The sequence below is a fragment of the Silurus meridionalis genome, chromosome 14, assembly GCF_014805685.1.
Source record: "Silurus meridionalis isolate SWU-2019-XX chromosome 14, ASM1480568v1, whole genome shotgun sequence".
In the NCBI taxonomy this organism is placed as follows: domain Eukaryota; kingdom Metazoa; phylum Chordata; class Actinopteri; order Siluriformes; family Siluridae; genus Silurus; species Silurus meridionalis.
In genome coordinates this window covers 7,020,571-7,164,749 of record NC_060897.1, presented here as the reverse complement: position 1 = coordinate 7,164,749, position 144,179 = coordinate 7,020,571, and the positions used below count along the sequence as shown (strand labels likewise).

At 37.7% G+C, this 144,179-nt stretch overlaps 8 protein-coding genes across 34 annotated transcripts in view; 5 read left to right on the top strand and 3 right to left on the bottom strand.

Moving 5' to 3' along the window:
* The window catches only part of mapk8ip3 (mitogen-activated protein kinase 8 interacting protein 3), a 48,671-nt gene extending 22,161 nt beyond the window's left edge, over positions 1–26,510 (top strand). For 4 of the 19 annotated variants that reach the window (XM_046865663.1, XM_046865675.1, XM_046865666.1 and 1 more), the window contains 25 exons: positions 465–470; positions 2,714–2,737; positions 3,230–3,287; positions 3,416–3,568; positions 4,435–4,492; positions 6,696–6,844; positions 7,486–7,542; positions 8,546–8,716; positions 11,021–11,180; positions 11,937–11,987; positions 12,950–13,036; positions 13,127–13,279; positions 14,328–14,493; positions 15,180–15,371; positions 15,906–16,068; positions 16,407–16,526; positions 17,037–17,117; positions 17,217–17,284; positions 20,736–20,884; positions 21,747–21,918; positions 22,761–22,874; positions 23,123–23,161; positions 24,201–24,368; positions 24,474–24,620; positions 25,423–26,510. In XM_046865663.1, coding sequence (XP_046721619.1) covers positions 465–470; positions 2,714–2,737; positions 3,230–3,287; positions 3,416–3,568; positions 4,435–4,492; positions 6,696–6,844; positions 7,486–7,542; positions 8,546–8,716; positions 11,021–11,180; positions 11,937–11,987; positions 12,950–13,036; positions 13,127–13,279; positions 14,328–14,493; positions 15,180–15,371; positions 15,906–16,068; positions 16,407–16,526; positions 17,037–17,117; positions 17,217–17,284; positions 20,736–20,884; positions 21,747–21,918; positions 22,761–22,874; positions 23,123–23,161; positions 24,201–24,368; positions 24,474–24,620; positions 25,423–25,544 — 2,828 coding nt within the window. In that variant the 3' untranslated portion in view covers positions 25,545–26,510. Of the gene's footprint in view, positions 1–464; positions 477–2,713; positions 2,738–3,229; positions 3,288–3,415; positions 3,569–4,434; positions 4,493–6,695; positions 6,845–7,485; positions 7,543–8,545; positions 8,717–11,020; positions 11,181–11,936; positions 11,988–12,949; positions 13,037–13,126; positions 13,280–14,327; positions 14,494–15,179; positions 15,372–15,905; positions 16,069–16,406; positions 16,527–17,036; positions 17,118–17,216; positions 17,285–20,735; positions 20,885–21,746; positions 21,919–22,760; positions 22,875–23,122; positions 23,162–24,200; positions 24,369–24,473; positions 24,621–25,422 lie in introns of all 19 variants that reach the window. The other 15 variants (XM_046865676.1, XM_046865669.1, XM_046865677.1 and 12 more) reach the window with 11 other exon arrangements.
* A 182-nt stretch (positions 26,511–26,692) lies between these two features.
* Positions 26,693–33,242, bottom strand: nme3 (NME/NM23 nucleoside diphosphate kinase 3). The gene is made up of 5 exons (XM_046865682.1): positions 33,059–33,242; positions 30,472–30,602; positions 29,900–30,001; positions 29,704–29,816; positions 26,693–27,748 (listed from the first exon to the last, which is right to left on the bottom strand). The coding sequence occupies exons 1-5, from the start codon at positions 33,102–33,104 to the stop codon at positions 27,631–27,633; spliced, it is 510 nt and encodes a 169-aa protein (XP_046721638.1). The 5' UTR covers positions 33,105–33,242; the 3' UTR covers positions 26,693–27,630.
* Positions 33,243–35,734: 2,492 nt separating this feature from the next.
* On the bottom strand, positions 35,735–39,015 carry mrps34 (mitochondrial ribosomal protein S34). Its single transcript, XM_046866211.1, has 4 exons — positions 38,886–39,015; positions 37,169–37,491; positions 36,975–37,017; positions 35,735–36,432 (listed from the first exon to the last, which is right to left on the bottom strand). The coding sequence occupies exons 2-4, from the start codon at positions 37,484–37,486 to the stop codon at positions 36,134–36,136; spliced, it is 660 nt and encodes a 219-aa protein (XP_046722167.1). The 5' UTR covers positions 37,487–37,491; positions 38,886–39,015; the 3' UTR covers positions 35,735–36,133.
* Positions 39,016–43,987: 4,972 nt separating this feature from the next.
* eps8l1a (eps8 like 1a) lies at positions 43,988–56,301 on the top strand. 2 transcript variants are annotated; one of them, XR_006927862.1, is made up of 15 exons: positions 43,988–44,311; positions 47,469–47,550; positions 47,684–47,724; positions 48,404–48,536; positions 48,704–48,792; positions 49,133–49,207; positions 49,746–49,894; positions 52,164–52,308; positions 52,385–52,431; positions 52,631–52,730; positions 53,738–53,872; positions 54,078–54,204; positions 55,228–55,387; positions 55,509–55,636; positions 55,727–55,747. XR_006927862.1 is itself a non-coding variant. In XM_046866393.1 (15 exons), exons 2-15 carry the CDS (start codon positions 47,469–47,471, stop codon positions 55,811–55,813), a joined length of 1,503 nt encoding a protein of 500 aa, XP_046722349.1. In that variant the 5' UTR covers positions 43,990–44,311; the 3' UTR covers positions 55,814–56,301. The 2 variants fall into 2 exon arrangements, 1 of the variants encoding a protein (XP_046722349.1); XM_046866393.1 differs by having other exon boundaries at positions 43,990–44,311; positions 55,504–55,636; positions 55,727–56,301.
* Positions 56,302–58,833: 2,532 nt separating this feature from the next.
* On the top strand, positions 58,834–74,874 carry LOC124396976 (myosin phosphatase Rho-interacting protein). Of its 5 annotated transcripts, none has more exons than XM_046866389.1 (23): positions 58,834–59,047; positions 60,700–60,777; positions 60,859–60,924; positions 61,024–61,175; positions 61,389–61,440; positions 62,296–62,764; positions 63,489–63,588; positions 64,759–64,873; positions 64,973–65,074; positions 65,166–65,222; positions 65,344–65,412; positions 65,504–65,593; positions 66,430–66,539; positions 66,710–67,160; positions 68,234–70,594; positions 71,204–71,351; positions 71,500–71,605; positions 71,758–71,917; positions 72,741–72,848; positions 74,117–74,203; positions 74,329–74,434; positions 74,510–74,583; positions 74,676–74,874. In XM_046866389.1, exons 1-23 carry the CDS (start codon positions 58,925–58,927, stop codon positions 74,724–74,726), a joined length of 5,235 nt encoding a protein of 1,744 aa, XP_046722345.1. In that variant the 5' UTR covers positions 58,834–58,924; the 3' UTR covers positions 74,727–74,874. The 5 variants fall into 5 exon arrangements, with proteins under 5 accessions (XP_046722345.1, XP_046722347.1, XP_046722344.1 ...); XM_046866391.1 differs by having other exon boundaries at positions 61,359–61,440; positions 66,710–67,049; XM_046866388.1 differs by having other exon boundaries at positions 58,835–59,047; positions 61,359–61,440; positions 63,492–63,588.
* A 10,058-nt stretch (positions 74,875–84,932) lies between these two features.
* kcnj12b (potassium inwardly rectifying channel subfamily J member 12b) lies at positions 84,933–97,944 on the bottom strand. Of its 3 annotated transcripts, none has more exons than XM_046866865.1 (2): positions 97,468–97,944; positions 84,933–90,510 (listed from the first exon to the last, which is right to left on the bottom strand). In XM_046866865.1, the coding sequence occupies exon 2, from the start codon at positions 90,444–90,446 to the stop codon at positions 89,181–89,183; it is 1,266 nt and encodes a 421-aa protein (XP_046722821.1). In that variant the 5' UTR covers positions 90,447–90,510; positions 97,468–97,944; the 3' UTR covers positions 84,933–89,180. The 3 variants fall into 3 exon arrangements, with proteins under 3 accessions (XP_046722821.1, XP_046722819.1, XP_046722820.1); XM_046866863.1 differs by lacking the exon at positions 97,468–97,944 and adding an exon at positions 96,981–97,085 and having other exon boundaries at positions 84,933–90,529; XM_046866864.1 differs by having other exon boundaries at positions 84,934–90,529.
* A 15,574-nt stretch (positions 97,945–113,518) lies between these two features.
* eftud2 (elongation factor Tu GTP binding domain containing 2) lies at positions 113,519–133,090 on the top strand. Of its 2 annotated transcripts, none has more exons than XM_046866732.1 (28): positions 113,519–113,639; positions 114,858–115,008; positions 115,092–115,258; positions 115,394–115,480; positions 115,566–115,641; positions 117,272–117,337; positions 117,803–117,838; positions 117,948–118,038; positions 118,140–118,222; positions 118,915–119,081; positions 120,523–120,647; positions 120,748–120,811; positions 120,900–120,990; positions 121,082–121,217; positions 121,710–121,837; positions 121,911–122,104; positions 123,223–123,334; positions 124,359–124,499; positions 124,628–124,729; positions 124,841–124,923; positions 125,270–125,356; positions 126,159–126,285; positions 126,575–126,662; positions 127,845–127,963; positions 128,163–128,257; positions 128,451–128,604; positions 130,438–130,545; positions 132,555–133,090. In XM_046866732.1, exons 2-28 carry the CDS (start codon positions 114,907–114,909, stop codon positions 132,648–132,650), a joined length of 2,925 nt encoding a protein of 974 aa, XP_046722688.1. In that variant the 5' UTR covers positions 113,519–113,639; positions 114,858–114,906; the 3' UTR covers positions 132,651–133,090. The 2 variants fall into 2 exon arrangements, with proteins under 2 accessions (XP_046722688.1, XP_046722687.1); XM_046866731.1 differs by having other exon boundaries at positions 115,092–115,265; positions 115,402–115,480.
* A 6,948-nt stretch (positions 133,091–140,038) lies between these two features.
* gjc1 (gap junction protein gamma 1) overlaps positions 140,039–144,179 on the top strand; it is a 24,425-nt gene continuing 20,284 nt past the window's right edge. The window contains exon 1 of the mRNA XM_046866166.1: positions 140,039–140,358. The gene's annotated coding sequence lies outside the window, so the exon portion shown is untranslated. The remainder of the gene's footprint in view (positions 140,359–144,179) is intronic.

The window sequence follows — 144,179 nt, the reverse complement described above, 5'->3', positions numbered from 1 at the left end:
ACTGTTGATTCGTAGCTTATGAATGCAGGCGTATGATTTTGTTCATGGGCTGTATTTATGATTGTTCTCATTGCTTTTAAAATAGCATTGTAGCTAAGCGAGTGATTGTTGCCATTGACCTGCATGACCTTTTTGTACGACAGCTACACTGCTAAAAAAGGCCGCTGGGATATCACGCTTGCCCCATGGCTGCAGCACCCCAACCATCAAAACTCATTGTGAAAGGGGGAAAGCTTTTATTTGGAGTATGTTTGGCTTGAAGGAAAAATGTTTGCTCTGTTTATCTTAAAATGGGTTTTGTTTTTCCTTTGTTTCGTTTTTTTAGTTTACTGTAAAGGCAGAATTTGATTTGTTTATCTAAGTATGAAGGTGGTGCTTTGATATGATCGGCCGCCTCACTCACTGACACTTGACCCCTCTCTGTGCTTCCTTCCTGTGTGTGCTTCTCCTGGCCATACCCCTAGGGGAATTCTCAGGTGTGTATCTCATCACTGAGCATTTTATTATTTTTCATATTGTTTCATTTTGCTACTCTTTTATTTTCGTTCACTTTGAATATGAATACAATAGAATTTCATTTTAATACCAGTTTGTTTTTTATGTCATTTTTTTTTCTAAGTGAAACAAGTTCAGTGTTTTTTTTGGGAGGAGAGTAAAAGATGACTATTCATTACATATTTTTACAATTGGCATGTGCATGGTGATGTAATCAAATGTTTAGAGATGGATTTTAATAAAATAGAACAGAAAAGAATACAATATAGGGATTTTAAGCTTGAAATCAACACTGTATTAAATCAATATAGAGACAAAAGCTTGTGAACACCAGGCCATAAGATTTATTTTTGCTTTCTGAACATCTCATTCCACATTTAGTCCCCTTTTCCCGTTATAATAACCACCACTGTTTTGGGAAGATGTTCCACTAGATTTTGGAGTGTGCATGTGGAGATTTATGCTCATTCAGCTTCAAAAAAATGTAGTCAAATCTGGTACTGATGTAGGTGAGGTAAGGAGTGTAGGAGTGCAGGTTTCCAGTTTATCTCCATGGAGTGCAATAGGTTTTTAGGTCAGAGCTCTATAGCAATCCACTCATGATTTTCCACTCTAACCCATGTAAACCATATCTTCTGAGGTGCTCAGGTTTGTGCCTCGTAGTTCAAGTGAAGGGAAAATGTAATACTACCGCATCCAAAGACATTCAATACAGTTTGACAGCAGAATAAATTTGAATATTTAAGATACATTTGCTTAGTGAGATATTATTTGCAGTGTGATGAGTGAACAGGGAAGGGAAGTTTTGACTACATTAGCTTCAGCTGTAGCTCATGTTTTGCTGCATTTTTAAAAGCTAAGAATTATTTATTCAGACATGTCATATTTTCAGTCATGTTTCTTCACTTCATAAGTTCTGACCTAAAACAAGTTCATTTGCCAAGACTGACAAGACATTTATATAACATGAATGACTGAATACCACTTTATATTAAAAGTATATATAATTCAGACTTTTTGTTTCATTCTGCTGTTTATATGATTTGTAGGCAGGCTGGGAAAATTATTAAATTTACTATATATATATATATATATATATATATATATATATATATATATATATATATATATATCTGGAAATGACAAATTCTCCTGGACTGAAATATACTCACTATACTTTTAAATTATGTACATTTAAACTAACATAATGACATAATTTGCTATTGTAAAGACTTCACTCTAACTGAAGGGGCAGTTTGGAATTTTTTGCATCTGATTACAAAATTAATTGGTTAGACATGTAGCTATCCACCAACTTAATCAAATCACTGCTCTGTGTGAAGAAATCGCAGAGGATTTAGGTAGAGATCGATTTATTTGCAGAATTGATACTCTATAATCTCCTACATGGTTTCTTATTCCCATCTGAAGGAATAAGTGATATTTACTAGGTAGTAATAACAGAGCCAAAACATACTGTTAGATATTCAGGTCAAATCTTAAAATGTTTTGAGATTTCATGCCCATTTTTGTCCTGATTGTTGTGTTGCACTTTGTCATAAAGCCTAAATTCTGACTATTAAACTCAAAAGTACTTTCTAATTTGGAAGATCCAAAAACACAGGCCGTAAAACAGAGGTTTTTAAAACGCAAATGATAACCGTAATAGGAAAAAAACACTTAGTGCTCAGTATACGTACAAATGAAACAGAATAAAAACTCAGTGACGCTGTATGACAGTACAAGTATGCAAATTGCGCAAACAACCTCAGGAGACATGTTGCATACACGTCTGCATAGTATATGAAAACAGAATGCATCCTTCAGGCTGTCTGACTGTTTGTACCGCCACTTTGGTTTAACTGTCTACATAAATACACACACCTTCATTTTTGCTGAAAGATCACCTGGACAAGGTTAAAAAAGGATATAAAATATTTTGTGCATGTGTGTATTGGCCCATGCATATGTACAGTATGTGTATGTACAGTAAATCGTTCACCCGAAACTAAATATCTCACCAGACGCTTTCCTTTTTTCTCCTTCTTTGTCTTTCTATCTCTTTTACTTCTTTACTTGTGCCTCTTTTCTGTTTCCTTTGCACCATGACACCCTTTTTTTTTCCTTTTTCTACTCCTCTTCTTTTTATTTACTCCTTGTTTACTTCCCCCACCCCTTCAATATCCTGCTGCCCCACTTTGCCTCTTTTTCGGCGCTCTCTCAGTGCGGGATGATTTCTTTGGTAAGGCTCTGGCCCTGCTGATTCCTTCATGTCTGTGTTTTTTGTGCCCTTTTCTGAGAACCCCCTGCTGTGATGTCATTTCCTGCAGCGATTCTGCTATGATGTCTTTCATTAGCATTGCTTCGGAATGGCAATATACATTTTTGCTTTTCAAATTAATGTTCGATTTTGAATTTCTCTGATATGTTGTTTTTGTTTTGTTTTGTTTTTTACAATTTATTTGTATTCGTTATAAAAGCACACGCATTTAAGTTGCATTTTGTTGAATTGCCTTTTTCTGAGTTGGATTGTATTTGTGCTACTTGTCCCTCCCTAACTGATCGAGTCACCATGCTTTTTGCATATAGTAGCACTCCTAAAACTAAACTTTCTTAATTTTTTTTTCTTATATAAAATATATTTAAATGGTACCAAAAAAAATTTAACTAATTGTAGTACCACACTGACTTAAAGCTTATTTGGAGGCCAGAAGTAATAATGTGTATCTCACAGGGATGGGAAAAGAGGTGGAGAACCTTCTCACAGAAAACAAACAACTGCTGGAGACCAAGTAAGTGTGTGTGTGTGTGTGTGTGTGTGTGTGTGTGTGTGTGTGTGTGTGTGTGTGTATATACGCTGTGTGCATGTTATTTATTTATTTTTTGTGTACACTGACCGTCTCACTCCCTTCTGCTTCAGGAATGCTCTGAACATTGTAAAGAACGACCTGATCGCTAAGGTGGATGAGCTGTCGGGAGAGCATGAGGTCCTGAGGGAGGAGCTGGAGGCAGTTAAACAAGCCAAAATCAAAGTGGACAGCAAAGTCAAAGAACTGGAAGAGGAAATGAAAAGGTAAATACATCAATATTGGAATGAGAGGAATCACCCTAAAGCATTTATACTTGTGATACTGGTGTTGTATATAGACCTCCAGAGGCTCCGCCCACAGCATACCTCCAGGAGCTCGGCAAGAGAGATAAAACCTAGAGACTCTTTGGAGATATGAAGGATGCAGTACTACTCTATATATACTCAAGATTAACATGAGTTTTGCCGAAACTGTGTATAATGTCCTCTTTAATACACTGAACAAAATTATAAACGCAACACTTTTGTTTTTGCCTGCATTTTTCATGAGCTGAACTCAAAGATCTAAGACTTTATCTATGTACACAAAAGGCCAATTTCTTTTAAATATTGTTCACAAATCTGTCTAAATCTGTGTTAGTGAGCACTTCTGTCTAATCAACATGATTATTAGACAGGTGTACCTTAAGCTGGCCACAATAAAGGACACTCTAAAGATGTGTGAGACATATTTGAGAAATATTTGAGAGAAATAGGCCTATCTTTGAGTTCAGCTCATGAAAAATGGGTTTATATCATTTTGTTCAGTATAGTTTGTGGAAAAGTCATGGTTTTGTTGTTAAAGAGCCAAAATATATATTTTCACAGCCACTATAATGGCAATGCTAAACAAGTGTGTGCCTCCAGATTTGTGGTAAAAGTTTGGGGAAGAGGCACAAATAGCTGGAAATATCAGGTATCCATATACTTTTCTCCATATAGGGTTTAAGCAAAATGACCAAAATAAATCCTTTATAAGCACAGGCATCATTTAAAATCATTTTGTCTTTTCACATTTGTTTTTGCTGTGTTTCTTTTTTGTCCAATTGAAGTGCAACAGTCCATAAATGACTCTTACTTCATCTCCCCAGGCTGAGAGCTGAGGCACTCGGAGCATCTCAGGACTCCAAGGATGAAGGAGGAGAAGATGTAAGTCTGACATTCTCTTCAATGAAAAAACCCAATCTAAGAATTCTAAGAACTTATTCAACTAATTCACTTTAGTATATATTCAGAGACTGATTTACAGGGTTTCGATAAGATGCAGTTCTTAATTTCAGATTCGGATAAAAAAAAAATCCTAATATCATGCGATATTCGTAGGCATAATTCTAATTGAAGTCGTCGAAATGTTAACAAACACCGATCTAAATTCAATCACAATGTATGATGAAATTATAGCATCTCCATACAATTGAAATGGCTTAAGAAAATGTCATTGTAGTACAAGAAGTTCAATTTTTTAATTTCTAGATAATGCTAGGCAATTAAATATATCAGGATATTGTTCTTGCAGATCAGCCACTGACAGTCGGTCAGGATTCTGACACAATAAAAACTAAAATATACTTTAACTTAGAGCTGTACAGAGTCCGCTTTCTGAATTCAAACAAAGCCAGTTCTCTATTGTACATATTTAGGTAAAGCACTCATGTAAAAAGAGTCTAGTCACCTAAGTGAAGAAACACGCGTATGTTTGCTTTACATGACCACAATTTGACTGGGAGGATACAAAAAAGAGCTAAATCAAAAGTTCTGCGCATCTCTAGTAGAACAGAACTAAAGCTTTTACTATGTATCAGTATTGTTGAATACAAAAAGCACTGGTTTCAATAAATTGTCAGTTTGATTCATTTTATTTGTATAGCACTTTTAACAATGGACATTGTAGCTATTTTCCAAAGATAAAGCGGTTAATTTGTTCCTCAGGAATGTAAGTTTGTCCCTAATCAGCGAGCCAGTGGCGACTGTGGAATAGAAAAACTCCCTGAAATGAAATGAGTAAGAAACCTTGAGAGGAACCAGACTCAAAAGGGAACACATCCTCATTTGGGTGGGACCGAATGTCCATTAATTACAGTTCAATCATTGTTAAGGTGTTCAGTGATATAGGATTAAATGCAAACTGTGGTCCTGAGCCATTGTAGCAGACTGTTGATATTATTTACAGTCCAAATCCATTCTCTTTTTTTAGTATTTATTGCATGCCTTGTTGCCTAAGTTTGTGGATACTGCTAGAATTTGTAAATTTTCCTTTGGGATGAATAAAGCTATCTATCTATCTATCTATCTATCTATCTATCTATCTATCTATCTATCTATCTATCTATCTATCTGTCTGTCTGTCTGTCTGTCTGTCTGTCTGTCTGTCTGTCTGTCTGTCTGTCTGTCTGTCTATCTATCTATCTATCTATCTATCTATCTATCTATCTATCTATCTATCTATCTATCTATCTATCTATCTATCATCTAATCCATCCAATTATCCATCCATCCTCAATTTTCCTGAGTTGCTAATGGATCTTTAAAAAATACATGCTTGAATGTGGAAATGTATATATGAAGGCAGTCATTGGGCAAAAAAATAGTCACCAGTGTTTGCCAGACACTTGTGCAATAGTAAAGTGGTAGCTCAGTGACTAAGGTGTTGAACTTTGAACTGGAAGGTCTTGAACTCAAATCCCAGCACCAACAGGCTGCCACTGTTGGGCCCCTGAGCAAGGCTCTTAACCCTTAACTGCTCAGTTGTATAGAAATCAGATAATGATGTCACTCTGAATAAGGGGGTCATCCAAATGCTGTCCCATAAACAGGAGTCACATTGACTCCTGTTATATGCTGTTTGCATTCCTGTTATAAAAACTACAAAATGTACTAACCTATTAAAAGCCATTAGTACTCACTTCAAGCTTAAATTGATCTTAGATGCTTTCGCTCATTTAACGCATTTATTTATATTATTATTATATATTAACTAAGAAACAAAATGATCTGCCAAAACTACAAGAAAACTATAAACGAGTTGAAATGAGTAATAAAGCCCAGAAATAAATTGAAATGATAGCATATTTGGTTTATTGTAATCTTATAATAAAAAACTTGACAATTCTAAATAATATTAATTGCTAAATTATTTTGTTGCAGTGTGACGGCTTTTGACGCATTTATTTAAGTCATAATCCTTGTGTGGACGCTTTGGCACTTGTCTCACAAAAAAGGCTTAATTTTTTTAACTCATTAATGTTACTCTAACCAGCTTTGCCTCTGACCACTAACCTCCGTCTGTTTGTATTGTGTCCCAAACCCCCCACCACCCTTGGGATTTGTTTGTTGGAATACGGTGCACACACAGTATTCGTCCTCACTGCAGGATGACGTAGCGATGGCACAGAGGCGCAGGTTTACGCGGGTCGAGATGGCGCGCGTCCTGATGGAGCGCAACCAGTACAAAGAGAGGCTGATGGAGCTGCAAGAGGCCGTCCGCTGGACCGAGATGATCAGGTCAGGGTCAGGTGCATTATGTCTGTCATATACAGAGAAGTATACATGATATATGTCACATAACATCAAACATACATTATATAGACTGATTTTTGTGGACACCTGACCATAAGATTCGTTTGTGCTTTTTAAACATCTAATTTTACATTTAGTCCAGATTTGCCGTTATAATATCCTCCACTTTTCTGGGAAGATGTTCCATTAGATTTTGGAGTGTGCTTGTGGACATTTGTGCTCTCAGGACATTTGTAAAATCCTTCTACAGTTATTAGTATACTGAGGAGATCTGGGGCATAGTCAGCATTCCAGTTAATCTTCGTGTGGATGTTTTGGCACATTTCTCACCAAAAAAGCTTCATATCGGTCATATTATATCTAGAGCAGGCCACTCAAGATCTTCCACACCAGCCTATTGTAAACCATATCTTCACAAGCTCACTTTGTGCATGGTCATTCTGGAAAATATCTGAATTTATGTGAACTTAATGCTACCACATGTGAACCAGATGAAAGAACCACATATGGCTGAAAGAAAGGTGTTTATATACCTATTGTATTTCTATATAGTGTACACCACTCTTTCCTGATGCAGAACACACAATGAACACATGGCCGAAAGTGTGTCCTCATTTCTCTTTCAGAGCTTCTAGGGAGAGTCCTCAAATCCAAGAGAAGAAGAAATCGACCATCTGGCAGTTGTGAGTTTGCCTGATCCTTGCATTTTGTTTCTTGCACATTCTTTTTCCAATGAATGTGTGATCTTTGACAGATTCTAAAATGTAATTAAATTTAAAAAATACAGTAAGACATGCCTTTTTGGGTTGAAACTACATGCTTCCTCTAAATTCATATCGTAGCGCCAGTAGTGGTCGAAGTACACAAACCAGTTACTTGAGTAAAGTAGAGATACACTCGGTAAAATGTGACTCCAGTGAAAGTATTTGCCTTCAAACGTACTTAAGTATCCAAAGTACTATGATTTATTATGCCTAAAATGTTCCTATTGTCATTTTTGTCATAAGACTCTTTACTTAATCAACTCAGTTTATGTAAAAAGACTATAATGTTACTCTTAGCACAACAATCTATTAATAGAATGATATTAATTAAACACTGATATTAATTTCAATTATCATGAGCATAAAACCTCAAAACCATCAAAAATCATTATTTAAATAAGTTCACGCTTGTTGTGGCAAGTTTGATTCTGGAGTTTCTTCCACATTTCTTCCATTAAAAATGTTCTGCTTGCTGTTGAACTGATGCTGAATTGTATGTTGGTGATAAGAAGATACCAACAAGTGCCAATCAAAAAAAGTTTCGAAACAGAGCTCACGCTCGACACTGATTGGTGGATTGTGCGTGGTCGACCAGTTAAGTTTTTATCCTCATAAATAAAAAGTAACGACTGATTTTGCAAAATGTAGTTGAGTTAAAAGTAAGACATTTGACTTTGAAATGTAGTGTTTAGCTCTTACTTCCTCCCTAAAGAGAGCAATGTTTCAGTCCTTCATTCTATCAATTCTATGCTCAACCGCCACCATATAAGGAACCACTTTTCGCTATTTTCTAATAGCAAAAATCCACAAATTAACACCAGAGCTGCTAAGATATATATCAGTGAAAACCTACTCGCATGTTTAAAGGAGTTGTTCTTCAAGCAGCTGCCGTGAATCTTTTCTTTGACTTCTTTTCCTCCAGCTTTGCACGACTCTTCAGTACATCGTCGAGCCCGCCTCCGGTGAAGCGGCCATACACCAGTGTCAACATCCACTACAGATCGCCCTCTCCTGCAGGCTTTAACCAGAGACGCTCGCACACCATGTGCCAGATCTCCACCTCCAACCGCACACTCGAGTTCTTCCCTGAGGAGTAAGAATGTGCAACAGCACTTACGCATACATACATGTTTACAGCTTAGTGCAAGGACCTCGTAAAGGAAGTTATTCAGCTTGGGATTTCCTTTTGGGTGGAAATTCGACACGCAAACGAATACGCTTCATGGTCGTAAGGAAAATCATAGCAGGTTCTAAGACTCAATTAGGTGTACATTAATCAAAATAATGGCAATTATAATCAAAAGAATATCACCAAGATCTGTAAATCTGTAAAAAAAAATGTACCAGACATTCACACATTTGAGGCAGACAAAATTATGAGAGTATATAAAAAAAAAAAAGAACTTAAAGATCTCACTGCTTTTAACCAACATATTATTGGTTTTTATTTTGGCATCATGGCTATTGAGAGCAACTGGCACACACTGAAAGCTCCTTCGCATATTGTTTTCTACCCTTAGCTAGTCGTGATGTCATTCACTGTAAATTAGTACTTCTTTGAAATCTAAGAAAATCAGAGTTTGTGTGTTTTAAAGAAGTAAAACACAGGATGGAAGGGACTGGGATGCATGGCTTCTCCCAGAGTTAGTGTCTAAACCCCAAGATCTTCTACATTGTAAAATAAATAATAATATAAAAATATTAATATAAAAAGAAAAAGAAAAGAAAAGAAAAAGCAATAAACTAGTCCAGGCTGGTTCATACTAGGAAATTCTGGACAACCGTCTAGTGTACTTCTGTCATTGCTTGAAAATTCTAGCTAAATCTAGATTCTAGATAATATTCTAGCAACATGACGTGCAACACAATTGACTCAATCAATGATCGTCAGTGACCGCTTTATCCAGAGTACAGAGTACATTCTTTAATACTTGAATTTTTAAAGTGCTCTCAATATTGAGTAAATGGTTAGCATTTGGTTGTTTTCTTCATTATAGATATACTGAAATGATTATGAATCCATTTTCAGGAAGTGCTTTAACCCAATCACACTGTAGGATCTTGGCCACAATTTAGTCGTCTGGGAAAATTGTTTTAAAAAATTCCTATAATCCTAGTCTAAAATCTGTAGTATATAATCTCTGGTTTGACATGTTCACCGACACCCCATTAACAGCTGTTGCGGTTATTTATTTCCACCAATAAAATTCTGGCAGTTTCAGAAGATTTCAGACTCTTTCCTGCAGTGTGACTTTTCCTACACCGACCCTCAAACCAAGAACCAATAAGCTGTAAAAAGGACTATACAAATTGCACAGTGTGATCCTGGCATAAGTCACAGTGAACCCAAAAGCCTATGCTAGGAATGGTTAGAAAAACCATAGAATGATATACAGTATCTCACTTTTGTGACACTTTTTCCAAAAGACAGTAAATTTATACTGCTATACAAGCTGCACATTAACTATGCTAACATATATCTAAGCTTCATTTCTATAGTCTTGATGTCACCCAAATGAGGATGGGTTCCCCTTTTGAGTCTGGTTCCTCTCAAGGTTTCTTCCTCATAACATCTAAGGAAGTTTTTCCTTGCCACAGTCACCATGGCTGCTCATCAGGGAGAAATACACACCATTCACCTTAACTGTTAAAGTCTGTAAAGCTGCTTTGAGACAATGTCTGTTGTGAAAAGCGCTATAGAAATAAACTTGACTATTGTCTATTGAGAAAATCTACTAAAATGGTTGCTGAAATGTGAGGGGTGAAATAACTTTTGTGAGATAATGTATAGTTCTAATAATTAACAGTTAGTTCATATCGGTGGATTGAATGCTAACAGAGGCTCGGGTTTGAGCATAACATTTGCAGTGAGACTGAAATTATGTGCAAGATATTTCCGCTGAGGGAAACATCTCATTGCGCACTTGAGTTCAAGTTTAGAAATGCTCTATGAACACTTCATACACAAACACTCTTCCATACATGTTAACATTTATGTATTTCTCTGTGCATATATTCCTCATATTGTATACATGAAGATTTTCTTCTATTAGTGTTTCCTTATCTGGTTTAGAAGATATTTCCAAAGTGCTATGCTGCTCCTTCTGCTGTACAACATATATGTACAAACATCTAATTTATAATATAGACGTTTCCATCCAATGCATGCGTACTCACAGCTGGGCTTCTTCATGCATTCGTGTGTGTGTGTCTGTGCAGTTTTATTTTCTTTCAGTCTCACCTCTAACCCTAGATTTTCTTTTCTCTCTCTAACTCTTTTCTCTTTCTCTCTTTCTATCACTTTTGCGTACGCGGCTGGCTGGCTGGCTCACTGACGCTCTTTTGCGGACTGCTCGCTCCCCCTCTGCCTCTCCCTTTCTGTCTTTCTGTTCCGTAGACTGCCCAGTAACGGTGTTGCGTCTCTCCTTAGCGACTCAGCGCTCTCGGTCCGTAGGGAGCAGCGACGCGAGCAGTACCGGCAGGTCCGTGAGCACATGCGCAGGGATGATGGTCTCATGCAGGCCTGTGGCTGGAGCGTTCCTCCCCGCTTTAAACAGGTAGCGGTTCTACACCTTTCACATATCTGACCCTCACCTATTCTCCAGCTTCTGAATTATGAAGTGGTAGAGAGAATGAAAATGAGGATATTTCTTTAGGTTTATATGAGTCTTTCCTATTTCTCAGTGTGATTGCAATCACATGCTTTCTGAGTCATGAGGAGCCAGTCATAATATTATTTCATGCACAGCTGACTATGCTTGGAGGACGGCAACAAGTCTTACCCTGGACTATATACGTTCACCTCCATTTTGTAGATCTGTACCCAACACATTTAGTACTGTTGCTCTTGTTGACAAGTAATAATTATAATCACACCCAGAAGAAGAATTTATCCCCCCTATGTACAGAAGAGTCTCTTGCTCTGGTACATTGTTGATCAAGATCTACATCTGCATTTCTTGTTACAGTTCTATACAAATACATTTAAACAGAATTGGGAAGCATTGACCTCATTGGAATTTCAACTCACCATCTAATGAACTTTAATGCTAAAGTTTAAAATGGCCTCAAAATTTGGTTGTTTGATAGAAAATTTCCAATGATACCGTTTCCTTCAAGAAAAAAGTACACAAGAATCTTAATGGAATGATGCTTGCTCATATAAAGCAGTTGGGTTGAAAAGATGACAGATTCAGATTACTGGATATGGGAGGGTTGACAGCTTGTGCTAGGCGGTGGGAGTGTGTGTGTGTGTATCAGGGTTGCCATTGGTGACTGTGTGTCACCGTGGCTCTAACTGTGATCTCCTGCAGACGGGTTCCCAGGCAGACAGCGCTCAGGACGCCGCAGGAAAGAGGCCGCAGGCAAGTCTGCCTGGCAGAGGACTAGCATGCACCTCTCCAATACCCCCTAACCCCACCCCACCCCCACCACCTTCTAAAACTCTGCACCTAAACTGACCCAAACGTTGCCTGGCAGTCAAACCGAAGCCCTGTCCCTTTTAGGTGTGACAAAGATCCCTTAAGGTTCTTTGATTAGTTTAACAAAGTATGAAGTGAAGTGAGAACACCTCCAGCACATAGCAACGCAATATTGATGCACAAACGATATCTGGCTCAAGATATCTGCCAACCATGAACTACAGATATCAACTCTACAGATACCAACTCATATCAAAAAACCTAAAAAAGTTATTTCAAGATGATAATTCGATTCTTACAATTATCAATCATTTCCAAAGTCTACAACTAAACAGTTGCTATTGGCTGTTGATTTTGTATTACAACTCAGTGTACAGTATTTATTAATCCCTGTTGAGCATGTTTATATGTCTTTAACCCAAATCTGAATCAGGGGTGTCAAACACGTGACCTCCGGGCTGATATCCGTTTTAAATTCAGTTCACCGTGCGAAAAAATTCAGGCTCACTACTGACAAAATTTGTCCATATGTAATTACTGGTATTCCCTAGCAATTTCGTTTAACACCAAAAAAAGTGTTTTGTTTGGATGAGTATACGTGCAGTATATTCTTTAACTTTATCATTTTGGTTTCCAACACATTTTTTTCTGGGTCCAGTCCACTTGACACTGGACTTTGTATAATGTAGCCCGTGCCCTAAAATTAATTTGACACCCCTGCTCTATCTAGAGTTGGTCTTTCACTGTTTTCATTAAATGTCTTTCCTGCTCTCTGTCTGTGTTTCTGTGCCATCTTGAGCCATTAATCCAGGCCATGAGGAGGCTTCCGCCCCAGGCCTTTTCTACATGTGAAGCAGTGCCATGAGCTTCTTTGTGACTGTCCCAACCTTTTTATCTCCTCACAGGCCAATGAGAAGGAGGACAACCGCATGAAAAACGTCCCTGTGCCTGTATACTGCCGCCCTCTAGTGGAAAAAGATCCAAACAGGAAGGTACGCCACATGCGCTATTATTAGATTTGGGGTAAATCTGTACTGTAGGAAAAAACGCAGGATGAATCATCACATCGCATCTTTGTGTAGCTGTGGTGTGCTGCCGGAGTGGACTTGACTGGCTGGAGGACGTCTAGTCAAGAGGCAGGAGTGAAGCTATCAGCCAATGGCACCGATCCTCTGACCGGAGAGGATGAGGGAGGAGAGAATAAGAGCGAACACAGCTCACCAGAGAAGAAGAAGGTATTCAGCAACACACAACAGCCTGACATCTAAGTATAGTAAGATTAGTGATAGTATAAGAGATATTTAATTTCCTAGTTTATATAGAATATTTCCATTTGTTTCAAGATCATTTTAAATAGTTATAATTATTAAATGTGATGAACTATACCACAGCACTGTTAATCTGATTAACACTGGAGAATTAAATTTACATTCAGAAAGTAAGACAAGGTGCTTTTTCACTTGTCCTATGTACTTTCCTCGCATATCCCAGCGACGTTCAAAAGCTGAGATCAGATGGCAGGGTACCCTTGATCAGTAACTCTAAACCGTTTAAGAGCCTTGCTCAAGGGCCCAGCAGTGGCAACTTGCTGGTGCTGGGATTTAAACTCACAATCTTTTAAGTCCAGTGTGTTAACCACTAAGCTACCACCTCCTCATTGTCTGCAACATCAGCTCTGACACCTGCCATAATAATTCCTATTAAAAGCAAATAAAAATGTGCTGTTACTCAGAGAATAAAAAAAAGTGTAACCATTTTTTTTTTTTTGTCTGGAGATTTTTCTTTTTCGTCTGGAAAAGTATTTATCATTAATGGAATTAGTCTACTGTCAGCATTCTAACATTCAATAAACAATTTTTTCCAGTGAAAAATTCCTGTCTTTATAGAGGAACTTGTTTTGCAAATGCTTCCGCAAAACTATATGTAAATACAAACCGATCATTTTGTCATTCTCTAACATAAGTGTGGGCAAACTGCTGTCGTATAAGAGAAATAAAAGACTTTGGGATGTGCCATTAAAAGCAAAATGAACATAAGGGTGGTCAGCGAGCTTTTGCTTTTTTTTTCAGACCATTGAATTATGACATTGATTATTTTCCTATAATGTTTTATTACTTGCATAACCACCACAACAGATTTAGATGGTATTTGATTGGGATATTCTCTATCATATCCATAAAAAACATCAGAGAATGTCAGAGAATAAGATTAAGACTATGCCATATCTTGTATTTTCTATCCATTCTCAGTGTCTTTCTCTCTTTTTTTCTTACTCTCTCTCAGTTGAAGGAGCTGCATGAGGTAGACTCGATGAGTAGCCGTGTGTGGATCCTGACCAGCACTCATTCAGCCAGTAAAGTGGTCATTATTGATGCCAATCAGCCCGGGTCACTGGTTGACCAGTTTAATGTGTGTAATGCCCATGTGCTCTGCATCTCCAGTGTGCCAGGTAAGAGCTGCACTCCTCAGCAGTAATGCAGTAGGGCCTTTTTAATGCATTTGTATTAAGTATTTCTCATTTCTTAGAATAACGACCAGTGTTAAAAATCCGCTTGTACCACTGCATGGTTGACTACTCATTTCTGACAGGCCAACAAAGTGTTTACTTTTATCCTTTAACAGCGGTGTCAACTAGAGGTCAACTGATTAATTGGTTTTGCTGATTAATCTACAAAGATAGTTGATTGCTGGAGCTATCTGCAAAAATCCACACTGATAGTTTTTCTGGGTTGCGTCTGCTGTCATTATACAGTACGAGAGTGGCCTCTAGAGGCGAATAACTGAAACCACATGCTGGTTGTTCCACATTTCAGATGCTCATTTAAAACCTTTTTATTCATTTTGGATGTAACTGTTTTTGTTTATTTGGAGTGTTACTTTTTGCTTCGCTTTGAATGCGTCTTTTATTTTCCTCAACATTTATGAATATGATTAATATGTTCATATTTATTTCATTTTGCACATTTTCATGATTCAGCATTTATTTATTTTTTTTACTATTTTACATGGAGTGTTATATTTGACAATTATTTACAAGGACTTATATATCCACATCATTTTAGACTAATAATAAGCAGCTAATAAAAATAAAAAAAAGCTTCACCAAAGCTTCACCATATACATTTCTATGTGCAGCGGCCAGTGAGAGCGATTACCCAGCAGGTGAGATATTTCTGGAGCAGCAGGGTGATGGTGGCTCAGAGGATACTAACAGAGTAGAGGGCATGCTAGCAGGCATCACACTGGTGGGCTGTGCAACCAACTGCAGCGTAGTGCGTAGTAACTGTTCCTCACGCACTGACACCCCAGTGCTGGACAAAGGACAAGGTGAAACCTACTGTACATAATCCTCTGTCTGTGAAAGTCTGAAAGATATGTATGTGTATATGTATATGCCAGGTAAGTTCTTTTTTCTTTAATTTAGAGAGATTATTATTTAGCTCATCATATTCCAGCAGTTGCCAGCAAATAAACTCAACAGTAGTTCTTCTGTCTCTAAGGCTATAAAAAATAAATAAATAAAAAATGTGGACTGAAATTTGGCCCATGTGTTTTGAAGTTATAGCTTAAAAAGGACTGGCTGCAGGTTTAGAATTAAATTTGTTTTACAGCTGAAAAAAAAAATTAATATACAGCATATTCATAAAATATTTCGAATCTATTGTCAGCAACTTTGGCCATAGAGGGAGCTAGTTACTAGCTACTGAGAAGTGGTACCTCAGTGATTAAGGCTCTGGGTTACTGAGCGGATGGTCAGGGGGTCAAGCCCTGGACAAGTAACATTAAAGATTAAAATAATATAGAAATAAAATCAACATGGAACTAAATAGGCTTGATTTGTGTGTATATGTGTGTGTGTAGCACCTGCAGCTCCGGTGTGTAGTCGGCTGGCAGTGTCTCAGTCAGCAGAGGAAGCCACTGAAGCCATGGAAGTGTCGGAGGAGGCAGGGCCAAGTGAGGGAGGAGAGAGCTCCGCCTCTTCTGTAACGTTTACTGAACATGTCTTTACAGACAATTCACACAGGTAACACGTGCATGCTCAATCACACACACACACACACACACACACACACACATACACCACAACAGTCTAATAAAGACTAATTGACAAATATAAAGCAGATTGCAGAGTGATTTAAGAGCATTGCCTTACATTGTCATTGATTAAATTGAGGCAGCTCAGCATCCTACAAATTATCATGGAAAGTTTCAGTAGCCATGGCAACATGTCTAGAAATGGTGTCGTCTCCATTTCAGTCGTGTGGTAATTATGTACACAAGGGAAACTGAACAAATCATTCGGATCTTTATGATGTAATGTGAGATATAATATTGTGTAAAATGTGTCCAATTTATGTTTAGTGAAGGTGGTGGGGCTAAGGAGGAAGTGACATCAGCACCCAAAGGGTCAGAAAACGGAGGAGATGAACGGGATGGAACCAGTGCCGCACCCACCATGTGGCTTGGAGCCCAGAACGGCTGGTGAGTATCGGATGTGCACAGTGGTGGATGAAGAACACAAACCAAAAAATGCTCCCTTTAAACTTTCACTTGAGTAAAAGCACAAAAGTATTTGCCTTTTAATGTACTTAAGTATCCAAAATACTATGATTTACTATGGCTATAATGTTCCTATTATCATTTTTGTCACAAGTGTGAAAAGACTCTAATGTTACTCTTAGTACAACAAGCTATTAATAGAATGATATTAATGAGTTAAACACTGATATGAATTTTAATTATTATGAGCACAAAACCCTCTTTTTAACTATTTAAAAAAAAATCACGCAAATGAGGCCAGGGGTGTTGTGACAAGTTTGAGTCTGGTGTTTCTAACGAATAACATTTTCTTTACAGTTACAGTTCACCACTGTATGTGCATTAGTATATATAATTACACACACACACACACACACACACACACACACACACACACACACACAAGCCTCTCAAAGATTGTTACTCACACGTCTCTGTACCCTCGATCCTCAGGCTGTATGTGCATTCTGCAGTGGCAAACTGGAAGAAGTGCCTCCACTCCATCAAACTCAAAGACTCTGTCCTCAGTCTAGTGTAAGTAAAGTCCCAATGAACGGTGCTTTCATAAAGACATGCATTATACCGACAGGTTTGTTAATGTATGTGTATCTTCGCTCTTTTTCTCCCGGTCAGGCATGTTAAAGGAAGGGTGTTGGTGGCACTGGCAGATGGAACTCTTGCCATTTTTCACAGAGCTGAAGGTTCATGGTTTTTTTATGATCTGTCTTTTAAACATAATTGTTACTCGCGCAAACATGTTATTACCGGCGAAGTAGCACAAGAGTCTGATTTAATATAGGGGTGCCAACATTTACAGATTAGCTGTAGTGTTTGACGACATGATTTCTGTGGACGGTGGTATAGGAGAAGCTTGAAAATGTCACCTTTCTTCTTCTTTTCAGCTTCACTATAAGAATATAAAAAAAAACACCTTTGTGGATGCAGGATTTGTTATCATTCAGTTTGCACCTACTTTTAGGCAAATGTTGAAACAAAATCTGTGAATTCTCAAACCAACAATTTGAATAATTATTTTGCCCTTTTGACTCAATTAACAAGCAGATAATATCAAATGCAGGATAAAATTTGATAAACAAATCCCCTTTTTAGTAGGCATTGTTTACTTTATCATCATCCACCTTGTCTAATGTATATCGGCTATTTCTATTTTAGCAGACAAATTGTACTATACTCCTGTATATGCTTTTACTGTATACTTTATAGTGATGAGCCACATAATATAAATGAGCACTTATTCTAATTTGGAAACAATTGTATACTCACATTAAATCACATTTCTGTAAACTGCAATTCATATCAGCTCAACCCATTCACATTTTCTCATTTATGCTGGTATCATGTACAGTGCCCTCCACTGATATTGGAATCCTCGGAATATATAAGCAAATAAGGTTGTGGGAATTTTTCCTAATTGTTTAACTTTTTAAACTTTGGCAGAAGGTTCAAAATGTGCCCTGGTTGGATCTTTCATCAAGGCAGTGATTCAAAATATACAGGAATTCAACACAAAAATTATGTACTGACCACAAAGTCAGGGTCCTGCCATGACCATCCCAGTCCTCTGACTTATACCCCATAAAAAACTGAACTGAAAAGAGTCCACTGGGGTGGACCTCAAAAATGTGAAGTATCTGGAGAGATTTTTGTATGACGGAATGGGCTCAGATCCCTTGCCATGTGTTCTCCAACCTCATCAGGCATCATAGAAGAAGACTCAGGGCTGTTTCCTTGGTAAAGGGATGTACCGCAAAGTATTGACCAAAACGGTGCCAATAAATGTGAAATAACAAACATTATACCGGTTATATTTAACAAAAAAATACAATTATAAAGCTGTTTTGTTTGCTCAATTGTTCGATATCTGTGAGGGCAAAATAATTAATAATAAAAATAAGAATAAACACCATTTTTCACAGGATTCTTTGCTCATATTCAACAAGGGTGCCAATATTAATAAAGGGAACTCCACTAATACACACAAGTTATTTTCTTCACCAGCTGAAATTTTCTTATTACTAATGTTGGCATTACTGTTTAGGTCACATTTGTAACTTTTAGGTAACTATGCAACTTTAATAATATCAACTATATATATATATATATACAGTGAAAACTCGATTCTCGCAACCTTGACACTCGCAAGCTCGATAGTTCTCGACTTTTCGTTTGGAACCGGACTAAGAGTAAATTGCGGAAAATCTGATAGTTTAAAATTATTTATGTAGAGAAGTAAATAAAACATTCGACAAGTCATTCACAATTTTTGTTGAGTTTACAGTACATGTATAATTCCCCTTGAAATAGGAACCATCAAAAGGAGAGAGTCAAAACCTCGCAATTTTTTTTTTACTTATGAGGGGTCATAGAACTCCCACTTAGAAATCATGGAGGGGTCTGAAATTGTCATCATAGGTGCATGTCCACTGTGAGAGACATAATCTAAAAAAAAAATCCAGAATTCACAATGTATGATTTTTAAACTATTTATTTGTATGATACAGCTGCAAATAAGTATTTGAACACCTGTCTATCAGCTAGAATTCTGACCCTCAAAGACCTGTTAGTCTGCCTTTAAAATGTCCACCTCCACTACATTTATTATCCTAAATTAGATGCACCTGTTTGAGATCGTTAGCTGCAAAAGACACCTGTCCACCCCATGCAATCAGTAAAAATCCAACTACTAACATGGCCAAGACCAAAGAGCTGTCCAAAGACACTAGAGACAAAATTGTACACCTCCACAAGGCTGGAAAGGGCTACGGGGAAATTGCCAAGCAGCTTGGTGAAAAAAGGTCCACTGTTGGAGCAATCATTAAAAAATAGAAGAAGCTAAACATGATTGTCAATCTCCCCCAGACTGGGGCTCCATGCAAGATCTCACCTCGTGAGGTCTCCATGATCCTAAGGAAGGTGAGAATTCAGCCCAGAACTACACGGGAGGAGCTGGTCAATGACCTGAAAAGAGCTGGGACCACCGTTTCCAAGGTTACTGTTGGTAATACACTAAGACGTCATGGTTTGAAATCATGCATGGCACGGAAGGTTCCTCTGCTTAAACCAGCACATGTCCAGGCACGTCTTAAGTTTGCCAATGACCATTTGGATGATCCAGAGGAGTCATGGGAGAAAGTCATGTGGTCAGATGAGACCAAAATAGAACTTTTGGGTCATAATTCCACTAAACGTGTTTGGAGGAAGAAGAATGATGAGTACCATCCCAAGAACACCATCCCTACTGTGAAGCATGGGGGTGGTAGCATCATGCTTTGGGGGTGTTTTTCTGCACATGGGACAGGGCGACTACACTGTATTAAGGAGAGGATGACCGGGGCCATGTATTGCGAGATTTTGGGGAACAACCTCCTTCCCTCAGTTAGAGCATTGAAGATGGGTCGAGGCTGGGTCTTTCAACATGACAATGACCCGAAGTACACAGCCAGGATAACCAAGGAGTGGCTCTGTAAGAAGCATATCAAGGTTCTGGCATGGCCTAGCCAGTCTCCAGACCTAAACCCAATAGAGAATCTTTGAAGGGAGCTCAAACTCCGTGTTTCTCAGCGACAGGCCAGAAACCTGACTGATCTAGAGAAGATCTGTGTGCAGTGTGTGCAAACCTGGTGGAAAACTACAGGAAACGTTTGACCTCTGTAATTGCAAACAAAGGCTACTGTACCAAATATTAACATTGACTTTCTCAGGTGTTCAAATACTTATTTGCAGCTGTATCATACAAATAAATAGTTAAAAAGTCATACATTGTGAATTTTGGATTTTTTTTTTTTGATTATGTCTCTCACAGTGGACATGCACCTACGATGACAATTTCAGACCCCGCCATGATTTCTAAGTGGGAGAACTTGCAAAATAGCAGGGTGTTCAAATACTTATTTTCCTCACTGTATGTAGATAGATAGATAGATAGATAGATAGATAGATAGATAGATAGATAGATAGATAGATAGATAGATAGATAGATAGATAGATAGATAGATAGATAGATAGCAGCCTTCTGAAGCCTCTTAACTTAAGCTTGAGATTTGACTAAAGGACATAAGAGTTGTATATATAAGTATCATAGCACACTGGTTGATAAGAGTGTACCTGTGTATGCTTGTGATCCACACACAGACCGTCAGTGGGATCTGTCTAACTATCATCTGATGGACCTGGGTCGCCCTCACCACTCTATCCGCTGCATGGCTGTAGTGCACGACAAGGTCTGGTGTGGCTACAAGAACAAAATCCACGTCATCCAGCCAAAAAGCATGCAGATCGAGGTAACCTCAACCCTTTTGTTTCCTTTAACGAATAAAAAAAATGGTTTTAATATTATATAATACATTATATAAAACAGATCATGTTTTCCTTATATCAAGGTCGAATAAAAAAGAATCGGCGTTCATTCGATTTCCAGTTGCAGAGTTTTTAGCAGAACTTTTAAATAATTGCTTATTAATAAAAAAATCTATCTATGATATCAATCTATGAAGAGTTAACTTACTTTATCACATCTTTTAACGCAGGTATTTTATTGACATTGTATTTGGTTTGAATAGTGTTTCATTATTTTAAACTGTTGTTAATAAAGTAAGGTGCCTATAAATAAAATATACTACTACTATTATCATTATTATTATTATGGATCTTGAGGATAAAAGGACATAAATTATGCAGATTATGGTATTACAGAGAACAAGTCTTGAACACCTTCCTGTGGTGGAAAATTTAAAGATACAAATTTACCTTTGACGGTTGTAAAGCAGAAACAACGGTAACTTATTTAAAAAATGTTAAATAAACATCTCCGTACAGAAAACTTCGCCCAATCACAAACCATACGTAATTCTTTGTTAATTAACAGACAGGTTTAATCCGAATATCAGCACGCCTGTAATCTGGCATAAGGCTGTTTGTAATCCCACCTGTGTAAAGATTCAGTACAAAAGTACAAGTTTACTAGTAAGTAACTCACTTTAAATGCAGTATTATTTTCGCTCTGAATGAAACATAACTTACATTGGAAACATAAACAGACTGCAACAAACCACTGGTCAATGGTACATTCATCACATTCTTTCTTTCTTTCCTTCCTTCCTTCTTTTTATATCTCCATTTTCACTTTTTCATTCCGCTTTGCAGAAATCGTTTGACGCTCATCCTCGCAGGGAGAGCCAGGTCCGACAGCTCGCCTGGATCGGAGATGGCGTCTGGGTGTCCATTCGTTTGGACTCCACACTGCGACTGTACCACGCGCTTACACACCAGCACCTTCAGGATGTGGACATCGAACCCTATGTCAGCAAGATGCTTGGTAACCATGTTCTCTCTCCCTCAATTAAATGACTGAATATCGTCCTTTTTTTTGAGGTGGTATCAAAAAGCTTTGAGACTGATGGTGTTAACTGGTGCTATTCTGATTATTCTGTGCGGTTCAAGACCGGCAGAACATCACTGGAAGACGACTAGAGATCAGGAAGACCTTCAACGAGCTCAACTCGTGAAAAAGTATTCGGCAACTTGTGCATGATAACGGTCAGAGAACGATCACAGGATCTCCACAACCACCTTACTCGCCAGATCTGGCTGCTGTGGACTTTGCCCTCTTCCCAAAGGTGAAGATCCGGCTCAAAGGTCGCTGTTTTGACACCATTGCGAAGATCCAGTGCGAATTGCAGAAGAGAGGTGCTTGAGGCGCTTCGAAAAGAAGATTTCCAGAACCTATTCGAGAAATGGCATAAACTCTGGGAGCGCTGTATTGCTGTGCCAGGGGGCTCTTTTGAAGTTGATGGTGTATAAACATAGATCATTGTAGTACTTTCTTGTAAACAGAGCAAGTCTAAAAGCTTTTTGATACCACCTCGTATGTTGGGGTTATAGAGAGCAATTTGAGTTGGCAGTATTGTTGGTTCCTCTCAAGGTTCCTCTCAAGGTTTCTTCCTCATACTATCTTTCATTGCCACAGTCACCACTGGCTCACTCATTAGAGACAAACTTTTATAAGTAACAAAGATACATTTTATTACCGCTTTATCTGTGTAAAGCTGCTTTGAGACAATGTCCATTGTTGAAAGCGTTACACAAATAAAAATGATTTGGATTAAATTGAACAGTATTCAGATGTGCTGCAACTGATCTCTCGGCTTTGATGAACAGGTACAGGGAAGTTGGGTTTCTCATTTGTTCGGATAACAGCCCTTCTGATCGGAGGAAACCGACTGTGGGTAGGAACAGGAAATGGCGTCATCATCTCCATCCCTCTGACTGAGAGTAAGTACGAATCGAGATGAGCACAATTTGCTCGGCCACTGATGTAAACCATTTGTCTGTTATAACTTCTTTCAACACTCTGTAATTCTTATGACGTCTTTCTCCATTTCTTTTCTGCCAACCCTACTCCTATATCTGCATTTACTTTTTTTTTCTTTTTACCCCCCCTGCCTGCATCCTTGCTTTTGTCTGATGGATGTTTGTTTTGGTGCCCCTACCTTCCTTTGTCCCTTTTTTAATCCCTGTAGCTGTAGTCCTACATCGGGGACAACTACTTGGCCTGAGAGGTAAGTTTAGAGCTATCTGTGGCCCTTTAATAATCCTATCACTTTTTTACATCTTCCATCTCCTTTCCCCGTTTACATTCTTCAACTCATTTCATTCATATAAGTTGCTCCTTCTGGTTTATCATCATTTGCAGTAGAACCCTGCTGCATGGCTGAAGGTATTTCTTTTGTTGTTTCTTTTTCTTTTTTTTTGTCATAAATGCAGTCCTGTGGATTATAGTGTGTACATGCATATACACACACTATATGGACAAATGTATTAGGACTCCTGATTTTTTCCAGCCATATGAGGTTCTTCCCCAAACTAACAACAAAAATTTAGAGGCACAAAATGAGTCTTTGGATGCAGTAGAATTAAATATTCCCTCCACTTAAATTAGAAACATGTTCCAGCATGACCCTGTACACAAAAACTGTTTTCTTTTATGGGCTGGATTAAAAAGCCCAAATCTCCACAAGCACGCTCCAAAATCTAGTGGAGCATCTTCCCAGAAGAGTGAAGGTTATTAGAACAACAAATGTGTAACGGGATGTTCAAAAAGCACATACGAATCTTGTGGTCAGGTGTCCACAAACTTAGAGCCATATAGTGTATATATGTGTGCATGGTTTTTTTTTTTCCGTCAATCAGTTTTCTGTGGAGAATCTCCGCTTTGAACTCTCTTTTGTTTTATTTAATTCTAATGCTTCTTTCATGTGCTCTCTGGAGAGCCTGGATGGCTGATTGCTCTTTTCATTTAAAGGTGGAGTTTGTAATTTTTTTTTTTAATGTGTTCCTCAACGTGTAATAAAGTCAAAGATCTCACTTGTTTAAAGGCTTTTGTTTAATTCGCTTTTGACCTCGAAACTCCACTCTTCTACTTCTTTCCATGGGGGCATACTTAGTTTCAGAAGAGTGATGGCTCGGCAAAACAATCTTGTGATTCGGTTCACCTTGCCGACAACAGAGGGGTCTAAAATTACAAACTGCTCCTTTAGGCTGTTATTCCTCATCGGTCAGTTTGATGTTGCTAATAGATGTCTTGTTATTTGTTTCCAGCAAACAAGGTATCCCCAACATCTTCAGGAGGCGTGATCCATGTATACGCTGATGACAGCAACTCGGACAAAGGCAACGGTAGTTTCATTCCGTACTGTTCCATGGCCCAGGCTCAGCTCTGCTTCCATGGGCACCGGGATGCAGTCAAATTTTTCGTGTCAGTGCCAGGTATGAGCTGACCTCCCCATTCTATTAACTACTTTCCAGAAGAAGGACTTAATCATTTGTAACTTGTAGGAGCTTTTTAACTTATGGCTGTTTGAATTTCCCCAGGAAATGTACTGGCCACCCTAAACGGCAGTGTCTTGGACAGTCCATCCGAGTCTCAGGGTTCTTCAGCCCCAGCGGAGACAGAAGCTCAGTGTGTTCAGAATGTGTTGGTCCTCAGTGGAGGAGAAGGTTATATTGATTTCCGCATAGGTAAGGAACACTGACACATGGACAGAGGTATAGATTAAAGGAGACTGTGTATGTTCTCAGAGTATTTAAAATAAACTTAATTCATTACTGCACTTTACTGAAGTATCTCCATTTGCAGAGACTTTAACTTTACTATGAAATCAGACATAATTTTTTTTTTGAGAGGATACAAACATAACTGGTCAAACACGCAGCAATCCACCAATCAGTGTCGAGCGTGCGCTCTGTTTCAAACCTGTTTTGATTGGCGCTTGTTGGTATCAACTTATCACAAACATCCAGTTCAGCATCAGTTCAACAGCAAGCAGAACATTTTGAGAGGAAGAAATAATGGAAGAAACTCTTGACTTGAACTTGGTGGGTTTTTTGGGCTCATGATATCATTGTTTGAATCATTAATATCATTCTCTTAATAGATCGGTGTGCTGAGTGTAACATCAGAGTCGTTTCACATAAACTGAGTTGATTAAGCAACAGTCATGATAATAGAACCATTATAGCCATAATAAATCTCAGTACTTTGGATACTTAAGTACATTTGAAGGCAAATACTTTTACTCAAGTGAAGGTTTAAAAGGAGCACTTTTCCCGAAGTGATATTTTCTCTGGTGTATGTCTACTTTAACTCAAGTGCATGGTTCATCCACCACTGGTCTCCAGTATAAAGCAGTTACAAAGACAAATAAACGAATGAATGAATAATCAAATAAACAATGGACTGTATATACTAAACTTATAGTGTGATTTGAACTGTAATACTCATTACTGATCTATAATTTGGTTCTGGTCATTTTTATTCCAGGTGACGGTGAGGATGATGAGACTGAGGAGGCAGATGGTGAAGCCCCTCAGATTAAGCCAACGCTCTCTAAAGCCGAGAGGAGCCATATCATTGTTTGGCAGGTGTCCTATGTCCCCGAGTAATGCTATCAGACACTTGATGCCTGCGGTCCCCATCTTGTAACTTTGGCGCCAAATATCTCTTTATGAAACCTTGTGTATTCCTAACAATGCCCCTTAAATTCTGTATGTAAGCTTTGTAATGACCCCCTAAAGCCTGTATTTACAATCCCTGAATTGTAACTATCCCCTGTATGTTGGCTGATTTGCCCCTGTGATTGCCCTCGACTCCAATGCAAACCCAAGACTCTGCAACATCTCGCAGCTAAATGCCAATTATAAATGCATTCGATACTTTTGTCAGAATAACCCCCTTTTTCCCCCCAAATGTATAAACATGCTCTTGCTATTCTTACCTGTCCACCAGCTCACTGGTCATTAACCTTATTCCCAAATGGAATAAGAATAGGGGGCTGTGATTGGTTAAAAGGGTTTGCAGAGATCTTTGGTTTGTATGATCCTGATTTAGGAATTTGTTTATATGATTAAATGTAATAAGGAGGATGGCGGGGGGGGGAAACGCAAGCGATGTGTAAAAAGGTGTAAATATCGAGGCTCGGTACATACAACGTAGTGCCATGTTAGGAGTGGGATTGAAAGGGAGAGAACTGATGGCTCAGGAAATTGAAGTGACAAGATAAGATGAAGCACAGTCGAAGGAGACCTGCTTCAAATATTTCAAATGAAATGTCACAGCTGATAAATTCAATCAAATCCATACAGTTTGTTGAATTTAATTACATTGGCTAAAAACACCACCAGAAATGAACGTACAGAAAGTAAGATATATTCATCAGGTAGGCTGTAAGCTGTTTTTATCTTTAAAGTTGACCGGGATTTATGGGTCGCACGCACACGTCAGGGGTCTATGATTGGCTGCCGATTTGACGGACGGTTATGGAATGACAGATTGATCCTCTGTATGTAACAATATATGTTCTACTGTGTGGTTATATATTAAATATTAAACATATTCGTGCTCTGGAAAGATTTACTTGTATGATCTCATTTTCCCTTTACTTACATTTAATTTTTTATTGCCTGGTTTATTTCCTTTTTAATGCTTATTAGGTTATGGCTTAGAACAGTATTTTCATGCCCCGCCTTTTTTCACGACAAAGATTTTTGGATTACAGCTCATGCGCTGTTGTGTAACGTACATATAAAGTGAATGGCTTTAAAAAAGGCTTTTATTTCGTGACAAAGTGTGTCGATCAGCAGAGCACAAGAAACAGCTAAACATGGAGTACAGAAAATATGAAGGTGCCGAAACTACAGTGTAAACAACAGCACAAGAGTTAGAGCCTTTTGGCATTACGGTCACTTATACAGTACAGTACGTACGCTTCAGCTCCCACAAGAGGCCCTGTGTGAGTAAATGATGCTGGTGCTTTCCGTTTCTTTAGTGTTGTGTGTGTATAGCTTTAAATAAAGATGCTGGAGTGGTCTATGCCTCATGTACACAAAAACCTTTCTTCTGAGATGGTTAGAACTGCAGCATTTTGGAACAGGGTTGTACAGTATATTCTCCATTGCTTATATACCAGATCATTTGTTTTTGGGCTTAAATTTGCAGATTAAAAGGTGAATTCTTGATGAGGTATACACCAAGTGATTTTTTTATTATCATTATTATATTATTATTATTTACTGTGGCCAGGACATAAATGATAATGTATGAAATGTCAATATAAATCCAAATACGTATATAATGCAAGCTATCTAATGACAATGAGGGCCTCATGAAGGATCAGAAGGTACATAGTTTTTGTTCGTTTTTTATGCCCCTGCCCAAGAAAACATGCAAAAAAAAAAAAAAAAACAGGACCTCAGAAGATACCCAAATTGTACATTTTGAACAATGCAAACAACGGTAACAGCATGTGTACTAATCTTTTTTTTTTTGCTTATCAAATATCAATAAGGCTATAAGCTATAAGTGCTTTGCTGTGCCACCAACCGGACGTGCTGGCGTTTCTTCAGAGTTGACAAACAATTCAAGCTTTTGTACCAATTCTGTGGAATTGTACTTCAGGTAACTATTTAGTATTGCTAGACATACATCAGGCCACACCGCTGGATGTAAGTGTGTTGATGTATAAGGAGGGCATCATACGTAGATCCAGTGCTCAGTGCTCTCTTCCCAGCACACCAGCTCATGCTCCCTGAACCACAGGGAGATTTCTCTTTGAGCACTTTCCACTGAATCACTGCCATGGATGATGTTCCTGCAAACACAACATATACACCCGTTAATTCCGACTAGCTAGTACATATTAAAGCTAGTATTTTGTAATACTGATTCTATGCCTTTCAACTTATGGATGAAAAGTGTGGCACGTGTGCGTCCAAATTTGTAGCTTTTCCCACAAAATAATCGTAAAAGAAAATGTGTTCTCATAAAAACAGTTCAAATCAAAAATGTTGTTTATTTATTCAGTCTCGCACAGTGGTTTATGGTCTAAGGTTTGAGTATAAGATAAGTATATAGTTGTGAAAGACTCATTCTAAATTTATTAGCTATTTACTAGTTAACACATTAATGCCAAGTGATACAAAGCAATGCACAAATTCCCAGGGAATGAATCAATCTATGGAGCCAGTCAGTAGATTCCTTTTAGGACATTTCTAATGTAATGTAGACTAATAAAATGTTGTATGTAGTAACCACAGGAGTGAGTTATTGTAGTAGTATTAAAAATATTAGCTTTCATTTTGATTCCTATTTTGATGTTTAACAGTAGTTTTGTTTTATTTTGTTCTGATTAAAGCCACATATACATACATAACTACATAACTCGCCAATCCTATTAAGTCTATTAACCCAAATTCTCGCTTTGTCTTAGCATTTTTTAATTGGTTATATCAATTATTTTATGTCGACGAACCCTAATATCTCGAGCACAAGGGGGCAAATTTGCCACTTAATGTCTGTTATCTCGATCCGCATGACCAATCGCCGGCTTTTGCCACGTCACCATCTCACTACCGTATTTTCGCGTATATAAGACGCGTCTTATAGAAAGTTTTACATACCCCTCACCCAGGGTGCATCTTATATACGCGAAAATACGGTAGTGAGACGACACTGTGCAGCCGCAGAAGAACTCACGGAAGTGGTGGAAAAATCAAGCCTCACAGATGCTACAGGTGTAGGATACTTTTCAGAGCTGTGTGTTAGAGTGAAATGACTCGAGAATTTAATGTTGACACTGGTTAGCTTTTTGCAAAAACGAACTACACCCGCACGGTTTTAGTGATTTTGTGAGCGATCTTTGTGTTTGCAATGTTGGAGAATATAATAAAGGTTTGTTTTGAGAATCGACGGTGGTTTGTATTGTATACTGCTAAATCTCTGCAGTTTTTATAGCATGCCTTCATCAAACAAATCGCGGCAACGCTGTTGTGTAAAAAAACCCTCCAAAAACACGTGCATGTACATTCTCATTTATTAACGCACATCATGTACATAAAGAAATTTCAAGCACGTTAATATACTGCCGCCATTTTGATTTTCGTTTATCATCGGTTATCTGGACGCTTTTTGACAACCCCCTAGGCCCTCGACATAACCGGGTTCCACTATATACACTTATCATAAAAAGACAAATTTGCTTTACTAAGTATATCTTGGATACACTTTAAAAAATGGAAAGAATCTTGTCAATTTTAAAGCCCCAGGAATGTTTCTATTGTTGCTGATTACCATTAACTTACTTTTATCTGAAAAGCATAAACGTATTCAAATTAAATGAAGTAATAAATCAATCGATCTTTAATTGGGCTTTGGCTTCCTGTTGTGTATTGAGGGTGGACTTTATCATCAGTTTACCTATTTTTTGGTCAGTCCATGAATTTTTTTATTATTATTAATAGTCTTTTTTAATGATAATAACTGCATTGTGCTGCAGTTTATTTAGAGATGACTGTTGGTATTTGCGCATGCACATAATACAGAATTCATCTTCTCTGCATCCTAATTAATCAGGCTTATAAAAAATAGATGAAGTGACAGGCAGATGCATTAACATCAACACTGCTGACTTCTACCTCAGCAGCCAACTGAGACTGATCTGTCCTGCCCTGACATGCAATCTGGTGATTTGTGCACTACTGTAGTGTCTGGTTTTGCTAGCCTATTCTATCTGCTACACTGATGTTATTAAGAGACAATGTGACTGACCGTCCCACTTCCACACAATAATCTCCTCGGATGGTTCCTGGAAGCGAGTCGGCGGGGTTTGTCTCTCCAAGCATCTTTCTGGAGGTTTTCACCACATCCAGTCCTTGCCAAACCTGTGTGAGTTGTAACAGCTCGTTGACCAAACAAATGTTAAACAAATTTCAACTCCAGCGGTAGAAGGACGTGTGTGTCTTACCATCGCTACAATAGGCCCAGAGCTCATGTATTTCACAAGGCCTTTGTAGAAAGGCTTCTCTCTCAATTCCAAGTAATGCTCTTTCAATTGCTCCTCAGAAGCCTAAACAACCATAAAAACACACAAACACAAAAGGTAAGGTTTGTAATCGGGTACACAAAGTTTTTTTCATGACAGGTTGATCCAGATGTTTAAAAAAATACAATTATCATCACATCCTAAGAATACAAGAAAATGTGATTGTATAAAATAAAAACTACACCAAATGTTTATTCTACAAATTAGAACAAATAGTTTAAGGTCTAAAAATACTTGATCAAATGGAAACCTGTTACTGAGGAGCAAGTACAGGACAGTCGATGCAAAAAATATACATATTTTTTATATATTATATATATTTTATATATTTTTAATTAATGCTTATTAAAGTGTTTAATGCAAAGAACCCCTCTGTAAAATGCAAATGAACTTATAAAAGCTCAGACTGCAAGCTGCAACATGATACTCTATCATGAACATTATTAACGTACACTTTATGTGTAAACACGTTTACGGCTCAGGGTTTCTCATACCTGAAGGAACTTGAGGCCGACCAGTTTAAAGCCTTTTCTCTCAAAGCGGCGGATGATTTCTCCCACTAGCTTCCTCTGGACACCGTCTGGTTTGATGGCGATGAAAGTGCGCTCGTTCACACCCGTCCATCCTGCAAATTCACACGCCAGACGCACATTTCATCAACATCGAGATAATAATCGAACGCTGTGTTACAAAGAGTGGCCCAGGAACATGTAAAGAACTGTGAAGCACAGCCATGGGATTGGTGTTTCACATGTAAAGTCATTCCATGTAAAGCTGCATCTGTCACCATGTTACAACTATTAGTGCAAGTGAATGACATTTTTGCAAGTTATTGTGGGAATGACTGATGATCACTGCAATGATGATAAAAGGTGAAACCGACAGTCTTTTCAGAATTTTTCTACAAATTATAAAAATCTCGACATTAATTCATGAATAAATAAGAAAATGCAACTGCTATGGTAAAATTGGAATGTCAGTCTCCAGACCTTTGAAGCATTTTATCACTTATAATAACAGCTAATCTGACCATAATAAAACAAATCACATATAACCCATGCGAGTGAAATATGTAACTGTAAAACTGAATTTATAGTTTTAATCACTTAGTCTTAAAACATCATCCAGTTGTTCAGATATCAGAGCACCGGCTGCCTGTTGGACATGTCTACACACCCTATTAACCAGACGCCAACATTAGCACTAGGATTAATTATAGACTTTTGCCTCTTGTTGAAATCTGACTCACTGGGGACCACCTTGCCATGTGTGTGTTCTTGTCGCCGGCGTTTAGCTTCATTTCCTATTACGACCAGAGAGCGCTTCATATTCAGAGTCGTGGAAGGCCTGGTTTCATTTCTGACCTTGTTTTGTTTAATCCTTTGAGACATGGAGACCCTTGGAGACATGGGAAATGTTGTGTGCTGTTTATTATAGATAACACCATTCACTGAGGGCTTCCAAATCACACAACTACAACTACCATGAGCACGAAGAACTTACAATATGAACACCCAAAATCCTCCCTGCTATAATCTTCATAACTGTACAGACTTCAGCATAAAAACCGGAATAACTTGTAATACAGGCGTCATTTAAATAACAATTATAATTAAGGTTTGCATTAAGCAAATGAGCAGGTGGAGACACAAACACACACATACACTAAAGTCCTGAGACAAAGAAAGAGAGAAACGTATGAGGTCACGTGACCAAACCTTCGGCCGTGTTTAAATAATGTCCCTAGTGCAAGTCAGGACAGGAAACAAAAGTACAATTAAATTCTACGTCTAAGTAGAGGCCAATCACTGTCAATATTTAATGAACTATCAAGATAGACAGGATACAGAATAAAGTGTAAAAATATAGTAATAAGTAAATGCTGTACATTCTGCTGTTGTGATCAACAACATGCTTGGTATTGTTTCTCGGGTGTCTGTTTACTATTTGGGGTTCGGTTCTGGGGCAAGACTCAGGGCAGAGTGAAAGTGTGCATCAGGGAGACATCTCCTGAGTTTTACATTATAATTTCGTACCTCGGGTTTTTAATTCACGTTTCAGTTCAATTGCGATACGGTAAGAGGAGAAAATTGAAAACATAAAATTACTTATCACATATTGGTTAATTACCATTAACATAACAATTATAAGTCACCTACTATACTTATATACCTACTATAATTATAAGTCACCTACTATAATGTGTGTAGGTGACTATGAAGTATCACAAAACTACGGGGGCCGAGGGGTGTCCCAAGAGTCACATAGATTAACATGGCAGAGGTAGAGCTGCATCTCCCTAGAGACAGAACAGGAAAAGAACGTCTGGTTTTATACTACAACGGTTTGTAAAAGGGCCATTCGTTGGAGGGCAGAAGGCACTTGAGTAAATTTATGGTTCACTGTCTGTCTGATCCAAAGAAAAAAGCTGAACTACCTGCATCATATTCAACTGCATAGAATGATTTTTTCCCTCATCACATCATACTGGATCACAATGATACCTAATAGGGGTGAATCTCAATCAACAAAATGTACATACATACACACATATATATATATATATATATATATATATATGTGTGTGTGTGTGTGTGTGTGTATGTATGTATGTATGTATGTATGTGCATTTTGATGACATACACTCTCTCACACTCACACAAACACAAACACACAAACACACACACACACACACACACAACTAATATCCTTTATTACAGGGGTCAAGTTTAAGTATACGCTTTTTTTGTTACATACGCGGGTTACATTGTCATAAGGCGTTTTTTTTTTTTTTTATTACTCCACTAACAAAATAAAAAGATAAACGTGCACCTTTTTTTTTTTTTTTTTTAACCTAATTCCTGAATGCGGTGTGTGTGTGTTTCTTGTAAAAGTGCTTACACACACCAGGGTAAGAGCGAATTACAAAGACTAAACCCAGCATGGTTCCTCGAATGCGCTCAGCTAAGCTAGCACACCTTCATGCTGGTCTTTTTTTTATAGAAAAAAAGAAAGAGAGGACAAAAAAGCGAAAGTATATATCTTTCAGATCATCGTGATGAAGTCTGCACAGACACCCACCTGTCTTGAAGACGTGAGCGAAGAGCGTTAAGAAGAGACAGATCATGGCGGTGGGTGAACGCCGGGCTGCTCACCGACTCTTCGGAAAAAAAAAAAAGAAGGAACGGAATACATGCACAGACGCGCGTGCCCGAACCTCTAGTGGAAGGGCAGGGCGCGCGCTGGCACGAGCTCGCGCCCATAGTGAGGAATTGGCCTTAGCGTTGGGGCTGTGCGTTTCACAACCAGGCCTTCAAGGGTGTCCTACCTGAACCAGTTTACCCCTTAATATCATCTTTATAACACCATGGCTATAGAAACTATCCATATTATATCTCTTTGTTTCAGTGACACACATTATACTTGAATATAGAGCGCCGCCTAGTGGTAAGAAACAGTTTACATCACACCCAATGACAACAGTCACTGCGGCGCCATCTGCATACGTCATTTCTAGAAGAAGCATCAATATTACCCTCAGAAAATAACCTTGAAAAGTCCACCTTGTGAATGTCTGTCTTGTAGGTGTAAATGCAAATAAATATATTTTTTCTCCTCTATACGGTTAAGGAATAGAAAAATATGTGTGCTTGTGCAGTTTGCCACAGATGCGGTTTGAGAGTTCTGACTAGTGCACTCTCTGACCATCTAATCAAAGGACATGAAAATTATTGCCGTAAAAATCTGATTTGTAAAAGCAACAGCTTCAAGCAGTATGCATTCTAAGCTACAGGCATGCGCACTTTAATGTTATTGATTTAGAACTTGAAATTTTATAAATTAGAGATTTTTAAACTAAATATTTAATTACCATTTTCTGGGGCGATGGAGGACAGGTGTGGCTTTAAAATCCACCCCTTTCAAGAGGGAACCACTGCTATACACATATACACACATATATATTTGAATATAAAAGATTTAATCACAATTATTTGCATGATTGTCATGTTAACTCGATTAATTGCAACTTAATCGCCCATTTTTGTCCTTTTCAAGTCTTTAATACTCAACATGGGCATGGACAAATATGGATGCTTTATGCAAATGAATGTTTATTATTAGTAAAACCAAACTCAACATTGAGCATGTGTAGTGTTGACATGTCTAAAAGGTCATAGATGTTTTTCAAAGAACTTGTTCATGTCTATTAACCACATTAAAAATAGAACATAGAAAAAACAAAAGTTGTCATTACTTCTCTTTATTTACCCTGATCCATTTGCTCAGACAGACATTATGTAAATTATGTAAATTACCATTACAACAAATGGAACTTTTGCTTTGTTTCCACACGGACGGTTTTACATGCTGGATGTGTGCATCATGGCGGATTTTGGTGCTCGATTTAAAACCGAAAAATAATTTGTCTGTTTTCTCTTTATTTCATTTTATATATGAGTAAAGAAAAAGCATCAGGAATAAATGGATGTTGCATTGAAGGTTTAAATTGTTTTTTTTTTAATTAAAACTTGTCAAACACAAATGCATTAATCACATGTTAAATGCTGTGTGAATGTATTGTTAAGGACACACTATAGTAATGTGAACTTTGCGTACCTGTAAAAATGAGTTCATATACACAGATGGACCTAAAGGTCTGCCTGTGAGCTTTAACGTATCCTCAAAATTAGGGATGCACCGAATATTTGGCCACCGAAAATTTTCGGCAAAAATGGCCCAAAAGTGCATTTTCGGTTTTCGGCCGAAAGACTTTGATCACCGAAACAACACGGCCGAAACAGTTTGTTGTGGTGACGCAAACAGAAACCGCGTCCCGCACGTGCCTGTCTAAAACAACATGTCTGCGGTGTGGACGTATTTCAGTATATCTGAGAAAGATCCACGGATAGCAATTTGCGAAACGTAATGCCGAAATTTCGTCTGCAAAAACTTTCTCCACGTCGGGTTTAATTTGAAATCCAAACATCCAATCGCTATGCTGAATATGAGAGGAACGCAAACGCACAGAAAAGCAAAACCCCTCCGAGCATGCGCACTCCGTCTGTGGTGGACGTTTTTGAAAAGGCAGGAAGTTTCCCAGTGATATTATTGTATCTTTAAGCAGTTGCACTTGTTTTAAATGCACTTTGTTTTTATGAAAGAACATATTTAATTTCACAACCTTTCAGCAGGCCAGAGGGCCTGTACATTATTATTTAATGTACACGAGTGCATTTAAGTTAAACATTTAAGACTAAATTTTAATTGATTTTATCCTGTGCATTGTTTCAATGTGCTATAAATAAATATTTTCATAATTTGTAATTTATTTATTCTTTGAAACTTTAATATTACTTTATGCAATTGAAATGCCTTGATTTTAGTGAGGTTAGTACACAGTCATAGCCATAAATGCAATGGTAATAATAATTGCCATAATTTCTTTTGGTTTTTCGGTTTTCGGCCTTGCTTTCCTCTTTTTTCGGTTTCGGCCAAGAATTTTTATTTCGGTGCATCCCTACTCAAAATACACTCATGGGTTTGTAGACACCTTAATCACACACACCATGTGTTTTTCCCCACATGCTTGTGGAAAAACGTTGCCACGATGCTGGAAACATGCAGTAGTATGGAATGTCTGTGTATGTTGTAATGTTACCATTTCCCTTCAGTGGAACTCAGGACCTGAAGATAACAGTAAATATACAAGTTTCACTGTGGATACATTAAAAACTAAAAACGAGCAAAGCAGAAATGTTACATTTTATAATATTGCTATTAGCATCACTTTTTTATTTATAACCAATGCAAATGCTATTACAGAGCACGTACAGTAATGGGCGTTCACCTCTTTTTAAAGAAATTCAGTCACCCTTCACTTCAGTGACCTGACTCCAAGGAAGTGTCTTTGACAGTCCAAATCTTTAAACAAAAATGGCTGAAGCAGTTTTTAAACCATTTTGATTTCCCAAACATGGCTACCATTATGATATACATGTGTTTATCAGACATGGTGTTTCTCGTCTAAAGATTATTCTTAGAATGTGGGAGAAAACCCTGTCCTAAATCAGTGTACGGATAGCTCCCACCTTGAATTAAACACCATGCTGAAAAGAGAAACGAACTAAGGTTGCTCATGAAGGTTCGACCACTGTCCTACACGGGCGTTCCCTCCCGTTTCTGCTGTTCCTGGCTGCGGAAGTACTCTTTGCTGAGAAGCACATCTCGTTTAAGAGGTAGGCTGGGTTCAGGGAGGGTGCTCGCGTCGACGCCGAGCTCCTTTGCTTGCTGCGCTAAGATCATGGCACGTAGGAGCGGTGGGTAGCGAGCATGTCGGACGGGGGGTTCGGGGACCGCCTCGAAGCGTGTAAAGGCCTCTTCTGTGTGTTTGGGTATCAAGCGCCAGTCGTGATACATGACCTTATCGATCTCTTTCTCAATGCTTTCTTCTTTACCTGGAACACAATGCAAAGGCAGTGCATTTATAATATCTAATGTTCATGAGATCAAACCAGATGTGGATGTCTGTACATATTGACCACAGGAATTTCAACTATTTAGTGGTTATTTTAAGTAGAACCTCACATCCAGATTTATGGTATAGACCAAAGATCTCACACTGCACCCACCTTTTGTAACAACCCTCGGAAAAATGCCAGTGACATATTTTGTAAATTTTATTTTAAATGTTTAATGTATAAGTTTTACTTATTGTATTTGAAAAAAGGTTGGCTTTTAAACAGAATTGTCTATTTGTTAGACTCACCCACCAACCAACAGAATAATAATTGCAATTTAACGTTAATATTTTGATGTCAATAGCAATTAATATGAGAAAAACTTCATCATGTTAGTAATAATGGTCTTTAAATATTCCATGTCTCTTGAAATGTAATGACCATGCATCTGTTCAGTGAATAACAAAATAATATACTAATTTAGCATTAGGAGGCATAATAAATACATTTAAAATCATAATAAAATCTCCACAACTCACCTTTGAAAGTCAAAATCCCCCATGCTTTCCCATGGTCCATATTCTACAAGAACAAAAAAAAAAAATCAAGGCAAAATCAATCAATAACTTCCTAATCATTCACTCTTAAAAAAATGCTTTCCATACATGTTCGACCAATTTTTAAATAGCCAGACTTTACAAACACAGAATTAAACACTGAAAACGTTAAAAACCTCTGCTGTGTAGTCTACTTTCACTTTAGTTATCTTCCAGTAGCAGGGCTCTGTGTGTTCCTCCAGCCATGATTTCCGCGTAAAGATTCGTCCCATGCCGAACAAGCGCATGCCAGCCAGGAGCCGAAAGAGCGGAGTCTCCCGCTGCACGTCCTGCCAAGCCAACACTGGTAGCTTCTTACCGGTGAGCGGGCGAGTCATGGTTTCGTAGTCCAGGGCATAACGTTGTGAATCTCGCGGACGATTTTTTAGCTCTTGGTAAGCCCGGATCTTCCGAGCCATCTCAGCGATCAGTCTTACTCGCTTCTTTTTCACCATCGTGACTAAATTAAAACAGAAAAAAAAGAGTCATGGTACAGGTTAGCTCGCCATGTCTTTCAAAGACAGAAAGACATCCTGGCACTTCTGGTAGATGTCAAATTATGCATGCATGCGCATTCATTCATTCATTCATTCATTCTGTCTGTCTGTCTGTCTATCAGACCCAAAAACATCTCCACAATTGGCCAAAAGTAACACAAGCACACTGGTGTGTAGACTTGACATGGGGCTTCTTTCAAGCTCTGACTGTAAACTCATGAAGCCAATCAGTAACAGTCCTGTCCCGGGATTCAACAGAACGAATTGCCGCCTAGATGTGATCAGCATTTGGGCTGATATCCGTTATATCCCTATCCATCCCTTTTGTTCTTATTATTTTGTAAATATATTTTTATAATATTTTTATACTTTTATATATTTTACATACTATTTTTATTCATTTTATATTCTATTGACATGTTGGACAGTCAAAAAAAGCATTTGACTACATGTCGTACTCTGTATGAATGTGCAAGTGACACACAATTTTATTTGATTGTTTTCTTTGAAAAGAACTGAGATTGTGAAAATCAGTCCCAGGCATGATAAGTTGGATTTTTCCTCTATTATCCCCCCCCCTCAATAAACCATTTAAAAGTTAAAGCAAAATTTTCTAATTAAAGTACAAATAGCATAAAAGGAGAGATGAGCACAAGAGACATAGTATGTTCAATAATCTTTTGGCTTGACCAAAAGCATTATTAGGTCTGCTAATCAAAGAATACTTTACGTAAACTTGATAAAGCACTAAAGACTTAAACGCAAAACAAAAATACACTACGATTGCCTTTCTGCTTGAGTTTGTGTGTGTGAGAGATATCACTTTTGTTTTGATACCATTATGGCATGAATTGCACGGTCCTGACAGCTTCACTGTTCAACCAGTGGTATTAGATGTTTACCCCTCATATATAATATAATTTAAAGCCTCGCACTTCATATTTACAATCTTTAAGTACCAGTTTATCAGTTACAATAAAGAATATATGGCAGTTACTGACACCTGTGGTGTTGTGTTGTTGGATATAGTACTTTGCTCATCTTCCCATCATGCAAAATCATTTAAAAAGATCACAATGTACTGTATAGCATTATTTACTAGGGCCTTAAAAGTGTGCTTGTAGCTAAACTGTAATAACGATGAACATATGCAATGTCTGATCTGATCTGATCTAATATCACAAATCCATCCTCGATCATTACAGACCCCACAGACATCACGTGTAGATTTCGAACAAATGATCTACATGAAACCAGCGATATCAGAGCCAAACAGCACACTGCTAGAAAAAGTTGACATATAAAATAACATGCACATTTGATCATAATGATTAAGACAAAAACACGTTTCTCTTACTGCTTTATTTGACTTCAGAGATATGACTTGACCTCCACAAACGTAACTTCCGGCCCCGTGGTAGCAAATGAAATGTTCCATTCGGAAACACGGCTTTAGTTCTGAGGGTTCCTAGCTGGCCTCGTAATATGACGCGAAGAAAAAGGAAATTAACAACCAAAATTTAATTTATGTAAAATTTGTAGTAAAAAAAAACATTATCCCGAACAAACACATTTCTTTGTGATAGTTGATGAGGTAAAGCTACGACATGGGGTCGTTTTCAGCTACTGTTTATGTAGATATAAACCCCTCTTGAGTGCATTACTGCATAAACACAATCCTATACAATTATTTGGATCTTACAGGAATATTAAAAAGAGCATCTTGATTAAATATTGGAGCAAAACATTTCTATTCATTAACTTTCCATCATCCGTACTGACATTATTTCTAGGCCCACTTTTTTGTTAGTCGTTGAGGCTTGAAGTGAAACCCATTTAAGTCGATTTCAGGCAAAATGTCTAATGACTGTAAAAGACTCAACAATAAATATGATAAATTAATGTGATGACAATTTGTACTTTTCAGCCCTGTTGCCAAAAACCCAAACCACAGACCTCACAACGAGAACCACTAACCCACTACTCTGAATAAGACTGATTCTGAAGTATCAATACTTTTTATACTAGTGTTGATAAAGTATCACATTAAAATATATGTTCTACCTAAGATTTTGTAAACAACTTTGTTTATTTATTTGCTTCACACAATTGGGAACTATTCCTTCTTCCTTTTTGCCTTTATCAATACAACCAATTCAGCATTCTGCCCCTCAGTCATATATTTTGGTTGCTGCATCATCTGAAATATGGGTGTAACGATACACTTGTTTGTACTGAACCATTTTAGTACAGGACTTTCGGTACGGTGCACACGTGTACCGAATGCAATTTTTGTTGCAGAACATAGTTAAATGTTCTCAAAGTTCCCTCAGTAACATGTTAAATGCACTCTTTTTTGTTGTGTTTTTGCACTTTATATTATATTAATTAAATTGATTTATATATTTATATCACTAGACTGTCATAAAAACGTTGTTTAGAGTAGCGCAGTGTCACTGTCTAGCGATATGGATATATATACTCAATCAATATAATAAAAAAGTGTATTGCATTAATTTGATTTATTCTATTTTTTATATATTTTATTTATTATTTAAACCAAGCATTTTATTTAAAATTGTTTTATTTAAGGTAAACTGTTGATGTTCAGAAATGTTAATAAACAGTATTAATAAAAATAGACAAACATTTTGCAAGCAAAATGTGAATTTTGTGTACATTAGGTGTTACACTCCTAATCTATAATCATATTAAAAACATTTCATATACATATTGGTATTGCCTATACTTATTGGTTGAAACTGGTCTTTAAAATACTGGTATCACCTATCTCTTTATTATACATGTGCACTTCATTGGTTCATAATGAGTAATGGTAGCTCAGTAATTTTAGTCCTGGTCTTACAGTACCTGTGGCCTGGGGTGCTGCTGATGTCTTTAAACTCAAATTAGTGTGTGTTGATAATCTTCCGGGTAGATTTGATGATCAAATCCCACTCACAAGCGGGCGGAATGCTAGCACATTATTTCTATGAGACAAATGAAGTCAGTCTCCTTAATGCATTTGAATTAAAACTCAATCTACACCACTTCAGCATCTACAGATGGTTAGTGTTGCTCTAGTTGAGAGGGGAGAGCAGGATGATGAGGATATTTGTGTGCGATTTGTGAAGCAATGTTGATAAGTAAAGGAAAATGAATAATAACAAGCCTTGATCATGTTGCCTTGTGCACTAAGAGAAACTGAACACAACTGGACATGGCATGGAGTGAAAAAAAGGATTATGAACCATGAACTACATTATGCATCAGTCTCTGCACGCAACACATGTGAGTCATGTCAATGATCACTCACACCTGAATAACATGTAAATACTAGTACTTGTATATAACTTCATTGTTCACAGCTTTTTTTTTCATGTTTGTCTTTCCAAAGGTGTTTTTGGTTCATGTTCTTACTCGTCACTGCCCCACACACAGAAAGTATTTTTTTCATCCTTTGTTGTACAAGCTAAATTTATAGTTATTTATGTCTGTACTTTTGAGATTCACAGTTGGAAACACGTTCCTTGTGCGTGTCAGCACACTTGGCCAATAAACCTGATTCTGATCCTCCATAGGTAATGACCTTTAAAAAAATAAAAAATCATGAAGTAACTTGTTATGTTGCTCTTGTTTTTCTGCTGAATCTGCTAGGGGGAAGGTTCATGGGCACTTCTTAAATATACAGGACAGCAGAACTGATCTGATCTTGTAGCTGTGAGAGCTCTTAAAGTCAGATGTTTCTTTTGGGTGGATTTATTATGAGCACAGGTGTACCAATGTAACATGCTGAGTAAACACCTACAAGGTACAATCACATCCACCATTTGGGAAATTGGACTATGCTGCCATCTTACTCATGCCTGTATACAAACAAAGGCTGAAAAAGCAAGCTCCAGTTCAAAGAAAGGTAGTGCTGGACTGACGAATCTGTGGCCGCTTTGCAGGACACTTTAGATGATGCAGAATGGGACATGTTCAGGCGCAGCTCTGATGACGTGAACATGTTTACGGAAGCAGTTGTGGGATTAGTCAGGAAACTATTGGATGATACAGTACAATAACCATCATCAGAAGGTTTCCCAACCAGTCCCGAAGAATCCCAATCCATCCTGCCTCAACGACTATCACACTGTAGCCCTGACCTCAGTAGTGATGCAGTGCTCTGAAAGACGGGTCAGAGAATTAATTACCGCATCACCACCTGACACACCGGATCCTCTACAATTCTCTCCAAATCCGCTCTATTGAGGACGCCATTGCGCATCTTCTCCACACAACAATACGCCACCTGGAATGCAAAAAAACAGAATTATGTGAAAATGTGGTTTGTGGACCACAGTTCAGCATTTAACACCATAATTCCCTACACGTTCACTTCTAAGTTGGAGGTCCCAAGACAGCTCACCCCTGTGTCAGTGGATCTCTCCTAACAGACAGACCACAAGCCGTATTAGTGGACAAACACACCTCATCCTCCCTCACCCTCAACACTGGAGCTCCTCAAGGTTGTGTTCTGAGCCCCCTGCTATATTGGTGACTGTGTGGTCACATCCAACTCCACCACCATCATCAAGTTTGCTAATGACACTGTTGGGATGGGCCTGATCTCCAACAATGACGGGACTGCCTACCAACAGGAGAAAACCTGAAGAGAACAATCTTCTCCTGAACGCAGCAAGACTAATGAGTTCATAGTGAACTTCAAAATGAAGCAGGTGCGGTCATACCAACCACTTAATATCAACGGAAATCCAGTGGAGAGAATGGACATTTTCCGGTACCTGAGTATACACATAATGCAGGATCTGTCATGGTCCTGTTACAGCAACACCCTTTTGAAGAAGCCCCAGCAGCGTCTGTACCATCTGAGACACCTAAGGGACTTTAAACTTTCCTCTCAAGTGCTAAAGACTTCCTATACCTGCACCATTGAGAGAGTCCTGACAGGTAGCATCACTTCCTGGTTTGGGAACAGCAACATGCAGGACAGACCAGTGGGTGGTGTGGTCAGCTGAGTGTACCATCTGCACCGAGCTCCCTAATCTGCAAGACATCTACAGCACGCATTACCATTCCAGGGCCAGGAAGATTGTGAAAGAACTCCCAACAATGGACTCTATTGTCTGTTGCGTTCAAGGAAACGCTTCCACTCCTTGAAGGCAAACACAAAGAGAATTAGGAGGAGCGTCTTCCCGCAAGCTCTCGGAGTCTAAACCAGAAAACACCCAACACCTAATACCTGGATTTCTCTGGACTGCCACAGCACAGTGTCACTTTTATACTGCACATAGACACTTTAATGACAATCACACTGGATCACTTTAATCCAGTACTTCTGTCAATATCTGTCATACACACCCATCCTATTCATGTATATATATATATATATATATATATATATATATATATATATATATATATATATATATATATGCTTGTATATACACATACATATATCAGGTAGTTATTAAAACATTAACATTATCATGATACTAATGTCTGAGAATGTTATTCTGTGTGTGTGTGTGTGTGTGTGTGTGTGATTACCTGCCTACGTTAAAAGGGCAATGGAATGTTGTTTTGTTTGGACAATAATAAAGATAGTGCTGCACCACCATTATTACTGTATAGAAAGTGAAGGAGGGTGACCTTGACCTGAACTAACTGTGGTTCAACCGAGAGGGTTTTTTTTTAATAAAGGTATTGAATAAAAAAAAAATCACACCAGATGTCTAAAAAAGTTATAAATTTTTTGACAGTAGGGGATGTAGACATCCTCAGCTTCAGAAGGAAAAAAGGAGGGTTTAACTTGCAGGTAGCAGGTGATTATCACCTGTGTGTCATTATTGCTAGCATTTGGGCGTTTTTCAGGGAATGATGTGACTCAGAGAGAGAGAGAGAGAGAGAGAGAGAGAGAGAGAGAGAGAGAGAGATGTAGCTGTACCTCAAATTGTGTAATTTGTAATTTGCTGTGTAAATTGAAGGAAAAACAAATAAAAAATTACAATGCTCATTAAAAAAAAAATCACTTTTTCAGTAAAAACTGATGAGTAAAACTGGGTAAAAGAAGTGAAGGCCATGTCAGCATTCCTTCGTCTTGTACCACACATTCCAACATAGGTATGTTGTAGTTACTGAAACATTTATACTTCTTACCTACTTTCGAACAAGTCGCACAACACTAAGACATTAGTTCAAGAAGATATGTACACTGGATATTAAAAAATCTGGCTACTTTTTCGGAAATGTCATGGCAATAAAGGGTTGACTGGTTGCGTAGCAGATGAAAATGGCTCGAAAAAAGCTTTTGGTTGCAGGTACACCTGCAGGCACTGTGGCGATAGCATTCTTATTATACCTTTAAAAGGGAAACGAGAGCAAGAGCTGGTTAGACAGGCTTTGCTGAAAGACTGACCTGAGACAGCCAACTGAGTGTCCTTGACAGTCACGTTTCGGTGTAGGCGTGTGTATATGCATATGTGCATGAGTGTGCTCAGATAGAATTGCTTCCTGGAATGTGAATGCTCGTGCATGTAAGAGAAAAACAGAGACAGCTTTTAATTGATCTATGTATTCCAACTGTCTATAATTCTGATCAATCAGCTCACACATTTAGAGCAAGAGAAACTCAGAGGGAGGGAGAGAGCAGAAGAGAGAGAGATTTGTCAGGACCTGAAAGGTGTTCTTGTTTTTCTTGTTTTCTGCATTTCTGCATTTCTGCATTTCTCTATGAGGCGTAAACAGAAGATGTGAGACTGACGCATATCTTCTTGTACGGTAAGATGTTAACTTATTAATCCATTTCAGTAATATGTGTTTTAACAGAGCCGGTCTAAATTGTGATTCAATTGTAAATGACTGTATGTTGTTGAATGACCACCTGATATTTAGCAGTATCTAAATAAATGTATTTATACACAGAGGCATAAATGTTTTCCAGTTTGAGGTTATTTTAGTTGACACATGTTACAAAATTGCTTTGATTGTGAACCTACTTTATGTTTCCCCTCACTATTTAAGTTGATACTAACAAATTGGTAGATCTTTATAAAGCAAAAACCTGTTAACATTGATGCTAAACACCAAAGCTAGAACAGTTTTGCCATAAACGGAATGTAACTTGCGCAATCATTGGTTCTCAAATTTCGTATAAAACAACCACAGTGTTTATATAAGATTGCACACACTTACAGGATACGTCTTACACCTTTTTACAGGTTCTTTAGAATGAAAATGTACTACATTGATGGCATTTACAAGACGGCAGGCATAAAGACTTTTAAAGATTTATGGGTACAACATCCTGAAATATACCGGCAAAAAGTTTTTTAAGAAGCCCAAATTTTTTAAAACGTTTGCGAACCAATAGCCTTGATTATATCATTCTCCTAGATTTACATGTTCCTTGAGACATAATTAAATGACATTTTTTACAGCAAATGAAAAAAAGAGACATTTGATATCAAGTCGAAATCCAAATTCCTGCTAATTGTGTCTTCTATTACCTGCATAAATACAACTGATACTGGCCTATGTTTTTATTTTACATCTGGTGTAGATCAGGTTGCTGTTTTCTTTTTAATTAAAGGAAGGTTACCAAAAAATGAGATGAGATAACATCACTTAGACTGGAAAGTTCCACTGCATTCTGTGGAGTGACAGAAATGCAGATTTTGGTGTTTACTTTGATCTAGCACGTCCACCTCTTACTAACTAGCTAATGCTTTTTAGTTAAGATCTGAGATTTAAGAGAAACTGTCTGTTAAACCATACAACTCCTACTCTTCAAATCCTCCACGGAACCTGATTTAACTCATAAAGGACATAAAGACACGAATGACAAATTTACAGGGAATTTTTATATAAGGTTTCCAGTGTGCAGAATAAACACGGATGAAATGCAGGTGCAAAAGTCTAATGCAAATAGACAAAGATGTTTAATTGTGTACTGAATAATGCATTTTAGTAGGAAATTAAACATGGCATGCTGTTAGTGGGAATGATGATTATTGTGTGATGCAGCCTATGTTACTGTTAAAATGTTGACGTCTATTATTTTGCTGTAACAGCATATTATCCTTCTACTTCTCCAACTACTTCGATTCATACTATTACTCTTACAACTCCTATGACACCTTCTCCAACTACGTACTACAACTAGTACTCATGTTCCTACTACTACTACTACTACTACTACTACTACTACTACTACTACTACACCTTTAATGAATACTACTACTCCCAATACTACTAGTACTCCTAGTCCTACTGCAACTTCTATTACTCATACTATTATGAGTACTTTGTACCCTGCACACTGACAGTAGTCATGCTAAATCTAATCTATTACTCTAACTACTCCTACAGTACTTCTACTACTACTCATGCTCTTACTCAAACTATACATACTATATCCCCAACTCCTCCTCCTATTAGTTTCACTACTTCTAGTACTTTTACTACCACTATTACTGCTAATACTTATATTTATACTATTACTATTATTACTTTCATATACCTACTACTACTACTCCAACTACTCTTACTACTCCTAGTCCTAATACTGCTACTGTAACCTACTAATTTTATTACTCAAACTACTTATTCTCTTCATCCTCTCCCTATAACTACTCTTAATTATGATCCTACATCTACTTTTCTACTACTTTAACTACTCATTGTATTACTTTAACTACTCATACTATACCTCCTCCTTCTCTTCCTTCTACTCTTTACTACTCTTAATAATAGTCTTTTAACTAGTTTAACTACTAGTTTTAATATCATCCTCCTCCTTTCACCCCTCTTATGACTTCTGCTATAAATTAAAATGAAAAATTGTATGCATACTGTATAATGTGCCTTACAAACATCTGGCACATTTCAGATTTTTTTTATTGATAGATCTTTATATACATATACACTCTTACAGCGCATTTTCACTGATCATGGCCTATTTATAAATTTGTTTGTTGTACATATATTTACATACTTAACCGCGCTATATGCACATCTGTTAGATGCTTAACTGCATTTTGTTGCTGTGTATTTGTACTATGCACTGACAATAGTATAATTGTTATATCTATTTATTTACTACCACTGCTTCTCAGAGGTGGGAAGTAATGAAGTGCAAATACTTCTTTACTGTACTTAAGTAGATTTTTCTGTTATCAGTACCCTTCACTATTTCTCTTTAATACCTTTAATACTTTCACTAATTACATTTTTTACACAAATATCTGTACTTTCTGCTTCTTACTATTTACTATGATCTATTTTCTACTTTCTATTCTTTGCTTAGAATTTCTTAGATTTCTTAGAATTATCTATTTCCAAAACTTTAGTTTTAATCTATTTGGTGACATGACCAAAATTTTTTTATCTTATTGAGAACCAACCTGCTACTGGTGTATAATTTCCTGGCTATCACACACCACAGATGTATGCTAGCCAATGAAGCTAACAACAGACAAGGCAAAAGCAACAAGGGGCTAATGTGTATGAGACAGAGGGAGTCGGTGATGTAAACATGACTGAGAACAGAGACATTCCTGATCACCTGATCATCATCATCTTTTCTCTTCTTGTGTTCAATATAATGGGTGTTTATCCTGGATACCTTCATTAGAAAATATATAATATCAATATTTAAAATGATGTGAGGTTCAGGTAGTAGTAATGGCTACTTGTTTCTTAAGTACATGTCAGAGCCCATAATTCTTTACTTTTACTTTAGTGAAAAAGTGTAGTCAGTTACCATTTTAAAACATCTGAACTTATACTTGAGTGAAGGATGTGTGTACCTTTGCCAACTCTGCTGCTTCTACTCCTATTATATTTCTCAGATATTGCATGTGACAGGATGATCAGACAGCTAACTCACTACAGAGAAAACAGTTTGAATAATCGATATCTCTTTGTTTCTCTATAGATGAATCCCCCAGCAGTTGTTCCCAGAAAACATTCTTTAATCAGACCTTATTCTACAGAGGGCCGGCCCCCTCATTCACGAGGTGTTTCCTTTATTTTACTGGCTGTTTGTGGAACAATTATTCTGTTCATTATTTGTTTATTTTTTAACCAGCAAGGAATATGAGACATGCTCATGTTTTTCTTATGCATTTACATTACATTTTCTTTCCGCAGTGAATGGAAAGGAACGAGTTAGACAACCAGAACATGACGTGGTGTGTATGAACACGTTGTCAAGGCATATGTACTATATGTATATATATGTTGGTGATGATTTACTTCACCATCTTTTGCAAATGTTTGTTTACAATCACAGTTCCACATAATCCATCCATCAGTGGAAAGGGACCACTAAATGTGTCCACTAAAAGCTTAGCTCAGCAGCAACACTGCCTGTACTGTGTGGTGTTAACGTGTGAGCGTATGTGTGCAGTTTCTAAAAAAATGCATTTGAAACACATGATCTTATTGATGAAGCCTTGTGGTGTACAATTAATTGTTCAAGGTTCCAGGTAACTGATTAAAACAATTGGGGGTTCAAACCCCAGTATTGCCAAGATGCTACTCTTGGGCTCTTGAGCAAAGCCCTTAAACCCCCCCACTGTTCTCCAGGGGCACTGTATGATGGCTGTCCCTGCACTCTGACCCCAGCTTTCTAACATTGCTGGGATATGCTATAAAAAGAAATTCATTGTGCTTTAATGTACATTGCATAATAATGTAATGTACTCCACTGATGGACACTGATGGGTGGAGGGGTATGATAGGGTTTCAGTTAGTACACAAAGTGTGTGCATTTATATGACAGGTGCATTTGATTTAGTGGCCACTGATTATAGCTAAGGTGGATGTGTATTATATTACATGGTAAAGAGCATACCGTGTGTCCCTCAGGAGCTGGTAAACCACTGCATTTCTGATGTGGAGAGCTTCATGGCCCAACTGAAACTGGCAGCTGATGCTCAGCACACTCTGGAGCAAAACATGAAAAAAAACAAGAACAGCAAGAAGAAGAAAAAGCAGGGCTGTAAGCGAGGAGTGAGACAAATTGATCGGGTTGTGTAATAGCAAGCCAACATGATTGTTTTTATATAATGACTGTGATGTGTGTGTTTGTGTGTGTGTGTGTGTGTGTGTGTGTCTGTGTGTGTGTGTGTGTGTGGGTGGGTGTGTGTGTGGGTGTGTATACTGTAGATGATGTCATGGTGACAGAAGTAAGCCTTCCATCTAAGCAAGAGTTTGTGGACATTTTCCAGAAGATTAAATACTCATTCAATTTGCTGGTAATGTAATCACATAACAGTTTCTCGTTTTTAAATGTGGTGTTTGTTATTATTACAATATAATAATAAGATTGTAATATTATTATGTCATGATATTAACCTAAAAAAAAAAAAAAAAAAAAATATATATATATATATATATATATATATATATATATATATATATATATATATATATATATATATATATATATTTTTTTTAATTTATTATTTTTATTTTTTTATTGATATTATAACAATAATAATATAATAATTGTAGTAGTACTAGAAGTAATAATATTCTCCTTATTCTTTACATTGTTTTAGTTTTTAAATACAGCACTGTTGCTTATTATTCTAGGACTGTTTGAAGACAGACATAGCAAATCCGAACTCTGAAGAGCTTCTACATCACCTGTTCATTCCTCTCTATCTGGTTAGTGTACACAGAAACTGACAGAAAATAATTACAGCTAATATATCTTTATTCATTTACTTCACCGTCCCTACAATGAACTTGGAAAACCTTTCCAATGATGACTCCAGACTTTCATGCAATGATAATCAGCCGATCATACGGCAACAAAAAAAGTACATATTGTACATGATCAAAGTGTGGAAATGACACGTTTCTAGCAAGGTTTTAAGACACTTTCTCCTCATGATATGTGATGTTTACAGTATCAGAGCCCAGGCAAAATCATATAGATCGCAATCTTTGTTGCAAATTAGCTTATGCTTGTACTTTTACAGTGGATAACTGCCTAAAAATGTAGCCCTATCTTAAAAAAGATTTTAAAAAATTACAAATAAATTCTGATTATTTAACAGAGTTACAATTAATTTATAAATAGTTTTGACTGTAAAATTCATGAAACTGCTCTTCAAAAAGGCAGAAGATTAATAAGTCTTTATATAAAACTTTATGAATATAACGATGAATTCTGTGCCCATGTATGTATGTGGGTTGCCAGATGGTCAAAACTACAGGTGGTCCTGACTTGGCAGCCGCTGTGTCCAGTCCTGCACTGACCAGTGGAGCCATTTCCCTCCTGCAGCAGAATCTCACACATGAGGAGAAAGAGTTGTGGAGTTCTCTCGGCCCCAACTGGACCCAGGCAAAGTTAGTATCCCAGGTTTTTACTCATTTCAAAGGACATAAACCATTCTCCGTTTTCTGTAATATGAAGCCTGACCACAAAAATTATAATTACCCTCAATGGCACAATTCTCTATTTACAAAATACGCTACACATTCAACATTCAACATTATACATGGCGCTGAAACATTTTTGTGATCTAAATAGAGCCTCGGGGGGCATTTCTGTATGTTTTTGTACTCTTAGTGTTTGTGCATGTGTGTGTGTGTGTGTGTGTGTGTGTGTGTGTGTGTGTGTGGGTGTATGTGTATGTGGGTGTGTGTGTGGGTGTGTATGCTGTAGATAATGTCATGGTTACAGAGGTCTAGAAGTCTTTGGACACTGAGCATCAGGCTCCTTTAGGATGACTCTTAATTTGGATAGTCCACTTTAGACACAAGAAACATAAAAGAAACTATTTACAGACTGGTTTACAATCTGTGACATGACTGCACCATTATATATATATATATATATATATATATATATATATATATATATAAGAGACTTACATAACAGGGGACCAAACCAACTTACAATTACCTCATTTGTACAATTCCTGCAAATACATATCAATCAATCAATCAATTTTTATTTATATAGCAAATAACATCTACCAGGTAGAACCTAGGTGCTAAACAAAGTGCAAGAGGCAATGTGCAAAACAGAAATAAAATTTGAATTAAAATAAAAGTAGTAAAATATACAATATCATAAAACAAAAGTAAAATGTAAGAACTTAAAACAGAAGAGAAATAAAATAAGCATTAAAACACAACAATTAAAATAAACGTTCAGAAGCAGACGACTAAGCACACCCTCAACTAGACAACAAAGACTTTGGTGAATAAGTGGGTCTTTAGTTTAGCTTTAAAAGTAAACAATTTTCTTTTAGAGGTGAGATCAGGAGAGAGGGAATTCCAAAGCTTAGGAGTCGCTACTGAGAAGGCACAATCACCCTATGATTTATATCTTGTTCTAGGCACTTTAAGCAAGACATGATTAGAGAACCTAAGAGTTCGGCCATGGGTGCGCAGAAGGATAAGTTTAATTAAATAGATATGACTTCACTTAAATAGATATTAAATACATATGATACATGAGAACTTGAGAAGTGAATTGCCTTGTTTAAATGCCCAGCAGTGGGAGCTTGGCAAAGCTTAGGCTTGAACACAAAACCATTGAATCAGAAGTCTGACATCTTAACAATTCAGCTACCATTTTCCTGCATATCCTTGACAGATACCAACCAGAGAGAACGAAGGCTGGATTGTGCTCCAATGTAAAGACATGTAAACTGGCTAACCTCATATCTTTTATATAATTCTTGCTGTTGGCATGTAACAGGGCAGCGTAACACACTATTAAAGCTCTATAATATATTAATATTAATATAAAATAATTTCTAATTTTGCTATCTAATGAATGTATCCAGACTAAACAACCACCATGTAGAGCACAAGCAGGTGATCAGGAATGTCTCTGTTCTTAGTCTTAGATCATTGTTTCCCTCTGTCTCATCCACGTTAGCCATATTTCTTGTTGCCGTCTGCCTTGCTTGTTGTTAGCTTCGTAAACTAGCCTACATCTGTGGTGTGTGAGAGCCAGTGGTAGGTGGAGAAAGCCTGACAATTACAAGAAATAGGTTGATGGGTTGCAAACGGAGCCCAAATAGATTAAAACTACAGTAACGAGCCTGGTTTGAAAATGTAAGTACAGATATTTGTATAAAAAAAAATGTAATCAATGAAAGAAAAACGTTATCTGAATAATAAATTGTGAAGTCTGGCCTATAGACTACTTGTTCCTTTCACATTCACTTGGCTTGGATGTTTAATTAATGATCAACATAAAAGTGGTTCACAATCAAAATTTCCATTTTGTGTGATGTTGATTTTTGCTGATTTTCTGTTAAGTATGCATTGACGTTGCAATATGGGAGTGTCTAATATCCATATAGAAGGATTAAGTGTCTTTTGTGTGTGTGTGTGTGTGTGTGTGTGTGTGTGTGTGTGTGTGTGTGTGTGTGTGTGTGTCAGCTTCTGTACAAATTCTGATGCCTAAAGCAAAAACTAATAAACAAAGAACATCACACCCAAGACAACCTTAATACCCTAATACCTTAATAACTGCTCAGCTGAACCTGACTAACACTATGATTATTCTACATTATATCTAAGTCTCTGTGCATAATACTGTGATATATAATTTAGCCTAATTTGAAGTAAAAACACACACTTGTGTGTTTGACAGTTCACAGCATGCAAAATCAGCACCCCCATATACTCCGGTGTTTCTGGACGGTTGGAAGCCTGATGAACTTGATGCGAGCAGTCCGGCATTTAAAGATCCTCTCGAATCTCAAAACAGACAAGATGCCATGTTGAGACACCCACAGGTTTTTACCTTTACATTCACACGTACTTGATTTTTCATGTATCACTGTTTTCATTATATTCTGCCTGTCGTTTTAGTTAGATATTAACCAGCCATCATCACCTGTCCAGCTCACAGAAGAAAGGTAAATGCTAACTATTGTGAGGCTTCACATACACATTTCATCCTGGTTTGATACACAGCTAAACAAATTATTTGGTCCCACAGCATTAGCTTATCAATTTATTATACTGATGTTTTCTCATACACAGCTTCAAATCATAATCCAAAAACCTGTATTATTTTATAAAAGAGAAAATAATTGTGTTTGCTTTGTTGTGCAGTGCTGAAATTCCACTTCCTGACCAGGTGTACCGCTGCAGTTACGACTTTGTGGCCCGAAATAGTAGCGAGCTTTCAGTGCTGCATGGTGAAACTCTTCAGGTACACACACACACACACACACACACACACACACACACACACACACACACACACACACACACACTGCATTCAGCTTACTGAAAACTTTTAAGAACTGCCACATCGGTTTAAAATTTAATAAACTGTTTCAAAAATATATATTTTAATTATTATTATTATTATTTTATTAATTTGCAAAATGCAAAGTGAGCAAACTAAAAATATTTTTTAATTAAATCAATATTTGGAGTAACTTCACATTGGCATCAAAGCAGCATCAATTCTTACATTGCACACTTTTGTACACTTGCACAATGCCAAAAAGCCATACCTCTGCCATGGAAACAAGGCTAAGTGTCTCAACTATGCATGAAAACATAGGAACTGGAGTGCAGCAGGTGCTCTGGACTGATGAGTCAAAATTTGAAATGTTTGACTGTAGCTGGATGCTGTTTGCTCACCAGGCAACAGTGTCTGCAGGCAACAGTGAAGCATGGTGGAGGTGTCCTTAATGCTGAGAAATACAGGCGGATACTTATCCATCATGCAATACAATCAGAGAGGTGTCTGCTTGGCCCCAAACCTATTCTACTGCACAGCAACAACCCCAAACATACAGCCAATATATTTAAGTGTCATTAAGAACTATCTACAGCATAAAGAAGAACAAAAAGTCCTGGAAGTGATGGTTTGACTCCCACAGAGCCGTGACCCCATAAACATTGAGTCTGTCTTTGATTACACGAAGAGACAGAAGGATTTGACAGAAGGACTTAATCCACAGAAGATCTGAGATTAGTTGCCCAAGATGTTTCGAACAACCTACCTGCTGATTTCCATTAAAAACTGTGTGCAAGTGTACCAAGAAGTATTGATGCTGTTCTGCAAGCAAAGCATGGTCACACCAAATATTTTTGAAAGCAATCCTACTTTACATAATTTCTTCACTCCTGCCTAAATCCTTTGCACAGCACTGTATAATATATAAAGTCTTTTGTACGTGTATATCTGTTCGTCTCTTTCCTCAGGTGTTGGATGCGTCTAAGAGGTGGTGGAAGTGCAGGAACAATTACGACCAGATTGGATTTGTTCCATCGAATATCCTGGAACCCATAAAAGAGACAGAGCCAGAGTACAGCGTGGTCATGCGCAAACCATCTACAGTAAGATTTATGCATTTTTCTGTGTAAAGACAAACACATACCTACTGTAAATACAGTCATTCCCATTGACCTATTGACATATACCATTGACCCATTTATCCCAATTTGTGAGTAATAATAATAACTTCTCAGGATTTTGCCTGAGGAAAATTTTACCTCATTAACATAAAGTCAATATTTTGACTCTACAATTCCATTTACTTAGAATGTTCCCTTGTCTCCTTCGGGATTTGGGCGCTTTTCATATATGGCACCCAGTCCAGGGGGAGATCAGGCCCACATCGAGAACCGTCCCATCAGCATGCCACCAATGGGAAGTGATGGAGAGAGAGGTAACTTTTTTTTGCCTCAATGTTTCAATTTCAATTTATGTTTCAGCTTTTTTTCACATTTTAATCAAGAGCACATGTGGTAGGGCTACAGGGCTAAATGTGATAGTTGGAAAGTGGTGGAAGAGCACAAAACATGTACTTGAGTTAAAGCAAATGCACACTAGTTAAATAAAATGCTCCCCTTAAACTTTCATTTGAGTAAAACTACAAAAGTATTTGCCTTCAAATGCACTTAAGTATCCAAAGTACTATGATTTATTAGAGTTATAATGTCCTTGTGGAAAGAAAGACACGGGTGTTCTGGCAGGTTTGGGTCAGGAGTTTTTTTTATCATTTATTCATCTAAAAATGTTCTGCTTGCTGATGAACTGATGCTGAACTGTACGTTGGTGATAAGTATATACACTAAGCGTCAATCAAAACCAATTTTAAACAGAGCGTGTGCTCTACCCTGATTGGTGGCTTGCTTCTGTACATGCTTGACCAATTTAGTTTTTATCCACTCATAAATAAAAATAAATGACTGATTTCACAAAATGTAGTTGAGTGAAAAGTACGATATTTCATTTTGAAATGTAGTGAAGTTAAAGTAAAAATTTTCCCGAATGGAAACACTTCAGTAAAGTACAGATACACAAAAAAAGCTACTTAAGTACAGTCATGAATTACATTTACTTTGTTTCTGTCCATCAGATGAACACCAGGATTCCTCATTTTGAATATAGAGATTAAATTATATCTGGATAAAATGAACAGTTGATTCATGTGTACCAACTTTTAACCAATGTTTAAAAATGATTCATTTAAACCACTCTTTATTAATGATTGTAGTTTTTACACTCACTGTATGGACTCCATTAATTAATGTAACTGCAATCAGATTTTTTTGTGAAAACTGTGGCAGTGAAAACTAATGAAGAAAAATTGCTCAATTAGTTAAAACAAAAATATCAATAGGTCAGGTTTCAGAATATAAATGCTGAATAAAATGTGAGGTTCTTTCAAATATATTTCTATCCTCAGTAATGCTCATGAATAATGAGCTCGCACAGCGACTGGCTAATGGGAGACCGGGACGGCCTTTGGTTATCAACAAGGCCAATGACACAACAGTACCTCTCAACTACAACTCACTTCCAGATGAGGTACAGGAGTGGCTCAGAGGCAAAGGATTCAGTGATAAGTAAGGCTTTCTCTCCTATGTACAGTGTATCCACTAATACACACATTCACTTCAGGCAAATATGTACACGCAACTAAGGTACATGTAAATCTGGTACATCTCTCTCTTCCTCTCAGCACAGCAACTAGAATGGGGGTCCTCACCGGCGCTCAGCTCTTCTCTCTGAGTAAGGAGGAGCTGTGCAAGGTTTCTCCTCAAGAGGGGGCCAGAGTTTACAGCCAGATCATGGTGTTAAAAGCTCAGCTGGAGGTGCTTTGCTTACACAAAAACACACACAGAAATTGTATTGGTGGGATGCACTCAATATAACATTTGCTCTTTTTATTTCTCACCTTTCAGACTAAAAATAATGCCACTGAGCTGCAAGCAGTGATGAGAAAACAAAAGATGAAAGTGGACCCCAGCATAGATGGAGAAGAACTTTGATTCATACACACACAAGCCCAGTTTATACTTCTGTATCAACATGTATTTGTGTACGTGTGCCACATCTCAGACAGAGGGGATGTGGGCAAGACAATGCAAATGTTTATTTTGCACTGTCTGTGCACCTTCTGTGGATTTTTTTAATATGTGTAATGTTCTTCCATGCACATCTTGCGTAAACTATAAAACCTAACAATGTATTGTAAATAATAATACATTTCTTGCTCACATCCAGTACTTCCATCTATTGACCAGAGACAAGCTCTTGTTCTCCAACTACGTTTTGAAAGTGGGGTCCATTAATAATATATACAGAACTACAGAACATGACAGAAGTATAAATCAGCGCGCGCACACACACACACACACACACACGCACACTTTTGTTTATTCATAATAATAAATTATACCTTCATCACCAGAAATCTACTCCCATCAACCACTCCTGTCAATGATTTATCCAATAAATATATACATTTTAAAGAAAATAACTTTATTATTTAAGTGATTTTATTAAAGATGTTTAAGTTGCAGCCTTTAGATACACTTCTGTGTGAATGTACTTATTTTTCTACATTTTATATACTGTACATGAAGCAGTGTGCCATGAAAACAATAGTAATTCCCAAATCCATTTATTACAGTCAGGTTATAACAGTTGGAAAGTAAAACAAATGTCATGTCTATATAAGCATGGAACACTTGACAAATGACTGTCTAAATTAATGTTTAAATTACAGTAAATTAAAGTGTCTAATAAATTGAACTTTTTGTATACAGATTCCTGAATATATTTCTAAAATTCTGTGTACTTATCTATCAAATATAGATTTGCAACAGTATATAGTATATACCTAAATAGTATGTAATAAACTCAAATATAACCTAGGGTATATACCATGAATCTACAATTGTATACAATGATATAGAAATAATACAGCATGTACAATGTAGAAATGAACTGCATGATTCAACAGGGTTCAACAGGGGAAAAACACTTTGGGTGAGAGGCCGTCACTGAGTCTGCTGGTTCTGCTTGGAATGTTTCTGTATCTCTGTGTATGGAAGGAGACTGAACAGCTTGTAATTGGTAACCTTAGAAGTCCATAAAATTTTGTGCTCAATGCAGACACCTACTGTGTTTGACGGTGTCCAATTGCACGTAATCTGCTGTTACCTCAATTTTACTTTTTACCTGTTTTTAGGAAAAACATATTGAAAGAAATGTTGGCCTGTATGTACATGTTTTCATTCTACCCATGCCGAAGCCAAACCTGAGTCCGCTGAAAGCCTGGATAAACAGATTAAACAGGTGGGATCAGGTGTTTGATTAAAATGAAAACCACCACCCACTCTGAATCTTTGTGGATAAGATTGGACATGTCTGGTGTTTCAGACATTCAACTTTCTTGTTTTTACCGTTCATTATCAGGTGGTGGATTGTAAGCTGGTGATATACATTCCTGGGCGTAGAAGAAGCCATGCATCAAAAAGGGATAGTATGAAACAAATTATGAGACAGAAAATGAGCTGAACTCAAGCAAATATATAAAATAAACAAACTTATGGGATAGCGATTCAATTTTGATTTCATTAGTTGTTGAAGCATTGTGGGTAAACTTGCAAACAAGCTTTTCACATGAAGAATCTGGCCTTTTAACAACAATTTATTTTGATCATTATACTGATTTTTCCTTTGTGTTCAATTGAACTCATGAGAGACGGCATCACATTTGTTAAATTCCTATTTTTCTGACAGATTTCCTGGTAGCAACCGATATTAATATTTAGATTGATGACATTTGGCAGACACCCTTATAAAGAGCGACTTACAATCATCTCATTCATACACTGAGTAGTCGAGGGGTAAGGGCCATGCTCAAGGGCCCAGCAGTGCAGCTTAGTGGTGAAACTGGTAGCTCAGTGGTTAGAGGGTAGCTCCACTGGAAGAGGGAGGTGGTAGCTCAGTGGTTAAGGCATTGGGCTTTGGCTCAGAAGATCACAGGTTCAAATCCCACCACCACCAAGCTGCCACTGCTGGGCCCTTGAGCAAAGCCCTAAAACCCTCCCCTGCTAAGGGCGTCTGCCGCAAATGTAAATGCTGGGATTTGCTGTGGCGATCTTCAGATCAGAAGTCTAACATTTAACCAATGAATTACCATGTCCCCAGTTAAGACCATTAAGAAGTTCAGTGGTTAAAGCTCATTTACTGAACGGAAGATTCAGGATTAAAGCGCTATTATCGCCAAGGCGGCAATTATTGGGCCCTTGAGCCCCTCTGTGCTCCAGGGGTGCTATATCATGGCTGACCCTGGCTTACTAACATCGCTGGGATATACGAAGAAAGAATTTTACTGTGGTATATTGTATCTGTAACAAAATAAAAAGCCTTTATAAATGCTTAATGTTTGGATATGGCCTAATTTTTTGCCCCCAAGTCTGTTACTCTTGATGTTACTGTACTGAAACATTTCATTAATCAGGTTGTAGTTTCCAGTCAGTACCACACAGATGCTCCTCATTGAATACACACTTTAATGAACAGTCTGCATGAGCACATTTTACTTTATGGGTATTTTTTATTTGGCCAACTTTCACTTTCTTCACCAAATTTGTGATTTGTTTCACGAGAACCTGCCGTGAGATCAGCGTAGTCGCGCAGTTCTCGCTAAACTTTGTGTCTCAATACAATTCGATAGAATCAAACAATAGAAAACAGTCTCTCCTTTTAAATATGTAACGCAGAAAACAAAAAACACTGCTTTTTAGAAAACAAGCACGAAATTATTAACATAATTCTCATAAGATGAGCACTTTCGGTATTTTAATGCGTTTAAAAAGACCTTTATAACCCTTTTTGTTTACTTGCTCACTTTTTATTTAAAAAGAAATCCAAAAGGAGTACTAATACTATATTAATTAAAACTATATCAATATTAATTGTGCACGATCACGTGATGTAATGCATGGTGGAGTGGGGCGGGGAGTCACGTGACGCGCTGTTGTCACCTGTAGCTATTATTACTGCTTCATCTCCTGGGTTAATTAGAAAGCGCCCTGAAGACGTGAACCTTCCAGTGTAATGTGTAAATTATAAGGGAAAACATAAAAATGTTGTGCCCAAGAGAAAACCGCTGTCGGCGCTTCCAGGCGAACATCTTTAACAAGAGGAAATGCCAGAACTGCTTCAGAACCGTCGAGTCCCACACACTCAGTGAATCCGATTTACACGCAGTAAGAACTCAACACCTTTTCTTTCTTTCTTTTTCCTCCCATAATCCTAGTCTTGGGTTCGATTTAAATTTTAAACTCCAACTCCGAGGTCATGCCCTCATCTAAATACTGAAAAAACACGCGTGTGTGTGTGTGTGTGTGTGTGTGTGTGTGTGTGTGTGTTTGTTGAAAAATAATCAACAAGCCAAGTGGGGTGTGGATGGATCACCCTATTACCTCGTTTATTTCTCTGGATTATTTTTGAATATCGTTTATAATCAATAAAATAGTATTTATTTTGGTCAATTTGATCACAAACAGTTTTTTCTTTAATTGAGTTGCCATCAATACTTTGGACTTTTCAACTGTCTATATAGAGCAAATTCATTCCTGTTATCACTTATCTTTTAGTAGTTATAAACTGTATGTTTATATATATGAGATTTTTTCTTCTTATAATCCATGTCTTGAGAATGTTGATCTCTTAAACAATTATATACCCCACTTCAGTGGTCAAGTCATTATCTAAATACTGAAATACTGTGTGTGTGTGTGTGTGTGTGTGTGTGTGTGTGTGTGTGTTGAAACAAGCAAAAAGTGTAGTGTTTATGTGGATCTGGAGTTACTGTTACCTGGATCATTATTTTATAATCAATAAAATATATATTTTTTGATTTGGCAGTAAGTTCTGTAAATAAATATTTATTTCTAATTTAGTAACCAACAGTTTATACTTTTCAACTGTTTAAATAGAACAAATAAAGAATGTATCCTAAAGCAATTTTAAACTCTCTCTCTCTCTCTCTATATATATATATATATATATATATATATATATATATATATATATATATATGTATGTAGTGTGTGTGATATATAGTGTGTGTGTGTTATTTATTATATATACAGTAATCACCCACTTTACCACGGTTCGAATCTCACACCCCCAGTTTATCGCGGAATGTATATATATATATATATATATATATATATATATATATATATATATATATATGTATATATATGTATAGTGAGGAAAATAAGTATTTGAACACCCTGCTATTTTGCAAGTTCTCCCACTTAGAAATCATGGAGGGGTCTGAAATTGTCATCGTAGGTGCATGTCCACTGTGAGAGACATAATCTAAAAAAAAAAACCAAATCCAGAATTCACAATGTATGATTTTCTTAACTATTTATTTGTATGATACAGCTGCAAATAAGTATTTGAACGCCTGAGAAAGTCAATGTTAATATTAGGTTTTTTTTATTTATAATAAATATGTGACTGTCTTGTTGTGTAAGATTCTTTTGTGATAAATGCTGGCCAGAGTTTATTTCCACAGTGTAAGGATACTGGACACACTGAATGATCCTGTTTTGAATTGAAGGACAGTGACTGCATGTGAAACTCACTTTAATTCATGTTTAATGAGCAGCTTTGTTGGCAGAATAAGTGATACAATGCAGGGGTATTTAGATACGCAATTAATAAAACCTTAAAAAAAACTATTTAATAGAGTACAAATTAATTGACAATTAAAAGAAGTATAGAAAATAAAAGTACAGTCTATGTGCTGAGTTTTGTTTGCATGCATGTTTTAATGTTTGTTTGTCTCTCTCTCTGTCTCTCTGTCTCTCTCTCTCTCTCTCTCTCTCTCTTATCTCTAAAGACTAAACCTGTGAAAGCTGGTTGGCTTCTTCTAGCACCAGAGGGTATAGATTTTCAAAATGTATCCCACAAGAACAGAGTAAGGAACATCATGGTGTTTTGATAGACATTTCCACTTGATGTATTTTTCCTGACCAAATATTATTTTTTTAAACCACAGAAATGGCAGCGGCGGTATTTCATACTGCATGAGAATGGGCTTCTGCGCTATTCTTTGGATGAGATGGTATTTAAAAAAAAGAAGGAAACTTTTATATTGTAGTGCGCTTTGCTTCGCTACTGCTTTTTTAAATTATTATTATTATTTTGTGTGTGTGTGTGTTAGCCGGGTACTCTGCCCCAGGGCAGCGTGACCATGAGCCAGTGCAGCGATGTGCATGATGCTTCAGCCCAGACCAGATTTTGCAACAGTCTACGCATGTGTTTCAGTGACCGAGATTATTACATAAGGACAGAAAATGCAGAGAACATTGCTGGGTAAAACACTACTGTTTCCCTACTACTTTTTAATGTTATCTGCTGAAGATGTACTTCTTGTGCACTAAGGTGGATGCCACAATTGGAAACTCTATCCAATTTATTATAAATTATTTTTATGGTTGACTTTATTAATATGCCTTCATTATTTTGCTTTGAAATATAAACAAGTGCTTTTAACAGGTGGCAAGAAAATCTGCTTGTTTACCTTAGTACTGCAAAAGCGAACCTAAGGAAGAGAAGGAGAGAGCAAACACTTCCACTGGTATGTGCTTTTGATCATAGATTTTCACCTGCGATCATAATTCTAGTATTGGGTTTCCTTACTTTTCCAGCCATATGTGGTTGTTTCTGTTTTCCCAAGTGTGTCTCTCCAATTATTACCACAAAGGTACTCACCCTACATCATACCTGAATTTACTAGTGCTTGTGTTGTGGCTGACTGAGCACGAATCTCTACAAATACAGTCCAAAATCAAGTGGAAATGGTGGCTGAATATGTGATAGGTTGTTCAAAAAAATAAATATGGACCTTATGGTTGGGTGTCCACAAACTTTTGTCTATAATAGAAAAACAGAATGGAGAATGCAGCAAGATATAAGAAGTGAAAATAGTTTTGTATTGTTTAAAAAAAGAAAATCAAAGAAATCTTGTACATGTTTAAGCAGCATACTAATTTTGCTTGCTGTGCCTTTAAATATTCAACTACTTCAGTTTAATTATGCCTCTAACTGCTGTGCACATATCTCTGTCTGCTTGATTTACTTCTCTTTCTCAGTCTTCTGCCTCTGCTTGCTGACAGCAGACTGTTTGTGTGTGTGTGTGTGTGTGTGTGTGTGTGTGTGTGTGTGTGTGTGTGTGTGTGTGTGTGTCTGATTGTCTGAGAGGGTTACTGTATAGGACTGCAATTTGTCTGGCTGATGTGCAATTATTTAAGTGCAGTAGTTTGTGTGTATGGTGAAGGGCAGGTTAGTACAACATTAGTATAATTAATTGAAATGATCTCACTTATGGAGAAAAAAAATGACTGTTAAAGGAACGGGTGGCTTTTTGCTCCAGCCGCACCCACCCCATTTCCCCCACTCATTCATCTTTTCTTTTTCTCTAACCCTTCCTCAGTATAACCTAAAGAAGCATGCAGTATCTGAAAGAAACCAGGTATCCGATGGCAGCAATCGCAACTACATCCTAAACACCGGCTGCAGCAGTCTTAGCAGGAGCAGCACCAAGAAAGGAGGCCCTGAAAACAGTAAAACCACTACGAGTAATTATAGTCTTTCCAGCATGGACATTAAACAAAATGGTAATATTGGGGATGTACACACCAGGATTGGTGCTGAAGGCTTTAGTGTTGGTCATTGTGGTAGTAAAGACACAAGTGGCAGTGGTCTGGAGGGTGTGGAGGTTGGTCCTCCACTCTCTTCTTCTCCAGGGGCGGGGCTTCAAGAGGAACCAGAGGAGCTTGATGGGAACGCAGAAGTCCAGTCTAGCAGCAGAATGAGCCACACCAACTCCCTACATACCTCCTCTATCACTTCCGATCTATTCTCATTGCTGAGTCAACTGCCTGCTCACATCAGCACAAACGGTAAGAGCAAAACAGGAGTTGGGGGAGATTTGATTACCAAGTGGTTTTCTTTTTTGCCGTTTGTTGTTTGCTTTAATGGATATTAGTGGCACAGTGCAACCGAGTGTATTTGGTTACGCCAAACATTTGTATTCGGATTGATACCTGGAGTGGGAGTGGCCTAAAAAAAAGAGGATGGGGCACCAAATTCTATACCTATAGGAACCAATACATTTGATTGTCTGTGATAATAGGTTTAGTTGGTCCAATGATGTAATCAATGTATTTAAACTAGTACTCCAATTTTAACCAGACTCTTACTATGGACTGCTAAATCTTTTTTTTTAAAGAATCAATTGTAATTCTTAAATCTATATATCTGATTGCTTGTGTGAAAGTTACACACCTCCTCAGACTTTTTTGTTACCCCAGAATCTCATTCCTGAAACACACTTGTCATTCATCCAGTCTCATCCACATGCCCTGTGAACCTTCCTGGCAAGCAATCTAAATAAAAATGTGCATCTTGTTTTAATGTCTGTATTTATAACCATTTAGACCAGTTCAATCCGGATCATTTGCTTTGTTGTAAAGATGCTAAGGCGCATTGTAAGCATGTCGTTGACCGCTATTTGTCTTTATTGCTGGACATACAGCCCTGAATGCTGATTTCCCAGAAAAATGCATGCTTAGTCTCACATTCCTGAACTCCTTTCTTATTTTCTTTCCTCTTTCGCTCTCTCAGCAGCTAAGAGCCGCGAAGGCATAGAAAGTGGCTATTGTTCTCTGGAGAAGACAAGATCTGATGCTGAGGACACCCAGACAGGCCCTGAGTCGTACTACAGGTGTGAACATCTCACCCATGCCACTTCTTTACACAGTGGGCTCCAGTTCTAAGCTTCCTGTGTCACCCAGGCTTAGATCTTAGGGACCTGCAAACGTGGGTTTAAAGGTGTGATCGGTTTTGGGAAGGGCAGATAATTAGTGTAATGGAAGAGAAGGGACAGCAGCAGGTACATACTAGGAGATCTCACTTTCTCAGGCGTGGAAGAGGTGAAACACGCAGAACACACAGCCCTGGAAGAGAGGAGGTGTACCGTCTGTTCGGAAAGCATCGCAGGTAAGAGAAGTGCCATGTGGTCAAAGTAATTTTAAATACTTTTATTCAATGTTTATTGCTCTATATAAAGTCATGTATACAGGGCTGTATTTTTCTTTATATAAAGTTTGAGTGGTGTTAGTTCTTTATGTTAATGGGAAACACACGATAAACTAGCTAAACATGCTTAAATGGCTTCAGGTTCTCTGGTGAAACGATCGATTGTCATTGGGAGCAAACTTGCAAAATGGAAGACCAGTATTGGTGTGTTTATCTCAATTTAATGTTTATTTATTGAAGATTTTATGCATTTTTGACACATTTTGCATGACTCTTGTTGCTTTATTCACTGCATCCAGATGCAAACTAGCAATCTCTTTACTTCTGTTTAATCTTACAAGGCACAAAACACAACACTGTGATGATGTGAAGCAGAATTGCTGTTGCTGAACATTTTTGTAAAAACATGAAGTGGCTTAGTGGTAACACGTTTGCCCAAGGAGTGGGGGTTGGAATTCCACTTGTCCTGTGTGTGTAAAATTTTCATGCATCAGGACATCATTTAAATAATCTGCATTTTTTAAAATCCCATTTCCAAATTGTCTGTAGTGAGTGAATGAGTGTGTGTGATTGTGCCCTGCAGTGGATTTTCACTTTATCCAGGGGGGGGAGTTCCCTGGTAGAGGCTCCAGCCTTCCCTGTAATCCTGAGTAGGATAAGTGCAATGGATGTATGCATTTTGTGGTTTATATACATTTCTAAAAATGCTATTAAGGTCCAAAAAACTCTCTGAAGGCCCCCTGACTTTTGTCACAATTCACCTCTGACTATATGTGGTACTTCAAGGACTTTCTTCTTTAGAGAAAACCTTTATTGTGGTTAATTTTCTTTTTTTAATAATTTTGTTGTGTTTCAGGCGACCACAGGTGATTAGTCAGTTTGAGCAAGAAAATGGTATGCCTACAACATCATCCACCTGCTCAGCTGCTGAATGTGATCAAAACGACAGAGCAAGCCACAGCACAACACGGGTACCTGGCATGACCATTTACATCGCGTTTAAGATACTGATCAGGCTTCGATTTAGATCCAGAGAAGGTGAATTCTGGGGATGGTTTTGTTTCCTGCAGGCGCTTGCTCGTGGTCAAGGTGCAGCTGGTGTCGGGGTCTCTGCCTCCACCTGCCGACGTTCCAAATCACTGGAGCGCAATCTGGCTGAACACACATCCACGGTGGGTACAGCCAACAAAACACTGCACTGATGCTGAATTTAAACAAGCAAGCATTATCCATTTGATTTATTTTTTTTCATCCTTCTCACAGCCTGACCTGTTAAATTTTAAGAAGGGATGGATGACGAGATTGGGAGAAGACGGAAAGGTAAATGGGACGCCTGAACATATTGGAGAAAAATGTTTCTTAAGTTGAAACGATCTGATGTGGTGTATTTTTTTTTTTTTTTTTTTTTTTTTTTTTTTCCTCCCCCCTTCTTATATTCCAGTGGAGGAAGCACTGGTTTGTTCTTACTAACCAGAGTTTAAGATTCTACAGGGATTCAGTTGCTGAAGAGGTATGAATAATATAACTGATAGAAATGATTTGGCTTGTCCAGAATACCTGGCATCTTCCAGTGCTCAGAGATCAGGCATTATTTCTTTTAGGCTGCGGATCTGGATGGAGAAATCAACCTGTCCACATGTTATGACATCACAGATTTTCCTGTGCAGAGGAACTATGGCTTTCAAATTCATGTACGTACTCCTTTTATAAGTTTTGCATGTGGCATTGTGTGTTTGAGTACTTTTTTTCCGATTGTTTACTAATGTTTTTATTAAACAGCAAAGACATTATTGAACCAGATTACCACAGCTTTTATTGGACTCTAATGTCTATAACATTAGACGTGTATATTTAACACCAAGTGTAACTGTACTTATTAGGGACCCTACTAAATATTCTGCTCAACCTGCTGTGGTCAATGTGCAGATTTATTTTGAGATTTAGAGCTGAATAATATACACAGATCAGGCATAACATTATGACCACCTGCCTAATATTGTGTTGGTCCCCCTTTTGCTGCCAAAACAGTCCTGACCCGTCGAGCATTAACACCATTAACTTCAACAATTTGAGCTACAGAAGCTCGTCGGTTGGATCGGACCACACGGACAAGCCTTCGCTCCCCATGTGCCTCAATAAGCCTCAGCCGCCCTGTCACCGGATCACCACTGTTTCTTCCTTGGAACACTTTTAATATATACTGACCACTGCAGACCGAGAACATCCCACAAGAGCTGCAGTTTTGGATGATGCTCTGACCCAGTCGTCTAAACGTCACAATTTGGCCCTCGTCAAACTCGCTCAAATCCTTACGCTTGCCCATTTTTACTGTTTTTGAACACACAAAACTAATGGACAAAATGTTCACTTGCAGCCTAATAATATCACACCCACAAACAGGTGCCATGATAAAGAGATTATCAGTGTTATTCACTCACCGGTTATAATGTCGTATGTTTTTTCGGTGAAGATTGCATGATGCACATACTACTTGCACTACATGATCATGTCTCTGAACTTTTTGTAGACAAAGGATGGAGTTTTTACACTCTGTGCAATGACCTCAGGGATTCGGCGAAACTGGATTGAGGCAGTTAAGAAGAATGTTCAGACGTCTGTTGCCCCTGATGTCACGTGGTAAAAACAAAATCTTAGTCAATTACTAACTGACAATGTCCTCCATGTTTGTTAGATGATAAAGCATAAGAAATTGCATAATAAACTCGTAGCTAATGCTACTTTGTTGCCTTTTCACACGTGACACATGAAATGATAAACATGCTCTTTTTTGTTTTATTCTTTCTCAGCTCTGTTCCTTCGAAAGTGCCAATGGGTATGGATTTGGAATGTAAATACCCCTTTGTGTCGAACTCATGTACCGAGGAGAAGGAGAGAAGGAGCAGTGTTGCTGAACGACGCAAAGAAGGACGGTACAAAACCTTTGACTGGTCTGAGTTTAGTCACATGCGGAACACAAGGGAGACACTCAGCAGGCAATCAGGGATAGAGTCTGAGTATGCCTTTGGTGACTACATCCCCCCTGCTCCTGCATCAACTCCTGAAGAACCTCTCCCAAGCTCCAGCACAGTGGTGCTTACTGATGATGCGTGGAGCATTACAAGGTCCACAGACACATCACCGCTCATGGTGAGATCCAGTATTGTCACCAGTGAACCAAGTAATCAGAAGAACGCAGAGGTTGATGGGGTGAATGTCCGTAATGACATTTCTAATGCACAAATTAAAGAAAAGAAAGAGGTACCTACATCTTGAGTTAAACTATTGCAAGAGTCTACAAACTATTAATAAAAGGTTAAAAATGCAGTACTTAAAGGGTTTTTGGATTGCCCATGAATCCTGAAAGGATTAGCAAATCTATTCTAAACGGTACTTTACATACCTGAACGTATCTCTGCATAGAACCTCAAAGTCCCATAGTAACGAAGAGTGGATTTAATTCTAGTTCTATTTATATCAATATACTGGTTATTTCTTCAGATATCGTGATTTGTGAGTGTTTGGAGCAGGTTGAGAAGATCTTGGAGAGCTGGAGGTACGCACTGGAGAGAAGCGGAATGAAAGTCAGTAGGAGTAAGACAGAGTACATGTGTGTGAATGAGAGGGAGGGCAGTGGAGTGGTGCGGTTACAGGGAGGAGAAGGTGGAGGAGTTCAGGTACTTGGGGTCAACCGTGCAATGTAATGGAGAGTTTGTTAGAGAAGTGAAGAAAAGCATGCAGGCATGGTGGAGTGGGTGGAGAAGAGTGATTGCAGGAGTGATTGTGATAGAAGGGTATCTGCAAGAGTGATAGTGTATTAGACTGTGGTAAGACCTACCATGTTGTATGGTTTAGAGAAAGAACCAGATGTAGCAGACAAGGTGGTATGTAGATGGATGTGCCGCAGTGGCGGCCACTAATGGGAGCAGCCGAAAGATGATGATGATTTGGTTCTTCCGTAGTTATTTTACTAGTCAAGAGCTTTAACCTTTAAGGGTTTGTTTTTTTTATACTTGTAACCAGACAGAAACTTTTTGTTTTAGGGTTTTACATGGAGCATTTGAGTTCAAACCAAAGAATTAGATCTGTTTTTTTTTCCATTTATAATTTTATATTTATTCAAGAATTAAAGAAATCTTTACAAATTTGTACTTCAAGAAACCTAAATAGTATGAGGCATCCCCAATGTATTGAGAAAATCTTTGAGTTCTATAATTTATTGCTCGTTTCTTGGTGTCCCCTATTTTTGAATGCATAGCTATCTGATATGTATGCTGCTACTTATAGAGTTCTGTTATTGCATAACTAAGTAGATTTTTTTTGGTTTGTTTTAGACTGATCTTTACATGCAAACATCACCAGCCACATTTCCTTCAGTGTCCGTGCAAACAGAATGGCAGTGGGAGTTGGAGCTTCAAACGCTCCATAATGAACTGAAGGCTGTGAATGAGAGAAGTGACCGAGAAAGCAGGGAGTTTAAACACTCTGAGGCATGTTTCCATGCCGAGTTGAATGGCAGTCTGGACTCCTTACGTAAAACTGAGTTGAAATTAGAGAAAACTGAAGCTACCTTAAAAGAACGTGAGAACGAGCTGGATGAATTGCGAAATTGTTTGGAAGAAGTTTCAGGACGTCTGAAGGCAACAGAGGAGGCGCAGGCACTGAAAGATGTTCGCCTACAGAGACACTTGTGCCTCCTGGAAGAGAGTCAGGAAAGGGAGAGGAGGAGTCTCAGCGATAGTCTCGAACATGCAGAGAAGCGTGGGAAAGATCTGGAGCGACTTATGCAAACAGAAGCAAAGCTGCAAAAAATGCCAACAGGGGGCATTGTGGAGCAATTGGAAAGAAAGTGCCAAGAGTTGCGGAACCAGCTAGATGAATCAGACAGCGAGTTGAGTAAGTTGCAGGCACGGCTTGAGCATGAGGAGACGCTCTACTATGATATTGAGCATAACTATGAGCAAGTATGCGAGGAGTTGGAGTTCGTGCGTGGCTCATTGCAAAACTGCGAGAGGGAATGTGAAGAGCGGTTTAGAATCCAGTTGGAGCAGCACCAAGAAAAGCTTAATAGGAAGGAACGGGAGCTGCAAGATGTGTTTCTTAAAATAGGTTGCTCAGGTGTGAGTCTGGAAATGACTGAACATATGTGGCAAAAAGATGTCAACCACCATCTTCAAAAGAACTCTTCAAGAACTCTGGAGAAGGTGACGAATTTTAGCTTCGGTGATTTGGAGGAACAACCAGTTGCACAGGGAGATGAATCGGAACAAGTAATCTCTGTGATACAAGCATTGGAAAACAAGTTGTGTGATACAGAGGAGAGGCTTCAGGAAATTAATGTGCATCTCCAACAGCAGCAGCAAAAGTTTGCTGATGAAATTGAAGATCAGTGGAACATACCCAATGAGTCACTGAGACCAGGTGCTAGAGAACATTGTGGGACTGTACTGGAAAAGACTGCTTCTAATGCTAAAGTTAAGTCAGCCACTAATAAGATGCTTAACTTTGATCTTCAGGAAGCTTTGCAAAAGGAAGATACAAGTCCAGAGAAGCTCTTATCTCAGTGGATGACCAGCAGGATGCTGTACCTAGAAGCATTAGTCATCCAGAAGATTGCTTCTGCTCTAGAGCATCCAAGCAAACATCTCCTAGAGGGCCTTTCAGAGATGCATTCTCAAACCATGGCCCTTAGGGAGTCTTACAATGGAAGGCATGAAGGTCCAGTCACAAGAAACTACTCACAATTGTTTTCATACTATCAGGAGTTGGGTGAGGTAGGGTGTTCACTGGATGAGCATGAGATCTCGAACATGTGTATGAAAGCAGAACTAGCATACCTCACATACACAAACCACCTACACAACCCAGTGGAGAAACATGGATCACAGGCCTTTAATATTCCATTCTATCTTGGATCTAAAGTGACACCACTTGACACCAAAGAAGGAACCAGTTCTATAACGGGACTGTCTGACTTCAGGCTACCTGAACTAGTACCATGTACGAAACAGAAACAAGGTGAAGGGATGGGATACATTCCAGGAGACATGGACAAAGATAGTCTAGTGATGGAGCTCTGGGCACAGGCCCATTCCCTCAAGGCTATCTCCAAGCAGCTGCATCCTTTAGATGAGAATGCAGGTGTACCGTCTGAGCTTTCTCCAGTCCTTCTTCGCACTGTGTTGTTCCAGGCCATTCTAGCATATGTGACCAGCCGATTACACGTGGCTCTGCAGCGGCAAATGCATCTATTGCAAGATCAGCAGGTGCCGGCTGAGTGTCACAGACTGGAGGCAGTGTTGCAGGAACAGGCCGAAAGTTATGAAGAAAAGCTGCGTGAGGATCGCGTGGTTATAGAGGTGGCCAAGCTGGCACGCATCTCAGCTGAGACAGATGCCCAGATAAAGGGACAAGAAGTGCAGCAAATGAAGGTGGAGTTACAGAAAAAGCTTCAGGAACTTCAGCAAATCCACGAAGAAGAGATAAATAGTCTCCATGAGTATTACACTCGGAGCCAGTCACAGACTACCTCCCCTACAGAATCCAGTAATGAAGATGGCAAACTTTCTGTGACTACTATGAAGGACAGAATCAATGAGTTGGAATTGCAGATTCGATGCTTGGAAGATGAGATTCACAGGGGCGATCCAAACACCTTGAGGAAGGCCTATGAAAAGGAACTGGAGACACTGAAGGTACTCATTTGTTTAGGTACTCACTATATTTCTGACATCAGAAAAGACAGGTTTGTTGCTTTAATGCTGCAATTTGGCTCAGGCAGCAAGTGAACATTTATATATCAGGCAGCAAGTGAACATTTTGTCCTCAAACTTGATGTTTTCGAAGCAGGAAAAATGGGCAAGCGTTAGGATTTGAGCGAGTTTGACAAGGGCCAAATTGTGACGACTAGACGACTGGGTCAGTGCATCTCCAACACTGCAACTCTTGTGGGGTGTTCCTGGTCTGCAGTGGTCAGAATCTTTATAAAAAAAAAAAAAAAGTGATGAACCGGTGACAGGGTCATGGGCGGCCAAGGTGCATTGATGCACGTGGGGAGTGAACGCTGGCCCGTGTGGTCCGATCCAACAGAGGAGCTCCTGTAGCTCAAATTGCTGAAGTTAAAGCTGTTAATGATCAACAGGTCAGGACTGTTTGGGCAGCAAAAGGAAGACCAACACAATATAAGGCAGATGGTCATAATGTTATGCCTATATATGCAACAATTGTTTGGAGTCCAGAGACAGCTTTCTTTCTGAATTGCACTACTGTGTGTATTGGGATGTGTATTCTTTCTTGTGTGCTAGGTTACCTGTGAACTTGGCTTTAGCAGCATGGAACAGAGTCACCAGAGGGTGATTGAGGAGATGCAGAGGCAACATCAGATAGAGGTGGAGCAGCTGCTGGAAGAGAAGGAGAGAGTACTCCAAGAAGAAACCAATGCTACAATTGCTGGTATGAGACCAATTCAGGAAATACGAACAAGCTTAGGTTCATTGTTTGTCAGTGTTGCTACAGTACCTCAGACTTGTTATTGTGTAGTCTTTTAAGCCCCTCTATAAGGATGCTACATTCACATCTAATTAATCGTGTGCATGTGTAGCCATTGAGGCCATGCGCAAAGCTCATAAGGAGGAGCTGGAGAAAAGTAAAAAAGCTCAGCAGAATGGAGTCAGTACAGACGTCAACAAGCTGCGTGCCCAGTTTAAGTAAGTGCGTGTATGCATGCATCTCCAATATGATTTGAATACACCATGCTAAAGCAGAATATCTGAATTGTGTCATTGAAACCTTAACAGATAGTTATCGGAAATGTTGCTCAGTCATTGGAATGGCTGAAATTTTTTTGTGTGTTTTACAGAGACGAGCTGGATTCCCTACACAGGGAACTGGAAGTGTTGTCCGAGCAGTACTCTCAAAAATGCCTGGAGAATGCACACCTTACTCGAGCCATAGAGACAGAAAGACAAGCCCTGAGCTCTGTAGAGAGAGACAACCAAGAACTCCTCACACGCAATCAAGTAAATTTCTCATGAGCAGACAAGACATTCACTACATCCACAACTACATTTCAGGATACACTGCTTCATTAGATAATATAAGATTTACCTTTAATCGTCCCATAGTGGTGGACTTTCTGTGTTACAGCAGCAAAGAAAAGAAGTTCCTATTCACCTTGGCTATTTTCAAGGCAAGGAACCAGAGTTAGTGACCAATGTCATGTAAGACATCATGTGCTGTGTGTTTAATTTTAAATGGAGAATATGTTTTGAAAGCAGAATTACAACCTACAATCAACTGTACATTAGGAATATTGACATTATATTAGTATGTGTATTAGAAACATACTTTATATGGACAAAAAGTTTGTTTTAGACACCTGAACTATAACTGTGCTGTTATTATAACCTCAGTTCTTTTAGAAAGATGTTCCACTAGATTTTGGAGTGTGCTTATTTAGCCATTAAGGTGTTAGTAAAGTCATTCTAATTCATCCCAAAGGTGTTCAGGTGGATTAAGGTCAGAGCTGAGTAGCAGTCCTCTCAAGATCTTCCACTCGAACACATGTCAACCATATCGTAATAGAGCTAGCTTCATGTACAAGGGCACGGTCATGTTGGAACAGGTTTGGGTCTCCTAGAAGGGAACATGTAATTCTTCTGCATCCAAAGACATCCTATACAATTGTGTGGTTACAGTTTGAAGAAGAACCACATCCTGGATGGAAATATAGTGGACATAATGTCTGGTTTTGTAATGGTTTAAGGATTATCTGTTTTTTGCAGCAGAAAAAAGACACCAAAACTGTCTAATAAATCGTGTGTGTATGATTTTTCACCCTAGGAGCTGAATAAGCACTTGGTGGCTGAACTCTCCTTAATGCACTCCCCTATGAATGGAGGCATGGATAAAGCAGAGCTCTCTCAGGGCAAAGATGTAATTCAGCTGGAGGTGAAATCCTTTAGTTATTTACCTCACACACATGATATATGATGAAGCATAATTTATAAGTATCATTGGTAATTATAGCACAGGACTGACCGAAATGGTTAGAAGCTGGCCTCGGACAGTTCATCTACATCAGATATCTCACCTTTTTTTCTTTTTTTTTTAAATATAATGTGCTAATTCAACTTACATGGGAACATTTCCTAAGAAGGGATGTTTAGCATTTCTTTTTAAGGCATGTTCAAATTCAGTTTTTTGTAACAGTAAAAGGATTGTAATTTTGTTTTCTGTAGTTTCTTGTTCTAGCAGTTTTTATATATATATATATAAGACTGCTTATATTCGTTAGTGATAACAGATGTTCCCAGATATTCTACAACATTTCATTTAACTATATTGTATTTGTGTATTTTATAAAACTAAAAAAAAATATAGAATTAATGATTTATGTAAATTATATATTATAAATTATAGTGAAATTGCAGGTATGAGTAGAATAAAGCACAAGAACGGGCTGTTATCAGACAGCAAGTCCACTTTTTTAAATTTTTTTTATTTTTATTGTCTATTTAATTTTATTTGTATGACACTTTTAACAATGGACATTATGCCAAAGCATCTTTACAGAGGTAAATAGATTATGAATATAAATTTTTAAGTTATAAATCAGTCCATAAAAGTTTATCCTCTAAGTTTATCCATACAGTTATGTATATAACAGTCCTTGAGATGGTATGAGGAAAAAACCTTGAGTAACCAGGCTCAAAAGGGAACCCACCCTCATCTGGGTGACCCAAAATCTCAGTACGTGTGTGTGTACAGTTTAGGATTTGCTGGCATGAATAAGGTAGATAGTTTTGCTACCATCTTCAATACCTTTGCCTCTTGAGATTTCACATTTCGTGCTTGGAAGTTTTGCTTAATATTTCCCCTCTAATTGACATAAAATGCCCCATTAATGGGTCATATAACACAATAGAGCACATCCTGACCCTCACCCAGTCTAGCATTATAAATTGACCCAAGTTTTTCTTGTTTCTAACAACAGCTAAAAAGGAAAAATGCACAATTATACTACTGCTCTATTAAACATAGATATTAATTTTGTAACTATTATATTCTGAATTTTTCTTTCATTATTTTGTAGATTAATACATGATTTGTAAGGGGATTTGAGTTTTGGAATTGGTATTTTGGCTAACCCTGGCTCCAACTAAGTACCGTAGATTAGGCCTGACGTTGCAAATAGAAAACTACTTGTGTGTTCGTAGGTGGCATTAAGAGTGAAGGAGTCAGAAATTCAGTGTCTGAAGCAAGAAATCAGCTCACTAAAGGAGGAGCTGCAGGCTACCAACAGAGTAATATTCGAATTTCTTTTTCATTTCAATTTGCTGAATTCTGTCTCTCTGCTGTTAAGTGGACACTGTACATGTGTGTTTACTAAATACATTGTCTGTGTTTCTTATTTGATTGTGTTTTTCAGCATTGTAAGAAACTGCTCAATGAGTTGAGTGTTTCAGGCGTCAAATGTGAAACAACCCGCGTTAAGCACAGTGCCGAGACTTTCAGGCAACGGAGCCAAAGTTATGGTAAACGCGCCCATAAACCTTTGCATGCCTACAAGAAAACACAAACATATTAATCATGTGCATGTTATATTGTAGATTTGATGAAGTCAAAAAGTAATCCTGACTTCCTGAAGAACCGTACGAAACCAAACCAACCAACCAGATCCAAGGTTAGAACCCTGAGACGTATTTTAGAGCAAAGTAAAACAAATGTCATTTACAGGAGAATGAAATGAGTCGAACTCTGTTTTTCCTTTCTCAGAGTCTGAGGGAACATCTCTCTGTTCAGGAGAGGGTGAAGCTTTTTGAATAGGGCAGCAAAATCGAAAGATCTGATTGTGTCTTTGTATGTGCACTTTTTTTGTGTGTGTGTGTTGTATAAAGGGCTTAATTTAAATTGTTTATATTTATACATAAAGGTAATGGGCTTCATTTGTTTTATTTGCTATATATATATATATATATATATATATATATATATATATATATATATATATATATATATATATAAATATATACTATGATGCTGAGATCTTTCTTTGTTCTGTCCCTACTGTCCCTGGTTTTTGTTGACATATTTGCTGTAATAAAATTTTTATAGGGCTTCTTTTAGTTTATTTGAAATAGAATTTTCTCTTTAACCTGACATTTTTAATGAAATAAAACGTGTATGCAAAATGTGTTCTTTGTCTATCTTTTCTTTTGAAAAGTATCTTCCTCTTCAGAAGGTGTAGGTCTTTGTTGGTGAGCTCTTTCATGCAGTGTTTTTTTAACCTCAACTCTACCACATGTTCAGTTGGCACAGATAAAAGTTTTCGACATATTTGAGACAAGAACAGAAAACCTATTTATTCAGAGCGCCTCTATAAAGGAAGACTTCGGCTGCTTTTACATTCTTCTTTTTTAATTTTTTTTCTAAATAATATCTAAACCAGAACACCACTTGGCTCCTTGGCCAATCAGTTGTGTGACAAAACATGGACCATTTAAAATGGATTAGTCCATGTTGTCCATGAAATATTAGTTTTATTATTAAGTATTGTAGTGACACTTGTGCAAATATATTGATATTGGGCATTGTTGAATTTTAATGCTAATAATCCATGGTTACATTGGAACTTTTTATATATATATATATATATATATATATATATATATATATATATATATATATATATACACACACACACACACACACACACACACACACACACACACACACACACACACACACACACACACACACAGTGGAACCCGCTTATCTCGACCTCGGTTATCTCGACAACCCTATTAAGTCGACGTTTTTGAAGTGGAACCGCCAAATTCTCGCTTTGTCTAAGCATTTTTTTATCGGTTATGTTGACTTTTTTTATGGCGCCGAACCCTAATATCTCGAGCACAAGGGGGGAAAATTTTGCCATTTAACGTTGATTATCTCGATGCAGCCGCAGAAGAACTCGCGAAAGTGGCGGAAAAATCAAGCCTTACAGCTGCTACAGGTGTTGCATTGTATACTGGTGAATCTCTGCTGTTAGTTAGTGCACATATGCCTTTTGTTGTTAAATGTTATGCGATGAACGGGAGGTGAAAGTAGAAGCGCAGCGCTGAACAGCACACGGGAGAACGTGGGATGAGCAGCAAAATCATAGAATGAACACCGGCAGGATCGGGGGGGAATCCGCGATGCGCTTTGGGAAGAAAAGCGCAGCCGTTGAGAGAGTGCCGGTGGGAAGACACGTACCGGGATACACATGCGCGATAACAACGACCGCCGTAAACCAACATATACCAACAATAACGGACAGTGAGGGTGTGGAAGTTTAAATAGGAGCTGTTGATGATGCTAAACGAGCACCATATGTGCGCGATTGAAGCCGGGAGCTTCAGAGAAAGCGGCGAAAGCACCTGACACGCTGAAGGGGCGAAGGGGGCGTGGCAGGTGGATTCCTGACAGATAAACATGTACTGTATGTATTTTTATAGCATGCCTTCATCAAACAAATCGCGGCAACGCTGTTGTGTAAAAAAACCCTTCAAAAACACGTGCATGCACATTCTCATTTATTAACGCACATCATGTACATAAAGAAATTTCAAGCACGTTAATATATTGCCGCCATTTTGATTTTCGTTTATCTCGATCATCGGTTATCTCGATGCTTTTTGGCGACCTCCTAGGACATCGATATAACCGGGTTCCACTGTATATATAATTGAAACCTACTTTAATATACACTACTGTATATGGACAAAGGTTTGTAGGCAACTGACTATAAGGTTCATGTGTGCTTTAGGAGAATTCCAGTCCACATTTTGCTGCAATAATAAACTACACTCTTCTGGGAAGATGTTCAACTAGATTTTAGAGTGTGCTTGTGGAGATTTGGGCTCATTCAGCAACAAGGATTTTAGTTAAGTCAGATACTGATGTAGGGTGAGGAGGCCTGAGGTGCAGCCAACATTCTAATTCATTCTATAGCAGGCCACTCAAGATCTTCCACTCCAACCCCTTGTAAACCATATCTTTATGGAGCTGACTTTGTGCACATGCGCATTGTCATGCTGAAACGTGTTTTTGTCTACAAGTTTCAATTTCAGTTATGCTACCACACTGAATGACACCCTATACTATGTGATAACAGTTTGGCTGGAAGTGTCAGTTTTCCCAATATATTTGTCCATATATTGTATTATTACATTTTATATTTCATTCATATGAATCCTGCTATTTTGGGGTCATTCATTTGGCACACACTGGTGTTTTCTTTTATCATGAACTGCATGTGTGGTTTGAATGTATACAGCTGAAGTTCTTGATTTTCAGCTAATAAAGCTTCCATGGTTAATCCAATCTTAACTGTAAAACAAGCAAATAAGAAGTCAATTATGAGTTGCTGAACAGTCAATGCACATTTTAAATATGTGATTGTATACTACAACTGTCACCCTTTTTTTTTCTTTCTTTTCAATTTCTTGCAATTCTCCTTAATAATGCTTTTTTTCCTAAGGGATGTGCGATCAGGATGAAATGTAGTTTCATTTCATTCTTTACTTTACCAGCTGTATATATGGTTTAAATCACAATAAAAGCACATTGGTTGATTCAACTAAAAAACTGATTTCACTGTACACAAGACAGTAGACATGTTGGAATGCATTCAAAGTAATGTTCCCTGGTGTTTTGCTCACATTTCTGGGATACTTTCTTGCCCCCTATGGCCTCTTTTTTTCTTGGGTGAAACTCCCATCCCTCATCCCTCATCCCTTGTTTGTTCCCTCTGTGGATACAATGAATCTTCTCTGCTTTGTCTTGTGCCCCTTTGGGGATAAAGGATAATCATTTCAATATTTAATGGAGCTTCCTAGAATATTGCCTGAATATATCTTCTAGTAATCCCACTAGTAGCCATGTCACATTACATTCTCACTCTTAGCTGAAGGAGATAATAATGTGCTCATGCTATATTAATGCACCAGACTTTTCATCTACAGGCCAAAATCGAGAAAGAATTCTCAGTCTCACAGTGAGTGGCTTAGAGAGATTTAAATACTCCATTACAGTAGACTGTAAAGCAAACTGATCAGTAGTTAACTATTTAGATATGCTTATGTGCATAGCGTTTAAATTAATTATATACTTAAATTGTGCCTTCTCATCACATTACAATCACAAAATAGTGTCAGACTAATGACAGATGGATGCATCCAGTTCCTCTGATGGGAATTTTGGCTCACTGATCCAGAACATTTCCATTCCCTGGAGTCTCCTTGAGTCCCTGTATACTTCAATGTATTGCACCTGGGCAGCTGAAATCATCCCATTTGTTCTCTTTTTGCAGGATTATATAATTGCCTGAAGCAGAATAGCAAGAAAACACAAAATCTAACCTATTGTTTGAGTTATTCAGATCTCTTTGATTTGTTCATTGACTCGTTTTATTTCCTCATTCGGTCAAAAAAAAAAAAAAGTATAACATGCCCAGTAGATGGCGCACTGCATCTGTAATTACACGGAGACCGTATGCCAACTGTACGAGTTGAACAACTTGATTATGGAATCAGAAAGTCTCAGTAAACATAGATGGGGCAGAGAAGTGATGAAATAAATGATTTGTAGACAATTAAATGTGTTTGCAAATATTTGAATTCAAAACTAGTGAATACGATGATAGATAAGATATTAATCATTAGGGTTGAGGGTGAGACAGAGCAGGTTGACTTGTTGACCAGCTTCATTTGACTTGTTGACCAACTTCATTTGACTTGTTGACCAGCTTTATCAGTAACCAGTTTTCCTGTCTCTTTCTGCTCTTTGGATCTGCCTTAATCATTCCAACGCCCTACCTCTGGATGGAGTTCTCTTCAACTGGAGACTACTCTGTGCAGCTGGTTATGGTTCCACATGAACAGTCTAAAGATCCATAAAATTTCTGAGCAAATCCACTTTGAGGATGCATTTGGACTGTATTTATTATCTACAGTCTACTACAATGGCTCAGGACTACAGGTTGCAATTAATCACTGGACACTTTGAACACTTTGAACTTTCGGTTTCACCCAGATGAGGAGGAGTTCCTTTTCGAGCCTGGTTCCTCTCAAGGTTTCTTCCTTGTGCCATCTCAGGGAGTGTCACCACTTGCTCACTCATTAGGAACAGACTTATGATTATAAGGAACAAAATTTCACACTCATTTTCAACCGCTTTATCTTTATAAAGCTGCTTTTAGACAAAGTTCATTGTAAAAAGTGCTAGACTAATAAACATTTATTAAACTGAATTAAATGAGTGGCCAGTGTCTGAGCCAATGATTTTATTGATTAGGACTGTTATATAGGGTGGGCTTTCAAGTGATGCAAATGAGAAGCTCTAGTTATTGACCTTATTGACTTTCAACGTATCAGTGCTTAAGCTTAATTTTACAAAATTCAGTCATGTTGCTGTGAGCTTGTTGAGCAACACATTAGAAGCAAATATCTTTAGAAACCTTTATATTTTGTCAGAGCAGATCAAGAGTGGAAAATACTCCACCCCTAGTAACTCGCTAATTAGGTAACTTTGCGCGCCCAACGTTTTCCTTTTGACCTTCAGTTCTCGCTACAAATCACACAGGATTTAAACTTTTTCTCTCTTCCTTTTTTTTTCTGGGTAAAAATGAAATATCTGCCTTGAAAAATTTCACATCCAAAGAATTATGTTTATCTAAGTTAACGTTAAATTTGCTAAATGAGTTCATGCTAGCAGTTTAGCTAGTTGATTTAGCTAGCTAGTCAAGTTTTGTCAATGTGTATCTTTGCTTGTCATTTTATAAAATGAAAAACATTCACGAGCACGTTTTCTACCTTATGAATAAACTATGTTTTAGGCATTTTAAGTTGAACGATATACTTACGTTGGGACTGCAGCTCGGAAGTTAGAAGGTTGGCCTACATAACTCGCGGTCGGCACGACACTTCTTATTATTTCATGTCTTGGAGAACGCGCTGATGCTTTATGTAGGTGTACACAGCCAAATCCTAACACCTAGAGTGTTAAATTAACAATTTGCTACATCTGAGTCCAGCTGGTCTTATCTGAGCACAGTAAGTGCTAATTTAACACAGGGGATTTTGCTGCATGGACCGCCTTGTACCGCTTTTCAGAAAACTGCTGAAAGAACGAGGACACGCGTTACAGGAGCTCGGTGTAATTCCCAGGCCTGCTAGCTTTACACTGACGAGACCTGGATCTAAATCTGTAGCGTTTTGTGCACTGTTTAGTTTTGCTGATATCGGTTTGTCGCAATTTAGGTCTTTGTAGGTGTGCGCGATAAAGGAATGAGCAGAACAAGTGTGTGTGTGTGTGTGTGTGTGTGTGTGTGTGTGTGTGTGTGTGAGAAAGGCCAGTTGTGTGTGCTTCTTGATAAAATTTCTGAATTCTGCTTTGTGTGTGTGTAATTAGGGATGAATAATTCATGTTGCTTTGAAGCACTGATATCTTCATTACAAGGAGTTTAGACAACATTGATTAATTTTAGAGATGACAATCCAGAACACACACACACACACACACACACTCTCTCTCTCTCTCTCTCTCTCTCTCTCTCTCTGTCTCTGCTGACTACAATGTCCACGCTCTTCAGTTCTTCTTTTAGGGCATTTGCGTTCCCATGGCAACACGTTTCGATATCAGTACATGTCACTCACCGGCTATCTTCCTATCAGGCCTTTTATTATTATTTTTTCCTCCTTACTTGACATCTTTTTTTTTCTTCTCCCCATTACCCTGCGTACTGACAGTTGAAATATATTATGTTTAGATCTGCGATAATTACAAGGCTGATGTTGTTCAATAGCCATGTCTGCTCATGATGCCAGCATCTTTCTAAATGGCAGTTAACAAATGAAAACAGCTCTGTCTAACCTTATTTGGTTTGAGGGGGAGAAGAAAAAAAAGCCCAGCAGAAAATATAATCATGGTTCGAGCGAAAACAGAGATCCACGATTAGCTCTGTGATTGTCTCCAGGTCTACTGAGATGCTCAAGTAAAGTGAGCTAAGCTTTCAGTTCGTCTATGGATGTCAGTCTTTTATGTAAGTGGTCTCTACCTGGGTTGTGATTTTGTACGTCTAACCTCAATTTAGTCTAGCCAGAGGCTCATTTCTCTGTCGAGGACTCTGAAGCTCATACACTCACCCACAGCATTAAGAGCTTTCGGCTTTTTTGTGTTCATCAGAAAACAGCTTAGAGAAGGTCCTTCTTTCCTGACAGTGGATTTCTTCATTTTTTAGCTTTGTTTACTCCCATATTTACGTGGGTGTACTTGGAATTGTATAGTGAACACAGTAGTGATTTTAATAGGCAATGACAGGCCTACTGTTACTGTTGACAGCACCACTCTGCAGTATCTGCCTTTCCAATATGCACTATATGAACAAACTTTAGCTATCCTCAAACTGTTGTCACAATGTTAGCAGAAGAGGATTTCCTACAATATCTTAAAATGTTAATGTATTACCGTTTCCTTTCACTGTGACTAAAAAGACCAAACTTTTTCCTTCAAGACAATGGCAATGTGCACGATGCAAGCTCCACAGAGACATGCTTGGCCAAACTTGGAAAGGAAGACGAATTTAGAATGCTGACTGCACCAAAGGCCTACACAAACAACATCAGCGACCGGTATCCCTGATATTTTTGTGTCTGAATAAGATGAAATCCCCACAGCCATGCTCCAATATCTAGCAGGAAAGCCTTCCCAGATATAAAGCAGGACCTGGAATGGGATGTTCTACAAATACATATTGACATGATGGTCTGGTGTCTGCATCTACAAAAATGTAATGCATGTGTGGGAGTTTGGGAAAACAAAAAAAAGGTTTTCTATAATGAAAAAAATATTTTTTTTTGCACTAAAACTAGTTTTCATTTTGCATTTGTCCTTGACCAGAATTACAATGCAATACAGGTTTTAATGCCAAGTACACTGACACAGACAAAAACAAGAACTTTGTTAACAAATATTAATAGAAAATATGTATACCAAAGTACTGTCAAGTAATTTTATATACAAATATGTGCATAGTGCATAGAAATTTTGTTGTAATTAGAATTTAAATATATAGTATCAATAATTTATATATAAGTGAATTGTGTTTTAAAATTCTTTGTGTTCTATTATTTATTCTGTAAAGCTGCTTTGAGACAATTGTGACATTTGACATTAACATTGTGAAAAGTGCTATGGAAATAATAGAATAGAATAGAAAAGAATAGAACTGAACTGAACTAGAAAAAAAATAGGAGTGTATTTATAGAACCTGAATATGTTTACTGTGCTTCACATGGATCAGTTTCAGTGTTCGTCCTTGTCTTTTATGCCTTGCTCTTGACTCCAAATCCATAGAATGACACATCACCAACTTGCCATTTCCAAATTTCTATCTAATCTATTATTGGGAATAAACAAAATTATTACCAAATTGTCGAGAATTATAAGTTCACAACATGAAACGAGTTATCACATTTGATCAGCATGAGGTTAAATGTCACTCATGTCATGCTTGTCATCTCTTCACTTGAACGATTTCCATTATTTAAACTTTTGAACACTGTCTTCTGCACCCTATGGGTAAGTACTCTTCCCTAACTTGAGGATAGTCTTGATAACATTTTGACAGGCAGGATCTGACCACTGCATTGACGAGGCTTCTGTCACAAAGGTATTCGCCAACTTTTTCAAAGCAACTTGATGTTCTACATGTTCAAGTTCAAGTTCAAATTTTATTTGTCACATACACATACATACAGAGTACGACATGCGGTGAAATGCTTTGTACAACTGTCCAACGTTTAAGCATAAAACAAGGAATAGATTTTAAGGATAAAAAATAAAGTAGACAAATAAAAAAAGTGTAAACTATAGAAAATATAGAAAATATATGTATATATACATGAATCTGGATGGGGATGGATGAAAAATGGATGGATCATAAAGTGATTTAGTGTGATTGTCCTTAAAGTGTCCATGTGCAGTATGGTGTGGTATAAAGTGTATTATGGTGTGTATCAATTTATAAAGTGTATTAGACTCACTTGCATTTGTTAAAGGCTTCTATTACTATTTGATTTTTACGGGCAGACACCAAAACAGAATTAAAACATAACCTAAATAAAACTTTTTCATATAGACAATTCCATCAGTAATAAACTTTTACATAGTTTCTTAAAGTAGCAGCAGGAAAGTAAACAATTCAAAAAGATTCCACTACAAAAATCCATACAAACCATCAGCTGTTAATCCAAACCAAATCCCCACATGCAACATCCTTCTAAATTACAATTATATATTTTACAGTGTGCCATTTCTATTTTTTCAAACTAATAAATGAGGATATTTGCCTTCTTACATTATCATAAAATTACTTGTATGTTGTATTATCATTATATAATGTATTAAATGATTTGTTAACATACTCTGCAGAAAGTAGTGCTGCTCCTAAATAACAGGAAACACAATACGGATATTACATTAGAAGTGACGTGTCTGGTGTTCTGGAAAAATCTTGTCCCGGTATTGCACTGAATTTAGGAAAAAAATTGGATACTATTAAAAACCAAAAGAACACTTTTGGCTACTTGTAGTGCACGTGTTGGTGTTTGCTAATTAACAATAGGGACCATTAGGATATCATTAAGCATGTAAACTCCAGCGAGTTGGTTTCTACAATCATTTCTTAATGATACACACACACACATTGGATTTACTATTGGTAATAGTTTTGAGAGTTAAACATAGCACACTGTGATGTAAATAATAAGTGCTGAATTGTAAAGTTTAAATGACTCTGAACATGTAGGTGTGGAATGGTTATGTAAAAAAGAAAAATCAGGTCAGAAAAATTCCACCCTCATTGGAAAATTAAAATAAAAATACAAATAAATTAAATAAAAATTTTTAAATACTGTCTGTAACATTATAAGGGAAAAATGTGGAAAGAAATCTAAATCCATTCAATTGTCAGGGCAACTACAAAGCATGCTTCAGGTCACCCCACAGATTATTGGTTGGATTCAGTTAAGCAGTAAGTTAAAATTCCTTTTTTAGCTTCATCTTACCAGCAGACACCTGGATATTTTAAAGTTACTTGAGATTCCTTTAACTTGATAAGCCCCAGTTGAAGAAAAGCAGCCCTAAACCATATTACCACCATCATGCTACAGCATGGTCTTAACATTCTTTTGGCAACGTTTTTTTTTTCCCAAACATACAAGTGGAAATATGGAATTATTATACCTTTTTAAATTAGTCTCAAAGACCACAACACATTTTGTCACATGATTTCGAATGAGTAAGCTAAATTTCTTCCTTTCTTTTTTTGTGAGAAAGGGCTTCCTTCTAGCCTCCCTACCCCACAGACCCATCATATGAATATTCTGAGAGAGTAATTAGTACTTGTCAGATATTCCTGTAGCTTTGTTAATGTTGCAGTAGGTCTCTTGGCAGTCTCCCTGGCAAGTTTTTGTCTTGTCCTTTTATACATTTTGGAGAATTGTGATCTTGCTGATGTCACTGTGGTGCTCCTTTTCTCTCTATTTGTAAATGCTAGGCTTTATGGTATTCCATGGTTCTATTGAATGTTTTAGAAATACATTTATACCCTTCTCATGATCGATACATTTAAAAATAGTCTAATACCATGATCGCGTTGTAAGCTCTTTTGCAGATCGTTGCATTAAAAATCTAGAAAATGTGAAGGAAATGATACAGAATCAGATTTTGGGTTTAAACAAAATAATGTTGCTGATGGCCGTTGTATGAGAATTGTTTTAGAACATTTGATTGATTGATTTAATTTATCTATTGTGAATGTGCTTCTGAACATAGCATAGCCACATCCCCAAAAGAAAAACTTCTGACTCAGCACATACACTATATATACATATGAAGAAAATTGAAGTGGATTTAGACTCTCAAGGCAAACAAGTTATGTAACCATGTGAGAAACACACACACACACACACACACACACACACACACACACACACACACACACACACACATTTACAGACGTTAAAAGACCACAAATGCACCATTTTTTCTCAGGTTCACTATATCCTGTTTTAATTTCAGACGTCATTTTGCATCCAGTGTATTTTCAGAGGGCATTTTAAAATACAAAGGTAAATATGTACATTTTAAATCCTCATGGAAGACATCTATGACTTAAAAAAAAACAAACAAAAAAAAAAAAAACCCAGAGATGACCTACAACTTCATGCATTATATTATGCGAATCATGTATCCTTTGGATCAATTTGAACGTTTGTTTAAAATAATAATCTTTCGTCTTTTTTTTTACAATTATGCTTCACTTCTCTAAAATGCAGTATGACTTCCAGTGATAACTCTTAATCTTGTTTCTGTTTAACATCTTGCAGATTTTATTGTGGCTTTTAGATCATTTGTGTGTCAAAATGTCCATAGATATCAATTTGTATGCAATAGAAGAGTGTAGAATAAATAGGTAGTGACCAGTGGGCATGGGTATATGTAAGTCTAGAATCTAAGTGTGAGATGGATAGATTATGGAAATTGGGTGATAAAAAAAACCTCAAACTGTATCATCATCCTCTGCCATAAAGCGTAAATATCAAATTTTTCTATTATATGAATATGCATAGACATATAGTCCCTTTATAATCCACTGTGGTGACTTTGCTCTTTGAAATTGCTCTAAACCTTTATGTAATTTCTGTGGATGTACAGGCTTTGTGTCTGAGTGATTGTCTCTGTAGCAGCATTTGCAGAGTGGCTACTTTTCACAGGCTTTTACATTTGGTAATGTGTCTGTCTCTGATTCTGATTATGTTATTTTAAGGAGCATTTCACAGATGGTTGAACCGACCGACACACGACGGGAAAATGTCATGTGTAAATGTGTGGGGAAGAACACGAATAAACCTGAGCGTCAAGTTCTTTGTACAAATCCTCGTAACCTTTTCATTACCATATGCAGCCTTCGTCTGTTCAGGTTTGATCAGCAAAACGTTGGATATGAAAGTTTACTTTTATGGGACCAAAAAAGAAATAAGTGATCAGTCAGATATGAAACTTGTAAACAAAAAAAGCCTGATCAACGTGTGCATGTTGGACGTAGCACCTTTAGTGCATTCAATAAATTTTTTAATCCTACATTTTACTTTTCCTTCTAGCTTGAATGTTGAAACCAAAAATACCATTCAAAACTGTCACAGGTGCAAACCAAAGTGGGCGGATTCCTCAGCATGAGTGGGGTTAAAAAGAAAAAAATAACTTAACTCCTATATAAAAATAAATAAAAGTGTATTTAGCATTTGATTTATCTGTGCCATGGATGGCGTTGCTGTCTGACAACTCTGGGGTTCAATACTAGTTCTATCCTGAGCTCAGGTTACTGTCTGTGTGGAGCTTTGCGACTTCTTTCGATGTCTCTCTGAGTTTTTAGCAAGTTCTCTAGTTTCCTCTCACCTCCCAAAAACATGGCAGTAGGTGCTCAAGATGAACTGATGTCCTGTCTAAAGTGTATTTCTGCCTTGTGCCCAGTTTTCCTGAAATAAGCTCTAGGATTCCATAACAACCCTGACTGGGACAAATAATTGAAGAAATTAAGAAATTGGTCTTATGTAAATATTGTCTCGGGTTGTTTAACTAGAGGGTCAAAGTTTTAGCCATGATGTACTAATGGGATCGGAAGAAGAAAGACATGATAAGTCTTATGGAATGAATGTTGTAATATAAGTATATAATCACTTCAAGATACAAAATGTTCCTAGTAGCGAACCGATTTAAAAGTTGGTAAGAATGAACATAAGGCCTGGTGCTTCTCTGCCTTTGCGCTTTTCAGAGAACAAGCCTGGTTTGTAATCCGTCTCTGCAAGACGTTTAATTTATTAAAATTATCTTACATAATGCCTTCTTTATTTAATCAGGCGCACTTGCTTTCTCCCACAGAGAGAAGTGATGGATGGGGTGAGTGGGTGAACTCTGTGCTCATTTATTTCTCCTTTGTGTCACGAGTAGTTGCTGTAGTTCACGGCCCTCCCCGATCTTTGTCTCATTTTTTAAAAGAGAATGAGGTATCTGGGAGATCATCATCATCATTATCATCTTCATCATCATCATCGTCATCGTCATCACGCTCTGCAATAATAGCTGCAATAGTCGGGAGTGTGTGGGACTGTGTTACTAATAACCCTTCCAGAAGTTGACTAATCACATGGTTCTCGTGTGAAAATGACACGTGTGTGAAAGTTACTCGCTTTATGTATCGTGTTCACACATTTTTCACATTTGGATTTTACCAAGTACTGTTTATTTATTTATTTAATTGTATTTTTTCATGTGATTTTTTTTTCATGTGATTTTTTTATGATTCCTTCATTTTCGATGTGATTTTTCTTAAACAATTCATGTGTGCTGTTTTATTACAATATCATTTTCAGATATCATTAAAAATGATTCACGTGCGATTTTCTTCGAGAGAGTTGCATGAGTTTGTTGTTTTATTTATTTCCACATGTGATTTCATAAGCATTTACGTGTGATTTTGCCACATCATTTGTATTTTTGCATATGATTCCTGTAAGCGATTCACATGTTTTTTAATGAATATTATTTTTCAAATTCGACTCCGCCCCCAACATTTTCGTATTTTCATGTTCTTTAGTGATTCACATGTGATATTCATATGCATGTGTGATTTTCTTTTTTTACTTGACCTGTGGTCACATTATTCACATGCATACTTGAATCAGTTGAAATGCACCGTCACATGTTTCACTATATAGTCATGTGTGAGTGCACAATATGATCATGAGTGGGAAAAAAATATAGGGTTTTTTTTTCTCATAAGGGAACCTTCAGAGAATATGTAAATATGTTGTCTGAATGTTTTACACATTTCAGATATTCCACAATCCTCCAGTTTGACAGGTTCAACACTCAGATGTAGACTTTTAAGCATATCATCATCATCATCGTCGTCATCATCATTGACATTCTCACCACTCAGAAGAAGTGTAATGCTTCATATTGCACTGTGCCCTTATGCACAAATAAGCCTTTAACCAATGAGACCTGCTCATGGTCTTTAAGGCTTGGTTAATACCTCAGAGTTGCAAAATGTAGATATTTATAACCCAGATTGATTTGGTTTTAATTTCAGGAGTATGTATATGTTACCCTGATGTTTTTTTTTTTTCAGATATTGTTATTTTTAATTATTGTGCAAGCAGCCTCCAATAAAGCTTGAAGCTCAAAACGCATCCAGCATAGTGTTCAAACTACAGAAATAATAAAAATCCTGCTCAATCATTTGCACTATATCATAATTTATGTGCAGTCAAACAGTCCTACTGTAAAGTAACAAACTTGTATCGATATTTTTCCTCTGTGCAAGAGAGTGCATCCTGAGCATGAACGGGTGTGTAGTCAGATGTGTTGCCTGTGTGTGGAGGATAAATTGTTCCTAGAAAAATGATGACCTTTAAAACGCACACACACACACAATGATTAATATACACACATCTGAAGATATAAGACACTACATTTTCTAACTATCTGCTAGCCTGGGTGCCATCTTGTTGTTTTTTTAAATAATAGCAATTCAGTTTTTTCTTGGGATGGAAAAAAATTTATTTAAAAAACACCGGAATTAATAATATTGGTAAGTGTCTGTAGTGCTACAACATACAAATGTTTGTATGTATGTTGTAGCATTTCAACATATATACTGTATATAAGAAAAAAACAGTGATCTGAAAGCTGATCTAAAGAGCTAACCTTATTGCTTTGAGTCAAATGAAACAAAATGGATCGCTGTTATTTACTGTGCTGATGAGTGTTTGTCAAATCTATATTTCCAGGGTTCAAGTAAAAAATAAAAAAGCCAAGAAAAGGTATCACCTGTACCTATAAGATGAACGTCTGACCAAATTTGGCACCCAGGATAGCTTGGTATTGCATTATGATATCACTTAAAGCTATCACTGCAAAACTACAGCATAAAACGAGGAATCCTATTTCAAGTTTGTTTTTCCTACAGGAAGGCCATCCAGCAACAGTCATGAACATAACATCACCTGCCCCTTGACTACACCATGGCGCTAGGTCAGCAGGGTGAGTGGTTCGTATTGGCACTTGCTTTGCTTTGTCTCTGTCAGTTCGAGCCAAAACTAAAGGGTACAGACTGGGGCTACGTTCAAATAAAATTCTCTAGAGGTGAATGCCAATGGTTAGTCAGGTCAGAGATCATATCTCTGACTCTTTATGGTGCGATCTCTGGTCAGAGTTTAGGCTGGCAGACAAGGTTTCCATCTCAGTCCCCAAAATCCCCCTAATACCATCCTCCTCCTCGTCCTCCTGGCAGAATGCCAACTCGTTCTCGTAGCAGAAGTTAGCAGCGGAGTGCAATGATTTGCTATCCTCAATGTCTTTGGCACTGCAACGTGGTGTGGAGGGCACCTCGTAAGTCTTGTGGAAGTGCGTAAAGTCTACTTTGTAATGGTTTTTCTCCTCAAACACAACCGGCTCAAAGCGATGCCCCCACAAGATTTCGCTGGACAGGTAAGAGCTGCGCACCTGAGCCGTCATCGCCGTGGCCTCGACCATGCCCTCGAGGATCACAACAATCTCAAAGTCTTCACTGGCCAGGTCCTGTTTACTGATTCCAAACAGCGGGCTCTCCTCGTTTATCTCATGGATGATGGTCAGAGGAGAAACAAGGAAGATGCGGTCGGTGCCTTGGTCATAGCCAACATTAATGTCGATCTGGTCAATTGGGATGTACTCGCCTTCTTCTGTCACTCTTGGCTTGATCAGTTGTGCCCTTACATGAGCCTCGACAATGTGACTTTTGCGCAAGTTTCCTACACGCCACATCAAGCAAAGCTTTCCATCGCGCAAAGCTATGACGGCGTTGTGTGAAAACAGCAATGTCTGCGCACGCTTTTTGGGCCGGGCCATTTTGGCCATGATGGCACCAATCATGAAAGCGTCAATGATGCAACCCAAAATAGACTGCACAACAACCATTAAGACAGCAAGCGGGCATTCTTCTGTCACACAGCGGAAGCCGTAACCAATTGTGGTCTGGGTCTCGACTGAGAACAGGAAGGCTGCCACAAAACTGTTGACCTGCATGATGCAGGGTGTAAAGTCTTCACTGGAGGTTCTGTCAAAGTCACCGTGTACAAGGGCAATGAGCCAAAAGATAAAACCAAACGCCAGCCAGGACAAAATGAAAGCAAGAGAGAAGAGAAAAAACATCCAGCGCCAACGGATGTCCACGCAGGTCGTAAAGATGTCAGCCAAGTAGCGCTGCGATTGCTCTTCCATGTGCGAGAAGTTGACGTTACACTGTCCGGTTTTGTTAACAAAGCGGACGCGTGGTTTCCGCCGCGTCTGGATCTTACCATTTCCAAAGCCATTTCCGAGGGCAGGCATGTTGCCGTGGCGTTGAATGTCCTCCTCCCAGGATGACACAACGTTGTAGCGAGGGGTTGTTCCCACACTCATGCCACTTGGCCCAGTCAGGATAGCCAGTGGTTCGGATTGCAGGCCTCTGTCTCTCCACCAGTCACTGCACAAGGTACAAAGACCTGAGATAAAACAACAAGTGACAGCAGTCATTTAAGCATCCTAATTACAATTGTACAATTTTTAAACTTATGTGTCCATAGCCAGAGAATGTGATGGATTTTAACTACCCTATGATTCAGATTCAGATTGTAGAGTACAAAGAATTCTGTTTTAATTTCTCAGCTGAATATGCACAAATCTCAACAATCACACTCCAAAATCTATTGGAACATCTTCCCAGAAGAGAGGAGAATATTATAACAGTAAATGGGGAATGCATGTGGAATGGGATGTTTTAAAAGCAAATCTTATGGTCAGGTGTCCTTTAGTTCAAGGAATATTCACAACAACAACAACAAAAAATCTAACTCCAATACCAGTTACTAATGGTAAAGTTACTTTTACCAAGTAACCAAGCAACAAGGAAAAACAGTAACTAAGGCTTGAATTGAACATAAAAGTGAACATAAATTAAAAACAAAAAACAGTTGAAATGCTAACAAAATCTTTATTATTTTGAATAATTTAATTTAATTAATTTAATTAATATTACAAATGCACTTTTTTTGCAGCCAAACAGAGAACGAAGGAATTACAACGTAAGAGATTTCCTGAAAGGGTTTTCTGTAGTGTAATAATCCTACACTGCAATTTCAGCAGTGATTTAAATAAAAGGAAGGAAGTCTAATATATTCATGTGAAAGTAATTCACACGAATCACTTAGCTTTTAATTGTTTTGCTATTTTTAAAAGCTAATTTAATCTTTGAGACTTCGGCATGTATATTTATACACACACGCGCACATACACACGCATGCACACTTTCATCACCTCATATAAAACTAAATTAAGACTTAAATGGAAGTGATGAAAGCAGATTTTTAGTGAAGTGTTAATGATGTGTTACTCTGGGATTGTGTGCGCAGGCCGAGTATGTATTTCCGTGTGGCTGCTATAAACGCGCGTGTGTGTGTGTTTGCACCGCAGCAGATGTAACTAATTAAAATTAGCTTGGTTTCACACGTTTTCTGCGAAAAACTTGAATCCGCACTTTGTGCAGAGGCGCGTACAACTGTCAGCTCCTGCAAGACTCAGGAAGGATTAAACTAGCTCCCCTGCTCTTTAGCATAGCGCATCAATACTATACATTTTCCTATGAATATCATTATGTGTTTGATTGTTTGTTTTGTGGTGCAGTGTCATTTTCTTTCCGAGTCCTGTTTTGGAAGCTGCCCATGGGGTCCGGATTTAGGCACCAAGTCCCTGCCTGACTCAACTGATCTGCCTTTCTAATAATAGATGCCTATCCCAAGGAGGCTAGAGACATACACACACGTCTTCGCAAGGGTCTGGGTGACATACTGTACTCATGCCAGAGGCTTCGGCATACAAACTGAGGTGTTGCTATATCAGTGAGTGTGAATATCTGCGGAGCCTTAGATCGAACCAATGCGGTAATGAGGAAAAAACACACCATATCATTTCCTCCATGCACACATGCACCCATACACATCCACTTGTGCACACGCACACACACACACACACACACACAAAATATACATGAATGCACATGGCTTCATCCTTACAGTGCAAAGGAATAAAGGCATCAGATTAAGAAACGGAGGGATATAGAGGTTACCATGGAAACCGGTCTGGTAGAGGTAGTGTGTGCATGTGAGTGTTTGAGGGGTGACTGCCGGCTTAATGCAGTGGTATTTTAGTCATCCTCCAGGTGGCCAATCACTCAGAGCGAGTGGGAGAGAGAGAGAGAGAGAGAGAGAGAGAGAGAGAGAGAGAGAAAGAGACATGGATTTGATGTGATACCGGTCAAAGAGAAGTGAGAGGCAAAGTCGAGTTTTTGGTGCCGGAGGGAGAAACACCTGTTACTGCAGTGAAGCTGGCGTGGCCACCGCTTCCCCACAGAGATGCAAGGTATCGTGGCTGAGTGCTCCTTGTGTCCTGAAAGAACAGCTCGCTCTCTCACCGCAGTCCAGGATTCAGTACTTCCCTTCAAACATGCTGCTCTGCGCTACTCCTGCTGCTTCATAGAGATGTTTTCCCAACCTAATCCCTGTCTGTGTATTTGTTTTAAGTGTAATTACCACTGACCAGACCAAGTTTCCCTGTACTGAGAAAAGACTCACAAATAAATCAATTCAATCTAATTAATGTCTGCTGTTGAAATTTCTAATTTAAGCTGTTATTTTCTTCTCAAATCTGTTTTTATATAGTTTGAGCCAACATTGTACACGAACCTTGAATGTGAATAATGCTCGACTAGACACTTCACATTTAATTCATTTAATCTTTTACATTTAATCCTTATAATAACTAAAATCATAACTGATAACTTGACTACATGCATTTTTTTTGCAATTTGAGGCACTCTGGGTAGTTATCGCAAGTTACTTTTATATCAATTAACGGGACACCAGCAATACGAGAATTTAGTTCAGTTACATTTGATCTGTATGGTGCTTTTAACAATGGCCCTTCTTTCAAAGCAGCTTTACAGGAATAAATAGAATGCAAAAGGTTTTTTTTGCATCAGAAATTGCTATCCATATGTTTATCCATAATATGCAAGCCAGAGACAATGTCCAACTCCCTGAGATAGTTTAAGGAAAGAAACCTTCAGATAAACCAGACCTAAAAAGTAACCCATACCTATTTATTTTATGTATTCTGGGCAACTCAAGAACTTTAAGGATGGATTTGCACTGTAATTATTATCAATAATCAATGTTTGTGGATTTTGAGAAAGCGTACGACAGAGTGCCAAGAGAGGAGTTGTGGTATTGTATGAGAAAGTCAGGTGTGGCAGAGAAGTATGTGAGGGTGGTGCAGGACAAGTATGAGGACGGTGTGACAGCAGTAAAGTGTGCATTAAGAATGACAGACTGGTTCAGGGTGAAGGTTGGACTGCATCAAGGATCGGCTCTGAGCTCTTTCCTGTTTGCAGTGGTGATCGACAGGTTGACGGACGAGGTCAGACAGGGTTCTTCGTGGACTATGATGTTTGCAGATGATATTGTTATTTGTGGTGAGAGTAGAGAGCAGGTTGAGAAGAGCCTGGAGAGGTGGAGGTACACGCTGGAGAGAAGGGGAATGAAAGTCAGTAGGAGTAAGACAGAGTACATGTGTGTGAATGAGAGGGAGGGCAGTGCAGTGAGAAGAGGTGATGAAGGTGGATGAATTTAAGTACAGTACCTGGGGTCAACAGTGCAAAGTAATGTAGAGAGTGTTAGAGAAGTGAAGAAAAGAGCACAGGCAGGGTGGAGTGGGTGGAGAAGAGTGGTAGGAGTGATTTGTGATAGAAGAGTATCTGCAAGAGTGAAAGGCAAAGTTTACAGGACTGTGGTGAGACCTGCGATGTTGTATGGTTTAGAGACAGTGGCATCGACTAAAAGACAGGAGGCGGAACTGGAGGTGGCAGAGCTGAAGATGCTGCAATTTTCATTAGGAGAATGCTGAGGATGGAGCCACCAGGAAGGAGGAAAAGAAAAAAGACCAAAGAGGAGGTTTATGGATGTGGTGAGGGAAGACATGCAGGTAGTTGGTTTGAAAGAGACAGATGTAGAGGACAGAGTAGTATGGAGACAGATGATTTGCTGTGGTGACCCCTAACGAGAGCAGGCAAAAGAAGAAGAAGAAAAATCTTATACATTCTTTTATACAACTTTATAACTCCTTATTTCTCTGTAAAGCTGCATTGAGACGTGTTTGGGATACACCGAATGCTGTCCTTTCATTAGAGTTCCATCATTGTTGAGGTTATTAACTGTTAACTGATGGACATTTGAATGAAAAGATTTGTTCATGACAATTGTAGTTCCATGAAATTATGACAAACCGTTCACACTAATTACACTGCAAATCCATCCTCATGGTTCTTGAATTTAACCTTCCACAGTATTGATCTTGGAATGGATCTTTATTTCAAGTTAAAGTTTTTTTCTATAGTGCTTTTTACAATGGACATTGTCTCGAAGCAGTTTTGGCTGTTCATAAGAAAAAATTAAGGTTACAGTTAAGGTTAAGAACGAGGTTTGGAATGCTGTTTGGTGCAACCTTGTATCTAAACAAATGGTCCTTCAATTTAGATTTTTTTTGTAATTTGACTCTCTTTGGAGGGTGGTTTGGTGGTTAGCATGCCAGAGAAGGTGAAACTGAGTCACTTTTGTTTAGGTGGAAACTGAGTCACTTCTGTTGTTTGTCATGATGGGTTTATCCCTCAAACAGGATGATGAAGAGAGTTAGAAGTTTATGTATCTATCTATCTGCATATAGTCTGTCTGTCTGCATATATATATATATATATATATATATATATATATATATATATATATATGTATATATGTTTGTATGCATGTATGTATAAATATATAGACAGACAGACTTTTCAGAGATTGATTTACCTAATTGAGGGGCAGCATGTACATAGGTCCATTAATTTCAGAAATGGGAAAGATACCATCACAAGCACTAAAAGACATCCTCTGAAGCAGGATTCATGCTACCCTATGATCACAAGAAGACAGGAAAGGGTTGAAAGGTTGACAGAGGTCATATTTTACATATCAAATTGGGCTTGTTTCATAAGATTTTAATATCTTGTTTAACAACAAACAATTGAAGAAAGTATTGCAATCAAAATGCAGACAGTGTGCCTATGATGTACAAAACCATTGTAGTATAATACAAAGATTTGGAGAGGGATAAAGGGACTGGATTTTGGTATGAATAATGTCTAAGGTCTAGTGGTTAAGACACAGCGCTCCCACCGCTGCGACCCGGGTTCGATTCCCGGTCAGGGAACCATCCCCAGCCACTCTCAGTGCCGGTCCCAAGCCCGGATAAATTGGGGAGGGTTGCGTTAGGAAGGGCATCCAGCGTAAAACATGTGCCAAATCAAACGTGCGGAGGATCCGCTGTGGCGACCCCTAACGGGAGAAGCCGAAAGAAAGTTTTAATGTCTAAAGACCAGAAATGCGTGGCAACTACGGTGACCTTGTAGTCTTTTTCTAAAATTTTTTGACTAGTTTGACATTTTTCATGAGCTTTTTTATATGCACCCAAGCTGGAAATTTTGCTGAAACGTACCAAGCACAAGCGCTGACTTAAACTCAGTTGAGCAAGGATTCATCCCTCATACATAACTTTTAACTCCTTTAGTCTAAACCCTCACTAGAATATCGAATAGGTAATATGCCGTTTAGTTTGAGGTTATGTTGTTTTTCTTGTTGTCTAGCCCTTAATGTATGCTTAATTATTTGTTTCTTTTCTCAATACAGATAGCTGACTTTATTGTCTTCACTCAATTGTGCATACACTACCTAGAAATATCTAGATACATCTAGAAATGCTTGAAATGTTTAATTAGCCTCATGAGCTTGTTAACACCCTCTAAGTTTTAAAGTAACAAATGTGTTTGCGTTTCTTTTTTTAGGGCCTGTAATAGAATCCACTTCTGTAGTACCTTCTATTAGGACATTGCTAGATTACATGGCAGGAAAAGTTCATTGAAAATAATGAAAGTGATTATAAAGCATAGACTTCCCAGTACATTGAACAGGCTCCTGGAAAAGTAAGCATTTGAGATCTCTGGTCAGGTGTAGATTTGATCAGCCGAAGAAGGCTTTAATATGGCTCCTTTCTGAGAATCGAGTCAAGCTCCGAGCCGTGGCACTCAGATCCGAAACTCTGAGACGCAGCTTTGAAAATTCCATTATGTGTACTTCTGAGTGGCTACTTGATTGATGAGAATCAGTACAAATGGAATTGTCTGAAGTCAGAGCAATTTTTAGACACTGACGTGAAGAGGAAAAGCGACTCTTGCCAAATAGCCTGTTCACCCCAGACATCACCCCCTATCTCACTTTGTCAATTTGCCTGATGAAATGGTACTGAATGAAAGCGACAGCTGTCATTTTAATATTCTCTTTCTGTGGAGCCGTGCTGCTCCCCTAGTGCCCCGGAGATGGGACAAGACAAGGAAATGATGAACAGAAATGTAAATCGGGACAGGTAACTCAAAGAAATGACTCGGCTGACTGGAAACCAAATCTTATTAGGGGAGCGAGCTTAAGCTAGGACACGAGCGTGAGCACATCTTGCTCAATTAGTCCGGTTTAATCAACTTCACAAGGGCCGACTAATAACATTTTCACCATATGCGCTGTGCTGTAAAAGGATCACAAGCTGCATGGGGGTGACTTAGAATAATAGCTGCAGAGTATGATCTGATTTTAACACATCTGAAAAAAAAGAGGTCTTAGATCCAGAGGCTTTTGGATGCTTAAACATGCAATACATAGACTTTGACTGTAATTGTGATAATTCTGTTGTTTGGAAGCTCGTTCACCATGCTTTGTGGCCTTATTTATTATATCATCACAAATTACGTAATAATTTTTTGGTAGAGGTAAAATAAGCATGACTCGTTTCAACAGAGCCGGTTGTGTCACTCACAGGGGAGGGAGGGGTTTGGTGAGAACGCCGAATGCCCAAGCAGACGATCAACACGCACCAGGAGATTTCTCATACGGTACATGTTGCATGTCGAGCTTTTACATGATCTTCAGTTGCTTCATATCAGTTATTAGTCTCAAAACATATTATTTAAGAACTGATATGGATTTAGTAACTACAGAAAATATAATTGGACAGGTGTTTAGTTGTTTAGTGAGGACTCTCTGGGGCTGCTGACAGGTTAATGAGTGTGCGCGCACACACACACACACACACACACACACATGCACACACATAGAAACAGTGTGTACCAAACTGCATGTCACCTTCCTAACTCATCATACTCTGATCACACACACCACACACACACTGTATTTGGCTACAGGTTGCCAAAATGTTTCTAATTCAGAACACAATGAGCAAATTATGTAATTAATAATAATAATAATAATAATAATATTAATAATAATAATAATAGTTTGCTTACCTTTTCTTTAATGTATATGTGTCCAGCCAATAAAGAAAGACTAAAATGTTCTTGCTTCCTTTCTTTCTCTCTCTGTCTCTGCCTCTACTCAAGTCAAAGCATTATTTAACTCCCCGGGTTCCTTATGGGTTCCTCTGTGAGTAGAACCACTTCTCCAAACTGAAGCGGCTCCTGTCATAGTCCTGCAAGGTCCTCATCGTCAACAGTACCTGCACCATGCACACGCTCACTCACACACACACACACACACACACGCCGTGTGTGCCTCACAAACCTGCCAGCAGGAAAAAGCTGTTTTTTTGCTGGAGGGGGTGCAGATAAATGGCTTTAAAGCTCTGGAAATGTTCCTTTAATGTTCCTTCAATGTTGTGCTCATTTCCCTTGCCACTAATGCACTGTAAAGCTGTGATGAGGCTCCTTGTGTTCTCCAGTGTTACAGTGCAACCAGTGATTCCCCCTCCCGCCTGCTATCTGATCTAACGCTTCGTGTGGGGTTTTTTTTTCACAACCTCTCTCTCTCTCTCTCTCTCTCTCTCTCTCTCTCTTTTGCCTCCCCTCCTCTCACCCTTTTCCTCTCTCTCTCTCTCTCTCTCTCTCTCTCTCTCTGTCTCTCTGAACTTGGCATTTGCAGAGCCCAGTCATACACAGGAGCTGCTGCCTCATATAAAAATCATGACTTTTTTTATATGTGGCTTAACAGTAATATGCACAAGTTCTCGGTTACATACACACGATAAAGCTTTCTTATAATTTCTGTTTAAATGTACTATCTCTGTGTGTGTGTGTGTGTGTGTGTGTGTGCGTGTGTGTGTGTGTGTGTGTGTGTTTGAGGTGTTCCCCTTTGAACAATCTACAAACACATACCATAAAGACCAATGACAGATCGAGGACATTTTACATGCATGCACACAGGCTAATCATTCATGCCTGGGCACACGATCTAATTACCCTATGTATGATTGTGTGTGTGTGTGTGTGTGTGTGTGTGTGTGTGTGTGTGTGTGTGTGTGTGTGTGTGGAGAGAGAGAGAGAGAGAGAGAGAGAGAGAGAGAGAGAGAGAGAGAGAGAGTATGAGATTGTTCTGACATACACAAACTTTTCCTTCTCATGTGCTGCAGGTTCTCATGGGACATTATTTTAAAGTCTTAACATAGACATAAAGCACATACGCAGACACACACAGAGACACACATTCAGCTTTACTCAGCACTTTACTTTTTTACTTGGATTCGGCTCTCGAGAATGTTGACTAGAGCTGCAGAAATGGCTGAGGCTGATACTCTTTCAGGTAGTCTGGCTCGCTATGTTTGGAAGAACAGGTTACAGAAGAACATGTTATCGAACAGCAAACTCTGAACTCCGTCGTGTTGTGAAACACTAGATTACACATATGTTGAACCCAGCAGCTACATGTTTACTACATGTCTGGTGTGTGTTTCAACTAATAGAACATAACACCCCACACCACGGTGCTGTGGAATTTCTCGAATGAAAGCCACTGATAAATTTTCTACCACAGCAGCTCTGGCAGTTGTTTTGGCTGCGAGGCAAATCCTAGGTTTATATTAATGTGCTGGTTCTAACACATTATGGTTTCTATAGAAACAGCTACTTGTACCCTGTACAAGGCTCGGCCTAATCGTGTCAAAATTCTAAAAATAAACAGATTTACTAATTTGAGGTTATTTAAGTAAAACCTTCTGTATTATAGAACAATATACAAAATTTACATATATATATAATATATTGAAATAATATATTGATCTCCAAATGTCAGAGCTTTGTAACAGTAAAGCTCTAAATCTTCCAAACATATAAGAATTTTCTTGTTTTGTTGAAACCTATTGAAAATAAAAGAGAAGTTGGTTTGGTAGCTGCTATATAGCAAGTGATAAGAAGAATGAATTTTGGAGCTTTTCCACAACATTGTCTAGGTTGTATCTATACTTTCTTTTAAAAATAAGAATTAGCACTAAATATAAATTGCCAAACTATAAGAGGAATAAAAAAATAAAAAATCTGATCAATATTGTAGTGGTCATGAAAATAAACCTATATTTTATCCTTAAAAAGGAAACAATATTGATCGAGAAGCTGCCCTGAGGCAGTTATAATGTCAAAAATAGAGCAAAAAATGTATTGTTTATTAAAATATTTATTTGATATGGATTTACAATGAAACATGAAAGCTGATTTGGTTTCCATCCATTTCCATCTCACTAGAAGTCATTTATTATATTATTATAACATAATTACTGTCAAGGGGCCAAGTAGCAAAGGTTAGGGGCCCAAAGGTACATAATTTCCTTTGCATTTTCATCTTAAAAGCATTTAACCAATGTGAACAACTGCTGAAGGCTTGAAAGTGTAAAACATGGTGTTGTTATGAGTAATACTTGTTGCATACTTGACCAAAGGGAATCAAAATACAGCAGTACTTAATGTAACATGAATTTCACAATGATTACCACTGACTATTTCCTGAAGAAAACACAAAACACTTATGTTATATTAAAATCATTGTTCCTCATTTATTACCTGTACATTTTTACTTTTATAATATGTATTTATTATTATAACTATAGTAACATGACTTGATTCAACAGAGCCGGTTGTGTCACATGCACAAGTAGATGATACACGTGCCAGGAGATTTCTCATACTGTGCATGCTGCATGTCAAGCTTATTTCATGACCTTCATTTACTTCACTAACACTCCAGCCGACTGTTTGCTCTTTAAATAACACTTACAGTGGTACACGTGGACACACGCTTTGGGTCATTGATTTGTTGAATAATGAAGTTGGTTCCAATTATCTGCTGTCCAGACAGAATTGCATGGTTTTGCATGGAATGGTAGCCATGTTGGTTCGGTATTTCTTTCACCGTGAATAAGTCTCCAACCTTTTTTGCTCCAAAGCTTCAAGCTTCCAGCTCCATGTTTGACTGTATGTGTGAAGCAGTCTGCTAACATCTTCTCCCCTGTTCTCTGCCTTACATAAGTTCTTCTGTTGGAGCCAAAAACGTCACATTTGTACAGTTCTCTCTTCTCCCAGGCATTCAATGTCCAAATCTTTGTGTGCTTTTGTCTGTTACATAATCTTTGCATGTAAACAAAAGACAACATGCATGTGTCTCAAAAACAATAAAAGAGGTTTTCAAACAGGCGCTGTATAAAATTGCAATTCATATATATTCTCTTTTCTCATTATATACATTTATTCTACTTTTATATGTTTATTTAAGTTCTTTGTATTTATATGTGTTTTACTTCTTATTTGTACATTATATATACATTTATTTATTTATTTATTTATTTATTTATTTATTTATTTTTTTTTATATATTTGTATTTATTTTAGACATGGCTTTAGTAGTCCACAAACATATGTAACTTTATATCCAATATTTTGCTAAATGTTCATGAACATCTGACCATAAGATTTGCATGTTGTATGTGTTTGAATGTCCCATTCCATACTTAGTCCCCATTTGCTGTTATAATAACCTCCATTCTTCTGGGAAGATGTTTCACTAGATTTTGGAGTGTGCTTGTGGAGAGATTTGCTGATTTAGATCAATGGTGTTAGTAAAGTCAAGCACTATTAGGGTGAGGAGGCATTGTTCCTATTCATCCCAAATATGTTCAATAGGGTTGAGAGCAGAACTCATTTGGAGTGTTTATGTGGTGATTTATACTCATTCAGCCACATTGGCGTTAGTAAAGATCAAGATCTTTCTCTCAAACCCATGTAAACTATGTCTTTATAAAGATGGCTTTGTGCCCAGGGGCATTGTCATGTTGGAACAGGTTTAGGTTTCCTAGTTCAAGTGAAGGGATCACTTTATTCTGCTACATCCATAGACACCTTATACAATCATGTGCCTCCAACTTTGTTGTACCAGTTTGGGGAAGAACCACAAGTCAAGTGTCCAAACCCCAATATACTAATTATTTCCCTGTCAAATATACTTGACACTTTCCCACCTATCAGTTATTAAATAAACTATGCAAATTATTTTATTCTATTTATTTATATATTTGCTCGAAACGTTGTCCATGTACCTCAGTAACAGTTTGAGCAGATGTAGCACTTCCCTTCGTGCTCGCACCAAATTACCTCAAAAAAAGGTCCCTGAGGAGATTAATTATAAAACCTACGACTCAGCAGTAATGCATTTCAACAAAAGTTAACATGTTGTTTAAAAAATATATAACATCTAGCAAACATACCTCACATTACTACTAGCAACACTGAAGTTATGACAAACAAGATGCGTGTTAATGAATGTAAATGGACTGAAATGGTTGTGAAATATTTGTCACATTTTATTAACCAGTTTAATCAAAAACAGCAACAATCTGCAAATGACAGATTGCTTGTTTACTCCACGCCACTTTGAATGACCGGCTTCATGGACAAAGATGAAGCTTAATGCTGGACCTAAAGAGATTGCCAAAGGAAAATCACCATTACCAATGTAATTTGATCCGCCAATTAGTTTAACGAGCTTCCAGGAAACTGACCCTTCATTTTTCGTGAAAATATATCGCAGAGCACTGAAAAAGCCTCCCATGTCAGCTAGTGAAATGGCATTAGTGGGATTAAAGCATGTAAGCAGATGCTAGTGAAACTTTATATGGTAGTATCTGTGGTCACTTTATTTGCAGATTTATTGTCTCTCTTGTTCTCCTGCTATTTTCTCTTTGCAACATAATTACATGACATTAGTGCATTATTAGTGTATCGCTTTCGAAAGATGCCATCCATGAGATAAGAGTGGGAGTAAAATTGTATCTTTTTTCTTAAACTGGAGTCAGGCTTAACATACATAATTATCGTGCTGCTAAGGAAGTGTGTGTGTGTGTGTGTGTGTGTGTGTGTGTGTGTGTGTGTGTGAAACTGAGCCGAGTTTAATTGTTACTGAACTAAACTGTTACCAAACCAAATCGGGAAACGTTGCAACAACATGTTTGTCAACTGGAAGGTCCTGAAATCTGTGTTGTAGATATGTACCTTATGACATCATAAACTTATATTTACTCAAATTATAATCATATTTTTAATAATTATAATAAAAATATGCATTATTACTTGCATATCAAAGTAGTAACATAAAGATAGAAGAGTTTTTTAAGGCACTAGAAATTGAATAGAGTACTCAAGAGTATTTAATTATAGCTATTCTATTCTTTTCTCTTCTATTTTCGGTTATGTTTTGGTACCGCTCCATTCTGCATTCTATTCAATAATATTCTATTCTAGAATATTTTATTCTGGAATAAAACCTTCCAGTTTTGAGTCAGATCTAGGATTTACAATAATTTCATTATAAAGATTTAGAACCAGGGTGTTCAATGTACACCCCTAAAACATATAATAACAGCTTTGCTCCTGGAATGTCCAACCATCATGTTACTATATTTTTCTTGTGTCACTGGAAGGTGGCAGCAGACGGAGTTAACACAATAAGTTAAAATGCAAGAACATTTTCCCCAGTTGAGTATACTACTAATTAATATGCTGAATGATATTTAGTCAAGGAAGACCTGAAAAACCACTATGCATGGAAAACATTTCAGTTACTCAGTTACAGTGAAGAAAAAAAAAATCCTGAATAATACTTTTGCAAGTACTAAAATTATGTTCAGGTATGTGTTATGTGTGTGTTATATACAGTATATATATATATACTGTATATGACTGGGCCTATGGAACTTTCAAGATGTTGGACTCTCCTGCTGTGTTTTTTCTGTGGGTTAAACTAGGCTGTTCTTTTGTGTCGAAGGTGAGGGCTGGTCTGTTTTTGGCTTTGCAGACAAGTGTCTGTGTTTTACATCCAATGTGGGCTGCTCCAGTAAGCCTTTCAAAGAGAAAGCAGCATTGGGGGTGATGTGGGAGAACTTTTACGAGGTAACAAGGTGTGCAGCATGCATAAATATATCGTGCTGCCTTTGTGTGTGTGAGCAAAGTTTTGAAGCCCATGGGTTCTTACTTGTTGGCGCAGGCTATGCATCATGAAAAAATAAGATGAGTGTGAGAAGGTGAGACCAGAAGCAGCACTACAATCACGGATATTCCTAAGCGACAGCAGATTTGACATTATAGATGACTTTGTGCCTGGGATTCTGATGTATGAAGTGTTGTGCTCTCGACTAAAAATAAAACGTAAAAAAGGGACCAATTAAAATTCAGACACATATACACAATCTATTTGTCTAGTCTGCATCAGAATTAAGGTCACAGACTCCAATTTGCTCCAGTTTTTGTCCTTGTTTAGTCTTTCTAATCAGGAGGTTTCATTAACAATGGATTTAAGGAAATTTTATGTATTTAATGTGTGTGCAGGTTTGAAATTGAAATAGTTTTTTTTTATTGGAAAACACACACACACACACACACACACACACACACACACACACACACACACACACACACACACATCTTACTACCTCTGCCTGGACCATCTAGAGATCAAATTAATAATTATTATGATTATTAACACTAACCTTAAATTCTTCACCTAAAAGGAAACCTTTTGTTTCTTCTGTCATTTATTTTAGTGGAAAGGCAATTTTTTTCTGGTTGGGGACATTTGTCTGGTCTCCAATCTTTTATAAAAACCTGCCCACATGCACACACCTAACAGAGACTGAGCTGGTTATACAGAACGTGAAAAATGAGTGTGACCTGAAATGCACTGTTCTGTTGCTTACTTTAGTTTCCCCTAAAATAGTTTTAATCTTCATTGTCTGTCTCTTTATCAGCTACATTCTTCTTGTCATGACAACCTAATTTATTCAAATACAGTACAAAAAAAAAACAATCTCTCATTTACAATAAGGAAATAAATTTGCGGAAAGTATAAAACATGAAACTGTCGGCAAGGACAATAATTGAGCACTTTCTGAATGGAAAAAGGGGATCTGTCTGTGTAGCAGAAACCATTTTTAATTCACAGCCTTCACACTTCTCTCTGAGGAACTAAATGTCTTTAGTTAATAGAGCTAAGAGACTAAAATGTTACAGCTAAAAAAAAACCCCATCTTTTATTCATTCTCTTTCTCTTGCTGCACCTGAGAAGCGTTCACCTCTGGGTTTTGACAGTAATTTTTCTGCCTCTGGATTACACTTAGCTCATCTTTAAGGCTCCAAGAGCAAAAAAGATCAGGGATGGAACTGTAAACCCATTTTGAAGCAAAGATATGCAACACTATTACACAAAAAAAATGCCGAAAAGTGTCGAATCTTATCTCATAGCCAGCTAACCGTCATTATAAATGCTCACGGTGGGAACTGAACAAAATTTCTCTCAATTTGAAGTAAACTGAAAATCAGCATGTGCCTGTCTTTAACTACTACTTTAGCTTAAAACTCAGTGTCCTGAAAGCCTCCAGAGGGAACAATGTGTGTCAGCACCATGTCACTTGTGCCTTCGTCACTGGATGTTTGTAGGCATCCAATTTTCAGGCTGGTTTGCAACAATTCTGGTCTTTTGGAATTTGTTAATAAGCTTGGAAACTCTGTATGTGTGTGTGTGTGTGTGTGTGTGTGTGTGTGTGTGTGTGTGTGTGTGTGTGTGTCTGAAGTGCTCATCATGTTTCCTGTAAAAGTCTATCTTCTCAATTCACCTATGAGAATGATGATTTCAGCACGTTCTTCTTTAGTCACAGGCATTTGTAAAGGCTAACAGGAAAATATATAAATTATTTTGACAAAAGTTTGTGGACATATGACCATAAGATTTGTATATGCTTTTGAACATCTAAGTCCACACTTCTGGGAAGATGTTCCACTACATTTTTGAATGTGGCTGTAGCGTTAGTAAAGTCGGGTACTGATGTATGAGGATGGGTTGCTCATTGGGGATAAATACACATAAATTTAAATATAAGTGAATATTGTTCTATTATTCTTACTTTCTGTAAAGCTGCTTTGAGTCAAAGTCCACTGTTAAAAGCTCTACTCAAAGCTTCTACTCAAAGATGTTAGAGTTGATGTCTATAGCTGGGCACTCAAGATCTTCCAATCCAACCCATGCTGGAACAGGTTTGGGTCTCTGTCAGGCGGAAGAACGTGCCGGAAACCGAAGTGCAAATCACAAAGGTTTTTAATGAACAACAAAGGGCAAATGGCAGAAAACGGCAAACCAATTTATGATATATTGATTATTTATGATATATTGATAAGAAAGCAAAGCCTTGTGTATATTTTTTTGCATTCACATTTTCTAGCTGTATCACTCTTTTATTAGACTATGGGATTTGATCACTTTATAAGGATAAAAATAGAAACACCACCTAAGAACATAAAGACTGGCCTTGTCACGTTTTCTTTCTTACCACCCACTAGCACCTTTTAAGGCTGGTTGGAAACACACATATATATGTGTATGGAGGAATAAATGGACATTTGGTTGATGTGCAATGGGAAGCAAAGAGGAAAAAAGAAAAAAAGCATGATAACATAATAGCATGGCTTCCTGTAGAATTAATAATGCTTGTGTTATACAGATTTGCAGCTTCATAAAGAAGGTTCATATTTAAAAATGTCCAATTTCTTCTATCTGGCAGTGCTAATTTACTGTTTTGAAAATGTATATAGACCTTATATATGTACCATTGTCTTCTGCAAATATTTGAAAATGAAAATTTTAGTGCTACCCTGTCATTTTTTTTTTGAGAGCTGCAGATGATATTTGCACGATTATCACAGCTTCAGACAAAGGATCTAGACACAGGAATAGATTACTGTCACATCTGCATTCAAATGTGCTTTGCTTCTTTGCAGGTCTCTGCTTAATTTAGACTGTCACTCAAGTACTGTGATCTTTATGGTACAGCGATTTGAATAAAAGATTTAAGATGAAGTTCAATCCTTCCACACTTGAATCTATGAGCTGCAAACCGTCTAAACAAACCCAATGATGAGAACCTGGCCACCTGCCTTGTGCAGAGTTTCACATGTTCTCCGCAGGCCCGTGCGGATTTTCTCCAGGTTTTCTTGTTGTTCCAAGTTTCTTCCCACTGTCCAAATCATGCAGATGGGCCGATTGGCTATGCTAAATTGCCTGCCCCTTGGGTGAATATGTTTGTGCATGTGTTTGAATGAGGCATGAGTGTGTGAATGAGTGTGTTGTCCAATCTTGCACTCAGTGTTCTCAGGATAGGCGCCATATTCACCAAGACAAAGTGCTTACTAAAGATGAAAATCACCCTGTGGTTGAAATTTTTTTTCAGCTATATTCTTAATGGTTGTTCTTGGATGACAGGAGAGAAACCTGATAGTGTAGCCCATCCACCTCAAGGTTTGACGTGTTGTGCATCCCAAGATGCTTTTCTGGTCACCATGTTTGCAAAGAGTGCTTATTAGAGTTACTATAGACATCTGGTCAGCTCAAACTATTTACATTTATAGCATTGGCAGATGCTCTTCTCCAGAGCAACCTACAATTATCTCATTTATACAACTGAAAAGGGTTAACGGCTTTTCTCAAGGGGCTTTGGACTAACAAATTTCTGATCAAAAGTTCAACATCTTAATCACTACAGCTTCCTATCTGGTCATTCTTCTCAAACCTTTCTCATCAACAAGGTGTTTTATCCGGCAGACCCTCTACTCACTGTTTTGATAAGCAGTGTCCAAAATGTGTTTTTCCTTCTGGCACTTTCATCCATGCCACATTTAAAACTTCATTAAAGATCACACTTTTTCCTAATTCTGATGTTTGATGTAGACATTACCTCAAAGCTTTTGATCTGGTGCACGATTGGCCAATTGAACGACAGCTGGAATGCAACAGGTGTCAGGTGTTCCTAATAAAGTGGCTGCTGAGCATATGCGAATTATATGGCATGAGCCACAGAGTCGAAATAAAAGCTCTATGCAAACGACAGCAGGAACTTGAGAACTGTGAGAGCTGTGAGAGCTCGGATGTGTGCAGTAAACGTATTGGTGCATTCGAAGCATCGACTGGCATCTTCAGTCATTAAAACCAGACATGATATACTGATATCCACCTGTAAAAGGTCCAAGCTGTCTCGTTTACATTTTTATAATCTGTCCTACGTACATATTATACTCACAAAACACACACACACACACACACACACACACACACACACAAACACACACACACATATATGTATCTCCATAACTGAGGCTGATGCATAGCCAACTATATTATACATTAAAGAAACAAATGAAGCAGCTACCGATGTGATGCTTTATGATTCACCCCTATTAAGATGTAGTCCGATTTGATTTCGATTTGATTCTACACAATGCGATTCAATGCAATACGAAGCAAGGGAAAAAATATGATGCTATGCAATTCAATATAGTTCAGATAGTTTGCTTTTATTAAGTTGGTTCAGACAGACAGTAAATCATAAATTTACTCAAGTGCCATCTGACTTCTAACACATGGCTGTTTCACAAACCGTCTTTTGTATTGCAAAAAAATGAAAAATAAAATGACTTTTTCTTTTCTGATTCCAGGAAGATGCAGTTCTATCTTTGTAATGTTAATTTATATTCTGTGTGACTCTCAGGACACGCCTCGGTCTCCATAGTGTTATGATACGTCAGTTATGTAGCAGGTGCTGAGAGAATGCGATTGAGAAACGTTTTTGTGAGGAGAAATAAATCTACATACAAAATATTGGTCACTTTTTAAACTAAAAAAGGATAGCACATCTACTAATTATATAAAAATACGTTCGTTTTTACCAATGCAAATATGTAAAAACAATGCACACACACACACACACACACACACACACACACACACACACACACACACATATATATATATATATATATATATATATATATATATATATATATATATATATATATGTGTGTGTGTGTGTGTGTGTGTGTGTGTGTGTGTGTGTGTGTGGTGCACTTGAATATAGACAAAACTTTTAACTGCCAATCAAGGATAAATATACCTTTTACTTGCAGCATAGTTTATTTCTTTCTATAAGTGTTTGAAGTGAACACACAGTATTTACTTTATTAATAAAGCACTCTAAATCTATGATTAGATGAGATGGTTCGAGTGTGTAAATTTACAGTGCAAGCAAGTTTTAATGAGCCTGTTGTTGTTTTTATTATGCAAACAAGTGTGACGAAGTGGCTTTCTTTCTTTTTTTCTCCCTCCTCCTGCCTCCAGAGCCTCATCAGCCTCATTAACAAGAGGACCAACTGATGAGTAACAGGTGTGGGTGTGTGTATGTGTGTGTAAATCCATTTGAGTGAGAATGTGTGTCTGTGTGAAAGAGTTGCAAGCACAGATTAGCTGCAGGGTGCAATGAGCTACTGTAATGATTAGTAATATAACAGGCCATAGCAATGGGTAAGACAGTAGTAATGCATCACAGCGAGAGAGTGATGGAGAGGAAAAAAACGAGATTGTACGCAGGAGCCAGAGGGAAATTCGAGTTAATATAGACATTGAGTGGTATTAAGAGTTCATTGGAAACTGGCTGGTGTGTTTAATTGGAGATGTCCTGGAACTGTAGTATGGGTAATAAGGTAACGGGTGTTTGAATGGAAGACAGAGGAGGATGGATAAGTTAAAGAGCTGATACAGGAAAACAGGCAGTGATTGGGGTAGGAACTAAGGAATATGCGCAGGAAATGTGTGCCGTTTATTTTCACCTCTGCACAGGTGTGCTGATCAGGATGAGAAATGATGCAGTTAGTAGGGCAGTACCTTAGAGAATACTCACCAACACACAATCACACACATACACATAATGTCACACACATCTGTATTAACATCAGTTTGGCTGTCCTATGTACAAAGCAGCACAGTCTAATATATTTTTGTAATTTTTTTTCCAAAGAAATTTCTATTCTCACAAACACACACACACACACACACACACACACACACACACACACACACCTGCTTGTCTACAGCTGAAATTAGCAATCCTTCCTAGAATATGTATATCTCCTTATGTCAGGTATTTCCTCTCATAATCCATTATAGGAATGTGTGGCCCTCTGAGGTGTTTGGCAAGAAGCCTTCAGGAAAGTGGATCCTTCATAGCCAAGGAGGTTGGAATATCCCTCCATAACCTCTCAGAAGAATAAATTTGCAGTTATAATTTACTCTGTTGTGAAGATGTTCCACTAGATCTTAGAGTGCGCTTGTAGAGATTTGTGCTTGTTCAGCCACTGGGCGTTATATAGTCAGATATTGATGAAGTGTGGGAAGGCCACTCAAGATCTTCCACTCCAACCCATGTAAACCATGTATCTTCATGAAGCTCACTATGTGTACAGGGACATTAATGAAACAGGCTTGGGTCTTCTACTTTAAGTGAAGGGAAAATTGAAGGGCACTGCATCCAAAGGCATCCTATAAAACTGTGTGCCTCAAACTCAACAGTTCGGGGAAGAACCATGTATTGCTGGAAAAGTCAGGTGTCCCAGTACTTTTGTCTATATAATATATGGATTATTATTTGTACTTCATTTCTGTGTTATTGTTACATTTAATGTTGTCTAACCTCTATTAAAGAAGTTACTATTTGTATTTTGGCAACTTGGAACAATTGTTCTCTCACCAGACAATATTTGCTCTATCTTTCCAATATCTTGCACTGGAGACTCCCTCCATAAAATATTTAGTAAACACCTTCTCAGAGAAAATGTACACATATTTTTTAATCCATTTGCATGAGTGTCCGCTCAATACTGTCTGCATTTATACATAACTTTTTGAGTTTAATTTGCAGGTAAAGTCGTTTTCTGATCTGCTTTTCTCCACTCACCAACACCTCCACCCAATAGAAAATGAGAATTCAGCAACACTGAGGTAATAATGTCATTATCGGGACAGTGCTGTGATTTTTTTTTTTTGTTGCTGACTACAAAATAATTAGCCCAATTCTACAGACACTAACAGGGTACACACTCGGCCTCCAGCGTTTTACTGCTTATTATAAAAATAGGCTTGACTGGTATTGCGTAACATTGCACTTTCCACAAGTCATTAGGTTAAGATAATTTCAGCTTCTCCTCAAGAAAATACAGGCGATTAGTAAGACACATCGGAAAATCAGTTGTATAGACATATAGATGTATAGTGTAGTGCGTTCCCTCAAATGTGATGCCTGACTAGAATTGTTTTTATTTTACTCCTGTTTTTCAAGTGCCACTGAACCGCATCCAGGACAATATTGCATTCTGGGAAAAGTCTCATCTGTTGGATTAACCGAGTGGAGAAAAGGGTCAACACGCGCTCTCGCTCATCTAACTGCACATGCAAGTGTTCTAGCAGTGCTCTCTTGTAATACCGGTCTGTGATGTACAGTGATTGGATTTCATGCCTCAGAAGGCAACATCTCAAGTGTGCCTATATGTGTATCTGTTGATCTGTCTGTCTTTCATCTACACTCTCCCTCCTCCTGTCTGTCACCATGTAAACTAGCGCGGGCCGGTTTCGTGCGCCTGGCTGTGTGCTTTTTTCTTTGTTTTTCCATCATGCTCGTTATTTTGCAGGAAAGAAAATAATAAACACCCATAGCCTGTTTGTCCCCAGACTACGGTGCTTCAGATATCTGTTTAAAAGTCAGGGTACATGTGAATATACCTGTGACCCCTATTTTTGATCTCCCGTCTTATCTTTCTCGCTTTCAACCTACTTTCAAGATCAAATTCCTATTTCTCTCAGAAGATAGATGCCTTTAAAGTCTATTGATCTGATCTATAATTAATAATTTTTAAAAAAATATTAAAAGCAATTGGCCTTTATTTCTCTTTAAAGTATTTTCCAGCTCTGAGCATATAACACAGGTACACAGCGTGTACACAGTCTATGAGTGTATGATTTATTTAGTGTGCATCAGGTCCTTCTGAACCAAACGTCCCATTCATTCTAAATGTCAAGCCTGTAAAGTCGTCTTTGCCCTGCTATATTAACACTGAAGGAGCTGGGGAATATGGCCATGACGTACTGTAAGGTGAAGCTCAGTGTACAAGACCAAGTCAACTCCAAGCTTTGAAAGAAAAATTGCTCTGCAGACACTGACCCAAACCTATCAGCAACACTACAGTTCGAGTCACGTCTTAAAATAGAAAAGTATAACCTATGAGAAAAACACATAGATCTGCTGTGTGAAGCCTAACAGCAGGTGGGAATTTAAGAGAGCAGCAGAATAGGGTGTTGTGGTGTCCCCATCAGGCAGGTCAGCTCACTGCATGTCTTTGCCATACAACTTTTGTCACCTCTTATTGTTGTTTGCTTGAAATGATTGTAAAATCTCTCAGTTTTTGTTTGTTCAGAAAAAGACATGGCCTACGTTTATCGCATTTGATAGACATCATTATCTACAGCAACTTCCGATCACTTAATTTATTCCATTGAGCAGTTAACGTTGAAGCACCTTACTCAAGGGCCCAAGCACTGGCATGACAAGGCTGGGATTTGAACTAATAACCATTTAATCTTGAAGGTCAACATATGACCTGCTGCATGCATGCAAGGTTATTTGTGCGTCCCTATATTATTATTACAGAGAAACCTGATTTAAAAAAATCATATATAGGATTTGTGAAAGTGTGGAACAGTGGCTGTGGTTAGCATGTTTGCCTCACACTGATAGTTGAGATTATGGGTTCAAATGCCCCCTTAGCTCTGTGTGTGCTGAGTTTGCATGTTCTCTAGATGTGCTTCTGAGGCTTCCACTGGGGCTTCTGGTTTCTTCCCACACTCCAAAGACCAAAGACATTGTTGTCGGGTATCTGGTGTTTTTAAATTGTGTGTGCATGTGTGAGATAGTGTGAGAGATTGTGCTAGCGATAGGGCTGCACCAAGTCCAGGGTGTTCCTCAGTTTGTCCCCTGAGACCCCTGTTTAGAATAAGCTGTAAAAAAAATGGCTGGATGGATTTGTGATAGATTTTATAGTTTCATTTTATAACAACTTGATACTTTCTGATTAAATATATTCCAATTCCAAACAAATTTTTATTTTTTATGTACATATTTAGGTCTCAGTTGCATAAATAAATGCACAATTTGGGAGACGTTTTATTGCTATAAATATCAGCACTAGCTAAATATGTTTGTTAAAAATACTCTTTTAAAAATTCTAACTTACATGTAGTCTAACAACTTACTAGAAAGGTTATTATACTGTATACTGTTTGTAATAAATTAGACAAGAACAGGGAAGGAAAATGGGGCAAAGAAAAGGGATAAAGTATATAAACATGTGAGAAATATAAATTTTAGTGTGCTAACCCAAATCAATTTCTTCTCTGTCAGACAACAACAGCTATTAAATCCGCACAAATATATTTGAGCTTGTGCAGTTTGCTACAGATGCGGTTTGCGAGCTCTGACTAAGGCGCTGGTCAACCATCCAATCAAAGGGTGTGAAAATGCTGCCGTTATTGTATGCCTGCTAAATGCAAAATTGAAATCGGACTGGTTAAAACAATAGCTACAAGCTACTTTTATTGTAAACATAAGTCAGTGATTCTAAAGGGGTTTAGGTTCAGTAAAGATGGCTTTGCTGGCCCTGCCCACCACGATAGATAGATAGATAGATAGATAGATAGATAGATAGATAGATAGATAGATAGATAGATAGATAGATAGATAGATAGACAGACAGACAAAGAGACAGATAGATAGATAGATAGATAGATAGATAGATAGATAGATAGATAGATAGATAGATAGATAGACAGACAGACAAAGAGACAGATAGATAGATAGATAGATAGATAGATAGATAGATAGATAGATAGATAGATAGATAGATAGATAGATAGATAGACAGACAAAGAGACAGATAGATAGATAGATAGATAGATAGATAGATAGATAGATAGATAGATAGATAGATAGATAGATAGATAGATAGATGTCAGTGAGTGAAGATATGGGCATCTAATCATTTTTAGAAGAACCATCAATGTTTGTAACACAATCAGATTCTCATACTATATTTTTTTACCAAAATACGTCGAAGATAAAATTCATCCCTCTATTCATCTCTTCTTCGGCAACATTTTTATTAGGCACAGCGAAAGGCGCCTTGCTCGTGACGTCATCGACGTTCGACTTACGTTGTGCGGTGTAAGGGCCTGGCGGTGTGCGGTGTTTGGAAACACTGAATAAATACGGAAAACCCGCCAATACGTAAGTTTACTCTTTTTCTTTTTCTTGCGCATTGCTAATGATCAATACGGATTTATAGAAATATACTTAGGAACAATGTTATATTCTGCTCAAAAGAGCGACAGAACAGTATAAAGTGTCAGGTTAACGTTAGCATGTGTAGCATTATGGTTCTGATCCCATTCATACATGTATTGTGCATGAGAGATCTATTGACTAGTTCATATCAACACGTTTACCTTTTTTATTTGTTTATTTAAAAAAAATCTGTTATGTTGTATTTATTTTTTCGTTAATTGGACAAATTTGTTCAAGATCCGGGGAAAGTCTTTCGTATTAGACATGAAGCACACTATGTAGGATGCAGGACATGTGATCTACTGTGTATAGTGCATTAATAGAGAGAGTGAATATAAATGTTTTAAAAAAGATTTTTCAGAAATTATTTGTGATAAATAATGCAATTTGCAAGCGTTCTTAATCATCAAGGATTTTTTTTTTTTACGTTAAGTTTTATAATTAAAAACGTAAAATAATACTCTAAACTGCTCAGGAAACCATTTCATGCCTATTGCCCACACTTTTTTCTAATTTTATTAAAAAATTAAATCAGCAAAACGCTTTTTGTTTTTGCGGTACTTATCATTTTCAGACTTTACTACCTTTATGCAAAAAAAAAAAAAATGAAAGGACGTTAATTAAAGGAAATTAAATTTCTTTTTCTACTACTTCATTTTTTTGTATTTGTTTTTTTATTTTTTAATTTTTTTGGAAGAGGGGTGATTGGGGTTACATACTTAAACTCCCTTCAACTGTCCTGAACTGTGTGCATTTAATATTTTCAGTAAACATTCATTTTAAACCCAGAGGTAAAAAAAAAGGCAGGTTTCTTTTTTTCTTTCTTTTTTTTTGTTTAAAAAAAAAAAATGTAGAAATACAATTTTGAGCAGGAAAGAAACCTGAGAAAAAGTAATATAAATCTGGACACACATATAATGTCCAGATTTTTATAACTTTTATATATGTAAGAGAGAGAGAGAAATCGTGTATAAAAAATAACGGTATGCATTATGTACCTAATAACCCCAAATACCAATGTGCACAAGCGCAGTGAGCTGTAACAATGTATGATTGTTTTAGATTTGGTTGACCAGTGCATTAAATAAGAGGTGAGGGTGGAATTGTAAACATAGCTATAATCTATATTCCTCCACTTCATATTTGCATTCCCATGTTCAGGGTGCCAGAGTTGTTCGTTTGAAACCACACCGGATAAAAGCTCAACGCCATGGAGAACGACCTGTATGACGAATTCGGTAACTACATCGGGCCAGAACTGGACTCTGATGAGGATGAGGACATGGAGGCAGAGGACCGTGATGCGGTTGAGGTAAATAGAATCTCTGAGCTTAATTGTATCTATGTTTAATGAAAGAGTTAAATCATACAATGAAACGCGTGTGGTGTGTCCAGGCGGATGAGGATGAGGATGATGAAGACCAGGTTGACGCTGATGAGGAGGGTGGTGGTGGCGGCGGCATGGAGGTGGTTTTGCACGAGGATAAGAAGTATTATCCGACTGCAGAGGAAGTCTATGGGCCCGAAGTGGAGACGATCGTGCAGGAGGAGGACACGCAGCCGCCACTGGTGAATTCTCAACTCGTCATGCGAGCATATGTTCATAAGCTTAATTTTTATGTCCAATGCAAATTTCATAACTGCAGTGTATCCAGGATAGAAATCAAAGAACCAAAACTATCATTCTGTTTCTGTCTCCTGTCAGAGCCTATTATAAAGCCTGTAAAGACGAAGCAGTTCACTCTGACAGAGCAGGAACTTCCAGCTACAGTTTATGAGATGGAGTGAGTCTGCATATATTACATACCAAATGTTATTTCTGAGTGATCTGGACATCATGGAAAATTACCAAAATCTTTTTCTTGGCAGATTTCTCGCTGATTTAATGGACAGCTCTGAACTGATTAGAAACGTCACTCTGTGCGGTCATTTACACCACGGCAAGGTCAGTGCAAAAAAAAAAATCTATATATTTATATACACACACCGTATTTTGTGTTAAAGATTGAAACACGGTTTCAAGTAAAATGAATGAGCGTTGAATTGGGCCATTTTATTTTTACAGATTTGCTTATATATATATATATATATAATGAGCTTTATTTGAAGCGTTTCCCCTTTTTCATCTTTAAGATATTTTAGAAGAGACAATATAAATATATCATAATGGGAGAAAAAGAAACAATCAGAAATGGTGAGCTCTATATATGTATGCAGTTATTATAAAGTGTAAAAGTTTGCATTGCTTTTAAAATGCATGTAATTCATCATTGGTCACATACCCACAAACATGAACAGTATGATGTACACCAACATGCGGTCACTGTCACTGATGTTTGTATACACTAGAATTTAGCCCTGTGTATGTAGAAAGGATAAAAATATAAGAAATGTAAATGTATTTTATGATTGTGAGGTTAATCAGAAATTATAATTTGAGAAAAATTGAGACTAGTGGCAAAAACATTACGGTTGTATCGTGACTATTATTGGAAAGTCATTGTGAGACATTGGGGTCGCCACAGTTGAACATCCTTCTCCATATTACTCTGACCTTTACATCTTTCAAACCAAGCCTGCATGTCTTCCCTCACCCTATCCTTACATCTCCTTCTTGTCCTTCCTTTTTTTCTTCTGCCTGGCAGCTCCATCCTCAGCATTCATTTTCAATCCAATTAATGTTTATTTCTGTAGCACATTTCACAATGGACATTGAATCAAAGCAGCTCTGGATGGAAAGATGTCACAGGGAAGAAAACCAGACTCAAATGAGAAATTCACTCCCATTTGGGTGACACCAAGAGTGTGATTTATAAATAATTAAAACATCACAAATGACCCGAGAGTGAGAAATATCTTGATCGTAAAGTGTGTGATTGAGTAATGTCCTTTCTACAGTTTTCCATCAGTTGGAGTTTTGGAAGCAGGTGCTCCTGAGCAACCCATAAATGATCTGAGATCATTTTAGATTCAACACCAAGTCCTGCTTACCAGAGCCTTTGAATGTTAAATGATAGAGAAACAGCATATGTAGAATGTTTATTTTTAATGATTGATTAAGAGGTAGTTTAGCCTTAAAGTCCAATGTCCGAAATCATGAAGTGGTATCCACCTGGAGCTGGCTTATTCCTAGCTAGCTCGGGTTCCTCACAGGGTCGGCATCTTCTCTTTGAAGGTCCGAAATCTCCATTAGGTGGCACACAACTGGAGTTGGTGCAACCGCTGGATACCTCGGGGATGGGTAGAGGAAGAGAAGGAGTGGAGGGGAATTAGCGTCTTTGCTGTTCTTAGCAGTCTTCTACCGATATACCCCATGTCCCTCCTCTGCACGTGATGAAACCATCTCAATCGTGCCTTTCTCACCTTGTCTCCAAAACATCCCACCTGCAGCATCTTCAGCTGTGCCAACCCAAAGCTCTGCCTCCTTTTTTTTGTCAATGCGACTCTTTTCCACCCACTCCACCTGTTTTCTTCACTTCTCATACATTACGTTTGACTTTCAATGACCTGAACTGTTATATTGGCGTTTGTGTGCTGCTCAAAGTGAAACGAGTTTGTGTATTTGTTTTTCACAGACCTGCTTTGTAGACTGCCTGATTGAACAGACTCATCCGGAAATCCGCAAGAGAGACGATGCAGATGTAAGTGTAAAGTCATTAGATTAGATTAGATTTGATTAGATTCAACTTGATTGCTATTGTGCGAGGTACTTCTTAGAGCCAATGAAAATGCACTTCGGATTTTACCAGAAATGCAAAAGGGGCCTATTTACAATGAATAGCAGTGGGTTATGGGTCCATATGTACAGAAGGTGCAATAGGTAATAAGATTTGGTATATATAGTAAAATATCAGGAAGATAACACGCTACATCATGATACACATGTACGTATATAAATGTATAATACCGTATATACAGAATAAATATGGGTGGAAAATACAGTAGTGCAATGATAAGTTATGGATGGTGTATACATGCGTAGTGGATAAACACTTGATCAGCTTTTCAGTAGCAAAAATAAAACGCAGATATTGGAAAGTTTGTAGTAAAAGTCTATTCTAAAAGCTTGTGGTTAAAAGATTGCTTTGTTGTTTTCTGTCCTTTAGCTGCGCTATACAGATATTCTTTTCACCGAACAAGAGGTAAGTCTATTTTGAACCATACTATTTTGCTTCCTAGCAGTTCTCTGCATGTGTACTAAAATTGCGTGTAATATTTGGGTGATGTTATTGTTGTATGTGTTTTCTGCAGCGTGGAGTTGGTATTAAAAGCACACCTGTGACAATGGTACTTCCTGACTCGAGAGGGAAATCCTACCTGTTCAATATTATGGACACTCCAGGTATACACAACTGAAGACTTTCACATTTTAAAGTATATTTAGATACTTGGAAACGAGGGAGGAGGTAATGCCGCGGTTATTAACTTTTTTTTTTTACTCAGGTCACGTGAACTTTTCTGATGAGGTTACAGCAGGAATCAGGCTTTCTGATGGAATTGTGCTGTTCATCGACGCTGCTGAGGGGGTGAGTCATACTGCTGCTGCTGATAATGATGGTGATGATGATGCTGGGTCTTGGTTGTGTAGGGCAGAATATTTTGCTTAATCCTTTAGCACACAATCCAACCATTTTAGAATAAAGAGAAAATGTACTTTCATTCTCCTGTCAATCAAAAAAACGGCAGTCATGGGCACCCGTGCACTCTCGTGCATGTAAGTGCTTTTCTTTGAGTACATTTCGCTTTCCCTTTGATTCAGCATGAGCAGCACTTTGAAAAGCATGTAGTAGGTTTCTTTTTCACAGAGTTGGTTCTAGAGGTTGACCGGATTTTACTGATAACTTATTAATTAAGCGATAAACTTTAAAATGGATACTGGTTTAAAAAACACAAAACACTCCACAGTTACATCCAAAATGAAAAAAAATGACACTTCAAATAAACAGCACGCAATGTCAATGATTCGCCTCTAGAGGCTGCTGTCGTACTGTATAACGCAACCCGGAAAAACCATCGGTATGGATTTTTGCGGATAGTTCCAGCAATTTAACTATCGGTGCTGATTAATCTTCAAAACCAATGCATCCGTCAACCTCTAGTTGGTAATTAAGTATATTTGGAAGAACTTGGAATTCTCCAGATTGGATATAGACCCAACAGTCGTCCGTTTTCACTCAGTGTATGTTTATTCTACATCCATCTCTTCACGTACATGTAGGTCATGCTGAACACGGAGCGTCTTATAAAACACGCCGTGCAGGAGCGTCTGGCCATCACCATCTGCATCAACAAAATAGACCGGCTGATCTTAGAGCTCAAACTGCCTCCCACTGATGCCTACTACAAACTGCGACACATCGTCGACGAGGTCAACGGCATGCTAAGGTACCTCTTCCACAACGCTAAACCTGCTTACCACTGGATAATCGAAGATACAAGGCTGGGATGGTTGAGTTTTGTTGAAGAAGTGGATTGTGGTGGATCGATGAATTGATCTAAATATATTTCATTTGATGTATTATTAGGGAGTGTTTGGAAAACACCATAGGAATAGTTTGACTTGCAATATAACATTTATACCAAGTTTGTCTAGAAGGCAGCATCACCAACGATAATCTGAGGATATATGCAGAGTTCGTACGCTTCTTGAAAGTACTTAAATTTCAGACTCATTGATTTAAGGCCTGAAAAGTACTAGAAAACAAATATAGGTCCTTAAAAGTGCTTAAATTAAATTAGAAACATTTTGTTTGGTAGAAAGAAATGCTATTTCAAACATTTTCATATATGCGCTGTCAAAAATTGAACGGAACCGCTAATAACGGGGTGGAGATGGGGTAGCATGGAAAAAATTAGCTGACGTTGATGTGTTAGCTGATGCCCTTGCTGTGGTTTGAGCTGTGACACTTGCTGTGTCTGAAAGAAACCTCTGTACAAATTAGAATAAACATAGTATTAATAAAGCTCTGGACTGTCACTTTAACTCGGGACTTTCACAGCTCAGTGTAACTTTATACTGCACATTGACACTTTAAGGACAAATCACACTGAATCACTTTAATCTGTACTTTTGTCAATATCTATATTCTATTTCTATTTTTCATGTTTCCATGTCGGACAGTCGTAAAAAAAAAAAAAAGCATTCCACTACATGCCGTACTTTGCATGGATGTGTATGAGACACATGATATATTAGCAAATAATCATTTTCTGCATGCCCTTATATAATGTCTAGTGAATTTGTTCTTGTATGAATTATTTCTTTTTTATGTATATATATAAATATATATGTATACATGTATTTTTACAATCTGGCACTTTCCCGAGCAGTGTTTTGCACTCTATTTGAATATTATCACTATGAGCTCCGTTGAGTTCAATGGATTTATTTAAATTCCTTTGAACACGACTACTTAAAAAGGTCTAAATTGATGAATCCTACACATTCAAAACATAATTATTACTCTTTACTGTAAACGTTAAGTGTAAGTGAAAAGTACTCTAAGAGGTCTTTCATGATGCTGTGTGTGTTGGGGTGAATTTGATAGGTGCTTGATATAAAATAAATGTAGTATAATAGTTTAAAGCACTATATAATAGTGCTTTAAAAAGTCCTTAAATCTGGTGTTTATGAAAGAGTGGGAACCCTGTATATAAAGCATTATACACTCATTTACATTCTCAGAGCATAATATGTAGAATCATGTAGAATCCTCTTTGATGTAAACATAATTAGTGAAATTAATCCAAATGTTTTAATTGTTTTAAATTCTATACATTAAATTTAAATGTAAAATGTTTACCTTTCTGTTTCATTTTCTTTTAGCACATATACAACTGATGAGTCTCTAGTAGTGTCTCCTCTGCTGGGCAACGTGTGCTTCTCTTCCTCGCAGTACAGCATCTGCTTTACCCTCGGCTCTTTCGCCAAGATCTACTCCGATACCTACGGTAACACACACATTGACATATACACGCCTAGATAAACTGGCATTTTTGGACTGTTCGGCAGTCAGAGTGAGTGTGTTTATTTTATTTCTTTTTCTTCCAGGTGACATAAACTACAACGAGTTTGCAAAGAGACTCTGGGGAGACATCTACTTCAACCCCAAAACGTAAGAATCCTTATAACCACTGTTTAAAATACGAGCAGCTTCTCTGAACTTTTCTCTAACATGATTGGTTGTGCTGTCTGTCAATCAGGAGGAAGTTCACGAAAAAAGCCCCCAACAGTAACTCACAACGCAGCTTTGTTGAGTTTGTACTGGAGCCACTCTATAAGATCCTTTCTCAGGTAAGGCCGAGTCGTACACATGGACTGGAAGTTTTTTTTTATTTTTTTATAACCAGCAGTTAAAGTTTTCATTTCTCAATTCTCTCTGTAGGTGGTGGGGGATGTGGACACTTCGTTGCCTCGTGTATTGGATGAATTGGGGATCCACCTGACCAAAGAGGAGCTCAAACTCAACATCCGGCCTCTGCTGCGACTCGTCTGCAATCGCTTCTTTGGGGAGTTTACAGGTTTGGGATTTCATGGCAATTTTAATGATTATGTTTTCTGCATGGCATAAAGATCCATGAAAATACTGAGCAACTCAAGAACTTTGAGGATGGATTTGGACTGTAATTAATAATCAACAGTCTACTACAATGGCTCAGGACCACAGGTTGCAATTAATCGCCTATTACTGCACAATTAATGAATAGACATTTGGTGCCTCCCAGATGAGAAGGGGGTTTACCTTTTGAGTCTGGTTCCTCTCAAGGTTTCTTCCCCATGCCGTCTCAAGGAGTTTTTCCTTGCCATAGTCACCACTGACTCACTTATTAGGGACAAACAATTATAGGGAGCAAACGTTTACATATTGTCTTATAACCATATTATTGCTGTAAAAGTGCTTTGAGACAATGTCTATTGTTAAAAGTGCTCTACAAATAAAAATGAATTGAATTGTTAATTTGAATCAAACTTTACCTGATTTGCTTGTTTTGCGTCCAAATCTGTGGTCGCAGGTTTTGTGGACATGTGCGTGCAGCACATCCCATCTCCTCAAGGGGGCGCCAAAGCCAAGATCGAACACAGCTACACCGGAGGACTGGACTCGGACCTGGGCGAGGCCATGACTGAGTGTGACCCTGATGTATGTCTTGTAATTGTGTGCATGTGACAGTAGTTTGCAGCATACTTTGTACTAATTTCTTTCTTTGTGTCAGGGTCCATTAATGTGTCACACCACTAAGATGTACAGCACCGACGACGGAGTGCAGTTCCACGCATTTGGTCGGGTTCTGAGCGGAACGCTGCAAGCGGGACAACCGGTGAAAGTTCTAGGAGAGAATTACACACTGGAGGATGAAGAGGACTCGCAGATCTGCACTGTCGGACGCCTGTGGATCTCTGTAGCCAGGTGAAGACCTTGAAGCACCGTTTTGCCACTGCATATTTAACATTGATAACTAGTCTCAATCTTGGAATAATTGCTGACAAAAGTATTATCGTCTATTATGCCATGGTCATTCGGAATACTAATTTCTGATTGGCTGGAAGGTGTGTATTCAAACTGCTAAGGGAAATGACACAGGGATTAAACACAAACAGCTTCATTATTAGTAGAGACGCATCACAGATGCATGCAATTCACAAACAAACAAGATTTTTTGACCCCCTTCTCTTCTACCATCTGATTGTTTAAATTCATTCAAATAAGTGTAATAATCTTATCATCCACTGCTAATCATTATTTGTGTCCATTGAGCAAGTTTTGCCCTGCAAACAGCCATGATGGCTTTAACTTCTCAATCCATGCAAATGACAACAGTATATACGAGGTGGTATCAAAAAGCTTCGAGACCAGCTCTGTTGACAAGAAAGTACTTATCTAAGTTTATACGCTATAACCTTTAAACAAGTCCTCTTGCACAGTAACACAGCGCTCCCAGCGTTCCTGCCACTTCTGGAATATGTCCTGGACGTCTTCTTTTTGAAGCGTGTCAAGCACCTTTTCAGATTCACACTGGATCTTGACAGTGGTGTCAAAACTGCGTTTTTATAGTGTGGCACATACAAATAGCTGTAATCATAAGGAAAATGGCAGTAAAGGTAGTAGTCGACTTAGGACCACGATTGGGACCGACAGACCGGTCTTAACACGATTTGGTCGTAAATAGAGTAGGCTATATGTACAGTACTGTGAAATGATGCCGGAAGCTGGTACGCACTGTCGTACGCCGTGGCTAGCGATTGTGGTCGTAAAGTCGAAATGTCGTAAGTTGCATAGGTCGTAAGTCGATGACTACCTGTATAACAAAATAAGAATAGAACGGAACCTATATATTTGACAAAACAGACCTCATTTCCTCTCTTTAATAAGGTTAATGAGGTTAAACGTTTGTCAAAGTGAACTTCTACAATAATAATGCATTCATACTAAGTGTATTGTGGAAAGATTGTCTATGTTTTTCCATTGCATGCGTATAAACATCTGCATCTGACTGTGTGTGTGTGTGTGTGTGTGTGTGTGTGTAGGTATCAGATTGAGGTGAACCGGGTCCCTGCAGGCAATTGGGTGCTAATTGAAGGCTGCGACCAGCCCATTGTAAAAACAGCAACCATCACAGAGCCTCGAGGCAATGAAGAGGTGAGACTTGCTGTATGTGTGAAGAGACGCTAGGTGAAGTGACAGGCACTGTGCGTCAGAGTGAGCAATTAGTCTCGAGGGGAACACTGGAAAAACAATTATGCGTGAGGACAGAATTGTACCTCTGAATCGTCTGTGAGATGCGTGTGTAACAGTGGCTGCGTCACGCAAATCTGACATTCACAGCAAATTTCAATAAAGTCTTATTCACTGAGGTAGAGTAAAGATTTAATAGAAAAACAGTTGTTGGATCTCTGCCTTCATCCTAGCATGCAAATTCCATTCTCTCTTCTAACAGAGATATTTTTGGTGCATGATTTGTTTCCCATTCTGTTTTTTTTTTTTTCCGTTCTGCTAGAATTTCTTGTCAATTTTTATTCATGACAATTTTTGCTCCCATTACACCCTTTCTGTTCAATGATTTCCAACATAAGAGTAGCCACTGAGGTCTGACTGTATTCTAGAGGTGGATTTTACCGATAATGATAACTTGATAACTGATTATATGGTTGGATCGTACTTCCTGAAAATCGATTAATGAAGCGATGGTTTTTAAAATGGATACTGGATTAAAAAAAAAAAAAAACACTATGTAAAATAGAAAATAGCACCCCACTTTATTACAAAAAAGTACTGGATCATGAAATGGGTTAAAAAAAAGATTTTTTGAGAAAAAAAATGATATTATTAATACATTATTATTTATGAATACTGTAAAATATCGCTCTTTCCGTTCAGCGCAGTCTCGCGTGTAAAAACAAACCGCATGTGGTGTCAGTGATTTGCCTCTAGAGGCTGCCATCGTAATGACGGCGGACCTACACAGGCAATGCTCCGGCAATGTACGCAAGCGGGAAGAACTATCTGTGTGGATTTTTGCCAATCGTTACAGCAATCAACAATCGGTGCAGATTAATCCGCAAATCCGATGAGTCAGTCGAACTTCATTGCATGCTATGCAATCATTAAAACTCTTCCTATCAAAGACTTTTTTGTACCACATAGTGATATGTTTTGTGTCCAGGCCCAGATCTTCAGGCCGCTGAAGTTCAACACTGCTTCCATTATCAAAATCGCTGTGGAACCTGTGAATCCCTCTGAGCTGCCCAAGATGTTGGATGGACTAAGAAAAGTTAACAAGAGCTACCCATCCCTTACAACAAAGGTAAAACACATCCATGCATATACACTCACTACGGCACTGCACTCTACTCATCAATGCTGTAAATTGGTTGCTAATTTACGATTGACCTAAATACAGTGCTCTCTGTGTGTGTGTGTGTGTGTGTGTAGGTGGAGGAATCTGGAGAGCATGTTATCCTGGGTACAGGTGAGCTCTATCTGGACTGCGTCATGCACGACCTGAGAAAGATGTACTCCGAGATTGACATCAAGGTATTGCTCCTGTTATTACACAATACAGTCTGATTTTTACATTTGACATTTTTCAAATTTTTGTTTTTTTTTGTCCTGATTTCGACACTATTCTAAAACTTTTCACCTCAGGTTGCTGACCCTGTAGTGACCTTTTGTGAAACCGTGGTGGAAACATCGTCTCTGAAGTGTTTCGCTGAAACACCCAATAAAAAGTATGTGATCCAAACAGTGACGATTCGACAGCATGCAAATTAGAATTTGAGAATCTTTGCTTTCTGTAATCTAGTATGCTAGTGATTTTGTTTAAATGTGTGCAACATTACTGCAAGATCTGTGCTGATTAGGTTTGTTGTGCTACAGCTTTTGCTTTTTTATTTGTATTTTTTTTAACACCACTGCATGATAGTTTTTCCGTGCCATTTTGCTGAAATATATTTTTAAATATACTCTTAAAACGTGGGTGGTAAAGTATACCATAAGCAGCAAAACTCTGTTTAAACCACATTTTTTTTTATCTCTTCTCTTTGTGTTTTTTTTTTTTATCTTGTTGAATTCCAGGAACAAGATCACGATGATTGCTGAGCCTCTGGAGAAAGGCCTTGCTGAAGATATTGAGAACGAGGTGGTGCAGATTACATGGAACAGGTGCAAAGGCTCACCCTTCATTAAACTTATCTGTCTTTGACATTGTACCTCGTCTGCATTTACTTATGGCACCACTGAGAAACAACACCTGGTCCGAACTGGAATTAGTGAACTGGTTTTAGTTTCTCATCCATTTTGTCACAGATGTCTAAAACGAAACAGATGACAAAATTCGTTTGGTTGTTTGTATGTGCCTAGCATAGTCTTGACTAGCTAAAGGAAGGAGGTTGTTAACATAATAAATCTAAATCGGCAACTACACCAAAGACCAAGACAACATTTCTAATGACATTGTTTTTTCTTTCTTTCTTTCTTTCTTTCTTTCTTTCTTTCTTTCTTTCTTTCTTTCTTTCTTTCTTTCTTTCTTTCTCTTTCTTTCTCTCTTTCTTTCTTTCTTTCTTTCTTTCTCTCTTTTTTTTTTTTTTACACTTTTATTGTAAAACAACTTTGAAATCCTACTATTAAATCATGTAACTGGAGCCTTTGGTACTGGAAATCTGGCCAATGGGGGAAAATGTTTATATACCATTTTCTATATACCAAAAGTTCCTGCAGTTTACAATAGAAAGGGTCTGGTAATAAGAGACTGTGTAATTTCTAATGCTAGTTTATTGATTTACTTGACATCTGAAGTTTGATTATGCACAGAGTGTGTGTGTGTGTGTGTGTGTGTCAGCTGGGTTAAAATCTGAAGTTAAAGACCCCAGCATGTGTACTTCTGTGCAGCCAGGACAGATGTCACAAACCATTTAGTGCACAGCTCTTCCAATTTGTCACCTCTGTTTTCATTCTCTGTCTGTAGAAAGAAGTTGGGAGAGTTCTTCCAGACTAAGTATGACTGGGATTTGCTGGCAGCTCGTTCGATCTGGGCTTTTGGACCAGACACCACTGGACCCAACATCTTGGTAGACGACACACTGCCCTCTGAGGTATAAATATACGATACATTAGCAGGGTAATTTATCGTATAACTGGACTTTTGCCAAACGATTACCATAAAGGCCTAAGCGTTTTTGTTCTTTGGCATGTGGTGTGTATACAGGCTTGACCTTTTAGCTGCTGATCTTCTGCATCTCTTGGTGTGTGGGAGAGTCAGTGTAAAAAGATGTTGACATCAGTTGCTGGGGTTTTTTTCTGTTGTATGAAAGGGTGGAGTTTTAACACTGGGGTAAAGTTCAATTCTGATTCTACTTGGGGTGTGTGTGTGTGTGTGTGTAGGTGGACAAAGCCCTCCTTGGCTCAGTGAAGGACAGCATTGTTCAGGGCTTCCAGTGGGGAACTAGAGAAGGCCCACTGTGTGATGAACGTAAGTCACTCAAATCACAGTCAATCCTCAACATGCATAGTATCAGCAAGTATATTTGTCATATCTGGGAAACCTTTCTCCAAGGAGAACATTCCACATTCTTCTAAAATGTAATCTTGTTCTTGTTTTGCGAGTTTATTAATCAGAAAATCAAGTTCTAGCATCTTAAAATCCGCTCTCTGGAAAAAAACAAAAAAACAAACACATTTTATTTCAGTTTTACACCACTGGATGAAAGTAAACATTCTTTATGAGACAATCTGTATTTAATTTAATTACGAGTTATTAATAACTCATGCATCTTTTTTCTTTTTTTTTCTTTTCCTTTCACTGTTTCCATCTTTAAAGCAGCGTTTATTCGAATATACTCTGATTTAGATGTTCAACCCATTCAGCATTACTTTTATGGTTAAAAACATGACTTCTACATATAAAGAATTATCAGAGAGAAAAAATTTAACATTTGACACAATTATGTATCATTTTCACTTGAATTTTATTATCTAGAGAATTATTCTTTAAAATACTGTAGTTTGCCAGTATGACAGTTTAATGAAGCCTAATGTTGGGGAGAATATCCTGGAAATAATATTTACATTCAGAAGTTTTATATTAAACTAAACAATCGGAAATAAACGGTCGTCTTGGTAACACTGTTGCGTGTTTGTTTTGCCGCAGCCATTCGCAATGTGAAGTTTAAGATCCTGGACGGTGATCGCTCAGGAGCCGTTACACAGAGGAGGCGGCCAGGTCATTCCCACCGCACGAAGAGTGGTGTATTCTGCCTTCCTCATGGTGAGCAGCTTGTTTTTTTCTTTTTTTCTTTTCCTTTCACTGTTTCCATCTTTAAAGCAGCGTTTATTCGAATATACTCTGATTTAGATGTTCAACCCATTCAGCATTACTTTTATGGTTAAAAACATGACTTCTACATATAAAGAATTATCAGAGAGAAAAAATTTAACATTTGACACAATTATGTATCATTTTCACTTGAATTTTATTATCTAGAGAATTATTCTTTAAAATACTGTAGTTTGCCAGTATGACAGTTTAATGAAGCCTAATGTTGGGGAGAATATCCTGGAAATAATATTTACATTCAGAAGTTTTATATTAAACTAAACAATCGGAAATAAACGGTCGTCTTGGTAACACTGTTGCGTGTTTGTTTTGCCGCAGCCATTCGCAATGTGAAGTTTAAGATCCTGGACGCGGTGATCGCTCAGGAGCCGTTACACAGAGGAGGCGGCCAGGTCATTCCCACCGCACGAAGAGTGGTGTATTCTGCCTTCCTCATGGTGAGCAGCTTGTTTTTTTTTTTTTTTTTTTTTCTTGTGTTACGCGACCGTTCGTCCTGCAGAGTAATCACTGCTTCCATTAGTCGTATTGAAGTGTTTTTTCCTTCCTAACCAATATCCTAATTGATGAGCTTGAGCTCTCTGTTACTGTTGATTTTGTGCCAGTACTCAGTACTTTGTTCTGATTGGTTGGTTTCAGGCTACACCCAGGCTGATGGAACCCTATTATTTTGTGGAGGTTCAAGCTCCTGCTGATTGTGTGTCTGCTGTTTACACTGTACTGGCACGCAGGAGGTAACACATCATACACACACACAACAGATGGATGGGGAAGGGAATTAGGCTGCTGCTGACTCTGCTGACTGTCACACACAGCAGCATTACATTCAGCACTCTCTTGAATTGCGAGTAAACGACTCGCTCTTATAGTAAATTGATTAAAAGCTGTCATGCGTCTAATACATTTAATAACGCTTTGTCTTTTCAGAGGTCATGTGACACAGGATGCACCAATCCCTGGATCGCCTCTGTACACCATCAAGGCTTTCATTCCTGCAATCGACTCGTTTGGGTTCGAGACCGATCTGCGTACACACACACAGGGACAGGCCTTTGCACTGAGTGTGTTCCACCACTGGCAGGTATACTTAGACACACACTCACTGTACAATATTAACGTGCAAATATTTTGCATTGGGTGATTGGGGGCAAGAAATGCAAGACATACTTTTTATATATATATAATCATTCATATATATATATATATATATATATATATATATATATATATATATATATATATATATATGTGTGTATATATATATATATATATATATATATATATATATATATATATATAAAATACCCACTTTATTATATAGTATCTAAAATCATATTTTATTAAAATGTTAATATATACAAATTAAATAAATCTAATGAATGCAAAACACTTTTTTATTATATTTAATAAATTGAGAAATCTATGAAATTATCATAAATTTAATTGATAAAATTCAATAGTTTGAATTTAATGGTTCAATTAGACCCCATTTGTATGTATGTGTCTGTGTGCTTTTTTTAATTATTATTTTTTATTAATATGTAATTTTCTCAAGATAGAACTTAACTGATCTACTTATTTCAGCATAGGTTAAAAAATGTCTTCATTCCATCCATCCGTCATTCATTCACTCTTTCTTCAAAACACTTTAGTTTTGTTGAATTAGTTGTTACTATAGAAACCATACCGTATTGTATATACTGTCTGAGTCACACTGTTAAAATGTTGAACCAGAACTGCACATTCAACAGTGCAACAGAGACACAAAGGCGTCGGTGTAACATATTGTTCTCAGAGCATGTTTCGTGAGAACCCAATTTGAGCGCACAGACTGGTGCAAACATTGGCATTGCAGGATGGTTGGCATATTTCTTGTATAAACAGGTAGTTAAGCTTCCTGCTGAGAAATCTGAAGTAATTGCGCAGTAACATGATGCATTTAATAAAGGTTGACCGATACGGGTTTTTCTCTGGCCGATGTCAATATTTAGAAATCAGGGCAGCCGATATATGATGCCGAAAATAAAATCTAATAGTTAATAAATAAGACGTGATACAGAAAGTTGCTTCAATTTAAACATTTATTGAACAACACAAGCCTCTCCAATCAGTTCAGAAGCTCATCGACGAGAAAGAGAATCCAATTAACTATTTACCTTTAGGGAATTACCCCCCCCAACAAAAAGGAACATGCTTGTTGTCATTCTTGCTATAGGGGTGGTATAGGGAATAATTACTTTTAGCATTCACATGCATCGGTTTGGCAAATACTATTATCCCCAGCAACTTCCAAGTGTGTCAGAATCTCATCCAAGCATGAGCTGAGAGGTTCAGTGGCTCTCCGTCGGAACTGTTAATGTTATGGAAAATATTATGTCTTCTAAAAATAAAAAATCCCACACACATACTAATGTAAATACTTTTTGAACATCTCATTCCATATTTAGTCATTATTTGCTGTCACTTTTTTTAGGAAGATGTTCCACTAGATTTTGGAGTGTTCTTGTGGAGATTTGGGTTCATACACACAGGTGTTAGTAAAGTCAGTTGATGATGTAGGTGAGATGAGAAGGCCTGGGGTGCAGTCAGTATTCCTATTTATCTCATAGGTGTCTAATAGAGTTAAGTTTAGAGCTCTATAGCAGGTCAGTCAAGTATTATCTCCGGGATTCTCATGGTTACTGGTGCCATATAAATATATTGCGCTTCAACATGATTTCCCTCACAGCATACAAATAAACACATGCACATAGTTTACCTCAGGTGGTGACACAGAATTTGATTTAATGTTTAATAATGATGCAAAGAATCAATGGATTGTGCCTTACGAAATGCCCGACACATGATTTGCTCGTGCCAACCTATAATCATTTCCGTCTTACTAACCGTCTTTTCATTGTTCTTATTCCTGTAGATTGTTCCTGGTGATCCTCTGGACAAGAGCATTGTGATTAGGCCATTAGAGCCTCAGCCCGCCCCTCATCTCGCTAGAGAGTTCATGATCAAAACTCGTAGACGCAAGGTACGATTTTCTCTTTTTCACACGTTATTTCACATTGCAGTTGAGAAGGTCATTTTGCCAGGGGAAAAAAAGTGCATAAATTTGAATATATTTGTATATCATTTATCTCGTTCTCTTCTACAGTCTTTCACAAGCAATAAACCAAAATTGTGTATCAAGGGATGTTTTAAAATGTAAACTAAGCTAAAATGAGGATATAAGAGGAAAAATGAAGGTCTACGCTACAAATCACATCGACGATAACATAAATATTTTAACCCACTTCGCCTTCTATCAGTGTAACAGACCTTCATGAGGGGCCTCTGTATAAATAATCGGAGCCCCTCCGAAGCTGTAACTCTCTTTCCGCTAGAACAGACCATGGGATTTCGACGTGGTGAATGTCGTAGACACTAAACAGCAGAGAAAATGTTAGATCAGAGATGCTGAGGCCTTTTTTTTTTTTTTTTTTTTTTTTTTTCTTTTTGAGGTAATAATCATAGTTCTGAAACGCCAAAGAAAAACATGTCTTCTGTGGTCCTTCTCACTTTTTTTTTCATAGTAACAACATAATAAAATAGATAATTTCATACTCCGGTATAAAACTGTCGTGCAGTGGTGTAGCTGTATGCACTGCTTTATCCTCAGTCATTAAACTCTTTCCTCACTTAATGAAGTGATGCTGCTACCTAATCAGCCACTTAACTAATCAATAATGAGATTCGTCGCCAGCAACTGATTAACATATCTGCGATGTCATTAGAGCAGATTTGCTGTAGACCTTTTTTTTTTTTCTTGTTTTCTTTTTCTACCTTTCCCTCCTTTTTTTTTTCTTTCTGCCTAAACACTCATCTGTACATTCATCTGAGACTCTCATTATAGAGAAGTCACAAGATCAGTGCTGGAATGTTTGCTGGATTTCTGTGGTTATTTCATTAACCAGCAAAGGAACTGGTTAGAGTTTGAAATTGAGCCGGTCAAGGTCACAGCAAGGTCAGACATATAAAATAGTTTCTTTAAAAGCTCCCTTCCTTTTTAAACTGATATTTTAGGGATATTTATGGCAAACGATTGAGGGGGGGGCCCTGAATGGTGGTGGAGCCATCCGTGTGTGCCTTCGGCATTGAGTTGTGGGATATTTTTCCCATTGTCTTCTTTATTTTGTCTTTATCTTACATTTGTTTATGGCGATTGGCAGACTGCCTTATCAAGAGCGACTTACATTTATCTCCTTCATACAACTGAGCAGCTATGGGGTTAAGGGCCTTGCTCAGGGGCCCAGGAGTGGCAGCGTGTTGTGGCTGGGATTTGAACTCACAGCCTTTGAAGCCAAAATCCAATGCCTTAACCACTAAGCTCCACCTCGATTACTCTTTAATTTATTTATAAATAACGTAATTGTGTCGCAAGAAAATCTCTTGTCTTTAATCACTGACAGACAGGGAGCTATTTCAGTTTTGATTGAGTCGCTGACCAAAGGCAATTGTGATTATCCATGATGCTGCAGTGATGCTTTTGTGCTGAATACACAGAAAAATTAAGCGCTGATCACAAAGAAACAATGTTTATGTCAAGATCACGAAAAAAAATTAAGTCGTGAAAACGAGAGAATACTAAAGCTATACATGAGACATCAGTTTGGTCTGGGATTGGAGTTTGCATAGGATTTTATCTAATAATTTATTCATTTAATCGTCAGTCCTTGTGTCTGTAGCTTCCTTCGTTCTTGGAGTATATTGATGTTTTTGGCATATAGTTTGGATGCAAAAAGAAATAGCCTTGATAAGGGATTCCAGTAGATTTCATTTGGGTCTTTTTTTCATTTTTTTTCTAGCCGTCTTATTTTTTCTTCTTAAGAAATAGCTGTTTGATCAATTCAGCATTTTTTTTTTTTTTTTTTTTTTTACAAATCCGCATTCATCTATAATGTGTGGTAATTTCCCTGCCATTGTTATTGCCAAATAAAAAAAACTACCTCCTGCCTGTTTTTCACATTTACGCTGGTTTCTTTCTCCTCCCTCTGTCCACAGGGTTTAAGCGAGGACGTCAGTATCAGCAAGTTTTTCGACGATCCTATGTTGTTGGAGCTGGCAAAGCAAGATGTTGTGTTGAACTACCCCATGTGATCAAAATAAACAGGTTTAAAAATTGGCCTCAGGTTTCACCCAAATCCGAACACCTGGCAGTGAGACTCTTTAATATCCTATTCCTTAATGCCAGCAGTAGGAGATCTAGTGTGGTACAGAGATTCCTTTGTTCAAGCTTGGATGGTTAAGAATGCAATTATAGTATGTGGTATGATTGCTGATTGTTTTTTTTTTTTCTTCAGACATTTGTCATGTATTTTTTTTTGTGCAGGGGAAGGACTGTCCCCTATCAAAAAAAAAAAAAAAATCAGTTTGTGTCACACTGATAACTGTTAATATTTTTTTATATCGCAGTACAAGAAAGTTTTGTACAGTAAAATGATGGAAAACAGGTGTGCAGCTTTTTGTCGTTTTTAATAAAACATCTGTTTGTACAATGCTGAAATAAAACTATTGAATATGGGAATATCTGTTCAGGATTTGCATGTGGCTTCAATTTGTTGTATTTGAAGAAATATAAAATATACAGTCAGTTCATACATTATTTTTATTTCAGTTATACATTAAATTGAAGGTAAAAACTAACAAAAAAAAAACTTAGTGATTTATAATGAAATATAAAATCTGACAGTAGTTCCAGATGTGCTGTATCAACAAACTCTTTTGAATATGTCCTTGTGTCTGTGGTAACTATTTATGCAAGATTTCTCCTGAGACTTCTACATAAATGGACAGATAAATGTGTGTAATCATTGACCTTGTGATGCTTCCTGAGAAGATGATTTGGATTGAGGATTTATGGAAGGAGTCTTTATTGTCTGCATCTGCTTCCAGTTGAAGCTGTAGGATTTCAGGTTTGGTTTCTTGCATCTTAGAGAGAAAACAAGGGTGAAGAAACAGTGGTTATAGCTGATATTACATTTATCAATGAACAACGTCCCCATAAATTCACATCCATGAAACAATTTGTAACTGACAAAAGTATAAAATGTCATTTTATTATTAGGACGACACTGGTGGCAAGTCTGGTGTTACAGGATCAAAACTTATTGGACCTTGTTGTCTTGTGCCACAGCACAGCCCCAGTATTGAGTATTTCCTAATAAAGTTTCACCCTGGCTTATTTCGTTTTTGTTATCAGAAATCTGGTTAGGTCACAAGAAGGCAGTCTTACGCACAGTAGGATGACATCACCCTGACGCTGAGGCAATTGAAAGCTGAAAAATCATGATTCATAGCTGTCATTAACTTTCTTTTACTTTTTTTTACTAAGTTTCTTCCAGTCATACAAATTACTAGTCAAAATGAATAGATTAGACGTGATGTCATCATTGCCATTAAGTTCTTAGTCTAATAATCACTTTGTCTTCTTTTTGTTTGTCTTTAAACGTTTTCTTTTTCAGATTATATTGAACAATTTAAATCCAAATTATCCTCCAATATGCTGCAATTTCCCTTCAAATTATGGAGGTTATCCTTTTTACATTTACACTGCTTCCTCCTTCCAGACAGGATAAAAAACAAAAGGAAAATATTGTTAGTCTGGAGGATGACAATGCCGGCAGAAGAAACGAAGCAAAAGATGTCCTTATTTGGCAAATATGTTTAGCTGTCATATGTCAAACTTTATGATGTCTATTCACAGATTTGTTTGTGGCGCTTCGGAGTACGTCTGTGTTGGCAGAACGCACGATGACTGCAGTATGACGCAATCCACAAATATTTTTGAGTCACTTTCCTGTAATTAAATATAGTAATCCAATTCCTGGCAGGCTGTCAGGAGACAGCATGAAGCACCCGATTAAATTACAGTGCAGTCAGAGGTGGCAAAAGTACACACATCCTTTACTTAAGTAGAAGTACAGATACTCATGTTTTAAAATACTCGGGTAAAAGTTGAAGTACTGATTATACCTTTTTACTCAAGTGAAAGTAAAGAAGTCTTGGCTCTGACATGTACTTAAGTAAAAAGTAGTTATTGCTTCTACCTGTTTTAGCTGTTAACTGGACCTCAAATCATGATAGATAGATAGATAGATAGATAGATAGATAGATAGATAGATAGATAGATAGATAGATAGATAGATAGATAGATAGATAGATAGATTGATTGATTGATTGATTGATTGATTGATTGATTGATTGATTGATTGAGGCATCTACCAGAAGTGCAAAAAGTAGCAATAGTGCAGATAAATATGTATCATATGTACAGCATGTGATATATATGTAAGCATATGTACAGTGATTAAATATAAAGGCTATAACAGTGCAGAGACGTGTGGACATCATTAAGAGCCTTTGCTATGTTTCCACACGGACAGTTAATGAGGTGATACCGGAGAAACTGCACCTCTTCAAGTCAAGAAGCTTTTATATATATAATCATAGACATTTTACAGATTTGAATGATGTATTGTTTTTATCTGTACGATCAATAAAAACAGTAATTTAAGTTTGTGTCGCCATTATGAGGGAAAAACCCACAAAACGCCACCTAGAGGATAAATTGTGTAAAACGGTGGATTTGGTGTTTGATTTTAGACTTGGCGCAGAAATAAAACAAAAGTTTACTAATTAATTATTTATTTTATATCTAAGTAAAGAAGGGACGTCGTGAATAAGTGTATGTTTTGCTGGAGGTTTTAATTTCGCCTCTTTTATATTTAGTTATTTATTTATGTATTTAAAATGTTTTTATTATAAAAATGGTAAAACAGAAATGCGCGCTGAATTAATAGCGCATCGATTTTGACAGCCAAATATATATATATATATATATATATATATATATATATATATATATATATATATATATATAAATACAAAACTAATTAAAATGTTGTTACCTAATGAATGTATCCAGGCTGAAGATCCACATATAGAACACAAGCAGAGAAAAGATGATGATCATGAATGTGTCTGTTCTCAGTCATGTTTAATCACTGACTCCCCCTGTCTCATCCACGTTAACCCCAAACTTCTAACTGCCTTCTGCCTGCTGATTCTTATCTTCGTAAAGAGTGAGAGTCAGGACTTTATACACCAGCGGATTGAAAAAGACGCGCAGTAACAGGAAATCGGTTGTTCGGCTGAAATCAGCGCGCAGTGTAAATAAAAAATTTACCAAATCAATGGATTAAAACTAAAGTAACGAGCCGGTTTTGAAAATGTAAGAAGTAAAAAGTACAGATATTTTTGTAAAAATGTAATGAGTAAAAGTAAAAAGTTGTCTGAAAAATAAATAGTGGAGTAAAGTACTGATACCAGAAAAATCTACTTAAGTACAGTAACAAAGTATTTATACTCCGTTACTTCCCACCTCTAAATGCAGTATATCAAAATGAATCAAATAAATGATGGCTAATTAGTAAGATCGATGGGTATGACATCCAAATGCGGTTTCCAAGATCAATCATTAAAATACTTTAAAACATTTAAGAGGATTTGCTGACAGCTTCCCAGCAATCCTACTGCATGAGGCTCAACATGTCTCATAGGCTGTCACCAAGCCTTATTTCTGCATACATTCAGTCCATGTGATCTCTGCTTTCAACCCTCACTGGATTTATTCTTGATCATCAAAATCCAGCAAAGCTTGAAACTATTCAAGAGTTTGTTTTAAAGCAATAGTACAATTCATACATGGGCAGAGGGTATAATCGAATCAGGAGTCTTCCTCAGGTTCTTTAAATAGTGAATTATTCAAGGTTTCTACTTCAGGAAAACCATCCTGTTTTGAAAAACTGGAAAGTACCCACTAATGAAAACTTATAATCATAATAGAACACCTTTCATATACAGTAGTATATGAGAGTCTGAGTTGCTATCCATAAAAACAGTAGCAGGCCTATTTATCCACAATGGGCATGCTACATTCTGCTACTAACTAGCATACAGCAACATAGCATAGAGGTAAACAAAAATTAATATGACCATCCTTTTAATGACTACAAGTGTAGAATAAAAAATCTAAATCTTGTAATTATGTCTTTCAAAATTCTTTAGCAATAACTTAAGAAGCGGTAGCTCACTTTCCAAAAACGTACAAACCCAGATGCTAGTTTTTTGTTTGTTTGCTACAATATTGAACATGTTCACTTATTATATTTTTTATTTTTTTCCCGACCAGGCAATTTAGGTTTTTTATCAGCCTCAAGTCTATACCCAGTACTTCAAATTCTCACATTCCAGGTTCCCCGGTGTGGATTTCTGCTGTTGTAGCCCATCCACCTCGAGGTTCAATGTGTTGTCCATTCTGAAATGCTTTTCTGTTTAGCACAGTTCTAAACAGTTATTATTTAAGATACCAGCTCAAACCAGTTTGTATCTCGTCAGATCTCTCTCATAAATCTGTATGTATTTGTTTTTCTGAAGTAAAGAAGTGGTTCTAGTGTTTAGTATTGTTTAATACTGATTACTGTAAGTGGAAATCAGTATTTTCGAAGACTATAAACCGTGCAGCTAATTACAGTTATCAGTGTCCTAGATTAGCATTCTATAGATTTCCAGAGAAGTCTGTCTTTTCTAAAACAGCAACATTTTCTCGTTACAGTCTAACTGATTAACTGATTAATTTCATTGGACAATGTCATCTTTCTTCACCAGTCACGTCTTGCATCTCTGCTCTTCTTCAGAACCCTTCTCTCCATCCACTTTCCACTCTGTCACCCTGAGATGGCATGTTTGTATGAGAAAATAATTGTTGAAGCTTGAGATGCCAGAGATATTTGTTACATGTATAGAGAGTGTGAGAGGCATGATGAAAACAGAGACACCTTAGCAGGACAGTTGGATGCCCAGAGGTGTCTGTGTGTGTGCCATATGTCCTAAACAAGCCTTGAAGAACTTAACCAATAGGAAATCAGCCCAAGTGTCACCAGAGAGCTGTCCTCATATTGCCTTATGTGGTGGGTTTCATTCATTCATTCATTTCATACAGCAATCATTTTAGTTATTCCTAGACTATTCCAGTCTTCAGAGTCCTCGATTGTAAAGAACAGGACGTGATTTTTTCAAAAACAAAAGAAAGGCACTTCTTTTTCAATGTATAATTGATTTATAGTGGTGTAATATATCAGCCAGTTTGTCCCCTTTCTGTCTACCAATTGCATTTTGCGTCTCGGCTGATAAATCGTGGACAGATGATGAATCTCTTGTCTATGCCTATGTGACAGGCCTTTGATTGTATGGAACATGGTTTTAAAGAAGATATGAATAATTACACAACGAAATAACACAACACAGATTGTACAGGTCTACTATAAATATTCATCATGCGCAAATACGCCAGTCAATGCAACATCTATGTGTCTGGATAATGTTAAATACGTCCTGCATCAGGACCATGCATGTTCTTTCTATTAGGTTTTCCTACAGTTTCCTCCAACCTTCCTGCAAATTGAATGTTCCAGTAGATCACTAAGATTGGCTTTCGTTTACGTGTGAATGAGTGTCAGTATGTCGCACCATGCAATCGACATTTAGGGTTTATTACCACTTCATTCTCACTGTTTCTGGAATAGGCTCTGGGTTCATTTCAACACTGACCTGGACAAAGTGATGGTAGAAGTGGATTGTTGTTGTTGTTGTTGAGTATATCAGAAGCAGTACTGGCAATAAAAACAAGATACAAGGAAGTTTGTTCAGTTGTTGAGCTCCCATTCTTAAATAACATTAAGGCAAACGCTTGAAATATAATATAGAAATCGACACTGTGTATGCAATAAGGCCAAAGGTATATGGACATTTGACCAATTACACCCATATGTCTTTGGTGAACATCCCATTCCAGATTTAGTGCCACTTTGCTATTAAAATAACCTTGACTATTCTGATAAGGCTTTCAACTAGATTTTAGAATGTATTTGTTGGTATTTTGTGTTCATTAGTGAAGTTGGACACTGAGGATGTCTGCATTCAAATTCATCCCAAAGGTGTTCAATTGGCTGAAATGAGTTTTTCCAGTCCACATTTTGAAAAACCATGTCTTCATGGAGCTCACTTTGTGCATGGAAGCAATGTCATAATGGCATTGCTATAATAGACAACAACATGCTTTAAATATTGTGGCCAACATTGGTCCAGGATCATGTATGGGTATGGTAGTTAGGTGTGCACATATAATGTGCATTTGCACTGAAAGTAAAATATAAGATTATTGTATAAAAACAAAACAATCTCAGTAGCACCACAATCACGTTTTGACTATTGAGTTTTCCACTAGCATGTTTTTCCTGTAGTAATCACAAGCGCTTTACAGAAAATTTCAGGGGACGAAAAGATTTATTATCAGACCAGGTTCATTTCAAATAATCTTTTGAGTAAAGGATCACTGGAGGTCAAGCATTCTGATTTACCCTTGCAATACACATCTGTATTTAAATGGATTATAGCAATAATCACCTTGATGAAAAAAAAACACAAATAAAATTTGTGATGGTTTAATCATTATAATAGAAATTGTATTGGTTTAAATGGAAAATGGAATAGTTCCTGTGGGTCTCTACTGGTTATTTGCTATACATCTATAGAGATGGAGACTATAAGGACATTGTTAAGCATCCGAATCCCTGTAAGGTTCGACAATAGTTTGGTTTTATAATAATTTAATCACTCGATCAGGGAGGTGGTATCTTAGTGGTTAAGGTATTTGATTTGCTGTAGATTGAAAGGACACAAATTCAAATCTCAGCACCACCAAGATGCTTCTTGATATGGGTGTCTTCCAAATGCACTAAATGTACATTTAATGATGTACACAAACTCCATTTGGTAATGGTTTTAATTGCTAATGGCTGATGTGATGGTTGTAATGGTATTTGTGGCAATCATTTTTTTCACAGTGTATTTTATATATATATATATATATATATATATATACACACACACACACACACACACACACACACACACACACACACACACACATTTATGCTTTATTTCTGTTTAGTTAATAGGAATAATCTATTTAAACTAGTTAATAGGTACTAATCTAATATTTATTAGATTAGTAAATAAAATAGGAATATAAATAAAATAGGAATAAAATAAAATGTATATTTGATTAGTTACTATTAACTAGTTTAAATAGATTATTCCTAATAATTAAACAGAAATAAAGCGTAAATGTGTGTGTGTGTGTGTGTGTGTGTGTGTGTGTGTGTGTATATATATTCCTATTTAGATAAATCTAAGATCTGTGGTAGGTCTACACACATTCTTAGAAGCCCATTGTGTGGCATTTCCACCACGTGAAACAGAAATGCATAATGATGCAGGAGTCTCCTAAATGTATTAGAATAATTAGGGGGGGTGTATTCCAGAGCAGCAGATCTATAGGCTTGTCAGTTTTTGGTCACATTTTTCTTTTCTTTTTTTTTCCTCCTTTGACTCCAGTAATGATGCACTCCAGCATGTTCGCCAGTACCCTGGAATGTAGTGGTTACCATGGTGACAGTGCGGCACCGTTTAATCTTGGGTAGAAGCGCGCGCGCGACTAACGATCCTGGAGAGCTCGAGCTTGTCATCGCAGATGATCAGCCATCATCAGTCCACGTTCCTCCAGTAGGCTATTTTTTGCGTTTCTTCGATGCGACCAGTCTCCAAAAACAGCGCGTGAAGCTTTGCTCGCACCGGGAGGCGGCGTTCATGAAGCGGTTTGGCGACGCCGACGCGGTCCAAGCGGTCGATTATAGGAGTCGGAGCGCACTTCTTCTCGTAATCGTCTCCACAGACTCGTCAAGCGGTACGGTGCACTATTTCTATGATGGGTTTACGAGGTCCTATGTGTCGCACTCTGATGTCCTTGATGCATATACTACTATGCCTTGCAGAATAGTCTCTACGCACGTGCATGTACTGTACATTTGCAGAGTTGAGGATGCTGCTGAAATGATGCTACTGATACTACTGAGAAAGGCATTGGTTTGCTCTGCTTTTTCATCTTCACAAACCTCAGGAGGATTGTGTTTATCATGGTTTGGTGTACAGCTTCAAAGTCAAAGCATTGTATTGTTCGGAAAGTATTGCATGCAGGTCCACAAAGCTACACAAAGCAACACACATCCAACACATCTATTGAAGATGCACACTGTATAGTGTAAGGTGGCATGTGGAACAGTGCTGAATTTTCCCTCATTTCTTTTCCCTGAGAGAACCGTTGAAGGCTTTTTCCTGCTTTACTAAGAGTGTATGGTAAATGTCCTGAAGTGCTTGTTGATAGGAAGTTTATCCGAATTACACTGTTACTCTACCTGAGTATGCAAGCTTTATGCTTTTGGTTGGTTATGCAGTAGGAATTCATCTGTGGACACATTTCACCCTCCTGGATAGATGCAGTCATAATACCCACCTAAAGGTCTATAATGACCCCAATTTCCATGCTTGAGTTGTGGTTAATAATCATTTTGTCTGGAAGCTAAAAACTGACTATCAAATAATGGACTATAGATGGGATTAGTGCACACTTTTCTCCAGTGATTTATCCAACAGATTGTTCAAAGTCAAGGTCGACTCTCTCTTACACACTCAAAACTGGTAGAACCTCAGGATAGCATTGTTCCTGTTAATAGGAATATGATCGGGGATAGTATGATGTGCTGTATATTGACAATGTCAGTATTTGCTGCAAGGTGATCAAATGCCATTAAATGACAACAATTATGCATTAATGAAATCCATGTGTGTCTGTCAGTAATTGAAATGAGAAATTATTGAAAGAAAATAGAAATGTGAGCGTGTTCGCTGAGAAGACAGACTCTGAGTTAAGACGAAGACCACTCTAAATTTTGAGTTTTTGCCCTGGAATACACTGAAAATGCACACAGCTGCTAAAAAAGGCTCTTAGAATGATTACTGGCAAGTCCTATTATCAGACTGATCTTAAACTCCTATATTGTTAGAAAATGAGGATAACAAACTATGAAACAACGGCTGTTATAAAAAGACAGATACCTACCTTCAAAACACCCAGGAAAGAGATTGCGTACATTCTAAAGATTCATATACAACTGTACCTTGCTCAATGTGAAATAATTTACACTTTCAATTGTAGACTTAAAAATATTTACTAATCAATTTGTCTTTAAATTTTTTTTTTTTCGATTTTAAATTTGTGCGCTTATGTACAGGTGCATCTCAATCAATTAGAATTAGTCTGTGTGTGATGAATCTATATAATATACCAGTTTCACTTTTTGTATTGAAGTACTTAAATAAATCCACTTTTACATGCTATTTTAATTTAATGAGATGCACCTGTATCCACTATGCTAGGGTTGAAACGGTGCACGTTCGTCCCAGAGTTTTTAGTAAAGGGCTTTCAGTTCGCTACACGTCTTCACCGAATGCAATCCTTTTTCCTGAGTTCCCTCAGGAATGTATTAAGTGGCAGACCGCAAGTTTGTTTAGTCTCCACCTCACACTTTGAGCTCATTTTTTTTATATTATGAACCTTGAAAACCTAAAACAATGTCAGGAGTTGAAAACGCTAAAGAATCCATAGCACTAGCTTTAGCCGCTAACCAGGAAGTGGTAACCGGGGAGTTTTTCCTTGTCACAGTCACCACTGGCTCGCTCATCAGGGACAAACTTACACTTATAAAGAACATATTTATTTTTATCCATATTATCTGTGTAAAGCTCCTTTGAGACAATGTTCATTGTTAAAAGCGCTAAACAAATAAAAATAAATTGAATTGAATTGGTTAGCGGCTAACGTTGCTATGGATTCTTAAGAGCTTTATGTCCAGCTTCAAGAATTTCTCTTAAAAGGAGAAAATCCTGAAAATTTAACATATTGAGGGAGTGAATGAATGAAAGATGGAAGGAATGAAGACATTTGTTAAAATCTGCTGAAATAAGTAGAACATTTAAGTAGATCATATCTTTAGAAAATTAAATATTACATGTAAAACACACACACACACACACACACACACACACACACACACACACACACACACACACACACACACACACACTTACATACACATCTGTATTACCCTAACTGCCTAATTTGCTTATGACTAGAAACAGTGCTGCAGTGAAATATACCCTGATAATAATTCTATATCAGAACAATCATTTAATTAAAAAGGTCTAAAATGTTATAAAATATTCAAATATTTCTTTACCATTTTATTTCAGAATATGAAAAACTGATGCATTTACATCACAGCCACACAAAGATGTGTGTTAATAAGGACACAACTTGACTTGTGGGATCAAGCTGACTCAATCATTACACACTTACACATAATAAGCACTTACTCACTACACAGACCAGAGGAGAGTGATGGGGCACCCTAAGCAAAAGCCTGAACACAGACAGGATGAAAGAATAGGGACATAGTGCTGTCGCTATCTATGATAAACTGTTAAAAAAGAAAGTTCTCTTTGTGAAGTGTTGTGGATGATTGGTATAACTCTCACTTTACATCCCTGAACTTCCTGGTTCAATCCTGTCTTGCTTCTTTTATTCCCATTTGATGACTGAATGCTGACAGTCAGTGCTAATAGCACTACATGTTGAGGTAAAATAAAGGCCAGTGGCTCAGTAGGTTAGTGGTGTGATTACTTTATGTGGCTGATGTTCAGGGTCTGGAGGCTGTGTGAGCTGAATAATGTTCTCTTTCCCTCAATACGTTCAAATGATAAATGATTAAAAAGCATCACTTTATTCCGCACCAGTGGCTCAGTAGGTGTGTGTGTGTGTGTGTGTGTGTGTCTGTGTCTGTGTCTGTGTGTATGTGTTAGTTGCTGTAAGTCTCCATGGTTGAAATTCCAGCTTTGGCTGAGTTGTGACAGATTTGAGCCCCTAGTAGGATAAAGTGTGGGCTTAGGCAAATCTGGATTCAAAAATCAGAAGTAGCATAAACCCTCCTTTCACTTTCTGCCAAAATTTACAGGCTTGCTCCCGAGTCTAGCACCTACTGATCAGCAGTGTCTTAAAACAAGGTGCATACCTGGGACATGCGAAGATATTCAAGCCACTGCGCCATAGATGCTGATAAATGTATCTCCTATTTCTCTCATTTGACCTCTCTATTAGTTAAATGAGAAGTTATCAATAATAAAAAGACACACTTACAGAAGTGTTTACCCCACCTGAACCAAGATTCAATCCACAATTCACACTCTCAGAGAAGAACCAGGCTTTTGCCCACTGAGCCACTAGCTAAACTAGCTGCTGTTTTGGTTTTACACCCCCTCACAATACAGCATCAGAACAGACACATTGAGCCCACTGAGCCATCAGGGCTGTTAAATCTATGTCCTTTTATTAGGGGTTTTACCCTACATTTTGGAGTTGTCCCCTCTTTAGAGCTCAAAATTACTGAAAGTGGAATCAAACCACACATATTCAATGAGCTACCTGTTATGAAACGTGTTGCATATCCTCAGATCATGGTTTTAAATATATGTCAACCACGTTTTGTGTAAGTATTTAAAGTCATTTCTGAGCTGCTTCCTCACATCCTAATTGGCAACTTTACTGTCAGGTTTACTGGCCCAGATTGGTCCTGGTTGGTTCTGAATATGATGTATGCCAAATTTGGTGGTAGT

Coding starts and splice junctions, on each gene's coding strand:
- LOC124396976 (XM_046866387.1), top strand. CDS start 58,925: ATGTTGTGCCCAAGAGAAAACCGCTGTCGGCGCTTCCAGGCGAACATC. Junction 67,161..68,233: donor AAATTAAAGAAAAGAAAGAG/GTACCTACATCT, acceptor GGTTTGTTTTAG/ACTGATCTTTACATGCAAAC. Junction 74,435..74,509: donor GCAACGGAGCCAAAGTTATG/GTAAACGCGCCC, acceptor GTTATATTGTAG/ATTTGATGAAGTCAAAAAGT.
- kcnj12b (XM_046866863.1), bottom strand. CDS start 97,062: ATGTACCGTATGAGAAATCTCCTGGTGCGTGTTGATCGTCTGCTTGGG. Junction 90,530..96,980: donor ACCAAACCCCTCCCTCCCCT/GTGAGTGACACA, acceptor GTTTTATCTCAG/GTCTTTGTACCTTGTGCAGT.
- eps8l1a (XM_046866393.1), top strand. CDS start 47,469: ATGAATCCCCCAGCAGTTGTTCCCAGAAAACATTCTTTAATCAGACCT. Junction 52,731..53,737: donor TGCATGGTGAAACTCTTCAG/GTACACACACAC, acceptor CTCTTTCCTCAG/GTGTTGGATGCGTCTAAGAG. Junction 54,205..55,227: donor GGGAAGTGATGGAGAGAGAG/GTAACTTTTTTT, acceptor TTCTATCCTCAG/TAATGCTCATGAATAATGAG.
- mrps34 (XM_046866211.1), bottom strand. CDS start 37,486: ATGGTGAAAAAGAAGCGAGTAAGACTGATCGCTGAGATGGCTCGGAAG. Junction 37,018..37,168: donor AAGTAGACTACACAGCAGAG/GTTTTTAACGTT, acceptor TTGTTCTTGTAG/AATATGGACCATGGGAAAGC. Junction 36,433..36,974: donor GGGGATTTTGACTTTCAAAG/GTGAGTTGTGGA, acceptor ATTGTGTTCCAG/GTAAAGAAGAAAGCATTGAG.
- eftud2 (XM_046866732.1), top strand. CDS start 114,907: ATGGAGAACGACCTGTATGACGAATTCGGTAACTACATCGGGCCAGAA. Junction 115,009..115,091: donor AGGACCGTGATGCGGTTGAG/GTAAATAGAATC, acceptor TGGTGTGTCCAG/GCGGATGAGGATGAGGATGA. Junction 123,335..124,358: donor AGCCTCGAGGCAATGAAGAG/GTGAGACTTGCT, acceptor TTTTGTGTCCAG/GCCCAGATCTTCAGGCCGCT.
- nme3 (XM_046865682.1), bottom strand. CDS start 33,104: ATGATCTGTCTCTTCTTAACGCTCTTCGCTCACGTCTTCAAGACAG. Junction 30,603..33,058: donor CGCTCACGTCTTCAAGACAG/GTGGGTGTCTGT, acceptor GTGAATTTGCAG/GATGGACGGGTGTGAACGAG. Junction 27,749..29,703: donor TATTGTGTGGAAGTGGGACG/GTCAGTCACATT, acceptor TTGTGTTTGCAG/GAACATCATCCATGGCAGTG.